This window comes from Pelodiscus sinensis, chromosome 2, assembly GCF_052426305.1.
Source record: "Pelodiscus sinensis isolate ZL-2025 chromosome 2, ASM5242630v1, whole genome shotgun sequence".
In the NCBI taxonomy this organism is placed as follows: Eukaryota; Metazoa; Chordata; order Testudines; family Trionychidae; genus Pelodiscus; species Pelodiscus sinensis.
The window spans coordinates 250595180-250737336 of NC_143053.1; the positions used below are offsets into that span (position 1 = coordinate 250595180).

The window sequence follows — 142157 nt, forward strand, 5'->3', positions numbered from 1 at the left end:
TTCCTCCCCAAATTGGAGCGTTCTACTCCCCATCCCATGCAAGTAGTGCTTTTCTGTTGTAGAACAAAATGTAACTGAAGAATAGGCAAAAGCCTCCATAGAAAATCAACAGAGTAACATTTGGAGGTAGTGCAGATCCCTTCTACATTCCACTACTGGGTCTAAAATGTATAGCCTGTCAGTTCTCTCCTCTCTAAGTTCCTGTCTCTTTTTTCTTAGTATGCTTGTGGTTTGCAGATTCTATTTCTGCCCTTGGCAATTTGTTTCGTACACTCTTACTCCTTCTGCAGAATATAATTTCTCCTGTGAAGCCCTTTAGCATTACTGCCCACAAGCTGTGGCTTCTGCAAGTGTCTTTCTCAGGATCGGGTCGTCTTTCCCTCTGGGATAATTTTGTGGCTTCCGTCCTCTTTCTTCTGTGAACCATAAATGTCTCCAAAAAAAGCAGTGAATCGAAGGGCGGGTCTGTCAATTTCAGCCGCAGCAGAAGAAACAGGGTTGGGATAAACCAATGGGTGGAGGCCTAGATTTCAGTGGCAGGCAGAGACATGAGAGCTGGGAGGGGTCTGTGCTGTGTGCATAGCAGGCACTTGGGCTCTTGGCCTCTCATAATTATTCTCTGTGTTGTGGATGTAGCAGCTGTCAGCTGTAACAGAGAAATAAATGAGTCATCAGTGCAGAAATATACGTACAGGCAAAGTGAGGGCACTGCGATACCAATAGGCCGGGCTAACAGACTTCTCACTGGGACTTACTGGCGCAGGAAACATCAGGATCCCACATCAAGGACACCTCCAACGCCGGAGCAGAATCTGTTCCAAGAGCCCTTTGCTGCTGCTTTCACATCTGCACTGTTCCCCACGATGGAACACAACGGCACTTTCTTTCCTTGCAATAGTAAGTCAATAGTAGAGACTATAAACATCTATGGATTTGCAGCGCAGCTTCTAACTCATCTAGCAGGGTGTGTGTGTGTGTATGTGTATGTGTATGTGTATATACAACCATTGCAGTGAGTAATGCTACAGTGATTTTATCACTAGTCAAATGTTATGCCAAGGAAGCCACTGATTTTTCTCTCTCATTGAGGGTTCTTTGTGTGTGTAGTGAGGTGTTTCAAGGCTGTGGTAATATGAATGGAAGATTCAGAAAAGTTAAGCTTCAGCTCTCCTTTTGAAACACTCTCAAAATTTTTCATGATGAAATGGGACAGGAGAGATCCTCAGCTGGTGTAAATTGTCTTAGCCCCTTTGAAATCATGGGACCTACAACAATGTACACCATGCTGCTTCCCAGACACTATAAAAGCTATTTTAAAAATGCTTTAAAATGAAGAAATCTCTTCAACTTTTCCAGAGAGAGAAATTTGTCTAAATCTGTGTAATCTATAGCAGCTGGGACATTTGATAACAGGAAAGGGAGTTACTCAGCTCTCCCTTATTCCCTCTCCAACTTTGCCATGTTATTGTTACCATTTCTCTGTATTTTATTTTCTTTAATGAGCCTAAATACCTAAACATCATGCCTATCTATGGCTAATGTACTGCAATTATGATCTTATATTGTGATTAATAATAATTGAAGGGAAGTGTTCAATTGCCTATTTTTTTCACTAATACTTGTATTGATGATCTATTGTTTTAGAAGCAACTGTAAACTGTAATTGCACATCTGGGCATTAAATGTAATCAGCCATTATCAACAGTGGAATTGGGGGGAGATCCCCCATGCTCAGGAAATTTTCCTCTGGGTTGGACAGATGGTAGAAATCCATCAGGAGGGTGAAATTGGGGTTAATGTTAGTCATTTGCAGGGGAATTATTCATTGTGCAATTCATCAGGGAAAAGAAAAGTGAGAAAAGCATTTGGAACTATTAGAATCATTCCCATTCTGACTTTTAGGTCATTTTTAAGTGGATACTATTTAGTCTTGGGAACTGGCTAGTTGTTAGACAAGATTTCAGTGTCTGTTTGTATTCTTCACTGCTTGTCTGAAGCAAAATAGAGGTAAATATTGGATCCTATTGGAACTTATTGTTTAAATTGTGATTTTTAAGATTAGGGCCCTCTCTCTCTCTCTCTCTCTCAAATAAACGCACACGCACACGTGCACACACAAAACCACATCACAGCAGTACCTGTGCAAGTGAGTAGAACTATGCACATGCTTATCTGTGTGTAGGATCAGGCTCCCAATATTTAACCGTGGGGAAATATTGACCCATCATGTATGTCCAAGTGACTGAATAATACAGACTCGCTGATAATAGGTGCATTAGAAAAATGAAGCTAAACATTGAGGCTCCTGCTGCTTCAAAACCTAGGTCCAGAGGAGGAGATATAATTAATGTGTACTGCAAAATTAAAGTAACAAAGAGAAGGACATCAGAAGAAACAGCAAGCACAGAATAATCCTGAGCTTAATGAATCCAGCAGTTCTTAAAAAAATATTTGGGTTTTTTTATTTGATCAGTTCTCTGCCTGTGGTTTAAAATAGTTTAGTCTCTCCTGGGCTATACTAGACCTGCTAAATCAAACCCCGGAAGATCAACCGCAGCATCATCATCATCAATCTTCTGCGTAGAGCAGACATGGCCTGTGACTCTAAAGACATTCAAGGACTGTCCATACTAAAAAGCCAAAAAAGTCCAATAGATGTATTGGCAGCTAGTAAATGTACTTGGTGAATGTGTGCAGGCTGGTTTGTTGAGTGAGCTGTGACTGATCAAGTTTTGCCAGTTGCACTGGTATAGCCCCAATCACTTAACCTTTCTGTGCTTCATGTCTGAATTTGTTTGGTTCAAGTGTAGGCCCCTCAAGGCTGAGATCTTATCTTTTCACTTGTTCTGTGAAGTGCCATCTCCACTTATTGAGCAACAAATCTGCCAGATTCTGCAGTCCATGAATTGTTTCTCTTCTGCCTCTACCTGTGTTTCTATCACAGTGTTTTGCCTATTATATATAACTGCTAGCTATAATTTAGTACCAGTTCATCAATGAAAACATTGCCTACAAAGGGAATAAAGGAAGGCTACTCCATTCTGCTGCAGCAAAAACACTGGCATGGGAATCAGCAGGAAAGGGGAGAGAAGTATTCATAAAATCAATATTTATGGAATGGTGCAATTTCTTGCTTTCCATATCCCTGTCAGGGCTCTGAGGATTGTCCCCTCCCTGGTTTAAACTCTGGATGAAGCCTCATGTCACAGTCCCCGATCTTTTTTACCTACGGGCGCTGGACTAACTCTGTTTGGATTCTAACACTGTTGCTGTTAAATAGCCTCTACAGCTCTTCTTCCCCCTCTTCCCAAAGTGTTGGCTGGCATTGTGCTTTTCAGTGCACTTAATTCCTGGTAGGGAAAGGCTGGGACCAGGACTCTGCTGAGACTTTCCATGAAGTTGTAGAAGATTCCTCACCTATACATTGCTAACCGTTCTGACCAGTAGCAGATAGTGATGAAGCCCCCAGCTGACATTAAGACCCCGTTGTGCTGGGTGCTGAAATGCACATGGACCCTGGGATCCAGATCAGAAGTCAGCGCAGACAAAATTAATAGAAGGGACTACAGTTCAGGCACGCCACGGTGAGGAAGGCGGAGCCATGGGCGGGTACTGTAGGCAAGGGAAGGTACAGCCTTCCCAAAACTGCCTATATGCCTGGTTTCCAAAGGCTGGGGCCCCAGTGTGGCAGCCCTGCTTCCCTGGCTGCTGGGAGGGCTGGGGCCAAGGCTGCAACATGGAAGCCCCGGTCCTCCAGTTGGCCAGGAAGGATCAGGCTTCGGGTGGGCAGGGTTTTGCGTCAGGGCTTTGGGCAGAAGGGGTGGGGTTGGGGCTTGCTTGCCCCTGCTGGGCCTTCATCCGCTGTCCATTGACAGAGCTGTAATGCGGGAGAGGGGACCAGGTTCTCTCAGGGCGACATTTTGCAAATGACATGGGCAGCAAAGAATCCCACCTAACAGAGCCATGAAAGAGATGTAAGCAAGTGTCGCTGCAGGAAAGCCAGAGAAAAGTATGTAGTGCTTGTAGATAACCCTTTCTCTGGGACCCTGAAGTTTCCAATGATTTCCAGTTGACACCATATGTATGTCCCAGCTTGCAGGAAATTCAGGCCCCAGAATCACTGAAGGACATCCGAACCCTTCTGCAAACAAAGGCTCTGTTTCAAATTGGTAGGAAATCCCCCAAAGCTGGCAAATTCTTCCAGCTTGCCAGTTTCAGTCTGATGCTCAGAACCATAGGCTTGTCTATGGTAGTCAACCTGTGGAACTCCTTGCCAGAGGATGGTGTGAAGACCAGAATTTTAACAGGGTTCAAAAAAGAGCTAGATGAATTCATAGAGGATAGGTCCATCAATGGCTATTAGCCAAGATGGGCCAGAATGGTGTCCTTGCTCTCTGTCAGAAGCTGGGAATGAGGGACAAGGGAGGGATCACTTAATGATTTCCAGTTCTGTTCATTCCCTCTGGGGCATCTGTACAAACACAGAACAAAGAGAGTCCCTGCCTCCAAGAACTTAACATCCAAATTAGGGATGTAAAATCCCATTTAACTGGTTAACCGATTATAGGAGAGTGGGGACAGGCAGGCACGTGGGGCCTGCGGCGGGCTGGGTCCACGGACAGAGACTACTCTGGCTGGGATCCCTCAAACTCATTTGCTGCTGCAAAGGGAGGAATGAAGCAGGTGGAGAAAGTCTGTCTAATTCTAAGCAAACCTGCAATGGAAAAATGAGACTAGACATGACATTGCCTGCTTTGTCAGTTAGCTTATTCCTAGGGCCACCACAAGGTGGAACTTGTTACATATTCTGTGCACTAGAGGATGCAAAACTAAAAACAAACAACTGTAAAGCAGCAGATTCATAGGCCTGGAAGTCACTGCTTCCCTTTGGAGCATTGGACATTACTGGACAAGGCATTGTTGGTGGAATTTCTTTGTTCCTCTGTGGTGGGTTCTTTTAGGCTTATGGAGATGGGTAAGTAACACAAGTGCTTGACTAGAAGATGTGTAGGGCCAAGGAGAGCAATTCAGCAGTAAATTCATTAGGAAAAGTGAAAACTACTTCCAAGAAGCGTCACCTTCTGTCTCACTTAGGGCTTGTCTACACTGGCAAGTTTTGTTGCCAAAAAAAAAAAAATCTTTTTGGCAACAAAACCCAGAGAGAGTTCACACTGCAACATGACAAAAGTCACAACAAACACCCTTTCAGCTCTCCCAGGGTCTTTTGTCTCTCCTTTCCCTTTACTGTTGACAATCATGCAGTGTGTACTACAGTAGGGTTTTTTTTGTGTACTCCAAGATATTTCCCACAATGCCCGATTAGCCACTCTGGCCAGCGCTTTGAACTTTGCTGGCTCTGCAGCCACGTAAATAGATAAACAGATGCGCTCCTCCCACCTGCGAACCCCGGGAACTTTAAAATCCATTTCCTGCAGTCCGGCTCATGGTGTAGTGCTCCTCATGGCACCTTCTCAGAGGAAACGGGTAAATATCGCTCAAGACACTCTTCTGCTTGGAGCATCCCAGAGCTTGTGGATCTTATCAGTGTGTGGGATGAAGAATTGGTGTGGGGTGAAAGGAGTCTGTATTTCTGTGAGCTCTGCCTTGATCTGCATTATGTCCAAAGAGGACATTGATCTACACCAAGATATCAATAGAATCCTGCTGGGAGATGGTGTGGAAGCTTTTCCTGAGGTACTTATTAATTTTTTCATGGAGATTCCACAGCAAAGCTGCCATTTCCCCACTGCTGCGGTATGACTCTTTCCCAAACCATTCCTCAAACTGTGCTGCTGGAACCCGGGTGGCACAAAGTTTGGCTGCATAGGAAGCAGGGCACCCCCAGCTTGGGATCCAGAAGCAGAGCCCAGAAAGCCTATGTCAGCAAAGCCAGCTACTGTGTCATCCACATTTCCCGGAGTCACAACCCTACACAGCAAAATGCGATGTATTGCCCTGCACACTTGCATGAGTACTGCCCTTTTTATGAAGTGGACTTTCCCACTCCAAACTGATTTGCAACTGAGTGGCAGCAATCCGGAGTCGCCAGCTTCCACAAAGCAATCGCAACACACTTTTCTACTGAGAGTGCAGCTCTCATTCAGGTGTCCTTGCGCTGCAGGTCAGGGGCCAGTTTAGCACAGCTCCAGGAAGGTTGCTTTATGCATCTGAAAGTTCTGTGACCTCTGCTCTTCATCCCATACCTGCATGACAAATGTGATCCCACCACTCAGAGCAGGTTTCCCTAGCCCAAAAGTTATGCTCCACTGCAGGGGTGGCCAACCCATGGCTCGTGAGCCACATGTGGCTCTTCTCTCCCAAAAGTGCAGCTCGCAAAGCCGCTCCTGCACCTCCCCCCCCCAGTAACCTCCACTGCCCTCGGCTCCTTCCCCAGCTCCCCTGTGCTCACCGGGGCGGCGATTCAAAATGGCACCCCAGATGGCATCCGTTGACAGGAGCCTGATATGGCCAAAAAGCCTAAGCTTGTTTCTTAAAGGAGCTTGACAATTCTGGGGGGGCTTTTTTTTTTGCTTGACAGTTCCGGTGCGGCTCTTCGCATTTTTTCCACCACTGTTTTGGCTCTCTTTGTTAAATGGGTTGGCCACCCCTTCTCTACAGCTCTGTGACAGCCCAATGCCATGCCAAGTTGCTGCTGGTCCTGTCACTCACATCATCGTCTGCATCTGAGGCTTCTTCCCTCGATACTAAGTGCATAAGTAGCTTTGCTTCAATGCTTGTTGCCCCAAACACATTGAATGCAGCATAGGAAAAAAGTCTAGGATCCATGATTTCCCCCAGCGGATGCTGAAGTGCTCAGCAAGAACTGTCAATTTCAAATGGCGTGAAAGCCAGCCAGAAGCCCTGGGTGGGCTGGGAAGGAAAGTGGTGGTGGATGGGACATTTTTCATGTTCCCAAAATGCCTAGTGTTGCATTGCATGTTCCCACAGTGCTTAGCGACTGAAGGTGACGCCAGGCACTGTGGGATGCATTCCCTTATTGCTTTTCTCTCTCTGTCGATGGGGAAGCTAACAATTTGGCTATGGTATGTCGACAGAGGGTGGCAGTGTAAACATGATTTGGCGACTTTCTTTTTGGCGACTTATAACTGTCAACAGTACCTTCATTGCCAGATCTTTCCAGTGTAGACATAGCCTGATTCCTTCATCCAAAGCTCTTGTGCAGATTAAGATGTGTGAAGAATGTTAGTGGAGCTGACTCCTGCCCTAACACTGAAATGGCTTAGGGATTACTTTACACCCCCTGCTCATGGCTAAGAGTGTCTGAAATGTTGCAGTATGCATATGTACTGTCTCAGTTGCTGGTACTTTCCCCTCCCACCAGTTTTACACTGGCATAACTCCATTGACTTTGATAGAATTACTCCAGGTTTACACTGGAGTATTGTAGAACAGAATCTGGTCCCAAGGGTGCAAATTGATGTGTCTCAGGTCAGTCTGAATAGCTTTAGTATTGCAGTGAACCCTGCCTGATACATGCTAAAGCGAGGTCTACACTGAAAACTTTCATCTGCACAGCTACATCTCTCAGGAGAGTGAAAAATTTCACATCCCTAAGAGACATAGTTAAGCCAACCTAACTCCAGTATAGACAGCACGAAGTCGACAGAATAATTCTTTTGTCAACCTAGCTACATTCTCTTGGGGAAGTGGATTAACTACAGCGTTGGGAGAATTCCCCCATGGCTGAAGTGAATGTCAGCTCCCCATTGGTACAGCAGTAGTGTTTTCAGGGAAGACCTGGCTTCTAATAAACCTTGAAAGGAACCAGTCCAGGGAGAGGACTGCTGTGAAAGCTAAGAGCTCCCCCTTTCCATGGTTCTCATTCCTTTTAACAAACACTGCTCAATAGACATTGGTTTCCATAAATGATGTCTTAGGACCTTCTACCCTCACTGACTTAAGGCCAGATTCTCCATTTCTAGACTCCTTGGCAACGTCTAGACTGGTATGATTTTCTGGAAATGCTTTTAACAGAAAAGTTTTCCGTTAAAAGCATTTTCGGAACAGAGCGTCTAGATTGGTACGGATGCTTTTCCGCAAAAGCACTTTTCGCGGAAAAGCGTCCGTGGCCAATCTAGACGCGTTTTTCCGCAAAAAAGCCCCGATTGCCATTTTTGCAATCGGGGCTTTTTTGTGGAAAACAAATCTGAGCTATCTACACTGGCTCTTTTGTGCAAAAGTTTTGCGCAAAAGGGACTTTTGTCCGAACGGGAGCAGCATAGTATTTCTGCAAGAAGCACTGATTTCTTACAGTAGGAAGTCAGTGCTTTTGCGGAAATTCAATCGGCCAGTGTAGACAGCTGGCAAGTTTTTCTGGAAAAGCGGCTGATTTTCTGGAAAAACTGGCTAGTCTAGACACAACCTTTGGAACTGCTCTGGTAGTGTAAAAGAGCCTTAGTGGAGGTGAGAGGTAGCTTATTCTGTAAGTAGTCCCAGTGGTTTTTAAAGGGCTAATCACAAAGAAAGTACTACTCAGCAGGAAGAAGGGTGTCAGAACTCTGGTGTTTAATGAATGTTGCCTAGAGGGATTTTTTGTGGGGGAGAGGGGCAGGAGGAGGAAGGGAGGAAAGGGGGACTGAACTTCCTGTGTTCTCCTCCTGTTTTCAGTCTCTGTAATGCAGATCTGCATTTTGCATGACATGAGTTAGACCCTGAGCAGGAGCATATGTAACAGGCGATGGTTGATGGGTCCCCACTCTGAACTGAAAGGAAAGGGTCTCCGGCTGGCTTAATTACTCCGCCTCTGGAGCGGTACATCTACACTGCAGAGGTTTTCTGGGATGCCAGAGTCAGTGCTTTTTTGTATATCTTCCGAAAGAGGGGGATTTTCTGAAATTTGGCCCAGTGTAGACGGAAAAGCCTCTTCCAAAAAAAAAAAAAAAAAAAAAAATCAGAAAAAGATGTAGTGTAGACCTAGCTCAAGCGGTGGTAGCTTTGTCAGCAGAAGTTCTCCCATCAGTGTAGTACTGTCCATGCTGGCACTTACATCGGCACAAGTTATGTCACTCAGAGGAGGGAAGGGTGGCTAATTTATACCCCTCTGAGCAACATAATTTATGTCAATTTAAGCTGAAATGTATCCATAGCCTTAGTTTAGGTACTGTGAGTACACCAACGTCACAAATGAAGGTGTGGTTGCAGCGTGGATAGGCATAACTACACAAGCTTTAATCTAGCTGGCAGGGGTAACAGTGGTAGACAGGATGTGGTGGCATGGCCTTCAGTGTGAACAATCCACCCCAGGACATTGGGGATTCTAGTCATGAACGTGGGTTGCTGGCCCTCACTCTGGTCTGAGCTGCCATGTCTTCTCTACTGTTGTTATCCAGGATAGCAAAACTAGAGCTAGGACAGGGATGCCTGCCTGTATTACAATTACAGTTAATGATAATAAGTAAATAAAAAGATTTTGGGAGCTGCCCCAAAGCACTTGGCAGTCCGGGTTTGGTCTGCAGTCCACCCATTGCAGGAGCAAGCAAAATATGTCCCATGGGCTGGCTCTGGCCCACCACGCTGCTGGATCCGCTCCATGGCCCAGGTAGGGTTGCCAGATGGTTTTAACAAAAATACCGGACACTCTTGACATTACATCACAATCTACATTACATCTTATTTAGAAAATACCGGACATTAGTATTTTCTCATTTCTATTTTCTCAATTTGTTTCCCAAACAGAGAGCTCAAATACTGGACTGTCCGGTTCAAACGGGACACCTGGCAACCCTAGGTCCAGCAGAAGCCTCAGGCAGCCTCCCTGCCTGCCTTGCCCCCACTGCCACTCAGAGTGGCCGGCTGTGGGGGCCATGTGCCTCTCTGAGTACCGCCACAAGCCTGGGAGGGGAAGAGGCTTCGCGCGCTGACCCGCCCCCAGCACAATCTCACAGCTCCCATTGGCTGAAAACCCTCAGGGCTTGTGGTGCTCAGAGAAGCACATGGACCCCACAGCCAGCCACTCTGAGTGGCGTATGGGAGCACGGAAGGTAGGGAGCCTGCCTGAGGCACCTGCTAGGCTGCTGGTCAGGAGGTGTTTGGGTAAGTGCTTCCCAGCCAGAGCCTGCCTCTGACTCCCCTGGTTCTCCCTCTCCCCAACCCTCTGCTCTCCCTTACACTCTTACCCCATGTAACCCAAACTCTCTGCCCTTTCCCAGACCTGGCACCCTGATCCCCATCCATTGGTCACAATCCAAATCCCTGTACCCCTGCCCCAAGTCACCCTGCACTCCTTCCTGCACCCCTCCTCCAGGTCAGACTCCTCTCCTGCACCCATGCCCCCACCCAGGCCCTGCATTCCTATCCCCTGCCCCAGGTCACAACCCCCTCCTGCCTCTAGGTCACAACCCAAACTCCTGTACCCTCCTGCATCCCTGCCCCAGGTCGCAGCTCCCTTCCAGTCTCTGTAACCTCCTCCAACTCAGAATCCTCTCCTGCACTCATACTTCCTCCCAGACCCTGCACCCCCTCCTACACTCTGCATTCCCTCCTGCACCCCAATCATCTGCCTCAGGTCACAACCCCCTCCTTCTCCCAGACCCCACACACTCTCCTGCATCCTAATTCCCTACCCAAAGCTCCCTTGTGCACCCAAACTCCGTCCCAGATCCTGTACCTCTTCCATTAATATCATGGAAAAGTGTAGCCCTTGAGCACTAATCAAATTCTTCGAATGCCTCCCCCCCCGCATCAAAATTTTTTGCCCATCCTGGCCTATTGGCTACTTCTGCCATAGATGTACATATTCATACTGCTGAATAAGAACCCCAGAATCAATTTAGAATGCTGATCTGCATCTAAACTTTGCAACTTGGGCTCTTCTCTGTATGTCAGTATGAATAGCATGTTGTTGTTTTCCCTTGTATGACGTTCTGGTTGTCTGAGTGCAGTTCCTGAGTACCAATGGACTCATTCCTCCAGCCCTCCTGAGAGAAGGAAAGTTGGATACTTTACTCACTTCACCTTTAGACATTCACATGTTTGCAATTCAAGTTCTTCATTGATCATATCACAGGTGTGGGAAGGTAGCGCTGAGTCTATTCACTATCGTTTAGGACAGGGCTACTCAACTTGCGGCCCATTTGTTTGCAGCCCACTATGTGATTTTGGTGTACATGGGGCTCAACACGTGGTCCACGGGCGGGATCCTTTGAACATAGCCTCCACTGGGAACACGCTTCACAAAGGCGAGTCAATGTAATGGTCTTCTGTTGAGATGTGTTTTAGTAGTTACATTCTTGGACTGTCATTGCTCGTGAAAAGTGCTGGCATATAGGTGGAAATCGGGTAAATATTGTATTTTATTAATATCGGCAGAACGGACTGTGTGTTGTGTAGTCTTTCCTTAATCTTTGTATTCATGCGCGTCAGTGTGAAAGAAGATATTTGCATATATATTTGCATGTATACGCAACCACACTTAAGTTGTGGCCCTCGGCATGTGCTGTGAGTATCACTGTGGCCTCCGGGGCTTCCAAAGTTGAATAGCCCTGGTTTACCAAGAAGCAGTTGCTATCTAATGATGGAAGTGTCATGCTGCTTTTCCAAGAAACAATACAGTGAATGTATTATTTGCACTAAGCATATAATGCAGGCCTGTACATGGGAGTGGGAGGGGTGTAAAGGATGTGAATTCACCCACTGGTCCTCCAAGTAAGCATTGTCCCAGCCTCCCTCCCCCATACTCCAGCCAGTCAGGGGTAAGTAGGACCGGCACTTTTCCCCAGCCTCTCTTCCCTGTACTCCAGCTGGCAGGGTTGCCAGGTGTCCGGTATTGACCTGGACAGTCCGGTATTTTCGCCTCCTGTTCGGTAAAAAAATTCAGAAAATACTGGACACCTGAAATGTCCAGTAATTTCTGTTTCCCCGCCCCCCCGTCAGGAGGCGAAAATACCAGACACTTAGCAACCCTATGACACTCTCAGCAACTGGGCCCAGCCCCCTGACTCCCCCTCACATCTCCTGCTTACCTGGGGGGGCTCGATGAAGAAAACAAAATGGCCACCAGCAAAAAGCCTAAGGACCTGAAGCAAGGGGAATCATTGCATTTCCTGGGTCTTAGTGCTCAACCTTACACTAAGAGGCCATGATGTTTTGCTGTTTTATTTTATTTTAGCACAATAACTCTTGGGGTTTTTGTTGTTGTTTTTTCTCAACAACTCTGGTCTTCCCCCTCAACTGAATTTTTCCCCCGGTGTTTTTTTTGGGGGGGGGGGGGGGGTTTAGTACTATTTGTTAAACCATTTGGCAACCCTACCAGCCAGCCAGGGGAAGGCTAGGATTGATTCCCCCCACCCTTTCCCAAGCGAGCCTGGGGGCAGGGCAGCCATCAGCTCCTCCCACAGCCTGCACCCCCCCCCCCACAGAAATTCCTGCATATGGGCTTGTAATGGGGCAGAATAATGTGATTCCTATTTTACCTACCATAATGACAGAAAATCCAAGAAACCCCAGTTTGCGGAATATTGTCAGAATTTAACATTTCGTAAGGAATTCTGACATTAACTGGGCAAGCCTATCAAGTGGAGGTGAGATTATTCTGTTTCTGAAAAGAAGTGTGTCATTTAAAGGAGATGTATTTTCCCTACATTTACAGGTGTCGGACTCATAATGTGTGACCTTTGCCCTCTGGGGAAATTCCCATTGACATCAGTAGGAGTTCCATAATGGTCATGTGCTACCCATCAACCACAGTCATGATTATTCATAGTACAGGCTCTTTCATCTCTTAATAGTAATGAGTGACAGCATCTTAAGTCCCCAAAAGGCCTTGTGCCCTAGTTATGTGATCACAGGTTGAGGAGCCAAGCATTCCTGAGTTCTAATCCCAAATCAGACACTAATTTGAGCAAATCAATTAACTTTTCTGTTATTTGTATTACAGTAGTAATCAGTCCACCTTCAAGATCAAAGTTCCATTGTGCTGGATGTTATACAGATGGGCTGTGTCTAGACTGGCCAGCTTTTCCGGAAAATCAGCCGCTTTTCTGGAAAAACTTGCCAGCTGTCTACACTGGCCACTTGAATATCCACAAAAGCACTGACTTCCTATTATAAGAAATCTGTGCTTCTTGCGGAAATACTATTCTGTTCCCGTTCAGGCAAAAGTCCCTTTTGCGCAAAGCTTTTGCGCAAAAGGGCCAGTGTAGACAGCTCAGATTTGTTTTCTGCAAAAAAGCCCCGATCATGAAAATGGCGATCGGGGCTTTTTGGCGGAAAAGCGCGTCTAGATTGGCACGGACGCTTTTCCGCAAAAAGTGCTTTTGCAGAAAAGCGTCCGTGCCAATCTAGACGCTCTGTTCCGAAAATGCTTTTAATGGAAAATTTTTCTGTTAAAAGCATTTCTGGAAAATTATGCCAATCTAGATGCAGCCATGGAGAATAGGACAGTTCCTGCCCCTCAAAGCTCAAAAATCTATGTGCTCCCATTAAAATAATTGTGCTCCCTTACCTAACTTTATTAGGAATGTTGTGGAGAGCAATTAGTATATTTGGAAAATGCTTTGAAGCTATGAGCTGCTGTATATAATTATTGTTATATATATTCTATATTGCTTCCTTTTTACTGTCTTTAGGATTCCCACCTTTTTATCCATCGAGAGTGCCTAGTTCTTTGGCATCTAAGACCCAGATCCTCTGAGGTATTTAGGCACCTAACTCCCTTTGAAATAAGGCACCTAAGCCTGAGGATATATGTCCAAGTACATTGCTAACTTTGGGACATGATTCTTCCATCCTTACAATAAATAGTGCCTTACTCCATGAGTAACCCTATTGAAATCAGTGGGATGGCTCACTGAGGCCCTGATCCTGCAAACCCTTACATACATGGAAAAGTGTACTTACATGAGTAATCCCATAGGATTTGAATGAGATTGCTCATATGGGTAAAGTTGCATGGTTGGGGAAGTGTTTCAAGGACTGAGATCCAAGCAAGGTACTATCCAGTGTGAGTCAGGATAGGAAAAGGTGGCCTGTAACAGACACACAGAAACTATTGCCTTCCATGCTGAAATGCAGCCAACTTTGGAATGTAACATGATGTCATGTAACACATATTATCATTAGGTAATATGTAACACATAATGTCACCCCCTCACCATGAGGAAGCTGTACGCATCGTTTATAAAATGTCACCTTTATGTAATCCATACCCTAGTGAAATAAAGGTCTCTTGTTCCCCGCACATGGCTTTCCAGCCCAAAACCTTTACTTTTGTTTTAAAACCAGAGTTTCCTGCCTCCTGTATTCAGAGCCCCAAAGTAAAATCTAGCTTGCACACTGCTGTGTTTGTGATGTTAATGCCCATGTTGCTCTGGAAGGTTTGTCCAGCTTTGGTGAAATGGGACAGCTCTTTACTCAGCACAATCTTGAAGAGCAGGTTAATCTAGCACTTGAGCAATGTGCATTGTTTAAAAATGAGTTTGTCCTGGTCAGACCATTAACCGAGAGATGGTTTGTGTGCTCCAAGGTAGAGCCCTAGGGGAGTGAAACTAGCTGCTGCCAGGTCAGAAAGGCATGTTAAAGGATGCAAACTTCCCGCTTTGTCAGGTGATTGGTGATATGCTTGGTTGTTTGTTTTCCTGTTTAATTAGTCTGATATCCAGAGCCATGATGTGTGAATTACAAGTGCTGTTTAGAGTCTCGTCTTGCAGTCCATAAATATTATAACATCTATTAAATCACCCAATCCATCTCCAGTAGGGATGTTAAAAAGCAGTTAATTAGGTAACTGTGTAACCACTGAAAATCTTAGCAGATACAGTTACACGCTGTGGGTTCTGGCAGGGTAGCAGCTGGAAGCTGGCTTTTAAGCCTGTTCCTGGTGTGTACTGGCTACCCCACGCCCAGGCTGCCCTGCCCTGCTGTCTCTGTATCAGATGCAGTAGTGTGGTACACACCCGCTCCCACCTGCCACCCTGTTCCCGGGGAGTCAGCTGCCAGCCCCGTTCCTAGGTAACCTGTTGCCACCCTGTGGAAACAGGGCTGGGAGCTGGCGTGTAACTATTACGGTAACTGATAAGCTCATGCTTATTGGTTAACAGTTTAAATGGTTATGCTATTTCATCCCTAATTTCCAGGCCAAGATAGGCTTGCTCCTAGAGTACATAACTCCCAGTGGGAGTCTTGCCAGAGAACACACAAGAGGGGCATGTGCTAACATATCTGTGAAGAGTTAAAAACAAACAAAGAAAGCAGTGATTTACATATGAGTGAGACATTTCCCTCTATAACCTGTCTACTCCCTGGTTACAGCAATCAGTAACTTCCTAGTCAGAGTGTCTTGTGTGTTTACTGCAGTTCCAAGAGGGTCTCTGACTGATTTCCGAGGCATTTCACTAATTAAATTCTGCAGTCGCCAGTCGCAAATTACTCTGAACATCCTTGGGTTTGATTAAAAGAACCAAATTCTTTATGCTGATCCATGAGTTTTGATTTATGGTTTCCGTGAAAGGTGTAGTGAGAATAGACAGAATGTAGTGGTGCTAGATAAAGTGCTCCTCCACAGTGTACTTAAAGAAACGTTTTTCTCTGCTGCTTGGAGTTTCGGCATAAAAATCGAGTGTCTGAGACTCATCGGGGAGAGACTAAAATGAGGGTTCGAAATAAATCATAGCTTACTCTTATCCCCAGTAGATCTCAAAGCCCAATACAAAGGAGGTCAATATCATTGCTCCCATGGTGAAGCAACTTTCCCAAAGTTACCCAGCAGGCCAGAAACAAAACCAGCTCTCCTGACTCCCTGTCAGTGCTCTATCCACTAGGCAGCACTTCTCTTCTCCTTGCTATCCGCACAGGGGAGCTGCTCATGGGGTAGTAACAGTAGGAAATTTTGGGGAAACAAGCCTAGTATAGCTAAGACCTCACCTCTAAAGTGGCAGTTAGGATCCCAGGATTTAGAAAAGGAAGATGCTCTGCTCTTTGGGAGCTTGTCTTATATTTCAGTAGCTTTTAGAGTCTTCAGCTGAGATCATGGCTCCATTATGCTGGTCACGTGTGAGTGACAGTCTGAGAGCTCCCAGTACATAGAACAGACAAAGGGCAGGAGAAATGAAATACTGTTACCTCCGTTTTGCAGATGGGGAACAAAAGCCACAGAATAAGTGACTTACATGGTGTTACACAGGAAATCTTTGGCAAACTGGGAGCATTGGGGGTCGACCCAGACCTCCCAGTCCAGAGCATTAGCTGCATCCGATCATAAGAACAGCCATATGGATTAGACCCCAGGCCCATCTAGCTCAGTATCCTGTCTTCCAACAGTAGCCAAAGCCAGGTGCCCTAGAGCCTAGGGAATGAATAGACCAGATGATCATCAAGTGATCCCTCTCCTATTATCCCTTTCCAGTCTCAACAAACAGAAACTAGGGACACCATTCCTACCCGTCCTGGCTAATAAGTATGGATGGGCCTAACCTCCATGAATTTATCTAGTTCTTTTTTTTACCCTGTTAAAGTCCTGGTCTTCATAACATCCTCTGGCAACTGACAACAGATAAAACATAGGGGTGCTGGCAATGCAGCAGTATCCTCTGGCCTGAAGTATTTTCCATTGTGAACTCTGTATTATGGTGCTGTTCAATGGCTTTCAGCACCCGGCTTCGGGGTGGGAAATAGGGATGTTAAATTGGGAGTAATTGACTAATTGAATAGTCGATTAGTTGATAGGGCACCTCTGCCTTTGAAGTGTAGCAACAGCCCTAGGGCTGTTGTTACATTTTAAAGGTGAAAGCACAGTGTGGAGCCCAGGGTCAGCTGGGGATTCCCCTGCTGATCCCAGGATCCGTGTGACGCTGCCGCTTTGAAATGCCACAGGGAGCCCGGCATCAGGCTTCTTGTGGCATTTCAAAGCGGCAGTGCTCCATAGAGCCCAGGGTCTGTGGGGGAATCCTCAGCTGATCCTGGGCTACACGTGGTGGTGCCGCTTTGAAACTCCGCGTGCAGCCTGGGGATACCACTGCTGGCCCTGGGCTGCACTGCACATTTCAAAGCAGCAGTGCCACATAGAGCCCGGGCATTGCCGCTTTGAAGTATCCCTTCCTCTCCCCCCCGCCCGCAGCCGTGCTTGCTGCCTCTTTAGGATAGAGGCAGCAAGTGGGGAAGGGAAGTGACTAGTGGACTAGCCTGTCAACTATCCAATAAGCATTTGCTTATTGGATAGTCAACTAGTCCTTCACAGCCCTAGCAGGGAACCTAAGGTCGAGGGCAAGATTGTGGATCCTAGTTTGCCTGGATCTGGCCCTGCGGCTTGGGGCTCCCCTCCCAGCCCACTCCTGCACTCTTCCTCTCACCCAGACCCCCACGCCCCAAGCCTGCTTCCCAGCAGCCCCCTCCCTCCCACACCTTGAACCCCTCATTTTGGCCCCACCCTAGAGCCTAGGGGGCCCCCCACAAAATCTGCTAGCCTGGGCCCCGGTATGTGAGGGGAATGTGGGGAGTGTCTTTCTCTTCAGCTGGGGGCCACATCAGCGAGGTTGTGGGTGTTTTTGCTTCTCACGTGTGTGCGGCCCCGACCCGAACAAGGCTCCTCACCCACCCCTGTGGCTCCCGCCCCGCTGTGCAAAAGGCGGCTCACTAGGAAACGCCTTCGCCCTTCTTCACCAACAGGGGCTGCTCGCCGACAAGCTCCTGCGCCCCGGCCGGCCGCCCAGGGCAGCCCTGAGCCGCGGCAGCGCTGACAGGCAGCGGGGAGGCGCTTTCCCCGGGCGGTGACGCGCGGAGCTTTAATTGCGCCGCGACTTTGCCCTTTTCCTGCCGGGGAGCCGCGGGCAGCGGCTCAGTAGGACTCGGGCAGCAGCCCGCGAGCAAGCCAGGAGCAGAGCCATCCCCGCGCCACACCCACAGCCTGCCTCCTCCCTCCTCCCTCCGCCGCCGCTTCCTGCGGGCTGGGACCTTGTGTGAACAACAAGCGCTGCGAGGGGCACTTGGAGGAGAGGGGAGCCCGTTTGCGCCCCGGGTCCCTCGGCCAGGCCAGGCCGGGCCATGCAGTGCTTCTGGAGGCAGCCGAAAGCCCAGGACCGCGTCTTCCAGGAGCAGAGCAGTCGGGTGGCAGCGCAGAATGGCACCCGGCTGGGTAAGGCAGTTTGCCGGCGGCCCGTGTGTGTCTCTCTCTTGGCAGCGCTGGCAGAGGCTGGAGTCTCTGCTCCACCCCAAAAGGAAGCCCCAACCCCAAAGCGATTTTTCAACTCTGGATTTTCTTTCCCCCTCTTTTTCTAGCCGCCTTCCAGACGTGCCCGCTGGTTGGTTTCAGGCATGAAGGCGCTTCGATCCATTGCCAAAGGATTCCTTGTTGCCTTTCTGTTGAAATAGGACCGAGCTGTGGATTGGCTGTTCGGTGTGTGTATAGGGCACAGTGATTTTTCCAGTCTGGTTTTAGTGCTTATCGGTACAATGTCATTAGTAGGGAGTCTAAAGTTACACGATAGGGTCTGTATTCTGTTTACAAACCGCAGGAAATTCAGAGCAAGTTTCCTAATCTCTGCCTTATTCAATGCTCTGATTACTGTGGTAGAAATGCAGCCGTGTGAGTCTGGTGCAGTTTTTCTGATTACTGTGGTGTGGGTTTGCCCCAGGGATGAATTTGGTCTCAGCGTTTTCCCTCTTAACAGATGGAGGGTGCAGGTGGAAGTTGGAGGAGTTTCAGACTCTGTCACAGCCTTGTTTTGGTTTTTATTCAAAAAGACCTGTTTGGTTTTTTTAAACCGCCGCCCTCAGATCTGAGCTACAGCTGATAGTAAACACTGTGTGTGTATTGCATGTGTGTGTATGTCACAATAGTTGAAATTTAGAAGAGTGGTAGAGTTTTTTTCATCTTATGAATGCGTCTGTCCTCTTGCCATGTCTGTACTAGCAGGAAGATCGACACCACCATTAAAACTTAATCTGTGAGGTTGGGACAGATCAAGTAGTGGGACTATGAGGGATGCTATTTTAGGGTCTTTAAATTGTAATCCTTCCCAGTCAGGGATTTGGTTTGTGAAAGCCTATCCCTTCTACAGTATTGTGGGTGCTATTCAGGGCGCTCTTTTATTATTCTCAGGGTACTATTTTACTATTATTAAATGTCTCTGATTTTACTAGAAATATTGCACATTAAATAGCCCAGGTTGATTATTTTTAAAGTATCGGGCAGAGGGGAATGTGTCTGCCCTTTGAAACCATATGTAAGGGGATTTTAAAAGGCTTTTTTGACCCATACAAAGATATGCTAATAATTTTAGGGTCAAAATATACTATGTATGATGCAGAGGCTGCTAATTAAGGCTCTAGTCCTGCAGCCTAATCTGTGCAGGTTTAGGACCTACGGTGGAAAGCAATGCCACCCTCGCAAGGTTGATAAAGGCCCTCTGTGTGGGGTATGCCAAGTATTTGCCCACTGTAAGTTTGTTTATCATATAACTGTTAAGAAATGACCTTAGCCTACTCTGTAATGTTCATAAGATCTTTAAGTAACATGATGATAAAAAACTGTGTGTATTGCAACTGTGGTTTCTTTGAGGCAAAAACTTCTGAAACCACAGTAGATGGATCTGATGCAGAGAGTAGATCTTCAAAGCACATCCTGTTGGCTCCAAACAGGGTGTTAGACAAAAAAAATCTCTTAGGGCACCAATTGGAGGAATCAAATCTAAGATTAGGAAAAGATTTGTTTATAGAAAGTACTTTAAGAAAATCTGGGAGTGTTGGCCCATTGACAGTGCTGTCTATCTGTGGTATTTATCTGGGATCTATTACCACAGTGTCTGAGCACCTCACAGTCTCTTGACGTATTTATCTTCACAGTGTCCCTGTAGGGTAAGGCAGTACTGTTATTTCCCTTTTACAGATGGGGGAACAGAGGCACAGAAGAGGGAGGTGACTTGACTAAGCAGGGATGCTGGAAAAAATTGTGAAATGGGGGTGCTGAGAGACATTGAACCAAACCGTAAACCCTGGATATGATAGAAATCACTTCAAGCTAGGGAGTGCCCCAAGCACCCGTGCTCCAGTGCCTAAGGTTACATAGGAAGCCTATGGTGGAACAGGAACTCAAAGGTCTCCGAACTCCTTGGTGAGGGCCCTAACCACAGGACCATCTTTCCTCTGGAGAGCAAAACCAACAGTTATCCCCAGAGCAGGTTTACAACAGACAGTGCCTGTTCATCTATACCAAAGTGCTTCCACACTTTGGAAAGAGGATAGCTCACTCTGGACTTTCTGTCACTATTGACATGGGTGAAATTTGAACTGTCCTGTAGCCAAATGCTATAGAATCATAGAATCAGAAAACTGGAAGGGACCTTGAGTACCCGGCCCTGGCACTTAAGACCAGAACATTCCTACAGGTGTTTGTCTCACCTGCTTTTAAAAGACTTATGTGATGGACGATTCCACCATCTCCCTAAACAATTTATTCCAATTGTCCCTCTTGACAGAAAGTTTCCCCTAATGTCTGACCTAAGCCTCCCTTGCTGCAATTAAGTCCATTTCTTCTTGTCCTAGCCTTGGAGGTTTGCGAGTGCAAATTTTGCTCCTCCTCCTTGTAACAACTTTTCATGTACTTGAAATTTATCATCATGTCCCATCTCAGTTTTCTGTTCTCCAGACTGCTAACAACGTGTGAAGAGTGCATGCAGGGTCCCATGCACCCCTCAAGGTGGGAGGGACCTGCCAACAGCTGACAGGTGTCTGTGCTGTGTCACTCCCACCCGCTCCCCCATTCACAGGCAGCTGTGGCAGGGAAGGGGCAGGTCAGGTGGCTCCAACCCATGCGGTACACCTCCCGGTCTGTGCCTCCCCAGAGAATGCTGGGAAGAGGTGAGATGGGCAGGGGTAGAGCAAGGGGACAGGGAGATGAGGAGAATGCCCCCCCCCTTCCTCTGTCACTAGTTGCCACTACTCCAGACTAATCAAACCCAATTTTTTCAGTCTTCACACTAGGCATGTTAAAAATTGTGTAATGGGGTAACCATGTAACTGCTGAAAATTTCTTATTTCATACATTGGTCATGTTCTGTAGACCTTCAATCATTTTTGTTGCTCTTCTTTGAACCTTCTCCAATGTATCCTCCTCTTTCCTGAAATGTGGCACCCAGAACTCGATGCAGTACTAGGCCTGATCTGCACAGAGTAGAGTGGAAGAATTACTTCTCATGTCTTGCTCACAACACCACTGCTAGTATATCCCACAGTGATGTTTGGGCTTTTATTTATTTTATTAATTTATTTTGCCATTGTTAGACTTGTGATCTACTGTAACACCCAGGTACCTTTCTTCAGTACACCATACTATACCAGCCTCCTGAGCCATCCAATGACTGGCGGCCAGGAGGTGGGGGGCGGAGATTTAAGGTTGTGGTGGGGAGAAGGGCCAGTTACATCCCTTTATCCCTTTCTTTCCTGAAATTCTCAGCCTTGCCTTCTTCCTGTTCAAGGAATGGGGTCAGAGGGAGTAAAGCACAGTCTCTGCGCACAGACCCTGGGGGAAATCCACAGCACAGCTATGGAAGCTTGAATCAGCTACATAGAACAGAAGGTGGGGGCAAGGGCAAAGAAGAGACAAGGAAGGAGGAAATTGCTTATTGTAAGAGTCAATTAAGTGGCTAATCTGGAGTTACTACGAATATCAAAAGTGGGGAGGCTGTCTTTATAATGTGTAAGGTAATTATCTATATTAAGGCCCATTCGCAAGGATGGAATTTTAGCATAAATAAAAGTTCTGAAGTTTCCCTCTGTAATCTGGTGTTAAAATCTCTTTGTAGTAAGATGCATGTTGTCAGGTCTTTAGGGAATGGCCAGTTTGATTAAAATGCTGGCTGACAGGTTTCTTTGTGTGTAGATTTCTGATGTCTGATTTGTGAGCATTGATTCTCTCATTTCTGCATTTCCTGTAAGACCCCTTTCTTCTGACAGCTATGCCTGCCTCAGGATCCTATGCCTACTTCTCAGCTTCTGTACAGTGTGTCTAGTGCTGGTGAAATGTATGAGGAGGAAAACGGTAGGCGGTGAAGTCTGCCCTCCTTCCCCAGGGCACATATGGCAAGGCACATGGCAGTGTGCACAGTGCTGGATTGAGGCGGCGGCCTGGTCCTGCATTCTGGAGGAGATTCTAGAGCAATGGCTTGGTGGTATCAAGGAGAGGAAGATTCCTGTGATTAAGGCCCAGAGTACCTGGGTGGTATTTCCACTTTGCTAAGAGCTCCCTGGGGTGACATTGGGCAAGTTGCATGTTAATGTCTGGAAGCCCCTGTGTTCCTGTGTCAGGGGATGCGAGAACACTCGCCCATTTCACAGAGAGCCGTGAGGTTTGTTACTTGTTTTTAAGGTGCGGTGAGAGCCTTGCTAGGAAGGTGCATGAAATCCCCAAATCCAACGTCTTCTTTACCAAGCTCTCGGGCTGTGTTTGGCAGCCTAAAATGGTATCTTCAGTCTCATACAGCGCAGTCTTGCTGCCTCTTCTCCAACCCACAAGCACACGTCGGTGCAGTTGGGTGCATGCTCCTGGCTCTCCTGTTGTTATTACATTATATAGGGTTTGTATTGCCATGACACCTGTGAATCCCAGTCATTCAGGGCCCCACTGCGCTAAGTGCTGTTCAAACAAAGAACAAAAGACATCTGCAGCAAACTGGCCACACCAGTTTTGGGGGCTGGCTCATAAACTCTGAAGACTTGGGGTTGGCAGCGCTGACTCAGGTGATCTGCTACTCCTCTTCCCCCCCCCCCCCATCTCTCCACCCCCATCCCCAGCTCCGCCTGTAGCTTAGACACATTTCAGTTCTAAGGAAGATGCTGTCATTCCTCTTTCAGGCCTAGCTAAACCTAGTTAGGTTTCCTGGCTGACCTGTCAGGCCTTTGCTGCTGATGTGCCACAAGAGATTCTTATCTGAGCCACAGAGTGCGCTAAAAACTTCCTGACAGTCAGGATGGTTAATAAAATGCCTAGGGAGGTTGTGGAATCTCCATCATTGGAGATATTTAAGAGCAGGTTAGATAGACAAGGATGATCTAGATCAGGGGTTCCCAACCTGGGGTACATGTACCCCCAGGGGATATGAGAAGCTTGTCAAGGGAGTACGGGGAATATTTGGTAAATAACTAGATTATCCTAATTGAAATATTCCAAAAGTAGTAGTGTTAGTGAAAAAAGTTGTGGATTCTAGAATCAGGAATTTATTTCCTTTCATATTGAATAGGGGGTACAGGAAGGTTTACTAAAAGCCAAAGGGTACGGGGACCGAAAAAGGTTGGGAACCCCTGATCTAGATGGTGCTTGGTCCTGCCGTGAGGATAGGGGACTGGACTTGATGACCTCTCGAGGTGAGGGATATAAAATCCCATTTAGTTAGTTAACCGATTGTTACATTTAACTGGTTAACTGATTAAACGGGGGTGGGTGGATAGGTCTTTCCAGCCCACAGGGCTGGAGTGGCCCCCACACCCACTATAGAATGGCTGGAGTGGCCCCTGATGCCACGGGCACGGTCTGCTCCACCCCGGCTGCTTCCAACCCTCCGCTGGGCTGCCGGCTACCTTTTAAAATGGGATTTTACATCCCTACTCCTGAGTCTCAATTCTGTGCCTGCACCACAAGCCTCTACTTCCTCCTCTGTACTATTGGAGCTCAATACCTCCTCTGTTTGCATCCTAATCACTGGTTTTTGACATCTAAACAGCATGAACACAGCCCTTGTGAAGAAGATAATTTCAGTATCATGGGGTTTTATTACATGGTAATCTTGTGCACAAGACTATAAAAGCAAGAGCCCAGTCTCTGTGTGGGAAAGAAAGAGATCCTGTCATTTTTTTGTTTAGCAGAGGAGGAGTTTACCCCAGTGTTTCCTAAATTCTCCCTCCCCTTACATTGTGCCCAGAGCATTTAATTGGTGTGTATATAGGACTTAGGGATTCTGTTGGATGGAAAGCACTGTATACATAGACATTCATTATTACACTAATGCTAATGCTCTTCTCCGTAGGCCTGCAAGATGATGGGGACCTGATGTTCCTCTTGAAGGGCAGCCAGCTGCTGAAAGTGAAGTCAGGCTCTTGGAGAAAGGAGAGGTTTTACAAGCTCCAGGAAGACTGCAAAACCATATGGCAGGAATCCAAGAGGCTGCTGAAGTCTCCGGAATCACAGCTCTGTAAGTGACTGTTCCTTTATCCTAGGAACAACGTGATGCCCAGCGATACAGGGTCTGGAGAGGTGAGTGGTGGGGAGTGTAGGCCCAGGAGAGAGGAAATAAAAGCAGGAAGAAGGCATTCCACGCACAGTCCGCGAGTCTGGTCCGGTGCTCAGGGTGCCTTCTGCAGTCAAGGCGACTTTAGGGACTGAAATGTCCCCTGGCATCACCTAGGCAGCTCTGAGGGGAGTTTATGTCTCCCAGCATCCCTTGGGTTTGTGGGCTGGTAAGGGCTGCTGTATGCCCCCGGGGTGGTATGCAGGGGGAAAGAATCACTTCCAGCATGCTTCCCCTAGAACGGGATGACAGGATAAAGCTGTAAAACTGTAGCACAAAGCTTTTACTGCCACTGTGGGGAACCTGCAGTGGGGAAGCAGAGCGAGGGGCAGAGGAAATAGCGAGGCCCAGAGTCAGGCCTCAGCGTGAAAGGGAGCTCTGTAGCGATCGAAGGGAAAGGGCAGGAGGCAGGTGTAGCTTGTCCCAGCAAAGCCAAGGGAACAAGGTTGTTCCATGAGTGATTTAGAAACACGAATCCTGCCCATCCTTGTCAGCCATAGAAAACCCCAGCACCACCATTGGCATTGAATGTGTGCAGAGAAAACCCAGCTGTGCCACAGCCACCCCGACAACCTCACTGTTTATAACTTGTATGCCCATCAGGTAGAGCCTTGGGCAGGCACTAAAATGTGGATCTGCATCTGATCCACATCCACCAGGCTCAACTCATCATCCGATCCGAAATCTGCAACCCAGATTTTACTTGCATCCACGCACAAACCATCTGGAGGGGAGGGGAAAGGGAGCCCAGATGGGCAAGGGTGTTGCAGGGAAGAGGCAGGCAGCACAAAAGCAGGGACTGGAGATAAGGGGCAGCAGAGACTACGATATAAAACCCATCCAGAATAGTTAACTGGGGTCGCCAGCGGAGGAGGGATGCTCCAGTGTACCGGTTAGCTGGTAAGGCATGTGTTTACCAATTAACCAGATACCATACCCGGTTAACCCTTAACAGTACTAGGGACCTGGGGCCGGGACTCCACAGGTCAGTGCTCACCAGGCGGCAGGTCAGGCAGGGCTAGCACTCAATGCCTTCTACAGGGAGATATAGGACAGAGCTTGTTGCATCCTTTCCCTGCCAGCAGCGCAGGGTCCTTCCCTGGGGCCCCCCCTCCGCCTGGCGGGCCGGGCAAAAGACAGGGGAGAGCCCTGTGTGGGTATTACCCGCAGCTATTAAATACCCTCCTGGAACTGACCCCGTAAGGAAGAGGCGACATCAAGCAGTTGCCCTCCACCCTAACATCTGCCACATGCTCAGGGGGTCGAATTCTACTGCCTGCCCCCTGAAGTTCAATTTAGGGATAGATATGGCCAGTTTGGGCTTTCCTGCTCAGACACACCTCTGAGAGTGACCCGTGATTCTGAACTGCTACATGCTGTGAGGAGAGAGGGAGACAAATCTGGCAGAGGCTGGGGGGAAAAAGGGCCTGGGTATTAACAACAGTAAGCTCTCCTGTCTGTGCACGAGGAGGGCTACCTGGCAATTTGTGTTTACTTTTTGCTCTCTTTCTCAGCTGGCGGGGAGTTGATCTGACACAACTCTCCTGCCCTGACGTTTGTTTTATAAGCTCCCAGGTGAATATTGCCAAATATATTTTTATAGTGTGCTGCAATGCACGGTCACATCGCACAGGTAGTTTGTATAATGGTTGCCTGTTATAGAGAGGAAGGATGGTCTTGTTAAAACACTGGAATAGGACTCAGGCTGTTAGGCTTCAGTTCCTAGCTCTGCCATAGACCCCTGATGTGTATTGCTAAATCTCTCTATGCTTCCATTCCTATCTGTTATGGGACTATCATATTTCCTTTGGCCTACCCTGACCGTGTATGCAGTAAACTTTTCAGAATAGGGACCGTGTCTCATTAGATAGACAGTGTCTAGCATTATGAGGCCCTACATTCAGTGAAAGTTTTCAGCCACCTCTGTAATAGAAATAATAATTAAGGTCCTTGATAACTCTCTGTTTCTCTGCAGTTAAGTCCCATTCTATATAGGTTAGAGGTATAAATGAAAGTAATCATCATAAAGTCCTTGCCCAGGTACAAAACAAACAAGGGTGTGAATTAAAATAGCATACAGCTCACATAGAAAAAAGGAAATGGCATGTGAGTATTCTCCAGGCTTGCTAAGGCCTAGAATACACTGGGCTTTTAAGGGTTTTAGGGAACTGTATTAGAATTTGATCTATTCATATGTGTATTTCGTTTCTTTAATATTGTAAACAGAACCCTCCCTAGCAGGGGCATGGGTCTGGGGCACCCTCCCCCTCAGTGTCCCAGGCACAGGGCTCAGGGCAACACCTCTGCCGCATGCCCCACCTCCACCCCACCTCTGCTCCATTCCTTCCCCCAAGCCCTGCCCTTGCCCCCTCGTCTCCTGAGCAATATGATCCGGGGGATTACCGGGGGGCCTGGCGTGGGGCGGCAGCAGGAGTCGTCCCCCTCCACTTACCGCGTCGGTGGGAGGTGGAGCTACGGTGAAGCTGAGAGCAGTGGGCAGAGAGAGGGCAGCAGGGTGGGGCGGAGCAGGCTCCCACTGCTGTGGTGAGTGTAGGAGGGGAGGCCCGACCCTTGTTACCACCTTGTGCCAGGTGCCCCAGGTAATCCCCCGGGCTGCTGTAGGATCCATCCATGGAACAGTTAAGGTGGCCACCATGGGCCCCCCAAAGAGGGAGTCTTGGGGTGGCTGCCCTGAACTGTCCTATGGATGGGACAGCTCTGATTGTAAGCCATCACCATAGTATCCGAACACATGACAGATTAACCGAACCGTCCACAATGTTATATTATATCTATTATATATAGATCTTGGAGTTATCATGGATAGTTCTCGGAAAACTTCCACACAGTGTGCAGCGGCTGTCAAAAAGGCAAATCGGATGCTAGGAATTATTAAGAAAGGGATAGAAAATAAGACACAGACTATCTTACTGCCCCTGTATAAAACTATGGTACGCCCACATCTTGAATACTGTGCACAGATGTAGTCTCCTCACCTCAAAAAAGATATTTTGACTTTAGAAAGGGTTCAGAAAAGGGCAACTAAAATGATTAGGGGTTTGGAACGGGTCCCATATGAAGAGAGGTTAAAGCGACTGGGACTTTTCAGTTTAGAAAAGAGGAGACTAAGGGGGGATATGATAGAGGTATATAAAATCATGAGTGGTGTGGCGAGGGTGAATAAAGAAAAGTTGTTTATTAATTCCCATAATAGAAGAACAAGAGGACATCAAATGAAGTTAATGGGTAGCAGGTTTAAAACTAATAAAAGAAAGTTCTTCTTCACACAGCGCGTAGTCAACCTGTGGAACGCCTTGCCAGAGGAGGCTGTGAAGGCTAGGACTATAACAGAGTTTAAAGAGAAGCTAGATAATTTCATGGAGGGTAGGTCCATAAAAGGCTATTAGCCAGGAGATAGAATTGGTGTCCCTGGCCTCTGTTTGTCAGAGGCTGGAGAGGGATGGCAGGTGACAAATCGCTTGATCATTGTCTTTGGTCCACCCCCTCTGGGGCACCTGGTTGTGGCCACTGTCGGTAGACAGGCTACTGGGCTAGATGGACCTTTGGTCTGACCCAGTACGGCCATTCTTATGTTCTTATGTTCTTATATTCAAGTAGCATGTAGGGGGCTCAACTAAGCTCAGGTCCCAATGTACTAGGTGCTGTCCACACATTGTCTTTGGCCTGAGGAACTTAAATAGACAAGGGAGAGCTCAGGCACAGGCAGATTAAGTGACTTGCCCAAAGTCATACTGGAAGTTTGCAGCAGAGCCAGGAACTGGACCAAGATCTCCTGAGTTCCGGTATAACCAGCATGCTTTGCTGGTGCATGTTTGTGTTGAGCATTTGCATTCCATCCCGGTGGGTTCTGAACAATTGCTTCATAGAATCATAGAACGCTAGAACTGGAAGGGACCTCGAGAGGTCACCAAGTCCAGTCCCCTGCCCTCACGGCAGGACCAAGCACTGTCTAGAAGATCATCCCTGATAGGTGTCTATTCAATCTGCTCTTAAATCTCTCCAATGATGGAGATTCCACAACCTCCCTAGGCAATTTATTCCAGTGTTTAACCACCTTGACAGTTAGGAAGTTTTTCTTAATGTCCAACCTAAACCTCCCTTGCTGCAGTTTAAGCCCATTGCTTCTTGTCCTATCATCAGAGGCCAAGGAAAACATTTTTTCTTCCTCCTCCTTGTAATAGATACTTGAAAACTGCTATCATGCCTCCTCTCAGACTTCTCTTTTCTAAACTAAACAAGCCCAATTCGTTCAGTCTTCCCCCATAGGTCATGTTTTCTAGACCTTTAATAGCACTCGCTGGGATAGAGCTGGTAATGGTTTCAGTTTGTTTGATCATCTGTGATCTTCTGGGCTTGCACAAGGATATATGTGCATGTTTTCCTGTTCATTCAGCATAAATTGGTTTTAGTTTTATGGCCCTGGGCATATAGAGGATTACACATAGCTGGGGTAGTTTGCCAGGCATTATGCTATGGTTGCCCTCTTTTGCTGGTCTTGTGTTGGAAAAAAAAAAAAAAGCAAGAGAAAGAAAATGCAGATCACCATTTAAAATAAAATATCACAGAATGGAGAATAGGGATGTAAGCGTCTAGTCGAGTCACTGTTCGACTAGTTGAGGAGTCAAAGGCAGCTATCAGCCAGTTCCCCCTAGCACTGTCTTTGCTGGAGGGAAGGGGAGGCAGAGGTCAGTGGGGAACTGGGGTGAACTGGGAATCAGCTGTCCCAGGTCGCACCTGTTCCCAGACGCTGCACCTCTGCTTTTTAAATGGAGTAAGAGCCATGCTGCGCCTCTGCTTTTTAAATGGAGTAAGAGCCGCCTGCTTACTCCATTTAAAAAGCAGAGGCGCATGAGCTGGGACAGTTGATTCTCAGCTCGCGCCCGTTCCCCCGCTGTGTCTCTGCTTTTTGAATGGAGTAAAAGCTGGGTGGCTAACCCCGCTGCGGTTCTGCAGTTTCCCCCCTTATCGACTAGTTGAAGGAAATTCCATCAACTACTCGATTAGCTGATTAAATGCAATTTAACATCCCTGATGTAGAAAGCTAACAAGGAACACAAGTTATGTTGGGTGCTTGCCTTTTTAAAAAAAATGTACTGCTACTTTGGGTTTTAGTTTGGAATCTGTGTGAAAAAGAAAAAAAGAATCAGTAATGTGAAAGCGGAGAGGTCTCTTGGTAAATCTAATCTGCTGCATAGCTAAGAACCCCAGCGTAATAACCTCTCAGCAGGGCACAGGTCATACTTCTGAGCTGAGAGATTTCCTGCAATTGTGGTGGCTGGATGTATAGTCTTACAGAAATAATATTATTTTGAGCCATTGTGGGGTGGACACTAATGGGATCCTCTTGGGTGAAACACACACGTTTTGACAGCTTGAGATTCAAAGCCCGGCTGTGACTGAGGACTGTAACAAAACTCACATCCTCTGTGGGTCAGGCACAGTGGGGACCTGTAACCTACATCAGTGGGTTGTAATCAAATTGCCAGGCCCGCCAGTGGTTGGGGGTGGAGAGGAAAAAGGGCAATTGCTCTGGGGCCTGGAGATTCAAAAGGGACCAAGGTTCCTGGCTGCCGCTGCTACCACAGGAGAAGTGGCAGTGGGAGCCCTAGGCCTTTAAATCACCACTGGCGTGACACAGGGAATGCTATGGGTGGCTCTAAGGGAGGTGCAGTTCCGCCTCTTCCGGGAACGCAGGGCTGGGCCCCTGCTCTCCTTGCCCAGAGACCCGGCAAGTCTGTCAACACCAATGAGAGTTTCAAACCAAACATTAGTTATTGACCCAGAACCTTAAGTCCTTTATGTTTTTACATGTTCGGATGATATATTTAAAATCGCGTTGAATTCAGGGTACGTGAAAGATGCCGGCTTGACAGCATGGGAGACTGGTGTCTCTGTTTAGCTACAGAACTCGTCTGTGATCTAATCTGCCCTTCCTGTGGAGCAAGCTAGTACAGGAGTCCATTGATTTCTGTGATCCTGGCATGGTTCTGTGAGACCTCCAGGGCCAGATTGTCAAAGGGGCATAGTACCGTGGGTGCACATTGGATGCTGGGCTCTTTTGGCAGTCCGGCCATGAAAGTTACAATGGGGGCTGACAACTGCCAAACTCTTTTGAAAAACTGAACCTCATTGTGGGTGAAAATCTGGCCCATAATCAGTGTTCCCTCTTAAGATTTTCCGTCCACGAGCGGAGTGAGTTTTGTCTTGTGCACCAACATTGAGGTCATGTGCGCTGGTTTGGATGTATGGCACCTCTCCCTTTTCCCCTCTGCTGCCATGTCTCCTACCCACCCCTTGCCCCATCTGCTCCCCTGGTGCCTGCTGCTGCTCCTCACCCTCCTCTGGGGTCCTGGCTCCTGCCCTTCTCATGCCCCTCAGCCCTTTGGGGACCTGCCTCCCCATCCTCTCTGACTCCTGCACCAGCCCATCTCTTCCCCCCACCCCTGCTCTAGATCCCTCCCCATGCCCTCTCCTAACACGTCCCTCTCCCCACCTGCCCTGCCTCTCTTCTCTGCCCTCTGGTGCCCATCCCTCCCCTCCCCATGTTTGCCCTTCTGCTTCACCCCCACAATCCTCCTGGCATCTGCACCTTCCCTTACCCCTGCACCCTCCTGCTGCCTCCCCCTTTCCTCACTGCCCCTGCCCTCCCAACACTTGCCCCCGTTGCCCTCTTCCTTCCTGGTGCTCACCCTCTGCCCCAGTTCTTCTCATGCCCCTCTGTGCCCTCGCACATGACCAGCTCCAATCCCCACCTTCCTCATGACTACCCCTCCTTTCAATCCCTCTTCTCCCAGCACCCACTCGTCTCCTCTCCTCTTCCTTCCTCTTGCCTCATTGCTTCTCCCATCTGCCCTTCCCCTTTCCTCTCCAAGCATCACCCTGTCCCCTCCCTTCTCCCATCCTCACTGACATCCCTCCCCACCTCCTCCAGCCCTTTCCTCTCATTGTCTCCCCTTGGCTCCCTGGCATTTGTCTGTCTTCCACCCTGCCCCATGGTGCCTTCCCCTTTCTTCTCCTGCCCTGGCCCCCCTCCTCTCCTCTTAGCACAAATCCCTTCCTGTCCTCCCTCCACCTTCCCCTTAGTTATTGCCCTGCCCCTTCCCTTCTGCCACCCTAACACCTGCACCTGCCTGGCGGGGCAGCATGGAGGGCTGCTGCCCTGTGTGCTGCGGCTGGAGCCAGGGCCATGGTGCTATTTTTATTACTGCGGTCCCAGTCCAGGAGCACCTCCTGTCCTGGTACATGGGTCAGCATGCCCTGTGTGCCGGGACTTGAACTGAGGCCACGGTGCTATTTTTAGTACCACAGCCCAGGCTCCAGCTCTGGCAGCTGCCACTCAGGCTATATGGTGACTGCCCAGCTGCTCCTGTCCCCACAGCTCTGCTAAGGGAGTGGGTGGGAATGAAATTCTTGGTGTGCACCTGCGTAGGAATGCACCTTACAGGGAACCCTGCCCATAATGCTAAAGCCCTGTTGCACTGCCAGGCATTCTGGTTTTGCTTTTAAGCTGGAATGATTACATTGCAGTGACCCTCCCTTTCCTTACTATAACAGAAATCATAAAAGACACAGAGGCCCAGTAAATGCATATGGTCATGTGACCTTTGTTTCCTCCAATTTTTCCCCATTTGTGTGTGGAATAAATTTTGCTATGTGTACTAAGGCGTGTGCGGATGTGCACCAACAATAGAAACACATGCTGTCGGCTGCAAGTGGCTGTGTGCACTCTGCTAATTAGCTGGGTGACACCTGAATCTTTCCTCGGTGGCTTCCCAACCACTCAGCTTACAGGGAACATTGGTGAGAACTCTCATGGGAGAGTGGTGGGAATGGAGGATGGGGAGCAGGAGAAAGAAGGGGGGAGGAGGTGGGAAAATACTGAATGTTAGTAGTCAGCTGTTTAGATATTTTGAAACAAGTGTATATTTCATAGCCCATGGAAACGCCACACACAGCTACCTAGGGCAGGAAGCGAAGGGGAATAATCTATCCAGTCCAAGTACAGCAGGAGCTTAGAAAGTTGGGCCCAGATTTTCAAACATATTTAGGCCCCTAACTCCCATTGATTTCAATGGGAGTTAGGTGCCTCCGTACAGTTGAGAATCTGGGCCCTGGAATCTACATCAGGATTTAGGAAGATCCCTGGAGCTAGTCCAGATGCTCTTGCGAAAGTGTTCATAGGGGCTGATGCTAGGGATGTAAATACCAATTGAAATAGTGAATCTGTTAAAGGAGTAAAAGGATATAATTTAACTGATTCACCATTGGAGGGCTGATGCAGAGCAACTGGGCTGGGGTTCCACCAGGGCTGCTGTCCCGCTGCCTCTGTGGGCTAAGGGTCACGCGTTCCAGGTGCTACAGGCAGGGAGCTGCGCCAGCCCAGCCCTAGCCCATGTGAGAGGGGGCGGCTCCAGGCAGCATCCGCATTAGCTGGGGTCCTGCTGGCCAAGCTGCCATAGGCAAGGGGCTGCTGCAGCCCGGCCTGCTGTGGCTAGCGTCTTGCCAGCTGGCTGGCCCACCATAGGTAGAGGCTGCTCCAGGCTGGGCTGGTGTGGGTGGGGATACAGCTTTTGCTGCGCTGTCTGCAGCCCACAGCGCTTAGGGCCAGATTGTGGCAGAGGCCAGCTGGGTTGGTCTGAAGTGACACGATTTCGGCAGGAGTAGGGAACAGCTCAACGGCTTCAGGGACTGCACAGATGGAGCTGACCCGTTGCATCTCTTCTTAGGATAGTGCATGCTTTGGGCTCCTTTGCAGCATGTCTGGTCCATTGATTGATTTGGAGCAGCAGAGCCAAGTTCCTGCTCCCATTGGGTTGTCCTGTGTCCTGGGAGCAGTAGGCGGGAGCAGTCCCTGCTCTCACTTTTGCTTCAACCCGGGACGGGGATCAGGATATGAAGAGACGGAAGGGTCTTTGCACCTCTCTGCCCCCTGAACACACCCAAGCAAAGTGAGTCCCCTTTGATATGCAGCCTGCATTAGATATACCAGACAAAGCAGGGCTCCTTGGTCACGCCTGGGAGATGGGGGACAGATGTAGAGCCAGCATGGTGTATTCAGGCCTCCACCCCGCATGGTGGCTTCTTGTCCGTATACTTTGCAAGACGGCAAGTCAGCCAGGAGCCCCTAGTGTGCTTTATTCACTTCAGAGAAGTCAGGCTTGGCACTCTGTATTGTGTTACCTGCCACTCAACTACAGCGGCAGCATCATTGTGGCTACCACTTATCTTCTCCCATGGGCATGTGCTCGTGAGAAGGATTTCTGTCTGGGAACGACCCACCCCCCTGCAAAAACATGGCTCCAGGCTTTCAGTGGAAAAGATTAGGTTGGTCTCTTGATAACCCATTCTAGTGACAGGACTAACAGATGGCCAAGAGGAAATGTCTGCTTTGGGAAACTGGCAAATAGCCAGTCAGAACAATACCTAGCACTTTCCATCCTGAAAGCCTGTTACAAACAGCACTGCGTTAATTAATGGAGAAGGTGGTATGCTCCTCTGGTGAAGGCCTGAGAACATACTTTTCCTTTTGCCAGTCCTGAGTCTATCCTATCATTAAACTATGGCCAAATCACATAGCCCTTGGCCATACTAAAAAGTTGCACTGCTTTACCTAAAGTTGATTTTTAATCCATCTCATTAAACTGCTGGAAATCCTTAATATAGACCCCCTTAAACCAGTGTAGTTCCAGCTTAACTTGGTTTAACTTAATTCAGTAAGGCCTTGTCTATATTGGCAAAGGGCTGGTTGAAAACTCGACTCTGAAATTGTTTTCTGCGGGAATGAAAATTTTCATGAAAAGTGTCTGCTTTCTGTGGAAAATGTTAGGGGTTCGTTGAAAAATTGAAGCCTAAAAAAAATTCCTCTCAAAAACTTTGATCAAGAAGTGTCACTGTAGTTCCTCATGAGAGCTGAGGTTCAGGTGCCTTATGGAGTATTTGCTACATCCCTTGAGAATGTGTTCTAATGCTTGATTTGAAGGGGAGATTAGTAAGACTGGGACTTTTTAGCTTGGAAAAGAGGCAACTAAAGGGGGGGGGGGATATATGGTAGAGGTCTATAAAATCATGACTGGTATGGAGAAAGTAAATGAGGGTATGTCTACACTACCCCCCTAGTTCGAACTAGGGGGGGTAATGTAGTCATACGGAGTTGCAAATGAAGCCCGGGATTTGAATTTCCCGGGCTTCATTTGCATGAAGCCGTCCGGCGCCATTTTTAAATGCTGGCTAGTTCGGACTGCGTGCCACGCGGCTACACGCGGCACGAACTAGCTAGTTCGGATTAGGCTTCCTAATCCAAACTAGCTGTACGCCTCGTTCCACGCAGTCCGAACTAGCACGGCATTTAAAAATGGCGCCAGCCGGCTTCATGCAAATGAAGCCCGGGAAATTCAAATCCCGGGCTTCATTTGCAACTCCGTATGACTACATTACCCCCCCCTAGTTCGAACTAGGGGGGTAGTGTGGACATACCCTGAGCTAGTGTTATTTACTCCTTCTAATACAAGCACGAGGACTCATCAAATAAAATGAATAGGCAGAAGATGTGACTGTTCTTACACTGTTATTATTCCCACTGTTTAAAAAATGCCTCACTTCCCACTGGACTTTGCTGACTTCAACTTCTGGCCCTGTAAAGGATATGTTTCTGTACAGTTTGGGTGCAAGATTAATGTAAAACCTGTTACATTTATGACTATCACTGTTTATCTGAAAGCCATTCATGACTGAGCTATTATGGGACTTTAGGTGTTTCCTTTAAAATGCTTCTGAAAAGTTAAAAGGGTTACAAGTCAGGGTTACTGGTATTACCGAGCCAGTGGATGCAACATTTTAATCATCAGCCCAGCAACATTTCCTGTAGAAAAAAAAAGAAAAAAAAAAAAGAAAGGGCTTGACATGGTGCCAAGCAGGGACATCCTTAATATTTATTCAGTACTAATAAACTAGTGCCCTTGTGCCCAATGGCAGCTGAAGGTAGGGGAGACAGAAGTTTTTTAGAGATGTGATTTTATGATTTTCAGCAACAAAGCTGCTCCAGCCCCCACTGGTTAACCAGGACTGGTGAAGCTTTCACATCCCTACTAGGCTCTGTACTCAGAATTAACCACAAAAGCTTACAACCAAGTATAAGACAAGAGACCACAGATAGCTACAGACAGATACATGGAGAAGTACATAGATTCAGTGAGATAGTGTTGGTCAGCACAGTGGACTCTGCAGACCAGCAGCCAGCATGGGGGGGGGTCAAGATCTTTTAAGGCTTTACTGGAAAAGGAGAGCTTAAAGTAGGGGTTTAAAGGAGATGTTTACAGGGAGAGTCTCTCAAGCATGTGGGGGCAGCATGAGAGAAAGCCCCACGGTGCTTGAATGAAAACGTAACAAGTGGGCAATGGCGGTGGGTCTGAGGGATTGATCAGAAGCAGGAACTGACTTTTTAGTACTGAAGAAGAGCGATAGGTAGGGTGCAGCTTGGCTGAAAGGGCTTTACACATGAAGTAGCCTCGGTTTGCTGTGTTTGAGCAGAGGGAGCCAGTGGAGAGGTGCAAAGAGAAAGGTGACATGGCAGAACTAGATACTCAACCAGTCCATTGAAAGGACCCTTCTCCCCTCCAATTGGCAGTATGGTTTCTCAGGAAAGATTTGCGGATGGGAATGTGTTATGCAAGGCTCCAGTTCCAGTGAAAACAAAACCATCTCACTGCTAAGTCAGTTGATAATTAGTGTGTATCAAAGTTACTCAAGTTTTCTTTCCTGCCTAGCTTTGCATTTTAAACCAGACGTCTGCATATCTGGGGCTGTTTGCCTGCTGGGCAGCCTGCTGGTGAAATATTGTCCCTATTCTTCATAGCACACGTTCTGCATGGATTGGGACAGGGCATGTCATGTTTTAGGGCCAAATTCAGAGGTTATGTATAAGGGCAGCGGTGATAAGTGGGTGAGTCTAATAGTACATCAAAGGGAATCTAAAGGCTATCTAAACAAGTATCTAAAACCATGGTGGGCAGCATGATATAAAAAGCTAGACAAGTGAAGTATAGAAAGAATCTTGTACTGAACTTAAAATGCATGCACCAAGCTCTTGTAAAACGCATGTAAATCTAAAGTTTGTCTACACTGCTGATTTAAAGCACAATAGCTGTGGTCAGGGCATCAGTTCTTGGGAGAGAGCTGTAGGTAAACCTGTCAGCCGACGGTCAGGGCAGGGTGTGTGTGTGTGTGTGTGTTACTGAGAAAAAGGTTTAACGTCCAAGACTTTACTGCTAGGACCGGGGTCCCATCGCTGAGGGCAGGCTGACAGACGCCCCTGTTTATAGGAAGAGCCTATTACATCTCAGATTTTAGCTGCTAGGATACACGATCCCTTCGCAGCGGGCAGTCTAGGGAAGACTGAGAGATGCCCCAATGGATCTGTCACCTGGGAGTGACACGATCCAAAATGCCCAAGCTCTTCGTATACCTGTTCCTTATGACTGGCTGAAGTTCTTTTAAATTGTGCTTGGTTCTGTTACAGCAACTGAAGGAGTCAGGTTAAAGTTTAAACAGTTACTATTTTATTGTTACACGGTAAACTTAGCTGTTAAATGCTACTACTGTGTTACAGATAACACAGCCACTATAAAGGACAGGACAGAAATTACACTAAGAAGTCACTTACTGGTACCATGAAACCCTTTTGGTTCTCTGAGCTCTTATTAAATGCATGCAAAATAGATACTAGCAGATATATATTCTCACCCCTGCGTTCCAGACTTGGTGTGGCCAGCGTCTTTCTCTCAATCCCTCGGGAAGAAGTAGGGCGAGGTTGGGCGTCCCACAGACCTCGGGAGTCAAGCAATACCTGCCAGCAGGTGTAGATGATTGGAGCTCAAATGGGGTGGGCTACTAAACCCTCTTTATACCCCTTGGGTTATGAAGGCTTCTTCCTGGTCTCAAGTGGCCAATTAGGAAAATGGCTTTGAATGCCAAGTTTCCCACGAAGGGTGCAAAGCATAATTCACACCTGGGAAAGTGCAGACAATGGGCACCTCTGGTATGTGATGGGTGAAGATTCCTCTCCTGGGACAGTGCAGGTGTGTCAATTACTGGTACTAGCCATCAGGACAGCGGGAGGCCCTGGGTCGTCAGCTAGCCCATTTACTGTCTAGTTTCTGTTTATGGTAGAGTCAGGGACAGGCAGCACACCTGCGTTCCCAAGGCATCAAAGGCTGACTGCCTTTCTCTTGCTCTCTGGGGGCGGAGGGCGGAAACCAAGATGCCGTTCATGTCTGGCTACAAAACCCCCTAGGGGAGTAGCTTACGCTCCCAATTCTGGGAGCCTATTTGCACTTGGTGCTTGGGATGTGGGTTTTTTCCCGAAATAAGGAGCAGCGATTTACAACCCTGGACTTTCTCTGTGAAGGGAGATTTGTTGAATTCCAGGCAATAGGTTACAAAATCCCCAATCATTTTAATGATCTGGCGTGCAGCTGAAAGAAACTACATTATCCTGTTAAACACACAGAATAATGTGGATGCTTGTTGTGCCCGGCATGTTGGGTTTATTGTGAAATTCAGGCTGTCTCACTGCAGATGTCCTAGTTGATGCTGTGGCTTTGTGGTTGGGTAGTGTCTGTTATCTGTTCTTGACAGAGTGCCAGACAAATCTTGCAGAGTTTAAATGGAAAGGCAGCTGGATAGAAACAGAGTTGTACCTTGGTGTACAGTCCTGTATGCAAATATAGTGGCTAGCGATTGGCAGGTGGGTAAACCTCTCATTTACATTTCTTGGCAGTAAATAAAGCTGATTCACTGAGTTTGATTTAGCCTCACATGCTATAACTATGTCAGTGAATACCACTCAGTACTGTCAGCTAATTAATAAGCAGAGGAATGTTGTCTGGTAGCTAGAGCAGGTGACAAGTGTTAAGGATTCCTGGTTTCCATTTCCAACTCTGACACTTACATGCTGTGTGATCGTACCTTTAACTTTTCTGTTTCTCAGGTTAGCCGCCTGAGAAGGTACAATCATAATAAAGCCTGCTGCACAGGGGTGGTTTGGAAACTACAGGCATGTCTACACATGAACCTTCACCTGTAAAAAGGTAGGAGGTATATTTAAAGCAGATTATCTGTTTGCACTGATGTCCCCGGGCCAGAACTATGCAAGTCTCTCCCCGTGTTTTGCTGCAGGCATTAGCCTAAATACAAACTCCTTTGTAGATAATAACATCCAGGCAAAACAGGAAGCAGCGATAAACTTTCTAGCTTATGTTCTGTTCTCAGTTACACCCATGCGACTCCAGGAACCTGCATTGGGTCTTTCTCATGGCTAAATGTGTCCCATGTTTGTTCCTCCGCTATAAAAGTCTCTTCCCTTTCTAGGCTGCTTCTGATTTCTTTTCAGTTAGCTGATCTGTGTGTCCCTGCTGTACATAGCGATTGCTTAGTTTGGGGCCCAGCTTTAGATGTGTTTGTTTGGTTTTTTTGTACCAGGCCTGGTCCCAGATTTTCCAATGGCAGCAAAGAGATAATGTTTGGAAATAGACCAGCTCACTTACTTTGACTTCAGCTCTTGTCTTTAGAGATGAATGCATTCTTTGAGCTGGTTAAAGCTTTAAATCCTATCCACCCAATATATGTCTTTTAAACATCCCCACACTCACAAGATGTCCCCAAAGCTCTTGTTTGATTAGTTACTCCTGAGGGAATTCTGCAGCAAAAACTTAAAAGCTCTGCTCCAAACACAAAAATATTCTGCAGACTCTATTGTCATAATCTGCAATTTTTATGTCAATAAATACATGTGGAGGCTCCAGCATGGCAGTGAGGAGCGCAGGGGACTGGCTGTACGGAGGCGGGAGAGCATCCTGCAGCCCCTCTCCGGCATGGAGCATTTTGGGGCACGCCTTCCTCCGCCGCCTCCGAGGGCTCCGATACGACCGGCAGCTCTTTTTCATCCAGCCGAGGGGCCTTCCGCGAGACCTCTCAGAACTGCCGGAATTCTACCAGGACCTCCTCCAGACCTGGAAGCTGTTTCTGGCGACCAGGTCCGTTGTGGCCTCCGAGGGAGCAGACCTCCTCGCGGAGCCCCTGCTCCACAATCCAGCCTTGCGCGTGCAGGTGGCGGAGTCTCCCTCGGTGCGCCGGAGGCTGATCCTGGCAGAAACCACCATGGTCGGGGACCTCCTGGACTACGACAGGGGGGACTGGGTGGATCCCCGAGCGCTCGCTCAACGCATGGGGCTCTCCACCCCTCGAATCCCCCTGCGCCTACTCCAGGAGGTGAAGGCGGCTTTGTCGCAGCTCGCTCGCGATCTCCTACAGAGAGCCCTGCGAGAGGGAATGCCCCGCCCCTCCCCTCCTGCAAAGCCTCCGTCCCTCTTTATCGGGCCCCTGTCTCGCGGGCCCCCCCGGCCTCCCCACCCTTGGACCCCCAGCCGGCTGCAAAATCTGCAGCCGGTCTGTTTCCGGACCGCGCCCAGGGAACAGCTGTACACGCTCGTGCTCCACGCTTTGCATTTCCCCACCCTCGTGTCCCGCCCCGATACAAAGTGGCGGGACTACCTCAGACCTATAGAGGGTGGGGAACCCCGATGGGCCAGCATTTATTCCACCTTAATTCCGCGGCCCGTCGGGGACATCAGTTGGCGGCTCCTTCACGGGGCCATGAGCACGGGCGTGTACTTGGCGCGGTTCACCCCAATCCCAGACACCTGCCCCTTTTGCGGCGTGAGGGAGAACCTGGCGCACGCCTACCTTGAATGCGCCAGGTTACAGCCCCTATTCCGGCTCCTCCAGAACCTCTTACTGAGGTTCTGGCTGCACTTTTCCCCTCACCTTTTTATTTACGCACACCCAATCCGTGGCCCCACAAAGTCGCGAGACCTCCTCGTCAACCTCCTCCTGGCCTTAGCGAAAGCTGCCATCTATAATAGCAGGAGGAGGATGTTAGACGAGGGGGTTCTCTGCGACTGTGGGGCCTATTTCCGCTCCTCCCTTGTGTCACGAATCCGGGCAGAGTTCCTCTGGGCGGCGTCCACTGGCTCCATCGACAGCTTTGAGGAGCAGTGGGCGCTGTCCGGGGTTCTCTGCTCGGTGTCCCCATCTGGCTCCCTTATTTTGAACCTCTAGCTCGCACTTCTTGATCCTTTAGTCATTATTTGTCCCAAGCAATCAGTTGAACATGGGTCCAGTGTTCCTCCGATAAGATTGGGGAGGGGCTTTTAGAAGGTGGGCGGGCTTTGCCCGCCCACCATCCCATGATTTCAAATAGGCCCTCCTGAGATTGGTTGTGAGGCTGCACCCAACCCTGACATAGCACACAGGCTGGGCCTGCCCCAGAGGTCCATGTCTGGGAGGGGGTGAGAGGGGTAGCAGAATGAGCTCCCACTTCTGTGCTGTCGCCTGTGCTCCCCCTTCCATGCTGGAGCCTCCACATTTATGTATAACAAATAAATAAATATGGGTATGTCTACACTAGCCCCCTAGATCGATCTAGGGAGGCTAATGACGGCGACCAAAATTACAAATCAAATTTAAATATCCTGCGCTTGATTTGCATGTTCCTGGCCAGTCGCCATTTTAGAAATTCACTAACCCGAAGTAACTGCCCACGTCTACACGCAGCAGTGAAACGGGATTACGATTTAAAGCCCCTAAATCGAATTAGCTGGTATTCCTCCTGCAATGAGGTTTACCAGCTAATTCGAGTTACGGCTTTAAATCGGAATCTCGTTTCACTGCTGCGTGTAGACGTGGGCAGTTACTTCGGGTTAGTGAATTTCTAAAATGGCGACCAGCCGGGAACATGCAAATCAAGCGCGGGATATTTAAATCACGGGCTTGATTTGCAATTTCAGTCGCCCTCATTAGCCTCCCTAGATTGATCTAGGGGGCTAGTGTAGATGTACCCTAAATAATGTGCAGATTTTTGTGGAATTTTGAAACATGACATGCAGAATTTGTGTATGTGTGTGTGTGGAATTTTTAAGTTGTGGTGCAGAATTCCCTCAGGAGTAGTGCACCATGTCAGGCACCCTAGGTGTGGGCAGGCAGACTCAGCCTGGCAGGATCCAAGTGTACAGAGGCTTAGTGAGAGGGTTCTGCGTGGGGTGGTCTGGGTGTATGTGGCTCAGTGGGGAGTCGGGATACGGGGGATCTGAATGCACAGGGACTCACTCATTGGAGGGACTCCAGGTGCACAGGCAATGGGGCTCTGCAGGGGGCCCAATTGAAGGTGATTAGGGCTCAGCGGGGGGGTCTGATTGTGGAGCCGAGGGGCTCATTGGGGGGTACAGGTGCTTAGAGAGTGGGACTTGGTGGGGTGTGGGTCTGACTGCAGCTGGTTAAGGCTTAGTGGGTGGTCCTGGGTGCAGGGGCGTGGCTTGGTTGGGGGGGGGTTCAGTGGGGGTCGATGGGCAGATGGGAGATGCATCTGACTGAGCACCAGCTGGGGCTTCTCCAGCCTCACACTTTTCAGCGATTAACTTTTCTGCTAGCTGCTCTGGGCACTCAAAACAACAGGCCCAGACTTCTGGGGTGGGTCACGTGACCACTCTTGCCGCCTCTCTTAGCTTTGCTGTCAGAAAGACACTTGTCCATGCGGAAGCGAAGAAATCTGCGTGGGACACGAATTCTGTGTGTGCTCAGTGGCGCAGAAGACCTTTGGGAATTATTAGTTTATCTCAGCGATGGGCAACCACAAATACTCAGTGGGCTGCATGAGTGGCCCTCCTTCATCTGAGTGGCTCACTGGTGTTCCACCTGCAGCCGTGGACTCCCTGTCTGCCTGCATTTCCTACAGGTGATTCACAGTGTTCAAGCTCTGGGAGGATGGGGCGGGGACGGAGTGTGAATCAGAGGATTCATGGCCTCTGAAACTTTTGGGAGGGAGGGAGAGGAGAAGGAAGTGCAGGGCTCCAGTGCCCCAGTGTGAGAGAGACACGTGGGGGAGAGGGGCTGACAGGGGATCCGTGGGCCTCAGGTGGAACCCCAGTGGGTCAGCCACAGGTTGCCCACGACTGGTTCATATGGTAGGTACCCAGTATCCTGTCCCCAGCCTCCCATTTACCTTCTCTCGCTACCCAATCCCCCTTGCAGTGTACCACAGAGTCTTTTTTAGTCCTTCGTCCATTTCCTCCCCCAATGGACTCACCTTGCTAGATCATGAGTTCTGGGCCATGGATTCCAGAGAACCAGTTCTAGATTTCCTATGGGATTAAAAATGTCTAAAGTTGTATTTATTGTTTGACTCGAGCAAACTTCTGCTTATGAGCTACTCCCATGTTTTTGAATTTCAATCCTCTGATGGCCCCAGAAGAATTGTTGAACAAGAATTTTTCTCATGCCACCTGCTTCCATTTTTTTTCAGTTTTCCCATGACTTTTACTTTTTTAAAAGTGATTAAAATGAAGGAGGAAATTCAAGATTAAAGTGCTAGGGAAATATGTCTTAGCAGTGAAGGATGGGCCCTTATCTGTGGAACAAACTGTCCCATGTGAGCCCCCAAACCCCATCATTAGAAATACAGGAGGCCCACGACTTGTGACGCTATTCATTCCGGAGGAAGCGTCACAAGTCGGGGGCGTTGTAACTTGAACCCACATTTATGGTAGGCACCCTGCGCCATTGTAAATGCAGGCTAAGGACCTAAGTCGGGGTTTCTGGCCCCTTCCGCACTTACAACAATGGTTGTAAGTGTGGGGGATTGGAACTCGGGCGCTCGCATCTCAGGGGCCTCCTGAATTTAGAGCAGGACTCTAGTGAGGTGGTGTAGAGGGAAATTCTGTGTGATTTTGGAAAGTTGGTTTGCATGAGCAGCCGTCTCTTCCAAAGCCCTCACCATGTAGGAATTGACGGTTAAAACTTCTGCGGTGATGCATTCGGAGAAGTGGGTTTTACCCATGAAAGCTCTTGAGCCTATATATTTGTTAGTCTCTAAGGGTACGTCTACACAGCAGGGCTAAAGTTGAAATAAGCTATGCAACTTCACTTACGTCAATTGCGTAACTTAAGTCTAAATAGCTTGTTTCGGCTTTTGGCTCTGTCTACACAGCAGGAAGTCGAAGGAAGAACACTCTTTCTTCAACTTTCCTTACTCCTCATGAAATGAGGGTTATAGGAGCTGGAGTGAGAAGTCCTCCAGCTCGACATTATTTCAAAATAAAGGCTTGCTGTGTAGACATAGCGTAAGGTGCTACAGGAATACTTGTTGCTTATAAAGTTACAGACTAACACAGTTATCCCTCTGAGTCATTAGGAGAGAGGGTGTTCTGTGCTCTACTGCTGTTCAGCCATTGGTTTACATGGGGTGGATTGGCTGGGGGTGTTGCTTTGGAGAGCACTGGTTTAGCACATGCGAAACCTCAGATTTAATCCATGGAAATTCCTCCACATATAAAATGGGTGGGTCAACTCACGAGCCAGGATACCAAAAAAAATCGAATAGCAGCAGAATGTCAGTTCCTTTTTTCAGCGATGGGTTTATTTCTCTAAACCAAAAGCATCCAATGGAAATAAAACAGATAAACTGGATCCTTTCCTCTGATGCAGTATCCCCTGCAGGTCTCTCCCTCCCTACTGAGCGGCTCATTAGTGCTTAAGGCCTCAAGTTACACAGATTAATAATATTTGTTTCTGTTCACATATGGTGTCTGTTTCTCTGTTTGTTTAGGTTTTCTCCAATAGCCACCTTGATTATTTGGCATGGATTAAGTTGTTACAGCTGGGGCCAGTTTCTCTCCGATGATGCCACATAGATCAAATTGTGTGGTTTATGTTTGAACCGGGTGTTCTGATTCCCGACAGCAACGGGGATCAAATCTGCCCATGAGGATGGGACCAGGGTAGTATGGGCCTAGCTGAGGGGAATAGTTTGGCCTGTTAACGGCCAACTGCTTTTACACTTCATTTTGAACAAACAAGAAAATGGACCTGATTCTCCTCCCATTTATACCAGTGTAACACTAGTGTGACTCTTGGTTTACATCAGCATGAGAAGAGAATCCAGCTCAAAGTGCTTTCCTTTTTCATAGTCTTTCAACAGAAGGCAGACAGTATTAACATACGGGACCAGTATTCTGGCCCTGATCCTGCTGTCATTGAAGATTAGTCCTGTATTTTTAGGATTTTTTTTAAAGCAATTTTTCTGTGATAAGATGTGATGAAGTTGATATGATCAGTGGGCTGAGATGTTGTTATACACAGAAGTAACACTTCCTCAACATTTGTTAAATATACTGCAGCTAATTCTAGATACGTCAGCCACGTCCTCACTTGCTATGCTGGAGATCTATCTTCTGGCATTTGATTTAGCGGGTCTAGTTAAGACCCGCTAAATCAAACACCGAGGGCACCTCCGGTGCCAGTACTCCTCTCAGTCGCGAGGAGTATGGGAAACTACTTCTTTCGGTCACCTCCGTGAAGATAGTACCAAGCTCAACTTAAGGTATGTCGACTCCAGCTATTTTACGTAGCAGGAGTGGCATACCTTAATTTGACCTTCCAGGTCTAATGTAGGCCTTGTCTAAATAACCTCACTGTTCCTAATAGCTGAAGCTCTCAAAGCATTTGACGGATGGGGTTTCAAAAGCATAAAGCACTTAAGGCCATATTAGTGATTTTGAGTGTTTGTTTCAGGACACCATTTGAGACCCCTAAAGAATAAACTTCAGAATGGAAGGAGCACCTCCTTTATGAATTTAGCCCCTGGAAACATGTTTCAGGTTGATCATCCCCCCCAAAAAAGTAGTTTTGTTTGGAAAATCTTGGCCTTAATGACAGAATCACACATCGTGTCAATAGCACAGTCAGGAGTAGACCCTCGCCTCCTGACAGTCAGTCCTGTGCTGTAAATAGTAGCTATCACATTGTTACTTCCAGCGTGAGTCCTGTTTACTTGTTCAAAGGATGATGGAAGCGAAGAACAAAGGAGAGTTTCCTCTTCCCTTGATACTGCTGTTCCCTCCTTTGGATTGTTGTTTGTGAGAGATGGGGGAAAGAGCCCTGCAGACCTTTCTGGGAGTGATTATAGGAAAAGTAAAGAGTTATTTGTTAATATCCACTCAGAGCTGAGATAAGACTGGCTAGTCCCACTTCCCCATTGATAGCAGGAGGCTTTGTTTCCACAGTTTCCATTGAAGATATTCGGGATGTGAGGCCTGGTCACAAGACAGAGGGGATGGAAAAGTACGCCAAAGATGTCCCTGAGCATTGCTGTTTTTCCATCGTCTTTAAAGACCAGCGGAAAAACCTGGACCTCATCGCCAATTCTGAAGTAGTTGCCAACCACTGGATTGCAGGCCTGAAGAAAATCATAGCCAAGAACAATTCCATGAGCCAGCGGCAGAAACTCCAGCAGTATCCTTTGCCTTACCAAAGCGATTAATTATCCAGCCACAACAAAGATGCACTTGTCTGTCTCACATGGGGGATGTGTGCGCACGTGGGGGTGTCGAATGGCGCAATGAACAGGGCACTGAGTCTCCTCACTATTACTCCTGGTTTACACTGATGGGAGAGTCCTTTAAACAAAGAATTGCCTCATTGGGGATTTAGGATAAAAAAGCCATTAGTTCCTAGGTTCTTCAGGGATTGGTTTCATTCACCATGAGCGCCAGGCTGGGCATTTCCTGGCAGTGAGTGAAAGGCTTGTAGTGTTTGTGGGTTTTTGTAGAAATGTAATGCCACTATCTGATTGGCCTCTCTCGTGCACCAATTGTACATCAGTGTAGCTCCACTGACTTTAATGGAGTCGTTTACACCAGCGTGGGAGGAATCCCGTTCCCTGGAGAGTTTGCACGCTATATAGGCACGCTACAGACAAGGAGGGGGGAAGGAAATATGCAGCAGAGAAACAAAGTCATTGGGTGAGATCCTGGCCCAATAGAAGTCAATGGGAGTTTCTTCCCCTGGCTTCAATGGAGCCGCTTTCATACACAGTGCTGTAGATCCCTGAGTATCTATGGGATTCGCTGCCATGTTAGAAGTGAGGGCGTTTGTGGGCTGCATCTTTTTAAAAGCCTTTGGACCACCTTTGGGATGCTCTGTGGCTCTCCCTGCTATTAAAGCAACCTACTTGAGTCAGCACTGTGGTTCCTGAGAGCTGCTGGTTGTCTTGTGAGTACCAAGTACATGCTCCTGGATGGACTTTAGCGAGGTGGCCCCATGCTTTGTCCCTTCTGGGCTATTCAGCATACTTATTCATGTTGTGGTCTTACACTCTGTGGTGAGAGGGGGGCAGGTTTTTCTCGGCACCACCAGCAGGACTGTCAAGTTGAATTAGTCAGTAATTGGCCCACAACCTTCCTCTCTCTCCTAGGTAGTGCTTTGAGTAGGGCCTGGGGTGTTAAGTCTGTTGAAGTTGGACTTCTCAGTGGAACCTACACTGCTGTTTCACACAAGGGAGAGCATCCCTTGAAGCTCATGACAGAAGCTTTTGGTAAGACAAAGACTCTCCCATGAACCATGTCTGCATTTAATCTGTGGGCAGAGCTGTCCTATCCATAGGACAAATTGGGGCAGCTGCCCCAGGCCACACACTTTTGGGGCCCCCGCGACCCCCCATCCCAACAGTCCTATGGACGGGAAGGACCTGGGGTATTATGGGGGTCTGGCAAAGCAGCAGCATGGATCGCCTGCCCTCACCACATGGACGGCAGGAGCTAGAATGCCCCAGGGTGCTCTGTTTCCTACCACTGTGGAGAATTGGGAGAGGGTGGTGCAACAGGGCAAAACAGACAGCCGGGCTGCTCCAGCTCCAACCGACTGTGTGGTGAGTGAGGGGGGACCCCTTCTGTTGCCTTGTGCCTGGCCACCCATGATCCTCTGGGCCGTACTGCTTGGGGGAGGGGGAGTTGTCCTGGGCCCCATGTCTGGAGCACTGAGGAGCATTGTGCCAATTCCCCCGCCCGCCCTGGGGACGGCCCTGCCTGTGGGTAATTTAGAGTCCTGGTTGCATTGTTATTGTGTAGCAAGCACAAACCTTGATTGCCCTTCAGAAACAAACACCAGCGAAGGGAGAGGCTTAATGGTTCTTTGAGTAGCAAAATAGTTATCAGGAGTAGGGGAGCTTGCCATTCATCTCTCCCGTTTTTTGCTCCTCTAGCTGCAGCACACAAGCGCATGCAAGCAGATAGCGAGAGACCTTCCCTGATAACAGGCTGCAGTTGTGGCTGTTCAGCATGAGACTTCAAGAGAGGGTGGAGCAACTAAATAGCTTTTGCTTACCTCAGATTCCAAGCTCCTTAAACCCACTAGGACACTGCTTTTTTTTTAACACGTAGGCCCTGATTCTGCCATCAGATATATGCAGGCATGTCTGGGTGAAGTTACTGACTTAACCAGCATGACCAAACTATGCAGAATTGTTGCCACAGTGCTGTTGAGGGAATGAGGTAGCCCATCCCTCCTGGGAGAGGCCTCACTGCCGGCGTCGACAAAACTCAAATGTAGCTCCCTCCTTATTTCAGTTCAGCCGCTCCTCTCACACTGTGTCCTGTGGCCTCATGTTCCCACCTGGAGCCAACCCTCTCATCTCACTGCTGAGGAAGGTACTTTCTCCTCTGTCACCACCATCTTGCTACATGAGCTCCTCTCTGCCTTGTTCTTACTCATGGGTGCGGGAGCTTCACTAGGTCTTCTGGATGTACCAGTGGTTCTGGTGGGGGTGCCAGCATCCTCAGCTGGAAAACTCTGTACCTAGTTGTTATCTAGTCTACCCCAGGGCTCACATCCTCTCTGTGTGTGTGTCAGTTTTTCCTGCAAGTGATTTCTGATCTTCTCATCACCCCTGCTTGGCTTTCTTCTGACATTGCTCTGAATTGGCCTGTCTCAGCCTGTCTTTGGCACTGAGGTATTTGATGAACCTAATTAGGGTTTGATGCTTACCACTGGGACTTCCCTAATCTAATTATCTCTTGATAATGAGGGATCTCCCTGTCTCCTGCTTTGCTCAGGTCATTACTTTTCTTGTGACCTGTGAATTCCCCTCATAAGTTTTTTCTGGTTTAGGGTTACCTCCTACCTTACCTCTCTTTGGCTTTCATTGGGAACATACAGGTAGAAATGGTCAGAGTGGGCCAGACAGGATTTCCTGTCTTCAACAGCAACCAAGGCCCAGTGTTTCAGAGGCCAGTAGAAACCCCAACCTGCGCCTGACTGTGCAATATTATACAATATCATAACATAGGGAAAGGGAATTTACTGTACTATATCTTGTCATATGGGACCACCAGTATTTCTTCCTGACCCGTGCTAGAGATCAGGTTGTACTCTGAACGCTGAAGAAAGAGAGCCATTGTTTCCCAAACATTTTTGGCATACCCGCTTCTGTTGAGACTCCCTTCACCACTTGGGCTCATGTCCAAATTTAGCTCCCTTCTTCCCTGAGTTCAGCCACTCCTCGTGCACTGTGCCTCATGCTCCCACTTGCAGCCAACCCACCATCTTGCTGCTAGGTTTCACTTCTAGGGCCACTATCCCACCATGTTGGTTCCTCCATGACTTATTGCTACTCATGGGTAGGGGGACTTCTCTAAGGCTCATAAGATTGCCTTCTTGAGCCCTGGTTTCAGGAGAAGCCGGTGACCAGGATGGGGTGCTGTGAGAAATACTATAAGAACATAAGAACGGCCACACTGGGTCAGATCAAAGGTCCATCCAGCCCAGTATCCTGTCTGCCGACAGTGGCCAATGCCAGGTGCCCCAGAGGGAGTGAACTGAACTGGTAATGATCAAGCGATCTCTCTCCTGCATCCCTCTCCACCCTCTGACAAACAGAGGCTGGGGACACCATTCTGTACCCATAGTGGCTAATAGCCATTAATGCACTTAACCTCCATGAATTTATCTAGCTCTTTTTAAAATCCCTATTATAGTCCTAGTCTTCACAACCTGCTCAGGCAAGGAGTTCCACAGGTTGACTGTGCGCTGTGTGAAGAAAAACTTCCTTTTATTTGTTTTAAACCTGCTGCCCATTAATTTCATTGGGTGGCCCTTAGTTCTTATATTATGGGAACACGTAAATAACTTTTCCTCATTCACTTTCTCCACCCCACTCATGATTTTATAGACCTCTATCATATCCCCCTTGCCTGGTTGTTTTCATTCTGGTTAAAATGTATGATGATTGCACCCTTCCACCACTTCTGCAGCTACAAAAAAGCCACTTCTGGAGCATGTCCAGTTTCAACCACTGAACTATTTCCATCCAAGAGGAGAGATGATTGTGACTAAATAACAATAAAATTTGTTTGGGGCAAAGACTGTAATTTACAAAGTGGAAACATGCCTCTCTCTCTCACTAACTCCTATCAGAATCCAAGTTAAATGGGGGTGGGTAGACAAACAGTATTTCTGGAAGAATAATTATGGTGTCCTGTTGGCGTCCAGTCTGGAAGAGTTACTGTCAGTCTAGCCCAGTTTGGAATTACAGCATAGAACAAATCTCATTTTAGGTTTGCTGATGTTCAATGAAAGCCTGGAATGTAAACGTTGTCTTTCTTCAGTGGATGTGCCTGGAAGTGTGGTTTGCTTTGAAGGCTTCCTTAAAAGACATGTGCATCATATATAGGAATACAGGGAGCTAGGAAAGAAGTTTTGAGGGCCCTTGTCCATTTTCCCCCTTGCCAGGGCAGGGTAGTTTTTTTCCGGTACATTTTCTAGTGCTTTCCACTCTATTTTAAGACAGGTATCCATGCGGGATGCTTCTGATGTTGGAAAACTCATCCCTTTCGCATGAGTGACTCTTTCTATACGACCTCTCAAATCCACAGTTTCTTTATTTCTGATCTAAGGTGTTTTTAGCAATGGAAGTGAGGGAACATAGTTAATGTTGGGACTGCACTGAGGGATATATCGGAAGTAGGATGAGGCCCAGGACATCTTCAATTGTGTTGGTGACTCTACCATTAAATTGCAGTGTGACTGTTGCAGTCAGATGGCTAGCTCTCCTTCTGCCTCCTTTCTAGTCTCTCTGAGTGCACCTCGCAGGTGTTTCTCCCTGGGTGGAATCTGGCCGTTCTTCCGCTCTTAAGCCAGAGTGCAGGGACTGTGATGGGGCGCACCATTTGCTGCTTGTCTGGTGCCTCCTCCTGGACATGGTAGGGATTAGCTCTCAAGTCCAACAGCCTTCCCCAGGGTCGAGTCATCACACCGTCTCTGTGTTTCAGGTAGGAAGCTCCTCTTCCCTCCCAGGAACCGCCATGTCCTCTTCGTGACTCAGCCAGGTCACTTAGCGTCCCCTGTTCCAAGCTATATCAAAGGCTTCTCTTCAGCAGTCCTAGGCAGACTTCCCATTCGCTGCCACAGGTGTCGCTCCTTCAGGGGCCAGTAAGTGAATCCAAGCCCCTCCTTTGCTCCAGGTTCCAATCTAGGGACCTTCAGTCCCCCCAAGTTCTGCGCTTTGCTCTTCCAGCCCTCACTGCTCCTTCTCTTGAGGGCTTCTTACCCCTCCTGGTTCCACCCCTTTCTCTAGGAGAACCCACTCCAAACCCTGCTTCCTCTTCCCAGGGAGTGGCTGCTCGTTCCCTGCAGCTTCCCCTGTCTGGGGCCAGCTTCCTGTCTTTATAGGCCCTGCCTCTCCCTATGCCACTGACCCTGCTTCCGGTCAGTTCCCTGCTCCCTGACTCTGACTCCAGATACAGCCTTAGAGTGAACAGGCCTTAACTCCTTCCATTCTTGTGTGGGGTGAGCACCCATCACAGGTACCCGGCCCTGAGGGCCCGATTGCATTTCCTCCTCAGTCAAATCCCACCCATCTTTGCAGGAAAGCAGCCGTTTGCCTTCTGGGCACTCTTTGCCCTCCTGCTCTCACCCCCCAGTCCCTGTTAGTGGTCTTGACTGCTCATTCTCTTGCAAAAGTGTTTTGTCATTCATCTGGGGCAAGAAGCAGTTATGGGGCAAATAATGCCCCCCCCCCTGTGGGTGAAAGAGTTCACCTCTGCCTGGCTCTCTAACATACACTCTGTGGCCATGAGAGCAACCCTTAACATGCCCTTTAAAAACAAAGGGCCAGATCCTCAGCTTGAGGGCACTGTGCTGATTTACACCAGCTGAATATCTGGCCCAGAATCTTTAAGTGAGGGGTTCCCCCCCCCCACCCCGCCAGTAGGTGGGATAATAGATAGGGAAGGATTTGCTCTGGAGAGATTGCCTTACATCAGGTTGCAGCTGGATTCACACCTGCTTGCGGAAAGCCGATAAGAACAAAGACAACAAGATGAGCTTTAAAGAGCTCAAGAACTTCCTGAAAGAAGTGAACATTCAGATGGATGACAGTTATGCCAAGCAGATCTTTCAGGTAAGGCGGGTTTACAATGGGCATGGTAGTGAATGGGCTGGCATGGGGTCATGTTATAAACATTTTAAACGTCTGTTATAAGACATCAGATCTCTTTCTATCCCTTACTTAAAGTTAAATATGAAAACCTTTATTTTAAAAAAGAAAATCTTGCTTTCAATTAGGGTGTGTCTAGACAACAGGGTTTTTGGTTTTTTTTTCAAAAAAAGTAGCCTTTTTTTGAAAAAACTTCACCTGCGTCTAGACTGCAGCTGCGTTCTTTCGAAAGTAAATTGAAAGAACGCGGCAGTTTTTTCGATCACGGTAAACCTCATTTTACGAGGAATAATGCCTTTTTTCGAAAGTACTCTTTCGAAAAAAGGCACTATTGAATGCAAACTGCTTTTTTGAAAGAGAGCATCTAGACTCTTTCAAAAAATTGGCTCGCTTTTTTGAAAAAAACTGCTTGTAGTCTAGACGCTCTCTTTCGAAAGATGCTTTTTTGAAAGTTTCTTTCAAAAAAGCCTCTTTCGAAAAAGGCTTGTAGTCTAGACGTAGCCTTAATGACATTATATGATGACAAACTGATGGAGTAGGCAGATTTCAGAGGGGTACTCATGTTGGTCTGTTTCAGCAAAAACAATAAGGAGTCTGGTGACACTCTAAAGACTAACAAATTTATTAGGGCATAACATTTCATGGGATTCCACTTTTTTTTGTGGAAGAGCAGATGCACTCTTTTGGAAGCCCTGTCTTCCTCCTCCCACGAGGAAGAAGGACTCTTCCGGAAGAGGAGGCCTTTCCGAAATTTGGCCCAGTGTAGATGGGCCAAATTTCAGAAAAGTGTCTTCCGAAAAAACTATCAGAAAAAGGTACGCAAATTGCGGAGCACAATTTGCGTACCTTTTGCCGATAGATCATTGTAGTATAGACATAGCCTCAGATGCTGAAGAAGAAAGAAAAGAAAAAAAGGAAGGGATACAGAGATGGAAGTATGACATCAGTGTTAATTCGATCAGAGTGGCTTTGGCTCATCTCCAAGGGTGATGAGAAGGTGAGAGTACCTGAAGGGGAATTTATCTATTGTAATGTGAGAACCACTTCATGTTTTTCTCAAATCAGACATTAAGAATGGCAACATACAAAAACCAAATAGGAGCACTTTAATCTCCCCAGACACAGAGTTTTTGACTTGCAAGCTGCCATTCTCAAACACAAAAACACTTCAGAAACAGACTGCAGCAAGAAACTGCTGAACTGGAATTTCTTTGCAAACTTGACACCCTGAAACAAGGTTTAAATAGACAAGTGGAGCGGTTCTCACATTACAAGAGGTGATTTCCCACTCAGGTGCTCTCAGCTTCTCATCACTGCTGAAGTGGAGCCACATCCACTCTGATTGAATTAGCACGGATGTCACACTCCCATCTCTGTATCCCTTCCTTTTCTGGGGTTTTTTTTCAGCATCTGAGGAAGTGAGTTGTATCTCAGGAAAACTTATGCCCTAATGCAGAGGCGGCCAACCCATTTAACAATAATGCGGAAAAAATGCGAAGAATTTCTGCATCACAATTGTCAAGCAAAAAAACCCCAAACCCCCAAAACAGAATTGTCGAGCAAAAACAAAAAATTAAAAAAAAAAAATTTTTAAATGGAGGCTGCCCCTTTAAAATGTCTGCCATGTTGGGTGCCATTTTTAAAACCCCGCAGCTCCAACCTGGTAAACATAGGAAAGCTGGGAGCTGGCAGCAGCTGTTTGGAGGGGGGTGCAGAAGCGGTTTTGCAAGCTGCATTTTTGGGGTGCAAGAGCTGCTTGCGAGCCATGGGTTGGCCCTGGCTGCCCTAATGCCCTAATAAGTTTGTTAGTCTTTAAGGTGCCATGAAACTCCTTGTTGATTTAGTAGAGAGTTAGTATTTTCCCACAAATTACCATAGACCCCAGTCCTGCTGCAGGGCTCTACTGGGGGAGCCTTAGACTGCAGGTCCTAGCTGTTGTTTGCATAGAAGATAGGCATGTCATCTCCTCATACTCCCCTTCCCCTACCCTAGTTCTGTGGAGACCTCTTTGTGGCTATGTCTACACTACAGGCTTCTTGCGCAAGTGCACGTCCACACTGCAAAAGCAAGAGAGCATCCAGACTGCATGGACACTCTCTCGAAAGGAAATTCTGATTGCTGTGAACAGAATGGTCACCAGGGCACCTGTGCTTTTTTCGATTGCCTCTTTTTGCTCAAAACCCCCCTGGTCCTCATCCACACACACCTTTTTGCGCAAGAGCTCTTGTGCAAAAAGGAGTTATTCCTTGTAGAAGGAGGAATACCTACACCGGAAAAACCCCTCTGTTCTTTCATTTTACTTGAGCAAAAATGCGCCCGAGGTGTGGATGCTTTGAGTTTTTGTGGAAAAATGGCCATTTTTGCACACAAACTCTGTAATGTAGACCTAGCCTGTGTGGGAACTCCACCTGGGCTCGGGGGAAGGTTGGCCAGAAAATCTCTACCAACTTTTAAATTACTCAGAATTTCAGGACACACAGCTGGGCGGGTTAGTAAGCTACTTCCTCTGCTTCTCTCATCCTATGTCACTTTTATTGTGCTAGTTGTAAGAGAAGAACAAAAAGCTGAACTGTTTGTCAAAGTTGTGGCTTGTAGAACGCAACAAGCCACTGGATAGTTTAGTTTGGCTCCTAACTCGGCAGCCCAACTGCTCCCAAAGCATTCCAGTAGTAATTTTCCATAGGGAGCAAGAATACCAGCGCCCCAAAGACCTCATTATCATTTTGCTAGAGGAGATGACAGGGGCACCATGATTGTCTTCTGTGCAATTAGTACTGCTTGGCCTAGGTCCTAGTAGGATGGTTGGTAAATTGAAATGTGCATTTTGTTTGTAAGATTCAGGAATGTGAGCATATCTTGCATTTATACCATGCCTACCATCCTGAGGGATCTCATAGCTTCTTATAACACTATACACACATGGAACCCCTGAAATATAACTACCTCCGAAATGGTATACAGGCTGGATCTCCCTGGTCCAGCACCCTCGGGACCTAACTGGTCCTGGATGAGGGAGTTTTCCGGACAAGGGGAGGTCATTTCTGGTCCCCCTGTCACCAGCTTTGCTGGGGTATGCCTGCTCCTGCTCCATTGGCAAGCCATCTGGGGTGCACTGGGCTCCTGGTACGCCTGTTCCCACCCTGCTGGCAGCTTGCTGCTGGCACCCCACTGCCCTACCAGCCACTGGCCTTCCAGTCACCAGCCCAGCACAGGGCTCTCTGGTCCTGGAACACGTTGCTGGACCCCAGTTTAGAGGGGTTCAACCTATAAAGCATGGTCTTCAGCTCTCAGGGCCGGGGATGGAACCTTTTTTGGCCAAGGGTCTTGAGGCAAACCAAGTAGTATGCAAATTTTGAGATCTGTGCAGAGTGGGTCGGACTTAGGTTTTCAGAGTCCCACCTGAAAGAAAATCTCGACCTAATCAAACTCAGTGGTCCAGAAGCCTCAGCTGTGGATAACTGCTGTCTTGTTAGTTAGAGCAAGCCAGTCATCAAAATATCTAGGTAGGCTGCTAGAATGCTATAAGGAAAAAAAGTTTTCAGTCCTTCTCCCCTCTGTTTACAGCAATGTGACAAATCCAAGACCGAGACCTTGGAAGATGAAGAGATAGAGACATTTTATAAGATGCTCACTGAACGGAAGGAGATAGACGAGATCTTTGCAAAATATTCCAGTAGCGAAGGGATCATGTCCAGGGACAACCTGCTGCGGTTCCTCCAAGAAGAACAGCAGGAGAAGGATGGTGACCCTGAATCTGCAGTCTCCCTGATTGATAAATATGAGCCCAACGAAACAGGTGGGTTGGCAGCACTGACTGCTGTTTGGGTTGGATTCCAAAATGCTCACTATGGGTCGAGCAATTCCCTGAACGGTTTTGTTGCTGTTTCCTTCTGCAGCCTTCTGTGTCCTTGTATTGCATCAGCCAACAGATGGTTCATTTAATAATAATCCTTGTATAATATTTAGCATTACTATAGCACCTGTCCTCTGATCATCTCAAAGGCCCTTGCACAGGTAGTGTCGTTTCCATTTTCCAGATGGGGAAGCCGAGTTACGAAGAGGTAGATTGACAATAGGACTTAGGCACCTAACTGCCACTTTAGGTGCCTAAATCCCAGAATTAGGCCCCACTGGGATTCACAAAGCTCCTGCTTAGCTGCCACCAAGCTCTGTAGGTACCTAAACTCACTCAGAGCCTAAATTTTTGGAGTAAAAGCTCCCCAGGTCCCTTTGTTCCTGCCTCTAGGCATGTGCATGGCAGCTCCAATGCACATGTCTGGAATACTGGTATAGAACAGAGGTGGGCAAAATCTGGCACATGATGACCTTCCAACTGGAGCTGGAGAAAAAAGTCCTGTGGCCCAGTGAGGAGCTTGGGCACTCTGCCTGCCTGCCGCGGCCCCAGCCATGCGGCTACCAGAAGCGCCACAGCCGGAGGATGCTGGCAAGTGTGTCTCTGCATGCTTCTTGGGAGAGCGGGATAGCATGTCTCCTCGCGCCGCCCCCAGCACCATCAGCATTGGCCAGAAACCACTCTTATCCCCTCCATGGATATAATAGAAAGTGTGGCCCATGTCAACTTACCAAAATTCTTGGAGTGGCCTCCCTGTAAAAATTATTGCCCGCCCAATGTATAATCCTGCTCAGGAAGGACAAGCAGGGAGACAGAGAAGGAGATGTTGCCTTGTATATCAAAGATGTTTCACTGAGGCCGAGATGGAAATAAGAGACGGTCTCGTTAAAAGTCTGCGGGTAAAAATTAAAAGGGGTAAAAAACAAGTGTGACATCCTGGTAGGGATCTACTGTAGACCGTCTAACCAGGAAGAAGAGTGTAGATGACGCTTTTTAAAAACTAATAAAACCATCCAAAGCACAGGTGTTGGTGGTGATGGGAGATTACAGCTACCCAGACGTATGTGGGGAAAATAACACAGCGGGGTGCAGATTATCCAACAAATCCTTGGAATGTATTGGAGACAATTTTTTATTACAGAGGGTGGAGAAAGTGACTAGGGGAGAGGCTGTCCTAGATTTGAGTCTGACAAACAAGAAGGGACTGGTTGAGAATTGGAAGGTGGAAGGCCACTTGCATGACAGTGGATCATGAATTGATAGAGTTGGTGATTTCAAGGAATGGCAGAGGGAAAACAGTGGAATAAAGACAATGGACTTCAAGAAGACAGACTTCCGCAAGCTCAGAGAATTGGAAGGCAAGATCCTGTGGGAAGCAAGTAAAAGGGAAAAACAGTTTGAGGGAGTTGGCACTTTTTCAAAGAGACACTAAGGCTATGTCTATATTGGCAAGGTTTTGCACAAATACTCTTTAACGCAAGAGTTTTTGCATTAGAGTATTTGAATAAGAGAGTGTCTGCACTGGCATATGCCTTTGCGCAAGAGATTTGCTTTTGCACAAGAGCATCCATGCCAGTGTAGACGCTCTCTTGCGCAAGAAAGCGCCGATGGCCATTTTAACCATAGGGTTTTCTTGCGCAAGAAATTCATGTTGCCTGTCTACACTGGCCTCTTGCGCAAGAAGAGTTGTGCAAAAGGGCTTATTCCTGAGTGGGAGCATCATAGTTCTTGCGCAAGAAACCCTGATTTCATACATTAGAACGTCAGTGTTCTTGCGCAAGAACTCGCGGCCAGTGTAGACAGGCAGCATGTTTTTGCGCAAAAGCGGCCGCTTTTGTGCAAAATCTTGCCAATGTAGACGTAGCCTAGGGATATCAGAGCAAACTGTCCTACTGCACAGAAAAGACAAGGAAGTATGGATGAGAGACCGTCCCGGTTTATCCAGGAGATCTTTTATTACTTGAAACTCAAAAAAGAGTCCTCTAAAAAACAAAAATAAGGTCATATTACAGAGGATGAATATAAACAGACAGCACAAGTGCACATGGACAAAATTAGAAAGGCTAAGGCACAAAACAAGGTTAAACTAGCTAGAGACAGAAAGAGTGACAACAAAACATTCGACAAATATATAAGAAGCAAGAGGAAGACTAAGGCGAGTTAGTCCTATTACTCAATGAGGGGAGAAAGACAATAACAAAAACAGTTTAAATAGCAAAAGTGCTAAGTGATGTTTCTTTCAGCTTCCACCGAAAAGGTTAGTAACGATTGGACAGCTAGTGAATGCTGGTGAAAATGAGGTAGGAGCTGAGGCTGAAATAGGAAAAGAAAAAAAATTACTTAGACTCCCACTGTCTATCTCTCCTTAGTTGTTGCATAGGGAGACCAGGCACCCAACTCAGTGTGTGGAATCTCGGAGATTTTCCAAGCACCAGAGAAGCATGGTAACGTTAGACAAGAACAGGTAACCCAGAGGGCGGATGGGGTAGCAGGCTCCTTTATTGCAGATATTAATTCTGTCTCGGAATCCCCACCCCCAAACCTGGGATCTGAGGCTACGTCTACACTACTGGGTTTTTGCGCAAAAACCCGCGGAGCGTTCACACCTCAAGCGTGTCTTGGAGCAAGTAAATTCACAGTAAATCAAAAGAACAGAGGGGTTTTTGCGGTGTAGGTATTCCTCTTTCTTCGAGGAATAACTCCTTTTTGCACAAGAGTTCTTGCGCAAAAAGGTGTGTGTGGATGGGCACCAGGGGATTTTTGCACAAAAAGAGCCAATCAAAAAAAGCACAGGTGCTCTGGTGGCCATTCTGTGAATGGCAATCAGAGCTTTCTTTCGAGAGAGCGTCCATGCAGTCTAGGTGCTCTCTTGCGCAAAAGTGCATTGCTTTTGTGATGCAGTTTTGTAATGTGGACATGCTCTTGTGCAAGAAGATTTTATGGAAGATCTCTTCTGCAAAAAGCTTTTTGTGCAAGAAGCCTGCAATGTAGGCATAGCCTGAGTGAGCAACAAATTAATCACAGATACACCTTTTTATCTTAGTATGTAAATATGTTTATTAATTTCATCACCCTTTAAGTCCTAATTTAATAATGTGAACGCCTATATAACACATAACGATAACCATATGATAAATATAACTATACCCACCCTTGTTTACTGTTCACAGCTTTTTAGTTGATCTAAGCAGTTCTTACATCACAAAACTTCTTAAATCAGCAACTTGCAAGGGGTAAAAGATATGTGACCCTGAATGTATACTTCAGAGTGAATGGGAATGGATAAGGAGGTAAGGAAGACAGCATTGTTAACACATAGAGCGTTCATTAAAAGTTACATCCTTCGTACAGCTGCATGCTTATCTATTGCAGGGGCCTAGCTACGGGGAAGCGGAGGGGGTGGGGGGGAGGAGTTGCCCCCGGACTTCACACTAGGGCGAGGGTAGGGAGAAAGGCGTCAGTGGGTCTGGGACCACCTGGCCCTGCCGCAGCAGCTGTGGCCATGTCAGACCTGCCTGCGCCATTCTCCCTGACTCGCCTTAGCATGGCACCATAGGGCAACTTCCCCCCCCCCCCCCCGCCCTCCTCCTCACTACACCCCTGATTTATTGTGAGCAAGCAGGAAAGGAGGCATCCAAGCAGGTCTATAAATCAATAGAAGCAGTGTCTGCCTGTGCCGTGCTGTGCACCATTGCTGTGCAACTACCAAGACCCCTTATTTAACTTTTACACACCCCAACAGGTAACGCTCAGCATCTCCACGCCTGCGTTTCCGAGCCAGTCTAGCCTCAAGAGAATGAGAACCTTTTGCAACTGGGGTGCCTAAAAATGCATAGGTGCCTAAATCCATATTTAAGCAGCCAATTAAGAGACCTGCATTTTAATAGAGTAAATAGAGAATGACTGTAGATTAAATGAGTAACCACCACGCAACATCTGAGTTTCAAGGTTCAGGAAAGCAAAAAGGCTGGGCTGCATCTGAGCTGTCATTGGAGCAGCCACGCCTCCTGATGGGGGTGGTAGGGAAGGGGCCCTGGGCCCTTTATATTGCCACTGAAGCGCTGTGCCATGTGCTCTGGGTGGCTCTTGAGGCTGACTGGTGGGGGGAAGCCTGCTCTGGGTGGTGCTCCGGGCTGCCAACCCTGCCCCTCCTGCACAATGCCACGCCCTTTCCTGGAGCCGGCTGCCCCCACCTGGCCCCTTTCAGGAGCAGGCCGCCTGGAAAGGGCGTGGCCTTGAGCAGGAGGGGCAGGGCTGGCAGCCCGGAGCACCACCCAGAGCAGGTTTTTCCCCCCCACCAGTCAGCCCAAGGAGGTTTACAGGATCTGTCGAAAAGGGCTTTCTTTCTCGACAGATCTCCCTCTAGACTGCCGCTTTTTGCTGACAAATTGCTGAGTCGGCAAAACATGGCAGCCATTTTTATGCAAATTAGGCACAGGATATTTAAACCCCTGCCTCATTTGCAATGTCGACCTGCCTAATCTGCATCTCCCTGCTGACAGAGGGATGCAGTCTAGACATACCCTTAGTGTTTCCTTATGATAGAGAATTTGAAGGTTGTGAAGGGCATATAAAACTAGATGTTCATTTTTTATTCTGAAAGCATTGTCAGGCAGCCTCTTCTAAACATAAACATCTTCACAAAGGCCAGATTCAACACAGGCAGCTGACTGAAGTCAGTGGGAGCTGTGTGCAGGCAGGCGTCTGTAGGTACTATTCTTAATCCTTTCACATTTGTTTCTTTGTGACTCAGTAATCTTGCAATGCCCATTGACCAGGGCATGAAGAGGGGTTACAGGAATCTCTTGGGTCTGGTATGTGTATATTGTAGTTCACCAAAGAATGTAATGTGAGGTCTTAGATAAAAGCCAGTGTCACATGAGTCATCGATATCATGAAACACACGTACGTAGGTAGTGTGAAGAGTTCTGGGTACACCTGTTTGCTGAAAATGGCGTCTTGTGTCTAGGGGCTAGTCAACAGCAAAAGTGAAAAACAGGTTTTCTGTCAGACAAGACAAGTTTGTCTGTCTAGCTGTGTGCTGTCCCGCCTGAACCAAAGGCTAATGAAGGACTGTGAAAACTTCAAAGCAAGAAGAGTAGCCATGAAGAGGTGAACAGTGGGGGATGAGGTGTGGAGTCCTATATGGCGGTGCTCATTAAAGTCTTGCTCTGGTACATCTGGGAGACAAAGATCTGTCATCATTCACCTACGATGTAAACTGAGAATGAGTTTGCTTCATGAAAGAAGGGTCTCAGCCAGGCTTGGTTGAAACCATTGGAGACAACGTTGAGTGAGAGGGATCTCAGTGCTGGGGCTTTAAGCACAGTGGTGATCCTAAGTTGAATCTTACAAGCTGGTGTGTATCGCTCCTTTGGGAACAGCAGGCCTGGTCATTCTGTGAGGAACTGAACACCACAGGGAATGCGCTGAAGACTCGGGAGTTGGTGTGTTCCTTTAGCTAACCTGTTCAGGGAGGGTATGTCTACACAGCAGTTATTTTGAAATAACAGCCGTTATTTTGAAATAACTTTCCTAGCATCTACACAAGCCAACTGCTATTTTGAAATTAATTCAAAATGGCGGAGGGCTTATTTTGAAATTGGTAAACCTCATTCCATGAGGAATAGTGCCAATTTTGAAATTGCTATTTCGAAATAAGCACTGTGTAGACGCTTATTTCAAAATAGGGGGCCTCCAGCCCTTCCTAGGGTACCCTGCTGGCCATCCTGGCCACAAAGTAACTTCTGACCTGATGCCCTGCCGGAACTAGTTCTGGCTGGCCTTAATTGCGATTCAGTGTCCAATTAGTATGGACGCGCTGTTTCGAAATAGCAAAAAGCTATTTCGAAATGCATTTTGTGTGTAGACGCATTATTTCTAAATAAGATATTTCGAAATCACTATTTCGAAATTAGATATTTTGAAATAACACTGTAGTGTAGACGTACCCAAAAAGTGCAGGACTGGAAGGCCATGCTTGACTAGCCAAAACCTGGTTGTCTGAGAGTTGACCCATAACGAGTTACAGACAAGACTTCCTCACTTTAGGACAGCTGGTGGCGAGCGGCCTCACAGCCCAGGGTATCTTTAGGCTGTTTCATATTCTTCCAAAGTACCAGTGTCATATTTTCACCAGTGGTATATATTTCTTTTATCTGGCAGCCAAGAAACAACAGAACTTGACCAAAGATGGTTTCCTGATGTATCTGCTGTCTGCTGATGGGAACATTTTCAACTCGTCTCACAGTAAAGTTTACCAGGACATGACTCAGCCCCTCAGTCACTACCTCGTGTCGTCTTCGCACAATACCTATCTAATGGAAGACCAGTTGAGAGGGCCCAGTAGCACAGAGGCCTATATCAGGTAAGGGGGGTGGGATCTCTTAACACTGATTGTACAAGTATTCAGAGCACACACAGACAGAGTTGGCCCTAAACAGAATGTTCAGTTCCACCCTTGCATGAACTAACCCCGACCTTATTGCTGGTTGTTGTGTCTACCAGCTAGTGGCCAGATGTTGGTGTGGTCTCAATCAACTAGCACAACAAGAAGCTTCTCTGGAGCAGAGCCAACGGACAGTATTGCCAACCCATAAATGTGCAATAATCCTGACTCAGGCCCCCCAAATAAGGAGATTTTACGAAATAATTAAATGTTGCATTCTTTGCACCTATCTTCTATTGTTGTGGATTTCATGCGTCATGTTTTCAAGCTGTTTTCTGAAGCCACAAGGGCTAACAGTATGGTGGTTTTTTTTGGTGAAAGCTGGATTCACAGGCAATAGCCTGATTTCAGGAGGAAACCCTACCTCCCCATCACGTGAATGACGATCAGATTGTGAGAGTTAGTTACAATGAGTAGGTGCTCTGCTATTGTAGCTCTTTTCCTACTTGATGGGATTGTCGGGAGGCAGCAACACTCTAGCCAAAAGCGATGGGGAGGGGGCAGAGAATTTAGCTCAATGAGTTGGTTTCATTAGTTATTTGAATGCTTTTTTGCAATATCAGGAAATTACTTAATCCCATTTCCATTGTGGTTAACTCTATGGTTCCTACGGGTCTTGTAGCAATGCTTATAGGCGATGAGTCACTTTAAGCATATGGGGAATTACTATATTCATTTTAGAGAAGAGTGGAAAGATCGTCTTCAGAAGCCTAGAGTCATGGCTACCGGGGACAAGAACTTAAATGTGAAGACAGGAAATGACTGAACCAGACAGTGCAGGGCAAGGGCTTCCTGAGCACACATTCACAGTGGAACTTTCTACAAGGGATTTAATCACATGGCTCTCATGAAACGACAGTGGAGTTCACCTAGCTCCATCACTGAGCATGGCTTTGAAAATGCATCCCTAGCTCCTTTTCAGATGTGTGTGAAGTGTTCACAAGATCTGGGCTCTGTGATTGTGGCTTCCTTGGTCTATTCTCTTTGTGCCTTCGTCAGCCTTTTCTTTATCTGCTCTTCACCATCTCTGGCCTTCCCTAGCTCCCTTGTCTCTAACCTCTCTGTGCTTTTTGGATTCCCCCTTACCTTCAGCCGCCCCGAGCTTTTCCCATCGCCCCTCTCCTCAGATTCCTTTTGTGCATTGCTGAGCTCACTCGTCCGTTTCTCTGAGCTCTGCTCCTTTCATTGACGCCGCGCTTTCTGGATCTCCACTCTCCTCAGTCCCATCGGGCTTTTATAGAAACCCTCCTTTCTTCACTCGCTCTGCACTTGTCAAAGAGCCTTCCCTCTGCCTTCGGTGTGTATTGAAATGCCCATATGCGATAGCATCCCCTTTGTGCGGGGGAGAGGTGGAAAAACCCAAATGCCCCCATTCTTTGTTTCCAGAGCCCTGACCAAAGGCTGCCGTTGTGTGGAGCTGGACTGCTGGGATGGTCCTAACTCAGAGCCTGTCATTTATCACGGCTACACGCTCACCTCCAAGATCCTCTTCAGTGACGCCATAAAGGCCATCAAGAACTATGCCTTCAAAGTAAGAGCAAAGGGCAGGGGAAGGGGGGGAGGGAAGGGGAGCATCCGGCAGGGGAAGCGGGAGAGGGAAGGGGAGCATCCGGCAGCTTCATTTCTTTTCCCTGAGAACAAACAAGCAGCCATTCAGCTCCAGGGAAATATTCCGCTTTGTGCGTGCAGAATGGAACCAGCCTACTCGCGTTTGTCACTGGGCCCTCTCTGGGCTGCCAGCCCTGTGCCTTGTCCTCTGCAGTGAGCCGCATCGGAGGGTTATCTGAGTGCTGAGCCCGCTGGGGCAGGGATTGGTTGGCATTGTACAGGGGTGCAGCTCTTCGCACCATGGTACTCTACCACAATGAAGACAGTAACCAGTAGGGAGAGCCATAACGCAGGTGGGCAATGGAAAATGTAGGCAGTCATCTTTACTCAGCTGCTCAGTTCCTGCTTAGCTTGGCTGTGATGACTCCGTCTTATTTATCCAGAATCCAAAAAGCATTCTTGGACTGTAGCGAAATCCAGGCATGTGCCTTTGAGGGACTGAGAAGAGATATTCCCTCTCCCTTCCTACTGGGAGTAAATTACAGGTTTTAGCAATCACACCTGGGCTGACGTCCTTTATACCAAACCTGTCTGTCCAAATTCCCTGGAGGCTCAGGCTTGTTCCTCTTTCTTTAGTTAACGTTAACTTGACTTTAGAGCCAACATCCAGCTTTCACCAGGGTTTTAGGGTGCAGATATCAGAAGCCGACATTGCAAGGAAGTATCCAGGAGAGTGCACAGTGGGTAGCCCTTTCCTGGCACCCTAAAACGTGTTGGGTGCGAAAGCGGGAAAGGAAGAAATGACTTGATGATATAGGCTGTCTCTCGTCACACTCGTATCTGTGCATGTCATAGGACGTTGCTTTCAGAACACCCCTCTGAGGTCAGGAAGCATTCTTCCCATTTTACAGATGAGGAACTGAGACACGGGTAAAATTAAATGACTTATTTAAGGTGTGTGAACCACTGGAGCCTTTCTCCCTGTTCAGTTATCTAGGCTCTATATTACTCTTCCCAGAAGGCTTCAGTAGATGGCTACCCAAATAGTGCCGTAGTGAAGTGAATGCGTCTTTGAACTCTCTGTACTGCTGTGTTAACACCCTGGTTTCCAATGAAACGTGCTTTTTGAAAACTGCTAGCAGCAGTGTGTTGGTTGTGTAACACACAGAGGGAAGAGATGACCAGGTGTTAACCCACAGTGTGTGTTGGTTGTTGTCTTACTGCAGACCTCTCCATATCCAGTAATCATTTCCTTGGAAAACCACTGTAGCCTGGAGCAGCAGAAGATGATGGCGCAGCACATGAAGCAGATCCTGGGGGACATGCTGCTGGTAATGCCCGTTGAAGGGAATATATCAGACTTCCCCTCGCCAGAGGTGAGTGCCACGTTAGCACCTTGTGTGCTGTTACACAGCCTATACTCTTACCGGACTTGGGTACTATCACTCACTGTGATAAGGAGAGTCACTGAGGAGTCTCGCTTGATGACAGGCTCTGTGGAACTCAGGGGAGTTTCTGGTCCACTTGCGGAGCTCAGGCCATGTCTTCAGGCCAGTTACAGGGATAGTGTGTGCGGGGGGGAGGCACATGACCCCCACACTATGAGTGGGAGGACCAAGGGGCCAGCCAGCAGCTGGCAGGGCCAGAGTCTTTGGACGGTCCAGGGGCTAGTGGAGGGGGCCTGGTGCCCAAAGAAGGGGTCTGCCCCCCATCCCCTTCCCACACGCAGCAGAGGAGGAGTGGAGCAACGTGGCCCCAGCTCGCTCTGTTCTCCCAGTGCGCCTACTCGGGGGAGGGAGCAGGACTGACCCTGTGCAACCCACACACCTGGTGTGGTTCACTGTCCCATGGAGTGGCACTTAGACCACTTCCAGTGAGAGATAAAAACAAGTGAGCTCTATAGCCTAAACTCAGAGCCAGCTAGCTTTGTCACTCAAGCTGCAGAGGCTCCTACGCTGAGGTCCCAGGTTCAAATCTGCCTGGTGGCAGTTACGCCTGCAATCACTGGAGGGAAACAGAGTCATGCAGCTGGGGTAGCAGAGTGAGCTGGGGCCACGTTGCTCTGCTGCTCATGAGTGGTGGGGGGGGGGACAAACCCTCACTACTGGCTATACCCCCCCCCTGCTGGCTATGCCCTGAGACAGGACAGGGGTGGGGGAGAAGGCAGGGCAGGGGCCTGGAGCAGAGGGGAATTATTTTGGCCCTTTCCCAGGCTGACGGGTATCACATGGCAGGTAGCCATCCATAACTCACCTGCTGCCCCCCCATCCCCCCCCGTTAGCAATTGCTTTCCCACAGGTCTCAGCCAGTCAGCTGGGTACTGTAGGTCTGTTCTGTATACGCTCACCATACACAGAACTTGGTTAACATCATCTTCCATTATCTCACGTCCACAGGACACTTAGTTTCAGTATGTAGGCGGGGAGGGCCAAGCTTCTTGGGAGAAGTGACTGGGTGAGTTGTCTCCAGGCTTCTGAACTGGGGGGAGTTGATCTCTGCTGGATTGTAAGCCAGAGGGGAAGCACCGCTTTGTACTGAAAGAAGAAAGGTCTCAGTGGCTTACTCCCTGCTGCCCTTGGAATCCTCCGTCAGGATTCTGGCCAGTTCCTAGGGAGCGGAGAGCATAAGGGAGACAGCCATGCTGCATGGATTTCCCGTACCCCTTCCCTACCCCCGAGCGCATGGGGAAAACCAGCGCAAGCAACTGCAAACCAGGCTGTCGTGTTGCATGTCTTCCTACTGGGGGGATTCTGAGGGCAGCGGTGGCTGGGAGGGGAGTAAGGAGCCTGGCTCTGGCAGAGGCTGCGTTCTCACAGGATTGTGAGGAGGGAAGAGACTGGGTGGCCGTGCACATGTCTGGAGATCCTGGCATATCAGTGTGGCCCAGCAGTTTGGGGAGCTGATCCCCAGACCTGATGCCGGAGGGAGGGGTCCAGCAGAACGAGGAGGTAACTCAAGGAGCTGACACTTATGGGCCATTGGCTGGCTACTACCCATGCAGCTAATAATCCCCTACTGGTCTGAACTTGTTAGTGCTGTTGCAGAAAATTGGCCAGATGCTCTGCTGGGAGTGAATCAGCGTAGCCTCCTGGATGCCACCAACACCATTCTGTGCTAGCTGAGCATCTGGCCAGCTCTGTGACGCTTCGGCCCGATTCCAAAACACCAGCCCATGGAGGAAAAGACACAGTGACAAAAATGACCTTGGATTAGCGAGGACCTTTTAAAACTTTTTGCTCAAAGCTTCCTTGGCCCAGAAAGTGTTGGGAGGAGTTTGTGGATGGGAAAAATCGGATAGTCAGTGTGGGAGTGAGCAGAGGAGAAAAGCAGTCAAAAATACCATAGGAATTTGGCATGTTTCATGTTCTGCTGTGTTTTAAGTCATTTGGGAGAGTGACTCTGTTTTTGTCTAGTGCTTCGCAAAACGTGGTCCTGGTCCTAGGCATTGCTGTAATAAACACATGGGCTTTATTTTGTTAATAAAAACACCGCTGCTCCACTAGGACCCTTGCAGTAGGGAAAAGAATTGCACTCCATAGTTCAGCACTGTGCCAGGGCTAGTGCAGGAATAGGAGTCACCCCAAGGTTGGGGATTGAATCAGATTTTAGTGAGCTGGACAGGCAGGCCCTTGAGAGATCTTGTTACTGACTTTCCCTGTCCTGACTCCTTGTTTGCCCTCAGTGCAAAGTCCTGAAATCAGCAGTTGCTGTTAACTCAGAGGGCTGTTAACGCTTTGTAGCCCAATAATACATTTCTATATATAAACAAATCTTTAACAATCATTAAAAAATAAAACGGGAAATAATAAACCAAACAAAAACCAAACATTTTGTACATTTTTGTTTCCTGGAAGCTGTCTGATCAGCACTCTGGCTCCTCCGATGGACAAAGGGGTAAATCAGTATCGCTGCATTAAAGTCAATGGAGCTGTGCTGATTTACATCGCTTGAGTACCTGGTCAAGTCAGCATTTTTTTTAAGGAAAAAATAGTGGTATAAACATAATTCCTCATGTTTTTTTCTCCTGTACTATTTTGCCATCTGCTTAACATGTGTGCCCAGTAGAATCTGGTGTCAAGACCAAATTGGTCACTGTTGTAGAAAATATGTTCATTTCTAACTGATACATAAAAAGAAAAACCTTCCTTGATTTTCCACTTCCTAGAAAAGAGGGAAGCAGGAGGGGACAATGAATTTGTTATTAGGAAATGGTGTGTCCATTTCTTTTCTGTTTGCAATCCACCCCCAGCAAACAGCTGGAAGGCTGTAAACAAAATGCAAAGCAAGAGACACCACGGCTGAATCTACACTGGGCCACTTATTCCGGAAAAGCAGCCGCTTTTCCAGAATAACTTGCCAGCTGTCTACACTGGCCGCTTGCTTTTCCGGAAAAGCAGTGACGAGCTACTGTAAAATTGTCAGTGTTTTTCCTGAAAAACTATGCTGCTCCCGTTCGGGCAAAAGTCCTTTTCTGGAAAAACTGTTCCGGAAAAGGGCCAGTGTAGACAGCACAGCAGTCTTTTCCGCAAAAAAGCCCCGATCGCGAAAATGACAATCGCGTTTTTTTTCCGGAAAAGCGCGTCTACATTGGCCACAGACGCTTTTCCGGAAAAAGTGCTTTTCCGGAAAAGCATCCTGCCAATGTAGACGCGCTTTTTCCGGAAATACTTATAACGGAAAACTGTTCCGTTTTAAGCATTTCCGGAAAAGGGTGCCAGTGTAGACGTAGCCCACATGTTGGAGTCCTTTGACTGGGGAGTTTTAGTGCTGAAAGAGATGGACCCCCCTGCAGGAAAAGGGAAGTGGACACAGTTTAGATTCACACTAATACATTACCCTGCTGTGTAGGACCTAATCCTGCAAACAGTTACTGACTTGGGTATTCTCATCATTGCCTGCTCTCACCGGGGCAATTCACTTCATTCCTCAGGGTCAGCAAAAGCTCCTGCACCACTTAAGCTGTGCACCGGGGTTGGCCAGGGAGGCCTGCTGACAGATGGCTCCCCCCTCTCCCTGTAGTTTGAAAACCACTGCTCTAGAGGAATCCGTTGGGTTAAATATTAAAGAGCCCTATAAACCACCCCGGATTGATAGCGTGGATGGCTCTTGTGAGACCCTGGCCATTCTAGCCTTTACCCAATGACTCCTCACAGGCCTTTCGTCCTAACCCTAACTCTGACCATTCAGACCTTTAGCCAGGGGTTTCTCACCTTGCCTGCAACATCTCCCTTCTCAGTAGCTGCCTCTGAGGCCATTGCTCTGTGCTCTGGTGGGCCCAGAGTGCTGCTGTCCACCTCCTGGCCCGCAGGAAGACATGTGGCTGTACCCCTGGCTCACTCTCCATGGAGCGGCCTCCTACCCCTCTCACCTACCCGGGGCTCGATTCACTCAGTGTCAGACAGTCTGCCTGAGTCAGCGCCATTGTTGTACATATCTCCTGCAATCCCCGGTCCACTGTGGGTGTGTCTACGCGCAGGCCTGCCGACAGGAGGGGGTGTGTGTGCAAAGGAGGAATGTAATAGTACCATCAATTAACTGATAAGCAAAAGCGTATAGGTTAGTGCTATAGACTACATGCTTTTCCCTCCCTCCCACCCTGGCTAGTAAAGTTTTTAGCAGGCTGCCCAGCAGCTCTGCTCAGTCAATGTTCTTGCGCAAATACTCGCGGCCAGTGTAGACAGGCGGCAAGATTTTGCGCAAAAGTGGCTGCTTCTGCGCAAAGCCATACCAGTCTAGACGCAGCCTTAGAGTATGTCTCTAAAGTCGAATCAAGCTACGCAACTTGAGCTACGTCAATTGAGTAGCTGAAGTTGAAATAGTTTAATTCGACTTTTGGCGCTGACTACATTAGGGATGTAAACGACTAATCGATTACTCGATTATCCGATAAACAAAAGCTTATCGGATAGTCGACACACTAGTCGACTAGTCGCTTCCCCCCCCCCCCTTGCTGCCTCTATCAGAAAGAGGCAGCCTGGGGGTGAGGGGGCAGAGGAAGGAGGTGCTGGGGGGAGCTGGCTTAAAAGCCAGTTCTCCCTAGCTCCAGCTTCATGGGAGAGGGCAGGGGCGCAGCAGTGGCGTTCCACCTTTGAAATGTATGAGTCCCCGATGGGGCTCTTGTACATTTCAAAGCAGAAGCGCTGCATGGAACCTGGGGCCAGCGGGGGACTCTAAGTGCCGGAAGTGCCCTTCCCTAGAGAGCTCTGGGATAAAAAGGCAGCATCACAGAGATACAGTACCAGTAAGGCAGAGAAGTAATAACTAATCGCCACGCAGGTGGTGTTTCTATACAGTAGATACAGGAAAGATGGGCCCAGTATATGCATGTAAGAAGGCTCTTGCACTAGCGGGATTATGTTCACTCCTGTGGAGACTAGAGTGTCAGAATGAGACCTAGAAATCATCCTGTTTGAGTGGGATGTATGTGGTGCCTTGGCCTCTGAGCAGGGCTGAGTTTTTCCTGCTGGGCCTAGGTCTTAAGAAAGGACACAGAGGAATAGGGGAAGCTGAGGTACTGCTGGGAGTAGGGAAGGTGTAAAAAGAGGGAAGCTCTATGGAGAGTGTCTAAAAAAGGGGTTTTCAACTGGACCCTGAAGCGAATGCAGAGAAATGGAAGGGGCATCAGATCATTTAGCCTGACCTACATGATACCACAGTCCTTCCACACCTGCACACACACTCCGGCAACTGCAATTAGACCAACGTGTAACACCCCTAAGGGGATGCAGCTATTTTATTCCCTAAGCAAAGAAGCAGAGGGGCTAGGATGTGACAATCCTCAAGGCCCCAGCAGTGTGAGTGAGCTATACCCCAATGAGGAGAGGTGCTGTCTGTTCCTGCTGTATGTTGCCTGGTAATTGGTACCCCGCTGTTGGCAGCTTTCAGTGCCAGGGGAGTTGTTCCAAAGGAAAAAGCTGATTTGTGGTGTCTTAATAAAAAAGGAAGCTCGGCTCCTTTATGAGGTTCCAGTGGCAAATTTCAGTTTAAGCCACAGTTTGTGGCAAGGCCAGTAAAATCGACTGTAACGTGTCAGGCTGGTCTCTGCTGAGACACGGTGCAATGTGCAAAGAGAGTATTTAATGTTCTTTGGAAACGGCTTTAAAAAGATCCCTGGTTTACGACAGCGCTGTTGTCTAACAACAGCTTTACTGTTGTCCTGCCATCACAGCACACAGACGTATAGAGGCAGGATTGTTCAGTGGTTAGAGCGCTAGTTGTGGACTTAGGAGACCCAGGCTCAATTCGTTGCTACATCACAATCTTTCTGTATGACCTTGGTTTCTGTTGTTATATATATAACAGCACAAGAACTACCTGTCAATTGTAGGACTCGTGTAAATGAGGCTAATTAAGTGGGCTGGATGTGTCCCACACATAGCTTTTAATGTGGAAATGCAGATGTTAAAGGGAGGAGAAATTGGCTTTGCAATGCACCAACCAGTTAATGGCTTTGTTCAAGTGCAGGGTAATGGTGTCAAATCTGTAGATGAACTGCAGTTCTGCAGACTCTCTTTGTAATTGGTTAGTGAAATTCCTTTGTAGAAGAATGGCTACTTTTAAATCCTGGATTGAATGACCAGGCAGGTTAAAATGTTCCCCTACAGTTTGTGTTACCATCCCAGATGTCTGATTTGTGTACATTTATCCTTTGTCACAGAGACTGTCCAGTAAAGCCATTTTCTGTCCCTTTAACATCTGCATTTCCACATCAAAAGCTATGTACAGGACACATCCAGCCCACTTAATTAGCCTCATTAACACAGGTCCTACACTTGACAGATACTTCTTCTGCTGTTATATATAGCTCTTGGTTTCTGTTATTTCCATTCCAGTTCATCTGACGAGGTGGGGTTTACCCATGAAAGCTCATGATACTATATATTTTGATTAGTCTCTAAGGTGCCTCAGGACTACCCATTGCTTTTAAAGTTACAGACTAACAGAGCTACCCCTCTAAGATATAAATACACTGAAGACTGTGGGTGCTTTGTGTGTGTGAGTGTGTGTGTATGAGAGAGAGAGATTGAGATTGAGATTCATGAATGGAGGAGTGTGTGTCATACAAAACCAAAACGGTTAATTCACAGATTCCATCTTTCCTGGGGAAGGTAAGGACAGCGCTGTGGCCCGTGGGTGGGATTTTCCGACAGACAGGAGTCAGTGGCACATCTCCTCCTGTGTTTGCTGGGAGCAGAGCTGGGCCAGTGCTACATGCTCTTGAAGATCCCAGCTCACTGGAGTGAAAAAGGAACAAGCTGCAGCACATGCGACTGGAGTTCATGCGCGGGAAAGCCAGACGGGACCATTCTGGTCCTCTCGCCTGCCCTCCAAGGAAACGCAGGCCAGAGGATGTCACACAGTGATCCCTGTCACACAGCGATCCCCATCACTTCTGTTTGAGCCAGAGCAAAACTTCTAAAGAGAAGTCTAGTCTTAGTTTTAAGACGCCAAGTAAAGAAGATTCTACCCCATCCCTAAGTAAATAGTTCCAGTGGTTCATTGGAACTGTTAACTGTTTGCCCCTTGTGTCTCATCTAAACATATCTAGCTTCAGCATTGGACCCTAACACGCTTTCTAGAAATCTCTCTCCTATGTCGGTGCTCGGAGACTGTGGTCAAGTCACCCAGGACCTTCTTGTGGGTTCTGATAAATCATGAAATGCAAAAACTGAATGTCTTGGGCTAGCTACTCGGCTGGGGCAAAGTGACATTTCTGTATTGGAGGATGCTGACCTCCTCCAGCGGTGGATCTGACATCTAACCTCTTCGTTTTGCTTATAAAGACTCTGTCTCTGAGGCTGTGTCCAGACTCAGGGTTTTTTTCGGGAAAAGTAGCCTTTTTCCGAAAAAACTTCCCCTGCGTCCAGACTCAAGCCGCGTTCTTTCGAAATTAAATTGAAAGAACGCGGCTTTTCTTTCGATGGCGGTAAACCTCATTTCACGAGGAAGAACGCCTTCTTTCGAAAGTTCCTCTTTCGAAAGAAGGCGTTCTTCAATGTAAATAGGGCTTCTTCGAAAGAGAGCATCCAGACTCACTGGATGCTTTCTTTCGAAAAAGCAAACCGCTTTTTCGAAAGTTCAACGTGCAGTCTAGACACTCTCTTTCGGAAGAGCCTCTTTCGAAAGAGGCTTGCAGTCTAGACATAGCCCGAGATGTGCTACAAAGCCAGGGTTCGCCTTGAGATTGAGCACAGAACAGATTCAAAGCTGTGCCCTGTACATTGTCCGAGATACTGACGAATGCATAGTGATCATGTGGAATCCTGGAATCCTTAAGCCAAATCCTTGCTGGCACTTATTGGCATAATTGCACTTTTCAGCCATGACTCTCAAGCCATTTACAAAGCCATGTATGTTTCTTTATCCACATTTTACAGATAGGAAAATAGAGGCTGAAGTCGTGACTTACGTAAGGTTACACTGCGAGGTGTTAACAAAACTCGAAATAGATCCCATTTCTCCTGACTCCCCGTATTGTTCTGTGACCACTGGAGCATGTTGGATATTTTAAAAACAGTTGGAGAATTTTGTGGTCTCTAATGGAACTCGTAGTTATACCTGTCATTTAAGATAGATCATGCTGCATGTTTCAAGGAGCATGCTGAGTATCTGGGGCATTGAGACATGAACCTTTTCTTATTGTTGGTTTTAGCAGATGGGCTGCGAGGTGATTATAATTCTTTTAAATCTCAGATATTGGTAACTTCAGGAAGCAGGGTTCAGCTTTGGGGGCCTGATGGCCGTATCCATTAACTGGATTCTTTTCCATAATAACTAGCAACTGGTGAAGCTCAAATGGGTCATGACTTTGCCAAACATCCTTTGATTTCTTACGGATCAGGCCAGATTCTGCTCTGACTTACACCTGTTTTTGCCAAAACTACTTTTGCAGCAATTAAAGGGGAAGATCCTTGTGAAGGGAAAGAAGTTGAACAAGCTGGAGGACACCATAGGGACGAACAGGAACAGTGGCATAGAGGCTGAAGATGTCTCCGATGAGGATGAAGCAGCTGAAATGGAAGATGAGTTTGTGAAGAAGGAGGTAGAGCAGAAGAGGACAGTAAGTCAAAGCTCTGGTCAAATCATAAAGGGGGGGAAATTATGTGGAGTGGGAAAGGCCATAAGCTAGTTGCCTGGCAGTTCTGGCATCCACCGTAGGGCGGTGAAAACTAGACCCTTCTATATGGAGCGTTGAACGTGGTGTAGGTCCAACAAACCCACTTTCTAATATGGAACCAGGTCCTCAACTGGTATGAATTAGTCTTGCTCCAATGAAGCTCTGCTGATGTACACCAAGGGGCATGGTTTGATCTGTTCATGCTAGGCAGGACCAAACTTGAAGAATCTTGGTCCTTCCCTAGACTTGAGCACAGCTTTTGAAAGCTCTGCTCTTAGACACATGTACATTATTTATTGAAGCATCCAGGAACAGAACTTGGCCCTTTGTTTTAGACCATTGATCTCTCCAGGTACGTCTACCCTGCACGCTTATTTTGAAATAGCTCTTTCGGAATAGGCGTTATTTCTTGTAGAATGAAGTTTATAGATTTCAGAATAAGCCGCCCATTGTTTTGAAATTATTTTGAAATAATGGAATGGCTGTGTAAACGCTCGCATTCTTATTTCAGAATAACGGTACAGTGTAGATGCACCCTCCCAGACTCTGGGTGGATGTGAATGTCCCTATGCACCATGGACCAGATTCATTATGGGTGTAAAACATCGATGAACACCTGCTTTGGATTTGGTCCATCATAGTACATGTTTATCCTAGTTTCCAAAGGTTGAAGCATCAGGCAGATCTGAGATAAAAAGAATCAGGACCCCAGACATTCTTATATAGTTCCAGGCCTTCCTTGAATGCTTGGAGTCCTTAGAGGAACAACAGGCAATTACAGACATTTTGAAATAGGCCTGTTTCCTAAGCATCACTGGTAATTAGCTATACAGATTAACATAAGGCAGTAGTCTGTTTTTCACCACTCTCAGGAGATTTGTTGTACATTTCAAAGAGAGATGCATACAGTGATATTATTATGTTTATGTCTAGCTATAGTGACAGATAGGCACTGTCTGTTTACATGGCTAACATCTAACACACATACAATAAGTATCACTTCCAGTTCTCTAACAATCCAGGCCCTAATGGCCCTAATTACTGTTCACACACTTTTCTAACCTGTCTGTACAGGGTGATTCTGGGTCATTTAGCCTGCAGGGCGCATCACCTTTTTCTGGCCATGTGTCACACTTGGTATAAGACTCATTGCAATGATGTCACCATATGCAAATCATTGTTGCTACCGTTTACATTCTAGAACTCCACAGTCACATGACAAAATCAGAACCCATCTGTCTTGCAATGAAGATCTCCATGCTCTTTGGAGCCAGAAACCTTGCCCCCTCTGTTCCCTTAGTCCCAGCCAGGCGGAAGACCCCAAGACAATGAATTTCTAAGACTCAATTGAAAAGTCTGAGGGTTGGAGCCGAAGGCTGTGGAGCCCAAATGTGTTTGGCTCTGTGCCGCAGAAAGCTGTGCATAGGACGTTCCACCTGCACAATGGGGCAGTCCATCATGCTGTGACACCAGGCAGTAATGGGAGTTGGCTGGCGAAGCAGCTGCTGCATGAAACCCAGTTTAGAGCTCACATGCACAGCCCAGAGCTTTCCCAGAGCTCCTGCACTTGCAGCCTGTGAGCCAGAGCTGGGGAACAGCATGCAAATGGGTGCACCGCCAATCCCTCGGCCATGCCGAGGCTTTTCTTAACTGTAGTACGACTTACCTCGACCAAAAGTGCAACTGGGAATCTGCCAGTGAATGTGCTCAGCATCCAAAGCAACCTGTCCTGAGAGGAGGGGAAGCTGGGTACAGCCCAGCTACAGGAAAAGTTCTGGGGGTTAAAAACTGAGGGATTGATCCACCAGCGAAGGAGACAGGAGTGAGGGGTGGGTATCATGCACAGTTGTGAAGGGGCGTGTGGAAGAAAGGCCAAACCTGTTGCTTTCTTGTCTCCAGACTGCCACATTAAAGCTGGCCAAGGAGTTATCGGACATTGTCATCTACTGCAAGAGTGTCCACTTCCATGGCTTTGACAGCATCACCTCTCCCCGCCCCTTCTATGAGATGTCGTCCTTCACCGAGAGCAAAGCTCAGAAACTGGCGCAGGAGTTTGGTACGTGCCTCCGACCTTCTCAGCAGGGTTTGCTAGTCCCCTCCTTGTCAACCCCTCCCCCACCCATCTGGGAACCCACGCATTCGGTGCTCGCTTCATTCTCCAGTGTTTCCATGCGAAGATTCACTTTTAAAGGAAGAGGTGCAGAAATGGAGAGCCTTCTCCTACAGTAGCAGTAGCACCATAGAGCCTAAGAACAATGCAGCACTGTCTTTTTAAATATAAATTGAACTTTTCCTGCCTTCCCGGCATTAAATATTTGTGCTGCTTTTCAGGATACTCCCTGCATCTCTTGATCTTTTCAAGTTCATAACTGCTACCTTGAGATATTTTAGCCGTAGCCTTTTACACTCCTTAATCATGATAGTAAAAATCTTAAATAGCTATTGTAAGGTACTGAATTTTGTGTGTGTGTGTGCAACGTATGCACTACCATGGACAGAATTATTTCAGCTATGTCTCACGACTTGATTTCATAGGCTCTATAGTGAATACGTCCACAGAGCATCGCACCTAGTTGAAGCCGCATGGGCACGGATTTATTATGATGTCTTCTTGTACTGGACTGTAGAACTTCCTGCTCCGTTAATATCTCTTTAGCACTTCGTGGGAGCAGAAATGTTGTCTTTATGGCACATGGTGTTCAAGCTGTTTTAAATGGAGGCATAGGCCACACAGTCTGTTTCTTTTGCCTGATTGGATGAGTTTAACTCTCAGAATCAAGTGTCTTGTGTGGAGAGTTTCTCTTTGAACTTGTCTCCTGTGAATGTTCCCTGTTTCAATATTCCTGCCAGGAAACTCATCTGCTGTAGTATTCAAGGCAGAACCACTTCACTGAAAAATCCAAATACTCACTCTGCTCTAGCTCCCAGCAGTGGTGATTCGGATGGGAACTGTATACAAAGTGATGGCAGATTTGGGTGAGGGTTCAAATTACATATTGAATGAGCATCCACTCTGGTGTGATCACCACCATATTGGTGATAAAACGTGGATGAAGAGTCAGCTAAAATATTTGTTCTCTTTGGCTGTGCATGATGTTATTAACACACGTTCCCAAGCCCACAGCTTTGGCCAGTCAGAACTGTTGTGTGCTTGCCTCAGTTTGCGTTTAAGCAGTAAATTGGATCATCAAATAGGGAGGGACAGCAAAGGATGTTTAAACAGGTGAAAAAACCAAGCAGGGAATATTCTTCTACATATGCTCTTTGTGTCCTGGGTCCCAGCTGGCAATGTTTTTAAAGCAAGGGACTGAAACTATAAAAAGAAGGGACAAACACTGCAAAGCACTCCTCTCTCCTTCTCCCTTCCCCCTCCCAATTCCATTCCCATTTGCTGCACCTGAAAAGACAAAGGAGGCAGCTGTGGGAAGGGTGCTGAGCTACAGAGTTTGTCAATACTGCTGCTGGAAGCATGTGGTGACTGGTGAGAGCTTTGCTTTGAATCCCATGGAGTTTAAGTTAGGCACCAGTAAATGTTTTATCTTTATTTTCTTTGTAGCCATGACATGGATGCCTCATTACTTGCACTCAGAAACTCTCTTTTTGTTGTTAATGGTTTATCTAATCCAGTGTGCTCAAGCTGGACGTCGAGGTACATTCATTTGGAGTAAAAAATTAAGTGTCTATAAAGGTGCAATGGACCCAGAATGTACGTGCAGTACTGGTAAGGGCTGGGCAGTAGAGAACATACATTTTTGGGGGGAAATCCAGGAGGGGGGTGATGTTGGAATCACCCTGCCATATAATCAGACTGGTAAGAGCCAGTGAGCGACTGACATATTGGACCCTGTCCGAATTGGAGGCTACAGCAGCAAGGTGGAGTAAAGGGAACCCCAGGTTACAGGGTGTGGGCTTATGGAGTCTGGTGTGTACCCTGGTGTATCACAAGTGTAATGCGCAAAGTTAAAACACAGGCTAGGATGACCAGTGGAGGAGCTGCATAGCATTAAAAAGAAATCGAAACAATACAAATCACTCAAAAGCAACTTTGTGTCTGTTTCTCTAGGAACCAGTTTTATTCATTACAACATGAGGCATTTGAGTCGGATCTATCCTGCTGGCTGGAGGACGGATTCTTCCAACTACAGTCCAGTTGACTTGTGGAACGTTGGTTGTCAGATTGGTAAGTGCAATTGAAAGCCACTGGGTTGCAAATCAGACCCTGATGTTAGTATGTTGTTAGTATTTAACTGACCTGTGTATGGCCTCTGTCCCTGGAGAGAGGCTAAGCACCGAATGCGCATGGAGGCAGATCAGCCTGCTCGCCCAGATTAATATCTGCCATGAGTTGTTAGTTGTCTGTGAGATTGTGGCCTCTTGTTATTCATGTTTAACAAATGTGGGAACTGAGAGACAGGCAATGCTCGCCCAAGGCCAGACTGAAAACTGTGGCTAGCCAAGAATGAACTTAGATCTCCTGCATCCCAGGGCTATGCGGGAACTATAAAGGGGCCACACATCCTCATTTTCTGTAGCTGCTTCCTGTATTCTGAGTGTAACATATGCAACATAATTGTGTGTTCCATGTCTAACCATGAGATCATCATTTCTCAATGAGTGGTCTACAGTCTGGCATGAGTTTCTAAGATCTCCTTGACATGCTTTAGGAAGCCAGCCAACCAGTCCCTGGTATCAAATAGGTTGGGAAATGCGCTAGAAGGCATCAAGGTCTATAGTAGTGGAGCACTAAAGTACGGCAGAATAAGGTGCTTCAGCAGGTGAATAAGCAAAGCAATGATTTAGCTCACTGTCTGTGCCTTACATCTGTTACAGCTGGACCAAGAACTTGCCAGCTAACACAAAATAGCAATCTTTTAAAATTCCCAGAACGCTGAAACTTTGAGGAGATAGGACTGTTTCAGAAACGTACTGCGAAAACAAGGGATCCGTGAAGCTACTATGAAATACTCATGGTCCAATAGTTACAGAATACAACTGAGAGTCTGGCATTCTGGGTTCTGTTCTTGACAGCTGCTGTGACTGTGGAGAATTCACTGAGATCAACACTCTGAAATTTGAGTGTTGAAAATTAGGCACCTACATCCGTATTTGGGTACCCGAGGAAGTGGGCAAGATTTTCAGAAATGCGGAGCCTCCACATCTCTCTCTGGAATCGTTTTGCATGTATTTGTGGTTTATTTATTGGTTGGAAAAAAATAGAGGCATGAATAAGTGGATCATTTTTTGTATTTAACTTTTGTAGGGCACTTAGGTCATGGTGGAAAACCAATTGAACGTGTGGTGGAAAGGAGGGTTAACACAATCCTCTGCTGTTTAAGCAAAGGAATATTGAGTGGGAGTAGGAGAGTGATATTTCCTCTGTATACAGCACTTGTGAGACCACTAACTCGATACAGTGTCCTGTTCTGGGGTACACACTTCAGAAAAGGTGTTGATACCCTGGCGAGGGGCTCAGAAAAGAGCTACAACAATGATTTGAGGTATGGAAAACAGGCTGCATAGTGAGAGAGTAAAGAAGTTCAGTCTCTTTAGTCTAGCCAAGAGCATGTTGAGAGGTGATTTGATCAGGCTGAGGCTCTGATCCCCAAAGGTGTATAGTTGTCTAAATGATTGAAGATTTGGATCTAAGTACGTCCTACATGGAGATTTCAAAAATAGAGAGCTTCTGGATCTAGCAAAGGCCTAACAATTTCCAATGGCTGAAAATTCAAGCTGGATGGATTCAGACTGGAATAATAGAATCACAGAATTCAAACTGGAAGGCACCTCGAGAGGCCATCAAGTCCAGTCCTTTGCCCTCAGAGTAGGACCGAGAAAAGTTGTTTGTCATGAGGTTAATTAGTCATTGAAACAACTTATCTAGGGTTCTTCCACACTTGAAGTCTTTTAACCACTATTGAATGTCTTTTCTAAAAGTTACACTCCATTTCAACCTGTTGTTATAATCTCAGTTAAGGAAAAACAGGGTGAAATTCTCTGGCCTGTGTAATACAGGTAAGGCAAGGTGGTCAGGATGGTCCTTTTTGGGTTTAAAATCTGAAATTCTCAGGTGAAAAGTGCTGTAGAAAGCACGGTTTATTACTAGTGTGCTGCAGATCACAAAGGCAAAACTTTATATGCATGAAGGCAGTTGTATTGCATGAAAAAAATCAGTGTAAAACCACCCGTGTGGGCTTATAAGAAAGTTAATTTTGTTTTATTTATTTTTTTGTTCCAGTTGCCTTGAATTTCCAGACGCCAGGCCCAGAAATGGATGTTTACCAAGGCCGATTCCAGGACAATGGATTTTCTGGGTATGTCCTAAAGCCAGACTTTCTTCGGGACAAGCAATCCAAATTCAATCCAAAATCCATCACAGAAGGAGCCTGGTGGACACGGAAGAAACTCCAGATAAAAGTAAGAATTGGAATAAGAAAACTGTAACAGCAATGCCAACTTCATGTGCTTCTAGAGATCTAAATTCTGCCACCTCTGCCCACACTGAGAAGTACCTTCATGTCCCGATTCACAGCCAGCAGCGTGTGGATGGAAAAAATTATTCTGCATGTGGATGGAAAAAATTAGAGGGAACCTTGCTCATCAGCAGGGATCCATAAGGAATTCCTTCTCCCTGCCCCTTGCCATGCCTGGGGAAGCATCACGCAGTTGACTGAGAAATTGTGGCCCTTTCCCTGAAGCGTCAGGGGCTGGCGTCAGGATCCAGGTTTTGAGAGAACCGCGGCCAGACGCACCATTGCCTTGAGAAAAGAGATGTCTCTTTTGCAACTCAGCTCTCCTCCTGATGGTGTGATCTGTCCCCTCTGCTTCCTCTGCAGATCATCTCCGGCCAGCAGCTGCCCAAGGTGAACAAAAGCAAAAACTCTATCGTGGATCCGAGGGTGACGGTCGAGATCCATGGGGTCCAGCGGGACAATGGCAAAAAACAAACCAAAGTCATTGAAAACAACGGTAAGAGGGATTTCTGCTTTGTAGCTCTGCTTGACGCTGCACCAGAGTGTCCCCAGGCCATGCTGGCATGGTTCCATGCGATATGCAAGTCAGTTAGTGTAAGTCACATCCCAGCCTGCTTTCCTGTGGTGACACCCATCAAAGGCTAAACGCCACCTCCCCTAACTCACCCTCATGTCCCACTGGCAGGTGTCACAGCTCGCGACACAGAGCAGTAGATAACTGATCTGGGACTGCTGTCATGTTCCCCTATGCTCTTGGCTTTGGTCAGTGGGCCAGATCCTGGGCTCACTGACGCTGGTACAAATCCAAAGTAATTCCATGGATTCATTTTTCTTGAGCTCAGGCATCAGTAGCTTTTCAGAAAGAAAGAAATTCCCTCTGGAGGGCTTGGCATGTCCTTTGGAGCCAGCTCTCAAACCTTGAAAATGTTCCTGCCCTGTCCCATCAAAGTGTGTACCTATCCTGTGGATAAATACCGGGCTTAATTCCCCAGAGAAGCCAAACTGACACCTTTCACCCGTGCTAAACTCTCACACATCCTAGGTGTCCAGGAGGAAGGATGAAAGGCCTTGGGTTACAGACTGTGACTTTGGAGATCTGGGTTCAATTCATGCTCTGCCACACACTTCCTCTGTGACCTTGGGTGACTCACTTATTCTCCCCACATGCAATTGTCCATCAGCAAAATGGAGACAATAATACTTCTCTCTTGACAGGCTGTTCTGAGGATGGCTCATTAGTGCCGATCAGATCCATATAAAAACCTGAAATGGAAAATAACTTGAATTCCTCTCCTTCGAGACTGATCTGGGCAGTACACAGCTGACAAATGAACATACACATTCTTCAGAGACAGGGAAATAAGCTGCCCCCAACACACACACACGTTACATGAGGGTATGCAATCAACAATCAATGCCAAGGGCATCTCAACCCCAAGTACATTTTCCGCAGGGCTATCAGTGTTTCCCTTTCCCTCCATCCTGTTTTAGACCATAGCTAGTAAAATTGTGGCCTCGCTCCAAACATTTCTGTCTGTTTCCTTTTGTTCACATGTCTGTGGGTTTAGAACCATGTTGGTAACCTCCTCACCTAATTCTGAACTGAGCATAAAAAAAAATCACAAGTTCTGGATCTACAGAGCTGCTGCGTATCCCAGCTCCCACTCACTTCAGGGAGTTTACTGGCAGGGGTATTTATGAAATGGGATAGGAATTCCAAATGTGCAATTCTCACTCTTTGGGCTGGAAACCTGATAGGAGCGCCATTCCATCAAGGGCTCTATACTGCATGGTCTGGAGGTCCAGATCTTCAAAGGTATTTGGGCATCTAACCCACAGGAGCATGTCTCTCTTTGCCGGGACACGTCCTCTCTCAGGGAGCATATTCAGTTGGAGCTGGGACTGCTCAGGATTTCTGAGTATTAGGCTATTACCATAGAGGGGGCCTTAAAATACAGTATTGAGCCATTGCTTTGCACAAGAAAATCCCCCAGTGACAAGAGGAGCTAAGCCTGTCCGCTCTGGAACAGTCAGTAACTATCTCGACTTCCTACAAAATCTGAATGGACTGAATGCTGTAGATTAGATGTTGATTGTTAGGGCTGCTCTGTCTTGCGACATCAAGGAAACTGCTGTCCGTAAACAAGCTACGAGGATATTTATATTGAAACCTGTCATTATAATGCCCAGTGAAAACATTTCAGGGCGTGGTTCCTAGCTCAAAGGGTTGTGGAGCCAGGTAGAGCTCTCTGGAGCAGACACATCACATCCGTCACTATTCCTCCTCCTCCTCCCACCCAGGAAAGAGATGCTTTACATGTCCATGTGGACGGTGGTGTGAAATGAGGGCTTCCTTATGAGTTCATATGGGAGTCATGCGCTTAGTATTTAGTTGAGAGTCCATAAAAAGTGAGACTCCTGTCTCTGCAGAACTCCCAGAGTGTGCCACTTTATTTACATGCATGTCAGCTCACCGTTTTGCTGCAAATCTTGCAACCTTGCCGGGTTTTCTGCATGATCCCAGCCCTTGCTGTGATGTGATCACGGGAGTCTCTCGTCTTGACGTTCATGAATAACGAGTAAGCTTCCGAGCCCTTGGAGTTGCAACCCAAAGCTTCACGAGGTGACCCGAGGGTGCCCTAAAGTGCTCAAACCAGAAAGCAAAGAAAAAGCACCTCCGCTTTATTATTCTTAAAAACTCTCAGGGTTTTTAATCCAAACGTCGGTCTTTTTGAATCCCAGCTCATGCTTTTTCTATGGTTTGTGTTACTTAAAAGGACCAGTTGGTCTTTGTCTTCTGAGCCTCGGGCTGAAAATGGACTAACCACAAATGTGCTCCCGGTGAATAGGATCCCTAGCAAACCATTATGTCTCTGCGGCTGACAGGACAATTGGGGGCCCAGTCCTGCAGTGCTCTCAGCTCCTGAAGCCTTCATTGGATGCTCAGGGCATGCAGGGCCCTGCAGGTGTGTGTGCATTGTTGGCTTTGTTAGAGCAGGCCTCCCCCAGTGCCACTGTCCTCTGAACCACTTGTAACCAAAAGGGTGAGCGAGAGAGCATGTGGCTTCTGTTGTGAAGTGGAGGTCGCTTGTGGCTGCCTCTTATCTGATTGGTTTATTTATTGCCTTGTCAGATGCTTAGCTTTGATTTTGTGGGTTTTTTTTATCATCACCAGCGGAAAGGAGGCTGAACCAAGCCCCAGACCTGAACATCCTTAGATCCAATCAGCACCCAAATCTAGGATTTGGGTTCTGGCCTCTGCTGCATTGGCAGGATGAATGAAGGTCAGAAAGATGAGAGCTTTGCTCCATAGTAGCATCCAAAATTCAGTACTAGTTAGGCTATGTCTACACTGGGACGGTTTGGCAACAAAAGTGCTGACAACATGCAAACGTTGCCAAAAGTAAAAACTGGTCAAACCAGTTTTTCTGCCTCCCATTGTCAACATTTCTTGGTCACATGGCCAGCACTTTGTCAAAAGACAGAGCAAAGGAATGTGGGTGAACATCCCACAGTGCAGTGTTGCGGGAAGGCAAAGCTGGTCTCTGCACTTCTTGGGATGCCTGTTGTGTCAAAGCAACTCAGCAGTCTCTCCAGCACTCCCCCTAAAGCAGCAGTCTGCCTGCTGCTGTTTTCCTAATGCAGGGCAGAACAGAAGCATTCTAATAATTTGTTCTTTTAACGGAGCAGCTCATTCATCTTTGAAAGGGGAGGGGCACATGCCTGCAGGGCAGCAGAGATCACAAAACACTGAGCACAGCCTGCAAGGTATGCATTGTGGGATACTGGCAGAAGCCAGTTCTCTGGATAGAACAAACAGCAGAGTCCCCACTGGCTCTTTGTTGACAATAAAGGGAGAGCAAAAGACAAAAATCTCTCATGGGGTGGAAGGTTTTTGTTGCCAAAACTGGGTGGTTTTCCCGACAAAAGTCACATTGCGGTGTAAATGCTCTCACTGTTTTGTTGCTAGTGTAGACAAGTCCTCAGTCATAGAACCATAGGCCTGGAAGGGACCTCGAGAGGTCATCTAGTCCAGGCCCTTGGCCTCACGGCAGGATTAAGTACTGTCTAGATCATATTATCTACTTCAGCCAGAAATCGCCAAGTGCTTTACACAGGCATCAGTATCACCTTGTTACAGAGGTGGAAAGTGAGACCCAGAGTGGTTGAAGGCTGGATTGTGCCTTTGGCATGGCCCTGTGGCAGGGTACAATTCCCTTTCTGCTTCCCTCTAGTTTTCGGGGTATAGCAGTGTGCTTGAGACCCAAACCAGCAGCACATTCAGACCCTCCCCCCACCCACTCAGTTGTGCTGCTCAGTGCTTTATGGGTGGAGCCAAAGCTACTCGCCACCCACTTGCTCCTGGGTCTGGGCAGCCAAGGTCTGCGTAGTGCACTCAGCAGTGTTCATAGTGCCTCTTACTCCACAGCACAGACATGTGGCCCAGGTCACAAGGGAGCTTAAGTGACATACTAAAGGTGAGACAGTGAGTCGGTGTCAGAACTGGGCAGTCCCCGTCCCCCCCCCCCCCCCCCGTGCAGTTGGCCACACTCCCTCATCTCTGGCAGACTCAGACCTTGACAATTGATCACATGGGCTGGAGATATTGCTCAGAGCAGCCTCTGCCCTTCGTCCTGGCATTTCCTGGATGGAAGCAGAGGCCTGAGTCAAACAAACAGTAATGTTCACAGCCTGAACCCAAAACATTTGGGAACTGCCCTAAGGTGCGATTTGAGTTGGTTGCTGGGCATGACCAGGGATCCAAGAGAGAGGTGCCTCATGTGTTCCTCACAACCAGACTGGCCAGTCCTGCGAGGATGGCGCGACTCCCCAGAAGTACCCCTGTTCTGAGCTGGGATTTTGTTCCCACTCGATGGGCCAGTTTTGAACTCCGGATCCGGATCTCAATCCACTTGCCGGGTGTAGATGGGTCCAGGGCTGCACTTGTGGTAGGGCTCCTCTCCGTGAACAGCTGATGATTTTTAGCCCCAGACTGTTTTATCCCTGGAGCGTGAAGATGACTTGTGATCCCGTCCAGACGTGCTTGTTTCTTTTACCTAACTGGTGAATGAAACGTCAATAGCTTTTTCTGTTCAAGTGGGCCTGTCAAATAAAAGCTGCAGCTGATCTGTCTGTGTCACGACTGACAAAGTGCTGGGGTCTGTGTGCAGAAAAGAAATCCCAGTAAAAATCTATAAACCGCTGGACAGAGACCTAATCCTCTTTCCGGCAAAACTGCTGAGTCAGTCAGTTGGCTCTTGGCCTGAATCAAGACGGCAGGGCCGGCCTGTTGAATTCCCCCTGGTGTGCCCTTCTGTTCTCTTGAACAGTTGCATTTCTTCCTGTCCTCCTCAGACCTAGCCCCATATGGGACAACTTCAGCAGCAGTTTGCATCTGAACCATCCACTGCCTCATTGGAGAAGTATCCTGCTTCTTCTAAACAGACGCACTCCAAACCACCATTTGTGCTAGGCCAGATCGTTGGGCCACATGCTCACAAACAGGTGGGCAGGGGATTCTGAATGAATGAGGGTTAGTTTCTCTTACCCCTCCAGGTTTCTCTCATGGTTTCCTGGGGTGAATTCAGTGAATACTTGAGCAGCACAAGTTCCTTCAGATCACCTTGGTAACCTAACTGACGTCAACACTCAACAGGCACCCATGTTGTGTATTCCCTCATGGGAATTTACAGTTCCAAGCTCGTTCACTGTGGAAGGGTTTCCGCAATCATTAGCAATGCCGTGTGAGAGGGGGGAAACGCATTATTGTGTGGTTCCTATTGTTCCAGTATGTTCATAGATTCCTAGTGTGAAATCTGGGCCTCTGACCCTCCTGCAGAATGCAGGTCAGAAAGTTTCACCCAGCAATTCTTGTTTCAGGCTGTAGCACAGCTGCAAGTTATCACCCAGCAAGACCTCACTCAGTTTACATGGCTAAACAGACAGTTGTATTGGCCAATAAAAGCAAAGTGAGCCAAAAGTGGTCCCAGCAGAGCCGGGCCCAGTGAGGCTGGCTAATACAATCAATCCTAGTATTTTATACCCTTAACCAAACAAGTCTGACGTCAGGGCAAGAAATCAAAGAGAACTTCAAAGAGGAATTATCATCAGCAGAGAAAGAAACAGGTTTAGAGGGAGTTCGAGCTTCAGCTCAAAATAGTTCATTAACACATTCCAATAGCACATCCTTCTGGCTTCTCCCCACCTCGGTGAAGGCCAGTTCACTCCCTCTAGTATACATGCAGACACAAGAAACTGAAATGGCTTTTGTTATACAGAATGGCTTCTAGCTAAATATGAAATGGTTTCTACAATCCCATCTTGATTTAAACATAGCCAGTCCATTTTTGTTTTCTTCTTCCTTACCCAGGGTTTAACCCGAAGTGGGACGAAGAGTTTGGATTTGACATTGACGTCCCTGTGCTCGCTCTGGTCCGTTTTGTGGTGGAAGACTATGATGCGTCAACCAAAAATGACTTTATGGGACAGTACACCATCCCGTTTACCTGCCTAAAGCAAGGTAAGGAGCTTTGTCTGCAGCAGGCCATGGTCAGAGCAAACCACACCGGCTCACAAGTGGTGCCCTGGACCAGCTAACAGCCTGGATTTTTCCTTCGCTACCAGCTGTCACCCTGGGACCACTTATTCTGTGACTGACTTACTGAGTCGTCGTTTGTTAGGATAGAGGTAGCCTGGCTTCCAGAGATGCCCCTTAAAGAGACCAGAGTAATACACTGTAACAAAGATGCTGGGCAAACACACACTGTGGATTCACTTGCATGCGTGCAGCTGGAAACAGGATGTGGTTTGAGCATATTCTGAAACAGAGCCACTGCACTGCAACATGCTGTCAGCCTGCCTGGGAAAGGCCAGATGTAACTGCAAGCAGAGATGTTTTTTCAGAAGGCAGCTCACTTCCATCAGGGTTGGAACAGAGCCTACCTCAAGGGCACTCGGACACTGGTGTTGCAGGAACAATGCAGCATCAAGAAGCTGAATGCTAGTGGTCATGAGCATTGTTCCTGCTAATCTTTTCCATCCGTGTGCAGAATAAACTTTGTGATGTGCACCAAAGCATGTGCACCACCAGCAGAAACAAAACCTAGCTGTGGGCGCTCTGCTAATCAACTGGGTGTCACTGAAATCTTTTCTGAGCGGCCCCACAAGTGCCCAGCTTGTCGGGAATACTGGTCGTGAGTGATCTGTTGTAAGCATGATGGGATCACACCCAGTTTCCTGGTGAAATTGAACTCTGCCCATTGTATTCCTACCAACTTGTTAACCACTGCAATTAGGGTTGGATAAATAGGGACATTTGGGAAAATCAGCTTTTATTGTTCATGGAGTAGGATCTATAGGGAATCAGTGATGGGCAGGGAGGCAGAAGTAGGATTCCTGGTTCTTATTTGTGGCCCTCCTACTGCCTTGTGTGACACTGGGCAAGTTGGTTAAACCAAGTTTTCCGTTAAAAGCATTTTCGGAACAGAGCGTCTAGATTGGCACGGACGCTTTTCTGCAAAAGCACTTTTTGCGGAAACGCGTCCGTGCCAATCTAGATGCGCTTTTCCGCCAAAAAGCCCCGATTACCATTTTTTTGCGGAAAACAAATCTGAGCTGTCTACACTGGCCCTTTTGCGCAAAAATTTTGCACAAAAGGACTTTTGCCTGAACGGGAGCAGCATAGTATTTCTGCAAGAACACTGACACTCTTACATGAGATCGTCAGTGCTTTTGCGGAAATTCAAGCGGCCAGTGTAGACAGCTGGCAAGTTTTTCCGGAAAAGTGGCTGATTTTCCGGAACAACTGGCCAGTCTAGACACAGCCAATGTGTTCACTGAATATCTAATGTTTGACAAGAGCTTTGAGATCTTCAGATGGAAGGGGCTGCAGAAGGGATGTAAAGTATAATTGTGGGACCATATCACTGTATTCTACCCTAATACAGAGCATTATTGTACTTCTTCTGTAGGGCCCAAATTAAAGGTCAAGGAAGGAGAATATTCAGGCATAGGAAATGGAAGTGACTTGGCACAGCCATTGCAGTAGAAATGCCCCTATCTCCGAGTATTAAAAAATGAGCTGCGCTCCCACGTTTTTACATCCTCTCCCATGGTGTTGTGTGTGATACTTCACCACATACTGTGGTGCTTGAAACTAAACATCCATGTCTGTGTATTTCCTCCTTCCAGGCTATCGCCACATTCATCTTTTGACCAAGAATGGGGACCCCTACCCATCAGCCATGCTTTTTGTGCACATCAATATTCTGGACGCTAATTAGAGCAGAAGAATCCATCTTTCAAGAATCAATGGACACTGCTACATGCTAAAAATGAATCTGGAGACCAAAATCTGCCCTCAGCCATATTCTATGCAATTCCCAATGCCTTCTTAGGGCTTGAAAGTGGTATGTCAGTGCATTCCCACGCTGTTAAAAATACCCTTTATTGTGTTTGCACCCTCTGTTGAGTATGCTGAAAATATTCTGACATTGCTGTTGAAATTTTTGTTAGAATATTCAATACAGTTTGATTTTTAATGAATTGTAATTCTTACTATTTTTACTCTAGTTTTTATAGAGCAGTTTAGGGTTTTTTAATGGATTTTGGATTTCGTTAAGGGTTTTCTGTTTGGTCACTGTGGGGCAGAGGTAACCCTGGCGTCTTTGTCATTGTAAAGATGCACATCCAAACTTTGTATAAGCAAATAAGCCCTGATCCAAAGGCCAGTGTTCAGATACTGCTGGCTTCAGATGATGCCCATACTCCACTCTTTTAAATCCTAATTTGACACACAGCGCTGTCCTCTTTACTACAGTAGAAAAAGCTACACTACAAAGATCACTTTTATTTTGTAAATAATGAAAAATACATTAACACTACTCCACTGATCTACATAGTTCTTGAAGTCAATTTGCATTCAGCATGAACAATGCTGAGTCTCATTCTTCAAAGGAAAGAAGACGTTTCAAGTGGGAGAATTCTTTTTTAACCCAGGTTGAAACCCATTTACGACCAAAGAGAATTAATTTCCCAGAAGACAGTGTAAGTGTATTAAATGTATGGAAGCTTGTTGTTTTTTAATACACAATGTAAGACGTTTTCAGTTTTTATGGAAAAACGTTTTTTTCTAATAAGGAGACTCTGAGGAAAATCCAGTAGAAAGAATAATTGTAAACGTTTATCTGTTTATAATGTCACTGGGTAGAACCGAATATCAAAGCACAGTAAAAATAGGTAACAGGCTCACTAAAAATGAACAAAGTATTTATGTTGAAAGGTGTGTGAGTTGTTTTGTTAGAGGAGTAATGTTAGAGAGAAAATAATATATTTTCAGAAATTGTCCTCACTTGTGTTACTGATCATACTTCAGACTATTAAAAAGTCAGAATTCTGAAAAATATCTGATTTATCTTTTATCCTCATTTTTGTTACTTTTTGTAATGCACTCCCAGAAGAATGTGTAAGTCTTGTCTGTTTCATTCCCCATATTTAGTCAGTTTCACTTCTTTCTCATGCATGACAGAGGCACAAAGCAATAGGATGAAGGAAAGATGTCAGTGCCTGTTCCATTCACTCCTCCCACGTTCCCTTGCCCCAAATAGCCCAGATTAATGACCTTGCACCAACACAATAGAACCCTTCTAATCACTAGCTGGCAGATGCATTTTGCTGCAGTATTTGCTATCCAATATGCCAACCTTTCTTCTGTACACTGCTGCTGGCTGGTGTTCTTTACCATTAACCATTTAATCGTTGCTTGGGGACTTAGAATTTGTGTACAATCATTAGAAATGCCCAGTTAAACCCTTTAAATTAGTTACTAGCAGCTAAAGGAGCACACGTGCTAGCAACAGCAGTACAGGCAGGTTGGATATATTTTAGCTTACCCTTATTTGCTACAAATGTAGTATATTGCTACAAGCGCTAACTGCTTTAGTCACTCGGCTCACATGTATTCGCACACTGAGAGCACACTGCATTTTCCCTAGTGGGTTACTAAACTGTCCTTGGGAAGAGATGCACTATTCATTTTTATAGTCTGGCTGCAGTCAAGAGGACACACCTTAGCTGCACATAAATCTCTCCACAGTATAATCTTATCTTTTAGCTTTGTTTCTGAAACTGATAGAGCAGGGTGCCCATGCCGGTGTCCTGTAGCACATGGATTTGTTATTGACTGGCAGCCAACCATTGGGTTTTACCTCAGAGAGCTCCGGGCAGGTCCTGTGTAACTGCTGGGGGCCAGGAGTGCTGGTCAGGAGTGCTGGTCTGGGGCGGGGGGGGGGGGACACGTACAGATACAAAGCCGCAGCTGTCCCTGCTTTCCCTTCCTGCTGAGGCTGTAGCTGCTTGTGGGGGGCTGGTGGCAACCTGGGGCAAGGGAGAGGGGAGGGGAGGATAAAGCGTAGCTCACTAATAGCTGGTCGGCAGCATCCCTGCTTTCTCTTCACTCAGCACCGGCCCAGCCTGCTGCTGCTACTCTCTGTTTAGCTGGCCAGAGGATGCCCAAGCTGGCCTGTCATGCCCAGGTTGGGGCTGTGCATTTGGCATGGGTTCCCCTCTCTCCTGAGACCAACAGTTTGCCAAGCCAAATCTGAGTGAGCGGCTTTGCAACCTGCTACAGCCCCCCTCGAATTTGGCCCCGTTGCCTCTCTGTCATGTCAAAATGGAAACAAAGCAGCTACCTTGAAGTACAGATTGGAACCAAGGGCTGGGAGGGGCAATTGCTTCCCTGTGCCACAGCAAATGAGGCAGCAGCTCCTGTTGGGGGATGGGGAAGGGGGGGCGAGTAATGTACTGGTGCTGGGTGTGGTTGTGATGGGTTGTGGTCGTGCCTCATGGGAAACCTTGTGCCCTCTCTGTGCCTCAGTCTCTCATCTGTAAAAAGAAGGATCATGAGGCTTTCCCTTTGGTGTACAGTGCCATGAGCTGACAATGCTTTGTCGGTGCAAGGGGAGGGTGGTAGGCCCCTATTCCTGTGCTCCGTGAGTTTCTTTGTGTTTTGTATCCTCCAGCCTTCCGCAGTTTCCCATATGAGTTCTTTCAGAACTCTTGGGTGCATGCCATCTGTCCCGGTGACTTGTTCCTGCTAAGTTTATCAATTTGTTCCAAAACCTCCTCTAAGGACGTCTCAATCTGGGACAATTCCTCAGATTCGTTACCTAAGAAGAATGGCTCAGGTTTGGGAATCGCCCTAGTACCCTCAGCTGTGAAGCCTGACGCATGCAATGAGTTTCTCCGCAATGACCGTATTGTCTTTGAGCGCTCTTTTAGCATCTCAGCGTGGTTCCACTGGTTATTTAACAGGTTTCCTGATTCTGATGTACACCTATTCTTACCATATGCACCCACTCTAGCCCCCTTTGGGCTTTTGACAACAGTCCTGGCTTTATCAACAGGACTGGAAATTTCCACACATGCTAATAGGCTAGATCTTGCCTTACTCTATTCTATCTTGGGGTATGTCTACACTACAGTGCTAGTTCGAACTAACTTAGTTCGAATTAGTTAATTCAAACTAAGCTAATTCGAACTAACGCGTCTAGAACTAAAAACTAGTTCGAATTAGCGTTTTGCTAATTCGAACTAGCAAGTCCACATTGAGTGGACCCTGAACAGGGCTTAAGGATGGCCGGAAGCAGTGCCGGCAGGGCATCAGAGGAGGACTTAGAGCGTGGAGATGCTGTCTCAGGCTAGCCGAGGGCTGTGCTTTAAGGGTCCCGACCCCCACCCCGGACAGACAGTTCTAAGGGGTGCCCCGCTTGAAAACCAGTCCTGGCTTGGATTGCCCGGAGTACCCACACTGGGCACATCACACCACTCGGCCATCAGCCCGGCTGCACTTGCCGCAGGCTGCCATCTGGGGAGAGGGGGCAATCGGGGGGCTGCAGGAGAGCTTCCACCCCCAGAAGCCCGCAGAGCCAGCCCAGTCCTCCCCATCGGGGGCTCGTACCCCATTCCTCCCTCACTTCCTTCCACTTACCCTTCCCTAGCCCCCCTTCTTATTGATGTACAAAATAAAGATAACGTTTCTTCCAACATTGACTCTGTCTTTATTGAACAAAACTGGGGGAGACTGGGAAAAGGAGGTGGGAGGGGGAAGAGAAAGGCTGGGAGAGGGGAGGGTAACTAACATGATCAGGGGTTGGGAACAGGTCCCAGATGAAGAGAGGCTACAGAGACTGGGACTGTTCAGCTTAGAAAAGAGGAGACGGAGGGGGGACAGGATAGAGGTCTCTAAAAGCAGGGGTTGGGTGGAGAGGGTGCATTCATAAAAGTTCTTCCTGAGTTCCCATAAAGAAGGACTAGAGGACACCAAAGGAAAGGAATGGGTAGCAGGCTTGAAACTAGTAAGAGAAAGTTGTTGTTCTTGACAAAGCAAATAGTTAACCTGTGGAACTCCTTGCTGCAGGAGGCTGTGAAGGCTACAACTAGAACAGAGTTTAAAGAGAAGTGAGATCAAGCCATGGAGGTTGGGTCCATGGAGTAGTCTTAGCCAGGGGGTAGGAGTGGTGTCCCTGCCCAAAGTTTGTGGAAGGCTGGAGAGGGATGGCACAAGACAAATGGCCCAAGAGTCACTGTCTGCGGTCCATCCCCTCCAGGGTCCCTAGGGTTGGCCGCTGTCAGCAGACAGGCTACTGGGCTAGATGGACCTTTGGTCTGACCCAGGACGGCCATTGTAAGCTCAGGGCTCAGGGTCGGGGGTCTCAGTGGACCCCCTTGATTTTCATGCACACCTGCTCCTGGGTGGCCAGGCTGGCAGCTCTCCTGCCCTAGACAGCCACTTTCCTGCGCCTAGTGCGGAGATCGTGGACGAGGTCCACGATGTCCGCACTAGCCCAGGAAGGTGCCCGCCTCTTGCGGTCCAGGGCAAGCTCCCGGGAGCCGCCAGCCTGGTCCCGGGAAGAGGGGGTGGGCTGGGGGACATCGGGTGGGTGGCTCTGTGCCGTGCCAGGTGCAGGGTCTGCTGGCTGGGTGCTGGCAGGCTTGCACCTGGCAATGGGCACCGTAGCCAGCCCGTGCCCCTTTAAGGGCTCCGGGGCCGGGAGGGGGGCAATAGAGTTTCCCTGGTGTTGGCCAGAGTGGCCACCAGGGAAACCTGGGGAGGGCTAGCCTCCCACTAGTTTGAATTAAGGGGCTACACACCCCTTAATTCGAACTAGTAAGTTCGAACTAGGCTTAATCCTCGTAAAATGAGGTTTACCTAGTTCGAACTAAGCGCTCCGCTAGTTCGATTCAAATTCGAACTAGCGGAGCGCTAGTGTAGCGCCTATGAATGTTAGTTCGAACTAACATCCGTTAGTTCGAACTAACATTGTAGTGTAGACATACCCTTCCTTATCACCTACTTGATTGCCAAAGCAAACTTCGCACAGAAATGAGATTGCTGCAGGCCCCTTGCATTACTGCTACAACTGAGTAAAACAGTTACAGAGTTTTGGGAAGTGTATATGCTGTAGGCAAGGTTTGGGAGAAGAGTGAGGCTGAGAGGCTACAGAGCTCAGGGCTTCTGGGGGAATCTTCTGTGTGGGGTTTGTGGGGTTCCAGAGAAGGCGAGAGGGTACAAAACACACAGAAACTCACTGAGCACAAGTCTGGTGGCTCTAGGTTCTCTGTCCCCCTGCCTCCAATATCCCTGCTGCTCAAGTTGTCCCTGTTCCCTTTAGAGAGCTCCTAGCTCTGACCCCGGCAGGTGGACTCTGGCTCACAGATCACAAAGGAGAGGGGTGGCCAGGGGATTCCCCCCACGGATCTGTACTGGGCAGGGCCATCCCTAGCGGGGGAGAGGAGCCTGGGACACCCCTTCTCCCCCCAGACTCCACAGTACCCCTGCTCCTCCCCTGGTGCAGCCCACACCACCCCTCCCCCTCGCCCTGCCCTACCCCCCACCTCTTCCCACCCATTGCTCTGTTCTCTCCCATCCCCATTGCACCCCTTCCCTAAAGCCCCTCCCCCGAGCAACATGAACCTAGGGAATTACCAGGCGGTCTGGCCCGGGGCGGTAGCAGGGGTAGGGCAACTGTACTAACTTCAGGGGTGGAAGCCAGAGTTACCCACCATGCCTAGCTCAGTTCACTAACAATCTAGCAAAGGAGGTGACCAGGGACGTGGTGCAGTTTGCAAAGGATACAAAGATGCGCCAGACTGGTCAGGCCAAAGAGGCCTGCAGAGCCACAAGGGGATCTCCCATGTCTGGGCAGCTGGGCAGCAAAACAGCAGATGAAATTCAGCCTTGAGCCGTGCGAAGTGCTGCCCCTTGGCACAGAGAACCCAGCTAGACAGATGGTGGGTTGTAACTTAGGGAGATTCTCTGAGAGCTTCTACTTCCTGTGCAGCACCAAGCACAAAGGCCATCGCTGTGCTTGGGATTGTCAGGAAAGGGAGAAAAAAATCAGACACAAAATCCCATCCTGCTGCTATCTAAGGCCACGGACACGCTGTGAGGTTTGGGGACAGCACAAGCAGCAGCCAGTGGGGCTGGGAACGGTTCAGAGAGGGGCAGGTGCTTGACACTAGGGTTCTAATGAGGCTCTTGAGCAATAACTTGTCAATGAACTGGCAGGAAATACGGAGTCGCTGCTGGTCACACGTGTGCGTGGCAAAGCACGAGCAGGGAGGGACTCAGGCTGAGGCCAGGGCAGTGATGTGGCGTGATCTGGGACTCTGGGAAGGCTTTAGGAGTCACACAGGGCAAGCTGCTCCCAGGGCGATGCTGGGGGAATACGGCTACAGTTACCCCTAGACACATGAGCAGAGGAGTGGGCAGGACCGGGAGGGGACACAGCATCCCTGAGACTTGAGACAGGAGACTACAGCCTGTGTCAGAGGCCACATTTAAACAGATGTTGGAAAACTGGAGAGGCCTTATACACTACCAATGACTGAAAAGCTGAGTGTGGCTGAAGGAGCAGCCCCTGGGGTGTTACTGCCCAGCCAGCTTGGCCCCCAGACTCAGCTGCCTTTCAGTGGGGTGATCCAGGGGAAGCTGCGCAAACATCCAGAGGGGCTGGCCAGAGTCAGGACACCAGCCTTAAAGAGGAGGGGTGGGTGTGGCAGTGACATCACAAGGGCCTGTTACAGGGCCTCAGCCTATTGGGGGACAGTGATGACCTCACAGAGCGACCCTGACATCAGCCAATCAGGATAGAGGCACAAGATAGGGAGCAAGCTCAGCATTCCTGTGGCTCTGCAGCAGCGAGGCTCCTTCGCAGGGTTTCTCCTTAGGGACTGAGTGAGAATTGGGATCAATGGACGTGGGCAGGAGGAGGAACCTCGCCGGAGTTTTCTCCTTCCCTGCTCTTGATTGTGTCAGGCCTGGTTAGAAGGGAAGAGCCTCAGAGAGAGTTGTAGCCTGTTCCGTCTGGTTTCCCTTTTCCTCCTTCCTTCCCTCTTTCTCGTCTTCTCATGCGTCTTTGCCCCTTTTCCATCCCCCTGGCCCCACCAAGTACGGTGTATTTGTTGGGGGGAGGGAAGGGTTGCTGTAGGAGGCCCTCACACACAGGTGGGGCTGGAAGAGTGCTCAGAGCAGGAGGGGACCTGGACTTATGCTCAGAACCTGCCACCTCCCAGAGTCTCGCTGCTGATTGGCTGAACGGGCTGGTTACTGACAGGCGAGATTCTGGTCCTTTTGTTCTCTTTAAGACCAGACAACTAAGTCTCAAGCCATCATGGGTTGGGTTGATCATGCTGCTTCTCTGCCATTATTGTCTCCGGTCAGTTCGGTCTCTCTAACAGACCAGGGATTCTCACACACTTGCTGAATGGTGACTAGGAGCAGTTGTGGGTCTGTAGCTCACTGCAGGGCCCTGGGATTTTACTTACATTGTTGACGAACTACGGTTGAAATGTGGCAGTGCCATTCATCATCTGCCTGGTGGGTGGGGGAACTTTGGTTCAGTACTCGAGAGTGATGTATCATATGGGCTTGCTTTAATGCCAAAGGAAAAGTTGATTAGAAAGATCTGTTTGAGCCGCTTGGAGTTGCTCCAGGAGGGTTGAAACTCTGGAAGCATTTCAGTAACTTAGTGAATACACCAGTGTAAAGTTGATCATTAGACTTGATTAAGCAACTGATGGATTTGAACATCTAGCACCTTGCAACTTGTTCTAGTCAAGGGAAACAACAAAGTCAAATGGAGCAACAAAAATGATTAAAGATTTAGAAGACCAGAAGAGTGAAAGAACTGGGCTTGTTTAGTTTAGAAAAGAGAAGACTGAGAGAGGATATGAGAGCAGCTTTCAAGTTCCTACGTGGTTGTTACAAGGAGGAGGGAGAAAAATTGTTGTTCTTGACCCTGACGATAGGACAAGAAGCAATGGGCTTAAACTGCAGCAAGGGAGGTTTAGGTTGGACATTAGGAAAAACTTCCTAACTGTCAGGGTGGTTAAACTCTGGAATAAATTGCCTAGGGAGGTTGTGGAATCTCCATCTCTGGAGATATTTAAGAGCAGGTTGGATAGACACCTATCAGGGCCAATCAAGATGGTGCTTGATCCACAGGGGAGTGGATTCGCCGACCTCTAGAGGTCCCTTCCAGTTCTAGGAGTCTATGACTGTATTCGGATCAATCAGTGTGTCCCAAGAGGCAGGCTGGGGGCAGGACACCAGCCATGCAGGGAAGGGTGGGGGTGGCAGTGACATCTCACAGGCCTGTTGGGGAAAGGTGCTGGGGAGGGGCTGAGTTCTCTGAGAGACCCTGACATCAGTTTCAAGGCAGGAGCAACCTAAGAGACACTCCCCTGCCCTTTATGGCTTTCTGGGAGGCCTCCCAAAGAGGTGGGGCTGGAATTGCTCTGAGACTGACCCCTCCGGCGGTGACCTGGGCCCGCCTTTGGGGCATCTCGTGAGACAACTCAGCCTCCCGCCTCTCCGAGTTTCAGTGCTGATTGCCCAAGCAGGGGGCTATTGGCAGGGAGGAGACGTTTTCCCAATTTCCCTGCTGTGACCCATGGCTGCCCTTCCTTTGCAGGCTTTGCCGGGCCTTCTCTGACCTCAGGCACACCCTGCGGGGGGAGCCCCAGACAGGTTCCAGTACAGCTTGGAGGTGAGCATGGCCAGGAGGGGCAGTTTTACCTTGGCGCTGGGGGGAACGGGAAAGGTGAGACTGGAAACCCATTTTCCAGTCCGTTGTCCCAGCCTGCTCCCCAGTGGCCCTCCGTGGTCAGGGCAGACAGGGCCCTTCCTCCTTCAGGTACAGGGGAAGGAAATGGGACTTCAAGCCAGGGCTCTTGGCTGGCAGAGGGCGCCTCAGATCCCCCCTCGCTCAACCTCCCCCGTTCCCCGCATGGGACCCAGGGGCTGGTGCTCACAGAAGAGTCCCAGGCTCCTCCCCAGAGACCCTTCAGGGCCGAAGGGAGCCAGCTCTTCTCTCCTACCCGAACGGAGATTGGGGCAGGGGAGAATTCTCCTCACAGTCACTCCCTGCGTCTGACCCAGGGCTTCTGAGCCAGCGTGGGGCAAGGGGCCTGTCTCCGTCCTAGGAGCTGCCCAGGGAGGACCCTGGCCACATCCCTTTGCCCCAGGACCCCTGGGGGGGGGGGGGGGGGCAGAAGGAGCCGAGGGTCTGGCTCTAGCTCCTCTTCCCAGTGTCTCCAGCAGAGGGACTTGGGCAGGGAGGCTCCTGGCCTGGGGGAGGTTGGGAGCTGGCAGCAGTTTGCGGATGGAGCCCTCTCTCCTCCCCTGCCATTCCAGCTCAGCACCGTTCCCCACACTAGGGAGCGCGGTGGCTCAGCTGGGCCTGTCCATCAGGGACCAGCCACGGACACCGGCCGGCTGGCCAGGGAGCAATGAGCCCCACTAGAGCAGTGACGCTGACTGGTGCAGAACTGACCCACCCCCCACCTGAGACTGTCCCCCACCGGGCAATGGGAGCCCCGTGGAAACTCGCCAAAGCCTCTGAGACTGGCCCGCTGGAGGATGAGTGTCGCTCTCCTCCCCCTGCTCCATGTAGGACCGGTCCCCTCCCCAGGCACCAAGGAGCCCGGGTATCGTGCAGGGCCAGGGATGCCGCCCACTGGGGCACAGAGCTGCCAGCCCCAGACAGAGCCGTGGGGCAGAGAGAAGCTGCACAGGCACAGCTCTGGTAGAGAGATGGAAGGGAAGGAGGCAGCAGCTTCTGCTCCAATAGCTGGGAGGGGTCTGGCCCTGGAAATTAGGGAGGACGATGGGTCCAGCCCAGGCTGCCAGCTCCCATTGATCCCTCCGATTCCCAGCGGCACCCCAGGCTCTGAGAGGCCCTTGTTCTCTGGGACAGGAGGACGTCACGGCCACGGGGATGTGCCAGCTCCGCTCATCAGAGCCTGTCGCCAGGTGCCCGAGGCTCCGCAGGGGCTGCACCTTTCAGGGGGCTTGGGCTGAGCTGGAGAACCTCCCCCTGGGACAAGAGGGGTAGGAAGCAGGCCTGGGAGGCTGGGATCCTGGCCCTGCAGAACCTGCTGCAGCTGGGGAGGAGCTGCAAAGGGGGCTGCTATGGGGGGTCTGTTCCCACACACTAGCTCAGAACCCAAAGGCTGACTGGCCAGTAACAGGGACTGGCAGGGTCAGAGGCCAGGGAGCAGTCAGCTAAAGAGCAGGGAGCAGGCAGAAGCCAGAAGCAGCAGCCTGCTAGAGTCAGCCAGGGACACCCCCCAGCAAGGCGCGAGGAGGCCAACAGAGCTAACCCCAGACGGTCCTGATTTCCAGATCCCTGCCACGAGGAGCAGCCTCCCACCGCACCGAAGGAACCAGAGCCATGTCCTGCCCCGAGTGCTCAGGGGATGCATCTTCTCCCTGACGCCGAGCCAGAGACCCCAGTGAGCGAGAGCCTGGCTTGGGGAGATGGTGCAGCAGGAGTCCTGGCTGCAGGAGAGATTCTGCCACCAGCAGCTGCCCCAGGCCTGAGAGCAGGGCCGGCCGTGGCCTGAGCCGATAGCCCCCTCCCTCTGACAGCTGCAGGATCCTGGGGGAGGCAGGTGGCCCTTTGCCCAGGGGTGTGGGAGAGCTCAGCCTCCCATGCGACCCACCCAGTTCAGGGAGGGATTGTAACAGGGTGTCTTGGCCAGGAGGGGGTTAACCGGCATCTGCACTCAGATCGGCACCGGATCTGGGGCGACTGCAGCAGGTAGCAGCTGCTCAAGGAAGGTGACGGCTGGCAGGGGAGGGAGCCGATGGACGCTGGGAGTCAGCGTGTTGCTTGGAGTTATTCCCCGCTGACTCTGTGACTAGAGCTACAGCCACTGCCAGGGCCCTGGGCTGGGCTCCAGGGGCGGGAGCGGGATGGAGGCTAGCTCCTGTCTCCTGTTCCTTGAGAGGGACCAATACAGTCCTGTGAGCTGGGGCATGAGGGGGACCGACTGGGCAAGGACATACAGCTCCCTACTGCCATGTTTGCCCTTTGCCCGGCATAGTAATGGAGAAGGGGGGGGCCTCACTGGCAGCATGCCCTGGGTTTGGGCTAGGGCGGGGGGGGGGGGGTCACACAGTGACCAGCAGCTGCTCCCTGGGGCAGGCCTGGCTGGTGGGTGCTGCCAGCTAGCAGCTGCTCACTTGCTGCTCCCTGTTGGTCATTCTTGTCCCTAGTGCTTGTTGCCCCCCTGTGGTCAAGGGTGAGTGTAACCGTCCCTTCTCTCACACCCCTCCCTTTCAGTTCCATATAAAACAAATCGCATTCCAGGCACATCCCATTGTTACCCCTGGCCCCAACCTGGCCCCAGGATGAAGATGGCAGCCTCCTGCACCAACCTTGGGGTGAAGCCAGTGTCCAGGGTGCACTGCCCACCCCCAGGGCAAACCCCTATCAGGGTGTGTCCCTCAGGCCTGGGGAGAAGCCGGTGGGCAGGATGCAGAGCTCCCCCCGACCGCAGGGAGAAGCTGGCAGGTGGGGTGTGTGGCCTCCCATGCCCCAGGGCACCCCCTCCCCTGTGCTCCTCACCCTCTACCCTGAGCCCCTCCTCATCCCCCAACCCTGGCTCCTGCACCCCTCCACCATCCTCAACCCGCAACCCAGATTCCTGCACCCCTCCCCCACAACCTCATGCCCTGCGCCTCCCCACATCTCCAAGCTCCTGCCCTGACTCCTGCACCCCTCACCCTGCCAGCCCCCTACCCTGAAGGACCTGAGAAATGCCAGGTAAAGCTGATAGATGGTCACATGTGGTGTTCAAACCAGCGATGCCCATGCAATAGCAATGGGATTATACAGGTGGGTGACTTGTGCCTTTGTGGCACCTGCTTCCTTTTTCATGCATTAGTAACTGCCCCCACATCCTTATTGCCATTTTGTCATTGCCCAGCTGATGTTGCACCTTATTTGCTGCTTGCTTAAATTGGCTCTCCCCTTGCTCCTTCAATAGATTTTTCTAGGGAGTTTTCTATGCTCTTCCACCTACTCTTAATCTGCTTGGCCCATTGATCAAGTTCCACTCCCCACTCCCGGGCCTTTAGGACCAGACTGAAAGTCAATGGAAGTTGGGTCCCAAACTCAGGTTATGTTCATAAGACCTGCTAGATACCTATTTGTATTTTTAGATGCCTAAATATCTTTGCAAAGCTGGCCTTTAGAGCTCAGCTCTTGGTGCTGCTGATTTGGATGACAAGCCATGAACCTGGATGTGAGTTTAGACATGCCTACCTGTACAGGGGCGATTCACACTGTGATGGTAGCTGATTAAAATATGACCAGACACTGTTGCAAACAGTGTGATATATTTGCAATGAATCTTGTACCAAATGTGGTATGGAAGGTGTCTATGAAGAGGTTATGATTTGCTGGTTATGATTATACTATTTGTATGCCTGAATGTTTGTATTTGAAGTTATGGATAATGACTTTATATCTGATTTTGAATGTTTGATCCTGGGGTAACACTCACCCTTGTATTTAGCCAGCTCACATACAAGGTACTATTCAAGTTGAACAGCTCATCAAGAAACACTCACCTGACACCGGACTATGGGAGACACCCATCTACACTGAATGGACTTTCCTGTGAACATTGACTAGCATGTGGACAATAGCTCTACCTGTAACAACCTGAATTACGCATGGACAGGTGATTTGCTGACGTGACTGGACACCATCTTGTTACTGTACTTTTCCATAGTCAGAAGAGCAGGATTCCCTCCACAGGGCAGAAGTTTCAAAAGGCCCTGGGAACAGCGCTATTTTACCTCTTTTCTGTTCCGCCGTCTCTACTGCTCCAGTCTCTGGACTATGGCTTCCTGCCAATGGGATCACACTTGGAAACACACCTGAGCATAAAGACTTTGACCTGGGAAGGGTGTTCCTGGCCTAGAGGAGAGTTCCAGCCTGTGCAGTGAAGTTCTATGACCGGTGTGCACCATCTGTCGGGGGAGGCACGGTCTTGATTCAACTCCTGTTTAGCTTATGAAACTCAGACAGCAAATTTCCTTTTGTTTCTTTAGGTAACCAAACCTAGATAGCTATGCTGCCTACTTACAATCCCTTAAAAAATCTCTCTCCCTATAGTGACTAAATGTATTTTATATTTTCTCTAAAACAGTGTGTTTTTTGTTGAAGTGCTTAGCTCAGTTTCCAAAGGCTAGGGTGGACCCTTCTCCACATTGAGGGAGGGGGACCGACTGGGCAAGGACGTACAGCTCTGGGATGCAAGGCTGGGAAAATTGGCAGAAGCCTGCCTATCCTTAGTTCATGAGTGACAGGGAGACGCATTCATGTAACTCAGTAGGGTGTATCCTTGCCTGTGGACGTCTGCCAGAGGTTGGTGGCTTGTTATGGCATCTCAGTGTGAGAGGTAGGCGCCCAGGCTAGTGGTGGGGGACAGAACGCGAAATGTTCCCACAGTTCACTTGCATTCCAGGAACCCTGGTACCAGTGTCCCCTGGAAACTGAGCCCTCGTGCAGCCACCCAGAAGAGATTCATTTGAATGCCGCCCAGCTGATTCAAATGCTGCCCAGCTGATTCGCAGGACTCTCTCAGCCGGCAGCATGTTACTACTGGTGGTGCACATCCGCACCTGCCTCGCGACACATAACAAAATGTTTTCTGGGAACACTGCCTGTCGCACATCAGGCATTACTGAATGGGCATGAAATGAAAGGAAATACCTCCTCTTGCTTCTAGAGATGGCCCTTTATATCAGCCTTAAAGTATATTGACAGAGCATTGGAGGGAGCTTGTACTTTTATAGCCTCTGCTATACCTGCTCCGGGGACAGATAGAAGTTTTCCAGTGCCAGGGCTGATATTCCAACCAGTCTTACAACAGAAACTCTCTCAGATCGGTGGAGTTTACGCTACTGAAAGGAGCCCGTCGTTTGCATTTTTATTAAGAGCATCCTTTACGCATACCTGTTGGTTGTTTATGTGAAATCACTGCTTGGGTTTGACTGGAACAAAGCTGAAATTGTAGTAATTTTTGCACTGATTTTTTTTTTTTTTTTTTTACAGCTGGATCCATGAAATCAAAATCACCATGTGCCCATAAATCAAAATTCAAAACGTGATATGGAGTGTGCTCTTCGTATCCAGTGCAGCATGTGGTGGCAGCATGACAGAGAAGCCAGGTGGAGATCAAAGCATCTAAGGCCCACTTTCTGCTCTTGGTCACACCAGTGCAAAGCTAATAGCTACCCTAACGAGCCTGCAATCAGAGGCACATGGGCAGACCCTTCTGTCCATGCATCTCCTCACTGGGGCTCTGTACAGAACAGGGACTCAGCACACAGCTTTGACTGTAAACATCACAGCCCACTTCAGCTCTGGAGATTGAGAGCCCGTGTCCCCCCGCCCCCCCCCCAGCCCTATGTCTCTGCTTTCCTTTCAAATAATTCATTTAATAAATTACAAATGTTATTTTGGAGCCAAGTTCTGATGGATTTTTACCATCTCAGGTTATGACCATTTAACATCCTTATTCCTCACTGGGGGAGAGCCAATTATCGGAGCTTGAAGTTCTCCGTCTGCAAGGATTTACTAGACTTCGGCCGCACCAGTTCCCACCACGTCTTTGTATTTGTCCTGCCTCATCTCACCCCCATGGCCACTGAGCGGCCTCCCATGCAGTATTTGTCTTCCATTGATGTGGAAAATTTGGCCACTACCACACGGTGTGCGATGCACTAATGCTACCCTGACACCTCCTTGCAGCGCCTGGCAAAAATGGTACAAAACTGAGAAGAAAATATCAAAGCCTTGAGTCAAATCTTCGGGTGATGGCTCCCTACATCCCACTAATTGCAGGGGGGGAAGGAAGGAAGAGCAGTTCCATGAACCCTGTCTGACCCTAGAGGCTGTAGCTGCACTTGGCTTGGTTTGGGCGGGTGGGTTTTGGTTTTTGCACTGGTTTCTTTGACAAGTATCTGCATTCCCCTCCTGTGGCTACTGAGATCGGGATGTGGTTCCACAACCAGCAGGGGGCAGGACAGTCTCTGTTTTAAAACAGTCCATGCTGTTTCTTCTCGTTCTGCTGCTTCCATCGGGGCATCTGGTAGAACTCATCCTTGGATTTCCCAAAGATATCCTGGAAGTCGGCATCGGAGAGATAGTACTGCAGAGGAAAACGGCAGCAGAGAAACAGTCAGCCTCAGCTAGTGTCATTTGGGTAGGATGAAGTTTACACCCCTCTGCAGAACCCTAAAACTGAAGTGGGGCAGAGTTCTTGTGGTGCCCGTTACAGCGCTACTGGTGTGGACAGTGCCACGTGAGTGCCCCACTGAGTTTACCGCCTCAAAGGTGTGCTGAACAGAGTAGAATAATGTGGAGATGGCACTTTGCAGTGTCCACATCAGAGGCGAATGTCAAGAGGTGCACCAGAACTGAGGCAAAAGCCAGCAGGAAGCTATTGAAAGAGCTGGCGGGGACCTGGTTGTAATAGGACAGTGTCTGTAAGAAATCTTAAGATATTTTCATTGCTGGTCCACACACTCCAGCTTCATTACGCACAACATAATGGGCAACATTCATCCCTATGCCGAAGTTCATACAATGCCTACACACCACCTAGGTCCTGACTGGTAGCTCAAATAGCTCATGCTGGCCCTCTGCACACAGATGAATTCCCCTTTTCTCCCTCCCTATGGCTGAAATGTGTCCATTAAAGTTTGCTTTTTTAAATGAAAACGGCTGTTGTGTCAAAACGGAAATTTCAAGACAATGATTCTGGGGAAGTGTTCAGGTGAAAGTGTTTAGTAAAAGCATAAATTTGTGCTCAGCAAGCTGAAATTTTCCAACAATGAGTAGTCCCATGGCAGCTCAGAGACTAACAAAAATACATATAGTATCATGAGCTTTTGTGGGCAAAACCCACTTCCTCAGATACGCTGGACTACTTGTTGTTTTTAAAGCTACCGAGTAACATGGTTTCCTCTCTGAATTTTCCAGTCACTGAAAACAAACAAAAAAAAGGTGTAAAATACGTTTGGTTTTCAGGTTTCCAATGGAAATCCGAAAAGTAAGGAACAAACGTGTGTTTGCATTGAAGTTTTCTGGAGGAGGAGAACACACCCATTTCCTGAACAGCTGCAGTGTAAGCATTAGCACAGCAGGTACAGTTAGACTCATAGAACCATAGAGCTGGAAGAGACCTCAGGAGGTCATCAAGTCCAGCCCCCTGCCCTAGGAAGGACCAATCCCAACTAAATCAACCCAGCCAGGGCTTTGTCAAGCTGACATTTAAACACCTCTAGGGATGGAGACTCCACTACTTCCCTAGGTAACCCAATCCAGGGCTTTACCACCCTCCTAGTGAAATCACCTGGATCACCTGGATTGATCGGTCTTCAGCTATTGTTAAGATTGCGCCGATCACAACACGTCCACCATTCTTCTCATACTCTTGCCTAGTGAAATAGTTTTTCCTAATATCCAACCTGGGCCTCTCCCACCACAACCTGAGACCATTGTTCCTTGTTCTGCCCTCCATCGCTACTGTGAACAGTCTTTCTCCAGCCTGTTTGGAACCTCCCTTAAGGAAGCTGAAGGCTGCTATCAAATCCCCCCTCACTCTTCCCTTCTGCAGACTAAACAGACCCAATTCCTTCAGCCTCTTCTCATAGGTCATGTGCTCCAGCCCCCTAATCATTTTGGTTGCCCTCCGCTGGACCCTTTCCAATGTGTCCACATCGTTTCTATAGTGGGGGGCCCAGAACTGGACACAATACTCCAGATGTGGCCTCACCAGAGCCGAATAAAGAGGAATAATCACACCTCTGGATCTACTGGCAATGTTCCTCTTAATGCACCCTAATATGCCATTAGCCTTCTTGGCTACAAGGGCACGCTGTTGACTCATATCTAGCGTCTCATCCACTGTAACCCCCAGGTCCTTTTCTGCAGAGCTGCTACTTAGCCAGTTGGTCCCCGGCCTGTAACTATGCTTGGGATTCTTCCATCCCAAGTGCAGGACTCTACTCTTGTCCTTGTTGACCCTCATCAGATTTCTTGTGGCCAATCCTCCAATTTGTCTAAGTCACTCTGGACCCTATCTCTGCTCTCCAGCGTATCTACCTCTCCCCCTAGCTTAGTGTCATCCGCAAACTTGCTGAGGGTGCAATCCATCCCCTCATCCAGGTCATTAATAAAGATGTTGAACAAAACCAGTCCCAGAACCGAACCTTGGGGCACTCCGCTAGAAACCGACCGTCATCCTGACATCGAGCCATTGATCACCACCCGCTGGCAGTGATCAACGGTGTGGGGCTAGAAGATCCATGGATGCTGGATGCCCCACTCCGACACTGTCAATTGCTATCACACATGATCAAGCCCTAGCTGCCGGAATGGTGCACAGTTATCTGCCTTGGGCGTTGGCATCTGGCAAAACATTAGGGCCAGAAGAAACATTTTTGAATCCAATCTCAGCCTACCTGAGAATGGGGTTTCATTACTGTCTGTTTCTAAGGGAAGCAGGGTGATTTAGAAGGGGCACATCCCCCATGCTGTGGGTGGGAAGGGCAAGATACCAAGCAGCAGGACCAGAGTTCCTGGGCATCTGAAGGGGACTAGCAGCAGGGCCTGGTGCCCTCCCGCACTCACCGGCAGCAGCACGGATGTGGAGCAACACAGCCCTGGTTCACCGTGCTGTTCCAGTGCATTGCTCGGGGGAGGGGCGGGACCACCCCTGCACTCACTGGCGCGAAGTGGAGCGATGCACCTGGGGGAGCAGAGCAAGGTGGGGCTGAGTTGCTCTGCCTCCCCCACTGCTCCATGTGGGAGGGGGGCAGACCCCTGCTTTGGGCACCGGCCCCCTGGCCCCGCTATTCCCCTGGCCCACAGGGGGAAGATGGGGGCAGAGCAAAGGTGGGGAAGAGGTGGGGTGGGGTTGGAACAAGGATGGGAAGGGAGCAGAGCTGGGGCAGGGAGAGATGGGGCCTGAGGTGGAGAGGGGTTGTCCCTGGCCCTTTCCCAGGCTGGGAAGGAGGGGGTTGTGTGGCTGGTGTCCCCGGCCCCACACAGCCCCAGCCCCACACAGCTGAGGGAAGCTGCAGGGCCCCGTCCCTGTGCAGCCGGGGAAGACGTGAGGCTCTGGCCCCGCACTCCCGGGCCATGTTCCTTCTAAACTGCGCTGGAGCACAGCTTCACGGGTGATAAATCAGCCTCACCCAGCCAGAGGCTCAGGGGTCTGTGCATGGAGCTGACTGACTGGGCGGGGCTGATTAATCACCTGTGAAGCAGTGCTGCCCTGCAGCTTTCAGGGAACACGGCTCCTGGGGGCTGCTGGAAGGCTCCAGCCCTGCCCTGCGCCCAGCCAGGCTGCTGACTCTGATGTACCACCTGGCTGGCCCTCCTGCCCTTAAGCTCCCGGGCTGTCTGCTGCAGGAGCGCTATGGTCCTGCCGGACAACGGATGTTGCCAGACCGGAGAGTCCCGGATTTTGGAGGCACAACCTGTACTAGAGTTTCCCACGGGACAGACAGTCTTAATTTTTGATCAGCATCATGAAACCATCTCCTTGGTGTTTAATATGACAAGCTCCTAATTCTATTGTTTACCCCCCTCCTCAGCTATCTAGTGCACTCCCTTAGCTCAAAGCAAAGCTTAATAAGCCCAGAGAGCAAGAGGTCTCACTTAGCCAATCATTTCCACCAAGTTCAATCAGCAACTGGAACGGAATCAACCCAACGTTTGGACAATTCCCTCACCTCCTTTTTAGTGGGGTCCACGCCTTCTGGAAGTTCCTCCATTGTCTTGTGGAGCAGCACCTCTCTGGGGTAGGCTCCATTCCCATTGGTCACCACCGAAGGGGCATTGTTGTTGTGATGGTTGCTGGTGCTATTGACGCTGTTGTTGGGGTGTGGTTTATAGGCAGGTAAAGTTCTCGCCCCTTCGGAACCAGCAGGGCTGGAAGTTTTATTGTTTGCATTCTTCTTGTTCAGGTTGGCGTTGTTAAGATCCTGCGGGGTACAGGGAATCTTGTCAGTACAGCAAGGCTGGGCCGGGGCTACAGACTTTGTGGTTTCCTGGGATGTTCATTTCTGCCTCAGGCAGGTGGGACTTTTCTTAGGATGTGAGACGTTGGGTTAAAAATAACAAAGTGGGGGCCAGGAACCACTGGCCCATTGCTTTAGGACCCTCAATCTGTGGCGAGAATGTGTAGCCCATAATGTTACTCAGTAGAGCAGTTTCCCACCAATCATCAGACATTACATCATGGCCTTAGGTTCAGGGGTCACAGTGAACATGAGCTCCCCGTGTGACTCTGTGGCCAAAAAAAAAAAAAAGAAAGTGAATGTAGTCCTGGGATGTATAAATTGGGGCACCTTGAGTGGGAGTTGAGAAATTACTTTACCTCTCTATTTGGCCCAGGTGTAACCACTACTGGGATATTATGGCTGGTTCTGGTGCCCACAATTCAAGAAGGATGCTGATAAATTGGAGAGAATTCAGGAAAGGGTCGACAGAATGGTTAAAGCATAGAAAACATCTCTTATTGAGACTGACCCCAAGAGCTCAGTCTATTTAGCTTAAAGAGAAGTTTAAGGGCTGACTTTATCACAGTCTATAAGCACCTACTTGGGGAGCAAATACTTCACAATGGGCTCTTCAGTCTAATAGAGAAAGGTCGAACACCATCCAGTGGCTGGAAGTGGTAGCGAGACAAATTCAGATGGGAAACAAAGCAGAAATGTTCACGGTGAGAATAATTAACCACTGAAATAATTTACCGAGGGGAAACATGGATTCTCCAGCACTGACCGTTTTTAAACCAAGATGGGATGTTTTCCTAACAGCTCTGTTTTAGGAATGACTGTGGGGCAGCTCTCTGGTCTGTGTCATATCGGTCAGATTAGATGATCACAGTGGTCCTGTCTGGCCTGGAATCTAAGCATCTTCTATTTACCAACTGCAACTGGTTCTTTTTACTCGGGTTGCAGAATCAAGCTTTTAGCCAGGATAGCACAGGTCAAATCCAGCTGTTAATCCAGTGACAAATTCTGCATCCACTCACCACCGTGATCTCTGATATACCCGACACATCTCCTAAGCTGCTCTTCATCTCCTCGTACGACTTGCCATCCTAAAAAGGCAAAGAGAGGGATGAGAATCAGGTACAGCGAAAGGGCCGCTTTTATTTCAAGTTCAAGCTACAGATCCCACTGTACTGCTCCTCAAGCCAGCAGCTAGGTCAATACCACATGGGTGGCAGAATCCCAGGAATTGCTGCGGCAAGACAAAAACCAGGAGCAGCTTTGAGATTTGCATCAGTCTCCGAGTGAATTAAGAACTCAGGCTGCATCGTTGGATGCGTTAGTACGTACGGAACGGCATGGCTCCGGGGCAGGATGCACTTTACATCCTTTGCTATGGCCTCCATTTATCTCCTGCCTGTTCGTCAGGGGATGGGTAGGATCTGGGATCAAACACAATAGCATGGCTCCTCTGCACGGTCTCTGGGGTTCCCCTAGGATCTGCTAATTTTGGGGATCCTAATCACCTGCCCCTTCTACAAGGGTGAGCAAATTCCATCCTCACCCCAGAAAGAATTTGTAGTAATCCCCCGCAGTGCAGAATAGGGACATTCCCTATTCCTGAACAGGAATAACTAGTGTAGCTGGCTCTGAACACAGAATGAGATGCTGGACCTAAACTGCTTGTCTTTAACTAGAGCTAGGCAAGCTTAGAATCAGGGTTTTGATTAAAATATTCAGATTTTCAACTATTAGTTTTCCCCCCCAAAAAATATGCATGTCATTGAAAATGTGTTGGAAAAACGTTTGAACAAATATTTCACTTAGTTAGGATACATCCCAAATGACATTCTCACAAGTTTTTACTCTCATACAGGAGAGAACAGGTACAGCTCCAACCACTGCTACTTAATATATATATTTTCAGACAGACACACGGAGTTCATAGTCACTTACGCTCCACTTATACGGATCCCAAGCACTGAACCAGCCTGTGAAGGTGAGGGGTTCGTAGCCTTGCTTCACCATTATTATTGGTGTTGCTAAGTCTCTTCCAGCGGGATGGGTCTTCAGATACTCTTTGGCTGAGGAAATAGCCTCATTTTTTTCATATGTATTGGAGGCTTTGCCAATCCAAAGGAAAACCTACAAAGGGAGAAGGGAGAAGACGAGCGAATGGTAAGAACCACCGGAGACATGGATGGATAGTCTCCCTTTTTATTCATAATAGTGATTATGGGACATCAGAGCAAGAAAAGGGGAACGTCTGGGGCAAAACCCATTTTGTTGGTAGTTCCCTGCCCTGGTCAAATTATTTCCTGGAAGCAAATTATATATTAACATGATGGGCTGGTGGGTGTCCTAAGAAGCATGTGTAGCTCCGTAATGGGTGCCATACCGTGCTGTGTCAGCAGCAAAGTGGGTTCCAAGATGGCGCTGTTCAGGGCTCATTAGTCAGTCACAGAAAATGCTGTTAGTCACACTAAAGATGAGTCTACAGCAGAACCATGAAATCGGCCTCCTTGGGATGTTGGGGTTCCAACTGGAATTGCTGGTTCTGAAACGGTCCTTGGTTCTGGACTGACTGACTCCGAAATCAGCAGGGGCCTGTTTCCCCATGGTGAGTCTTTGCTCTCTACACAGCAGCAAGACTATGGGGAAACCAGGCGGTGTATAGACATACAAGACCAAGCCACCGCTGCATGCTGCGGCTCTGGCAGGGCTCTGTTGTCCACACATATAGAAGACAGGCAGGTGGCACTAAAGGGCTCCCAAACTATTTAAAGGGATACGACGTAGTGCCTACAGATAGAATCATAAAATCCTAGAACTGGATGGAAACTTGAGAGGCCATCAAGACCAGGCCTCTGCCCTCATGGCAGGACCAGGCACGGTTTAGATCGGGGTGGGCAAAATTTTTTGACCAGGAGCCACTTCAAAAATTGTTGAAGTGGTCCTGGGCAGCCCTGGAAGGGGCAGGGCCTCAGGCAGAAGGGGTGGGGCCAGGCCACTTCCTTGCTTCCCCACCTTCAGACCCTTATTGGGCTGGGGGAATATGCAAAGTCTTTGCTGCTCCCCCTCCCCAGACAGAATCACCAGCTGTTCTGAACAGCTGGCGGTTCCCTCTAGTTACCCATGCGCCTGGCAGTGGGAGGAGACTTTGTGCGCTCCCCTCTGCTTCCTCAGGTCAGTCAGGGCCTGGGGAGGGGGAGCACGTGAGGTGTCTCACCCCTGCCCCACCCTGTAAGGGAGCGCCGCGCTTAGAGTCACCCACCAGCTGAGTAGCCCCTGGCAGTTGACTCTAAGTGCTGAGCCCCTTGCAGGGCGGGAGGAGACTTCATGTGCTCCCTCTGCCCCCAAGCTCTGATTCTAAGCACCCCACATTCCTTACGGGGGGGGGGGAGGAGACTTCATGCACTTTCCTCCCGCCCCCAGACCCTGATTGGCCTAGGGGCAGGGGGAGTGGCAGGGCCTACACGGGCCGGATGAACTCGCTTGTGCAGAGGCCCTTTTGCCCACCCCTGATCTAGCTCATCCCTGACAGGTGTCTGTCTAACCTGCTCTTAAATATCTCCAGGGATGGAGATTCCACAACCGCCCCTAGAAAACTTATTCCAGTGTTTAACCACCCTGACAGGTAGGAAGTTTTTCCTAATGTCCAACCTAAACCTCCCTTGCTGCAGTTTAAGCCCATTGCTTCTTGTCCTATCCTCAGAGGCCAAGATGAACAATTTTTCTCTCTCCTCCTTGTAACAACCTTCTGTCCTCTAAAATTTAGGCCAGGCTTTGATCACTGGCTTTAGATCGGGTTGGGCAAGAGGTGGCTAGTGGGCCGGATCTGGCCCGCAGCCGCCTCACCAGTACTCTTACTACAGAGCAGCTGCAGGCGCTTCAAACAGCAGGCTGCTAATTGCTATGCCATCTGGGCAGGCTGGAGAAAATTGTGTGTGCCGTCCCTGACTCCTAGCAAAATCCCTCAGCTCCCATTGGCCAGTTTCCAGCCAATAGGAGCTGAGAAATGTTGCTGAAGGCAGGGGCACAGAATGAAGCCTCCTCCCTCTCTCCCTCCCCCCATGTGCTGGAGCAGAACCACGTGGAGCAGCCCAGGTAAGCACCTCCCAGCCTGCCTCTGGCATCCCATCCTCTCTTTCCCCCCCAATTATCTGCCCCAGGCCATCACCCAAACCCTCTGTATCCCCTCTCCCCACCTCCTCCAGGTCACAGCTCCCTCCCAGAACCTGCACCCCTCCCACAGGTCAGAATCCTCTCTTACACCCACACCCCCTCCTGAACCCTGCACCCCAAGCCCTGCCCCAGATAACCCTCTTCTTCACCCAAACTCCCTCTCAGACCCCACACTCCCTCCTGCACCCCAGTCCTCTATCCCATACTCCCTTCTACACCCCACCTGCTGTCCCAGACCCTGCGTCCCCTCCACAGAAATGCAGCCCTTGACTACTCCAAAATCTTGGCGTGCCCCCCCATTACAAATTATTGCCCACAATTGCACTAGATGATCTCTAATGGACCCATTTGGCCTTAAAAATATACTGATTGTAGTTTTAGCTCTGCCACTGATCTCAAGGGATTTGGCAGCTGAGCTCCCTCAGGCCTCTTTGAAAATCCCAGGCACAGCGCCTGTTTCTTATCTGCCAAATGGGTCTAACACTCTAACATCTCTTCAGAGCAATGTGACCTAATGGCTAAAGCACAGTTCTGGGACTCAGGAAACCTAAGTTCTATTCCCAGCTTTGACACTAGCCTGCTGGTTAACTTTGTGCAAGTCATTTGCTGCCCTGTGCCTCAGTTTCCCCATCTGATCTCACAAGACTGACCTCCTTGGTAAGGTGCTTTGAGACCTTTGACTGAAAAGTGTTGTAAGTGAACTAGGTATTAATGACACTGGCCTACCTTACTGGCATGTTGTGAGGCCCAGTGGGATCCTGAGAGGTAGATACTGCTCTCAGTTTCATGCTGACTGCTCTATTAAAGCCATCAAAAATGCACAGCTCCCATTACGGAGGAGGGAATTTCACTGACCTCTTCCCAGGTGTCCAGTAACATGACATCATCTTCGTCCAAGTCCTCCTGGCAGAAGCCCACCACCTCTGTCATGATAAACCGTCCTGTCTGGTTGGAGCACTCGAATAGGCGGGGCTGGTATCGGACAGATGGCTCTTGGAATCTTGGCAGGGCGAGAAGAACCAGAAGTGAGCTGCATTGTAGACACTAGTCACGGCCACTAGGGGTCAGCCTTTCACATGGCAACACCCATTAACTGTGATGAAAAATGGCAGGGCTGTGGGGTTGATTAGAATCTTTTTGGGAACTGATCCTAAAAGTTCAGAACCCATCTTGAACCCTCCCTCCCCCCCCCACACACACACATACACACTCAATTAAAGCAAAATTCCACCCAAATCACAAAGATGTGCCTGCTCTCCAGCCGAAGCCCCGATAACCCACCAGGTTCCAGATGACTCCTGCTGAGAACCTGTTACCTTGCCCAGACTCAGTCTAGGTGCAATGGCAGGGTCAAGTGTGCTCAAGACGGGTTGAGCTTCCTGAGTCATCCTGAGTCCCAGGCCCACAACAAAGCCAACAGGAGCGTTCACCCAGCCCTTGTTCTTAGTGCCGACAGCAGAACCCTGTCCTAAGATGAGTTCTTCTCAGCCCCCTTCCCAAAGATAGCCCCAACCCAGTGCCCACTGGGGTCCATGGAAGTCTTTGCATGGACTCCAATGGGCACCGATCATGTCTAGGGCTTCAGGATGCTCCAATGTGGGATTCTGTGTTGGCCCATTCTAGTGAGAGGCCCCAACCTTGGAAATCCTTCCCCAGTCTCCCGACTCTCTGCTTAGTTACAGCCATGCCGGCCCACGGCGTCCCTTACAGACGTACCTCTTGTCACTGGCATAGGGGGCCTTTCCTCCCAACACTACCCAGAACTCCGCCGGCTCTTGGCCCTCCAGAACGGTCTGCTTGTCCCGTTTGGAGATGATGTTGGCCACCATCTTCGCGACCTCTCTCTCATCTCCGCTGCAGCCCTGCATTCACAGGGCACAAGATCAAAGGGATTCAGGTGGGGCCTGGCAAAATTGGTCTGCAAGCTGATGGTTGATGCATCACTGCCCCCTGGTGGAAAGAGCTAGCATTGGGATGATTCCCCTCCCTCCCCCTTTCAGTGGCTGGGCCAATTAATTCTGCAGGGAGAGATGGTAGAGGTGTCAGTCATTGTTAGGACTGTTGTTTGCAGTCATCTAGGCCCTGAGCCTCAAAGGCATTTAGGCACCTAACTCCCATTGCTCTCAGCAGAAAGGAGAGCTCAGTGGTTTGAGCATTGGCCTGCTAAACCCAGGGTTGTGAGTTCAATCCTTGCAGAGGCCATTTGGGGCAAAAATTTATCAGGGATGGTACTTGGTCCTGCTGTGAAGGCAGGGGACTGGATTGGATGACATTCCAGCTCTAGGAGATAGGCAATCTCTATTAATTTAGATATTTTAGCCTTGAGGATCTGGCCTGTGGCACTCATTCTCCCAGTGGGCCCATTAAAACTGGTGAGTCTACTTTTGTAACAGGGCACCAGTCAACAGGAGCGAGGGGGGTGCACGTGGGCATGGTGTCAAGGTTGCACTGCCCTGTCATCCGCTCACTTACCTTCCCACACCACAGGTAGCAGACCTGGCTGGTCTTGAGCAGGAAGACGTCGTTGGAGTTGAGGGAGGAGGCCCGGGCTGGCACCTCGATGGTTTTGGTGTTGAGCTCGTCGGTGCCCCTCACTTGGAAGAGACGGACCTCGGGCTCGGGCTCGTTAGACTGAGCACGACTCGTGCCTCCCTACAAAAGTGAGGTGTGAAGCGTGCGAAAGCCCAGAAGGCCTCTGGTGAGAAGAGCAGGCTTGGGCATCTAGCCCTTCAAAGGACCAGAAACAAGGGTCTGACTGGAGCGTCTTCCCTCACGTCAGTGGTCTTAGGCCCAGCACCCAGATCTCCCACCAGGAAACCTGTCAGGCTGCTACACGCCTGCGATGAGCATTTGCCGGTGACACAGGGGCCTGAATGGGGCTTGCTGAGGAGGGAGTCTCCCAAGTGAATCTGCTCATCTTCTCCTAGCCCCCTCCCTCTTGCTTCCCCTGACCCTGTGCCCAGGGGCGGATGAGGATTTTGCGGGGCCCAGGGCAGCACAATTTCGCACGGCTCATGCGCGGGGCTTCTTGAAGTGCGGGGCCCGGGGCAGCCGCCCCGCTTGCCCTGCCCTATATCCGCCCCTGCCTGTGCCACCCGCCCTGTGACGGGACTCTTTAATTCTCTCCACGAAGGCTGCTCAGCACTGGTTGGGACAGAGCGCTGCAGGTAGTGGCTAACGGCTCAGTTTGGGCATCAGATGGGAGCCGAGGCTCTCTGATTCCAGGGTGACTGTAAGGGTCCTGAGTGCTCTAGCTTCAGCTATACCTCAGGCTTGCTGTGGAACCAGGGGCAAGCCACCTGGGTGGGCTGCTAAGCAGGCAACTCTGGCCTAACTCTGCTCCCAGCTCAGCCAAGCGTCAGGCCTATTGCTGGGCTCCATTTCATCTGTGGATCACTTGTAACGCAGGGTCCAGGCACCCCATGGCAGGGTTAGCCCCACAGGTACCAACTTTTGAATGCGTTGGGAGGTGCTCCCTCCACCCCCGCTAGGTACCTCATAAATAATCAGGTTGCCCTTAAAGATGGCCAGGAAGTGCTGAGGCTCCTTGCCCATCGTCACTCGGACCTGCACCGGCTCGTTCCCGTACTTTTTGTCCAGCTCTACAGCATTGAAGGCGCAAGCAGTGATTTCATCCACGGAGGCGTGGCGGCCCTAGGGTCGAACGAGAGGCGCTTGGTAATGCGGTTCAGGAGGGGCCCTTCAGGAGATGCTAAGCGCAGGGAACATCTCTTTAAAAGGCTATTAGCCAGGGGATAAAATGGTGTCCTTGGCCTCTGTTTGTCAGAGGCTGGAGAGGGATGGCAAGAGACAAATTGCCTAATCATTGTCTTCGGTCCACCCTCTCTGGGGAACCTGGTATTGGCCACTGTTGGCAGACAGGCTACTGGGCTAGATGGACCTTTGGTCTGACCCAGTACGGCCGTTCTTATGTTCTTATGTTCTCGTGGTTACCAAAGGTGGTGGGGGGGAGAGGGAATATCCTGGGCCTGATTCCCCATTTCCTTGTATCGTCATACACCCCTCTGCAAAGCGTGGGTGCCTGTAGCCACTTCTGGGGTGGAGCAAAGCAGCCTGGCACACACGCTATACTTGGTGCACAAACAGAGGGTGACATAAGGTGCAAGGCACTAGAGAATCAAGTCCCCTAGTTCTGCTAGATTTATGAAAAGTGGGGGAGGGTGGAGGATGAGGGTACGGTCTTTTTCTTTTGTGTGTGTGTGTGTGTGTGTGTGTGTGTGTGCGTGCGTGCGCACATGCCAAACTTGGTTGCTGCTTTGACAAAATGCAGGCCACACAAGTGAAATCCCCTGCCCCACCTGCCAGAGGAAACCATCTGTAGTCCTCATGGCCTGGGACTGAAAGAACATTCCCTGACAAGCAGCACGGTGTGGAATGAGCTGCTATGCTTCCACAGGGTCCTTTCCAAGCCCTGCCATGCTCTTCAGCAGCCGCTCATCGCCTCAGGGCAGCAATGAGCTCCTGGCTTCCTTCCAGACTGACATTTGCCTCCTCTAGTCTAGCACTCTGAGGAACAGCAGCAGAAACCAGCACTGCCACTTGCAGCTTGATTAGACCACACCCTTCAGTGTCATACCTTAGACCACCACATGGAAGGGTGAAGCACCTCGCATCACTGACTCAACTGGGATCTAGGGTGTGGGTTTTTTTGAAAGAACAGGACAGAACCAAAGATCCTTGGCCCTTCAAAGAGGAGTGGGGTTGGGCTATTTTTGTATTTTCCTCCACTGGAATAAATTGCCTAGGGAGGTTGTGGGACGTCATTTAAGAGCAGGAGCTTCAGGGGGTAGCTGAGTTCAGAAAAAAACCAGGAAGCAAATAGTCTGGTAGCACTTTATAGACTAACAAAACATGTAGATGGGATCATGAGCTTTCGTGGGCACAGCCCACTTCTTCAGCTCACCGGAGTTATGAGTAGAGGATAAGGAAACTCGAAATAAATAGGAAATAAATAAGAGCAGGTTAGACAGACGTGTGTCAGGGATGATCTAGATGTTGCTTGGTCCTTCCATGACTGGACTCGATGACCTCTTGAGGGCCCTTCCAGTCCTAGTGTTCTACGATTCTATTAAACCCAGCCCCTTCCTGCTTGGTTTTCACTTACTTGCCACATATAGATAATGTAATGAGGTCTGCCCGATTTCAGGTACGTATAGAGGACGAGGTAACAGTCTCCTCCGTAGAACTGCCCGTATGTCTTGGGATCCACTGGTTGCATGTGCAGATCCTCAATCCTCCACACCTGCGCAGAAACCCCCTTGTCAACCAGGCGGGATTTGGCACGAGCATGTGTAAAATAGGCTCCCCTAGCCACTTCTTCAGGGGCTATGTGCGTCCGTGCTTTTCCTCAGCCTATCCTAGCAGTGTATTCTCAGTGGCTAGCAATGTGCAGCACCTTACCTGAGCTATGGTATAAACCTGCTGGCTCCTTTGTCTCATTTATCAAAGACCATAGGGCAACAAAATATTTCCTCCTCCCACAAAAGAATATTTGGGGGAGAGGGGTTCATAACAGCTCTTCTGAATAGTCACAGCTGTCCGGGAGGTCATTCTGACTGCAGCTATACTCCCTCGGGGTGGGACCCCACCAGCTATGCGCAGCTGCACGTTAAATGGCAGAGATGGAGAAGTACGCCAAGGACTATAACTCGCGCAAGAGAAAAATGATTTGGAAAGCTCACCTCAACCTTCCCGGAGGCATCATCTGCCATTCTCTGCTCGGCAGCTAGCTCTGGTCTGGCATGCAACTGAGAGACATCAAATTTCACTTGCTCGACCTTGGCTGTCCGTAGAAGCAGAACACAGGTGTTAACCAGCACGTATAAATGTACAGGGTAAGCGCTGTACACTCGCCCATCGCTACACAGTTATCGCATACGTGACAAGAATCCTGACTTGTAGCAATCTGAAAACCATCATATCATGGGTAAGTAGATGCAATAAATCCCGTATGTTGGCAGAGGTTAGACCGGATGACCCTTGCGATCCCTTCTAAGCCTGTGGCTCTATGATTCGAAGTAAAATGTCTATTGTTGACAGAGGTTAGGGGTTCGATTTGTAACCCAGAGGCACTAAGAAAGGGAGAGTGATGTCTGCTCTACAGCCTTAACAGCGAGCCAGCTGGCTTTTAGCTCAAGCTATAGAGGCACATGGCTTTAGCCCCTAAGGTCGCAAGTTCAGTCCCTCCTGCTGACGACCCACATCTGTTGGCTCTACATATTGTTGACCTCCCAGAAGGCCAATGAGAACAGAATTATGGGCCAATATTACTTGGTCACATTGTATATTCAAAAAGTACACCGTGATTGGCTCCAGTGAGTTCTATTCAAAGTATGACTCGCCTCACAGACAAATGATTCATGACTATTTTCTGCACCTGTAACTGTGCCTCCTTTCAAATGTTCTTTTCAAAAGGAAAAATGGTTGTGTTTCTGAAAGTGATGGCAGAGAGAGAGAGAGAGGGCAAGGAAGACATTCAATACCACATATTCACTTCACGGCTCTGTCAACCCCCACATCGATGGTCCCTCAGGGTAACATTTTCCCTTTTGGAACAATACACTGCATTGTTCACCTAAGTAAAAGCCAGTGAGCCAAATTCTGCTCTCACTTATGCCAATGTAAATCCAGAATAAGCCCATTAACTTCAGTGGAGTCCTAGATTCATGCCAGTATAAATGAAAGTCGATTTTCATCCAAAATTGACTTGATAGTTTCAAGGTTACCGATTTCTGAAGACAATTTCTCTGTACCTTTTTGGGATTCGTTTCCTGATTGCTGCAATTTACCTTTGACATCGTGGACAGTTTTGCTGTTTTATTATGTAAGTATAAAGTATCAGCAATTTTTATTATTGCTGAATTGTTAGTATTTTATCAAAGAAAATGGAAGATACACGGTTACAGCAGAATGGGCAATAAGGCTTTAAAGAAGGGGTGGGGAACCTTTTTTAGGTGAGGGCCGCTGACCCACAGAAAAATCAGTTGGGGTGGCGCACAAGTGAGGTCCACTAGGGATGTGAACGACTAATTGACTATCCGATAAGCAAATGCTTATCAGACAGTCGACACGCTAGTTGACTAGTCGCTTCCCCCCGTTGCTGCATCTATCAGAAGGAGGCAGCAAAGATGGCGGGGGGGGGGGGGGGTAGTGGAGACGGTACTTCAAAGTGGCAGTGCTGCATGAAACCTGGGGCAAATTGCATCGACTATTCAATTAGCCCTTGAATCAAAATTGTACATACCTACTTCCCACATTCCTCTTGCACACCGGAGCCAAGGGGGCCCAGCCTAGTAGATTTTGTGTGCTTTAGCTCTGCATTGGGATGGTGTGTGTGTGTGCGGGGGGCGGGGGGGAGACTGGAGCACCAAGGCCTGAGCCTTGGGGGCTAGATCCAAGCAAGCTGGGGGCCACATCTGGCCCCTGGGCCTAAAGTTTTCTTCCCCTGCTTTAAAGCTACTGAAGGTTGGAAACTATGGGTCTCTCTAGACTTCACCCTTTGTCGCCAGAGGGATGTAAATCAGACATACCGACATTGCAAATGAAGCGGGGATTTAAATCTCCTGCGCTTCAAAATGGCCGCCGTGTTTTGCGGAGTCAGCAATTTGTCGGCAAAAAGCGTCTGTCAAGACGGGGATCGGGCGACAAAGAAAGCCTTTGTCGGCTGATCCTGTAAACCTCCTTTTATACCTATCCGTGTAGAACGGGATCTCCAACCTTTTTAAGCATGAGATCACTTTTTGAATTTAAATGCAATCCAAGATCTACCTCAAACCCAGATACCCTTGCCCCGCCTCCTTTGTACCCCTTCTCCAAGGCCCTGTCCCTGCTCACTCTGACCTTCTTCCCTCCCCCATTTATCCTTCCTTTCACCAGGCTGGGGCAGAGGGTGGGGTGCTGGCTCTGGTCTTGGAGTAAGGGATTTGGAGTGTGAAAGGGACTCTGAGCTGAGCCTGGGGCAGGCAGTTGGGGTACCAGAGGGGGTTCTAGGTGCAGGTGCTGGGAGGGCATTTAGATACAGGGTGGTCAGGGCTAGGGCAGGAGCTTAGGGTACAGGAGGGGGTTCATACCTTGGGTAGGATTTTGGGATGTGGGCTCCAGCTGGGCACTGCTTACCTCAGGGGGCTACTGGGTGGGGGTGCAGTGGGGCTAAGGCAGGCTCACCCCTGTCCTGGCCCTGCACCACTCCCAAAAGCAGCCAGCAAACTCCATCCCAAGTCCTGTTGTGTCCCCTCTCTGCTGTGTGGCGATAGGATACAGAGTGGGAGAGGGGGCACCTTGACGTGAGCACCCCTTTTCTCCCTCCCCTGCCCAGAAAGCAGGAGGCTCCTGAGGGGACAGCTCCAAGGCAAAGGGCAGGAGATGCACAGCAGTGTGTGGAGGGGGAGCTGAAGTGCCAGTCCTCGATAGCCTCTTGGCCAAACCAGTCAGGATCACCGTTCGGGGTTCAAAGATCTACCGGTAGATCCAGATCTACTGGTTGGTGACCACTGGTGTAGAAGATACTCCTCAGTGTGACAAGGTGCTTGCCCTGCACTGGCCCTTTAAGGGCAAAACCCCATCTGGGAGGCAGTGCTAGCTGGTGAGGGCCCAGTTGGAGCTATATAATGGGGAGCTAACAGCTGCCCTGGAAGGAGAGCAGTGAGGGCCTGGCTGCTAGGGAAGCAGGAGACTTCCTGGAGCTAGAGCAGTGCTGGGGAGACAAGGCAGGGCTAAGGGAGCTCTGGCCAAGAAGACTCCCAGGCTGCAGTGCCTAAGGAGGAGAACAGTGCGCTTTGGGAAAGAGAGGACCCTGGGGTGTGAGCAGAGCAAACAACAATGACCCCCAGAAGGACACTGGTGTGGGCACTGCCGGAGGGCAGTGTCTGGAAGAAGACGCTGGGACAGAAGGAGCAACAGGGGGCGACACCCCCTAGGCAGAGGCATCCAGCAAGGCCCGAAGAGCTACTTCCCAAGACAGCCGGCTGGTGGTGCCGTGGCAGTGGGTCGGCCCTGTGATACTCAGGTATCATTTTTCGTAAGGAAAGGAGACCGAACTCCAAATCAATGACAATAAAGCAAGCTAAGGAACAGCCACTGCTGGCTTGGAGGCTCCAAGGCGAGAACGGACCATTGCAATCATCTGGTCTGGCTTCCTCTGTAACGAAGTCCAGAGAAAATAATGTCCAGAGCATCTCCTTCACAGCCATCCAATCTTGATTTAAAAATGGTCAGTGATGGAGAAGCCACCATGACCCTCCCTAAATTACTCCTATGCTTAATTATACCTCACTGTTAAAAATGTATGCCTCATTTCCTGACTGCGCCAACTTCTAGTCATTGGATGGTGTTAGACCTTTCTCTGCGAGGTTGACAAACCCATTCAGATATTTGTTCCCCATGGAGGTACTTATAACCTGTAATCAAGTCAGCCCTTAACCTTCTCTTTGTTAAGATAAATAGATTGAGCGCCAAGAGTTCTATAGCTATAAGGCATGTTGTCTAATCCTTTAATTATTCTTGTGATTCTTCTCTGAACCCTCTCCAATTTATCAGCATCCTTCTGGATGATCTCACCGATCTTGCTGGTCGTGTAGACTTTGCCAAGGCCTTGAGCTTCCTCCTTTTCTGTCCACCTCTTGAAGAGCTGTTTAAACATCGCTGATTCCGCGCCATCGTTCACCACTTCTACATTGGTGGTAGCAGGATACCCTTTGGCTTGGATGAAACCCTAAAGGGGGATTCCAGAAGGACTGTACTTAGCTCATACCCATCTCTGTACAAAAGTACAACTGGACTGAATATTACCTATGCCTACACCAAGCCTGCTGATCCAAATACCCCCAAACCCTTAAGAGGTTTGGAATGTGGATCCCTGAGTTGCATTTGAATGTTGTAACTGGCCCATATCATACATGGCTGCGCCAAAAATCCAGATCTAGACACCCACAAACTCTGAGATGGCCAATATCCAGGGCTGACCAGGGTAACAGAAGCCCATTTCTGTTCCCCTTCCTTCCCTGCTTCATAGGGCCCTACCAAGTTCAGTCCATTTTGCTCAATTTCACAGTCATAGCATTTTAAAAATCATAAATATCACGATTTCACCAATTTAACCCTGACATTTCAGGGTGTTGTAATTGTAGGGGTTCTTGCCAAGGTTCCCTCTAATTTTGTCCATCCATGTGCGGAATAAATTTGATGTGCACCAAGGCATGTGCAAATGTATACCACCAGTTGAAACAAAACACCCAGCATAAGCTCACAGCTTACAGGGAACAATGGCTCAAACCCAAAGAGGAGTTGTGTGAGGGGGGGAAGGAGGGGCAGGGCAGTCACAAAGTGATTATAGGGTGGGTTGTGGTGCTGTCACCCTTATTTATGCACTGCTGCTGGTAGCGGTGCTGCCTTCAGAGCTGGGAAGCCGGAGAGTGGTGGCTGCTGACCAGGAGCACAGCTCTGAAGGCAGTGAAGAATGAGGGTGGCAAAACCGCACCCCCTCCCTAATATAACCTTGTGACCTGCACCCCCCCCCACCTCCCCAATTCCTTTTTTGGATTCAGAACTCCCAATTTGAGAAACATTGGTATCCCCCATGAAATCTGTATAATACAGAGTAAAAGCACACCAAAAAACAGATGTTATGGTCCGCGAGGCGTTTTTCACGGCCATGAATTTGCTAAGGTCCTATTGGTAGACATACAGAGCTCCTGGTGAGGCACCAAGAGCTGAGAGGAAGAATGATCCAGTGGTATGGGTGCCAGGTAGCTCAAAGTCAATTCTTTGCTCGGCTACTGATTTCCTGGGTGACCCTGGGTGAGTCACTTAGCCTCTGTGCCACAGTTCCACTTGCACTAACTTGTGTGAAATCTACATGCTGCCTTATTTTCGGCAGGATTTTATTTCAAGTTAGTAAACTCATGAACACACGTTCTGCTCCCAGCGAAAACAAAGCCCTAAATCCCCCAGGCTACTTTGAAAATGTCAACTAGACATTTAGGGCCCATTTCAAAACCCACTGAAGTCAATGGGAAAAAACTCTTCGTGACTGCAGTGGGCTTTGGACTGGGCTCTCAGGCACATAAATAGCGGTCTTGTACCCCCACAGCCCCTATTTATGTCATCCAAGCGTGACAATGCTGGTTTAGGTCCATCATTACTGTATTGTTTTCAGTTAATATGCAAGAAAGAAGGGCAGCTCCCGTCAATCAAAGCTCCATTGTAATTATCAGCCACCCTTAGTAGTTCTTAGCTACTCCCCCGGCAGATTGCTTTAAATACAGGCTCACCACTGCTCGGCTGAATGCTGCTTTCTTTTCACTGATGCTGGAGTCTTTTCCTCTCCACACGTAGATCTTAAAACCCCCTTGGTCTAAAATGTGACAGTCCTGAAGTGAAGCAGAGGAAAGAGACCGATCAAAAATCCTGCTCAAGCCAGGATTCTCGTCATGGGCGGTGGGTAATGTAGGCAAGGGAAGGCATTGCCTTTCCAAAACCGTCTGCACTGCCCAGCCACTCGGGAGGAGCTGGGGCCGTCCTGCGTAGCTCCCCAGAGGCGGAGGAAGGCTGGGGCCATCCCATGCACCATCCCTGGCCCTCAGTTGGGTTGTGGGGTGCTTGGTGGGGAGGGGGAGAGAGGTTCTTGAAGGTCTGGGGAAAGGGGTGTGGCTATGGGAGGAAGGGGCAGGACTTCCTCTTGCCTTCCCCAGCTGGGCCGTCACCCACCACCCATGTTTCTCCCCTTATCCAAAATGTCACCTGCACTCATGCCTAGACTAGAAAATGCCAGTGCCCAGCGGCTAGCAGCGGAGTAAGCTAGTGCAGGCAGCTGCACTTTTACTGGAAAACAGACACAATACTTTTTGCTCTCAACCCTGCCTGCACTGAAGAATGCCTGTCACTTGTTCCACACCCAGCAGTGAGCTTTGCACACAGCAGCAACCAGTTCATCAGCTCCCGAAAGCATGGGGTGAGAGACTAGAAATGCAGGCCTGAACATTCAGCCAGTGGCACGGAGCTGTAATGTGCCGGCTGGGGGCTAGGGAAGTACAAAGCCAGGTCTGACGTGTTCCAGTGCAGGTCTGGAGAGACTTCACTGAAGCCCGAGAAATGCACTGGTGTGAAAGCAGGGCAACAGCAGAACCAGGCAGTGCCAGATCAGAAATAGGTCATGTGACTTTGCCATAGCTCCCTAACAGTCTAATTACATCCAGGTTGCTCAGTGTTTTGAGCATTGGCTTGCTCAACCCAGGGTTGTGAGTTCAATGCTTGAGGGGGTCATTTAGGGATCTGGGGCAAATCTGTCAGGGATGGTGATGGTATTTATTCCTGGCCTGAGGGCTGAGGGCAGGGGACTGGACTCAATGACCTTTCAAGGTCCCTTCCAGCTCTATGAGGGTATGTCTACCCTGCCACCCTAGTTCCATGAGGAGTAATGGCAGTTCAAATTAGAGAGCCTAATTCAAACTACCTACTCTGTGCCGCATGTAGCCGCGGGCACAGAGTCTGTGGGGATTTAAAAATGGTGGCGCCCGGCAAGATGCAAATGAAGCCCAGGATATTTAAATCCCGGGCTTCATTTGCAACTTCGAATGCCTATATTAGCCATCCCAGTTCGAACTAGGGGGCTAGTGTAGACATACCCTGAGATAGATAGGTATATCCTGGCACCCTACCAGGTGATGGAGACCTGAGCTTGGGGTTTAAAAGGCCAGCGAAACAAGCCAGCAGAATGTTTTCCTTGCTGTTTAATTTGTGTGAGGGGATTGCGTGAGGGATTGCCAAGGGCTGAGCCTCAGCCCTGCGATCCCGTAGCTCTGCCTCTGCCTCCGCCTCCCCTGAGCCGGCTGCTGCATTAGTTGTGAAAATAAAAAACAAAAAACAAATGATTGAGCCCGAGCATCTAATTGGTTGAGTCCTGGCCCCTCTACTCTTGCCAGTGAAGCACCACTTATTTCTAATCAGAGGTGACATACACAGATCCACCCTCAATAACATTTTACTCATTTACTGCTAGAAATGGACAGAGGGAGAGGAGAACCCTGGTTCATTAGAGGGGTTGGTGGCAGCTGACAGATATTCATTTCCCTCTTGGTAACCCTCCATCTTATGGGCTGGTTTCTGCTTGAAGAAATGAGTGGGGACATATTTTAGCCAAGTCCTCCCTTCCGAACATGAACACGAGCTATTAACCCCTCCCTGTGCCTTGAGACACCTGACTGTTCCTTTACAGCAGGGCTACTCAACACACAGCCTGCAGGTGGGAGTCTCCACAAAAAAGGAGTCAATATAATGGTCTTCTGTTGATATGTGTATTAGTAGTTAAATTCCTGGAGTGTCATTGCTCCTTAAAAGTGCTGTCAGATGGGTGGAAATCAGATAAATATTGCATTTCATTAATATCAGCAGAACTGACTTAAATGGGGCCTGTGTGTTGTGCAGTCTTGCCTTAATCTTTGTATTCATGCCCCTCAGTGTGAAAGAAACTATTTGCATATATTTGCATGTATATATTTGCATATATTTGCATGTATCTGCAACCACACTTAAGTTGCGGCCCCTGGCATGTCCTGTGAGCATCATTGTGGCCTCCTGGGCTTCCAAAGTTGAGTAGTCCTGATTTAGAGTGACTGCCAGGGTCACTTGGGCTCCGAGACTGGGTAGGTCATCTTCTCTCACAGAGGCTTTAATCCGCCTTTCCCATCCACCACCAAGCAGAGAACTCAGACTACCAGGGGATGCCTTTTAAAAGGCACCTCATGGTTTGAGATACAGAAGTTCTCCTAGGTCCAGACCCTCAACAGTATTTAGGTACCTAACTCCCAAGTGTTTCAATAGAGGTTAGCTGCCTTAAGTAACTTCGGAAAGAAGCTTGAGGCTCAGACCCTCAAAAACCGATGTCACTATGCAGGTGCTGTGCTCTATAAGAGCTCACAGCCTTATAGAATCATAGAATACTAGCACTGGAAGGGACCTCGAGAGGTCATCGAGTGCAGTCCCCTGCCCCCTTAGCAGGACCAAATACTGTCTAGACCATCCCTGATAGAGATTTATCTAACCTACTCTTAAATATCTCCACAGATGGAGATTCCACAACCTCCCTGGGCAATTTATTCCAGTGTTTGACTACCCTGACAGTTAGGAACTTTTTCCTAATGTCCAACCTAAACCTCCCTTGCTGAAGTTTAAGCCCATTGCTTCTTGTCCTATCCTCAGAGGCCAAGATGAACAAGTTTTCTCCCTCCTCCTTATGACACCCTTTTAGATAACTGAAAACGGCTATCATGTCCCCCCTCAATCTTCTCTTTTCTAAACTCAACAAACCCAATTCTTTCAGTCTTCCTTCATAGGTCATGTTCTCTAGACCTTTAATCATTCTTGTTGCTCTTCTCTGGACCCTCTCCGATTTCTCCACATCTTTCTTGAAATGTGGTGCCCAGAACTGGACACAATACTCTAACTTACCATCGCACCCTAGTTCCCTGCACCTTACCTCATGCTGGAGGAGATCTTGTGTGAGGGGCCGGGTGGCAATCTCTTGCACCACCAAGTCGTCGTCCTTTTCATAGACACTAGAGGAGGCAAGAGGCAGAGAGAGAGATTCACAGAGGGCTAGGAGAGAGGGACTCTCTTCTTCGGGCGGACACATATTCCCAGGCCTTGGGTTGGGAGGCCTAGCCCAGACTTACTGGTAGAGCCGGACGTTTGCTTTCTGCAGCTCATCGGCTTTCTCATCGGGCGTGGCGGCCCGGAGCTCCCCGCGCCTCTCCCCGAGCACCGTTTTCATGATCTGCATGAGATCCGGCGAGTCCTTCTCATTGTCAATGATGCCGATCTGGGCACGGCCGCCTCTCTCGCCATCCCTGATGCTACGCGCCAGAGCCAGTCCCTGCGAGAGATGGGCACTGATTTAGCCAATGAAAAGACTCCCATTGCCCTCTGGGTCAGGCCTGACTTTCTGTGCTCGCGCAGCACATTTCATTCCAATGCATTGTCTTGGTTGATGTAGTTCAGCTGGGCAACCTGGCCTAGAGAGGGAAATGGGGCCAGGAGGCAACTCAACTACAACTCTCATGATGCACCAGGGCAGCACTGCCAAATTGAAGTTTTTTCAGTTTTTAACCAAATCTTTACATTCTCCATAAAAAGCCTTATTTGTGAAAACAGCTGTTCAGCTGAAAACGCAATTTCCCATGGAAAATCAGTTTAGACGGAAAGATTTCAAGCAGCCTTGGAACGCCAGTGTCGAAGGAGAGATGGACATCATCTCTCACTGCAAATCCTCCTCTGGCTGCCACCTTTCCCATGCCTGGAAATCTGACCTGCAGCTGCTCTGCCCCATTGCTCCTGGGAGAATCTACCCCCTCTCCGCCTCTGCTGAAAGTGTCAGATGCTCGCCTTACCCTGACCATGCTACTCTCTCCATGGTGTCCCCAAGGCCCACCTCTCCAGGTGCCACCCTATGCAGAAGGATTCTGCCTGCCTTTTCATCCCTTGAAAGGAGTACCAGGAATTCACCTACCACCTGAGGCACTCCCCTATGCCCCAGAACCTGGCTCATAATCGCTTTTCTGGTATTTGATGGTTTTCCATGGCATTGCCTCTGACAACCACACAGAAGCAGTGCATGATACAGTGGGATAGAACACTGGAGAGAACTCACGGGGGACTAGGGTTCTATTCCTAACGCTGCCGTGCTCCTGGAGTCCAAGACACTTCACTGCACTGTGCCTCAGATTTCCCCATCTGTAAAATGGGGATAATGGTTCCTTAGTTAAACAGTTTGGCTGTGTCTAGACTGGCAAGTTTTTCCGCAAAAGCAGCAGCTTTTGTGGAAAAACTTGCCAGCTGTCTACACTGGCCGCTTGAATTTCCGCAAGAACACTGACTTCCTACTGTCTGAAATCAGTGCTTCTTGCGGAAATACTATGCTGCTCCTGTTCGGGCAAAAGTCCTTTTGCGCAAAGCTTTTGCGCAAAAGGGCCAGTGTAGACAGCTCAGATTTGTTTTGCGCAAAAAAGCCCCGATCGCGAAAATGACGATCGGGGCTTTTTTGCAGAAAAGCGCGTCTAGATTGGCCATGGATGCTTTTCCGCAAAATGTGCTTTTGCGGAAAAGCATCCATGCCAATCTAGACGCTCTTTTCCGCAAATGCTTTTAACGGAAAACTTTTCCGTTAAAAGCATTTGCGGAAAATCATGCCAGTCTAGATGTAGCCTTTGAGAACGGTGAAGGAAAGCTGCTACTTCAGAGCTTGGTATTCTTATTTCTATTACTGTTACCAGTCACTTTGGACTATCCATGCGATCTTTCTTTAAAAACAAATTTCCCCACCCCCTGAGATATCTAGTGCAGATAAAGCTCTTGACTTGTAAGCACCATGTCACATAGACCTAAGTGATGCATACAGAGGCTAAGAGATTTGCCCAAGGCCATCCAGAGAATCCATGGCAGAGCCAGGAACTGAACCCACATCTCCTGAACTACTGTCTCATGCCAAAACTGCAACACACATTCTTCCTCTTCTGTAGTAGCCATTCATGGGAAAACAGGCCTTTGCTAGGGTTTGAGCTCCTCACCAGTGTGTCATTAGTATTGTGCAGGGGGATTCTATTTTGCACTCATCATTCATTGCTCCTATTTCTCTTCATTGTGCAGGCTTTAACAATGCCCCCCAGAAATCCAACGGTGTTTCCCCACACTGACCCTGGATTTCTCTGCCACGTTGCAGTCGGGACCGTTCCACTGGATCAGCACTTTCCCCAGGTCCAGCAGGAACGCGTCCCCCTTATTGAAGCTGTCCCACGAAAGCTCCACCTGTCATGAGATAACGGGACAGCGTGGGTTACTGGGGAACGAGGAGCATCACCAGCCGGAGGGGTGGGAATAACGTTCTGATATTAACAACGGGCTTGTTTTTCTCTGGAAATTCTGTAGCTATCTGGAATACAACTGAGGATTTGCCATTTATTTTCCTGAACTGCTAGGAACTCTGGGCATTTTTTCAGATTTGGAGACAAGTGTGTGAGCAGGCCCATGTGCACACTTGTGTGCGGTTTGCCTTGTTCTGCTGGTTTTCTGGTACCAGCAATCACCTCTGTGCAGGTCACTGCATGGGAACAAACAAAGAGCCAGGCGTACGGGCTAAAGTCTTCCCTCTCTCTGCAGGATACTGAAGGCTACAGCAAGGTACGGACCGCTGTTTAGTCTGGAAGGCGGGGATTCACAAACTTGGATGAAAGGTCAGTTGTGTAGAGCTGATCGGAAAATGGTTACCTCCCCCCTCCCACACCCATGGCAAAGTTTCAGGCAGGGGCGGATGAGAGTTTTGCGGGGCCCAGGTCAGCACGATTTTGTGGGGCCCCCCCTTTGAAGAAAAAATAGAAAAAAGGCTTCAAATGCGCAAATTGAAGGCTATTTTCATATTAAATGCGAATTGGATAAATTTGATAGAAACTTAATTTAGTTGGATAATTTTTATTTTAATTATATTGTAAGTCATTCTTAAACAAAACTCTGCATTAATTAAAAATTTTCATTTGTATTTAAGTCTCCTCCCCCTTCTGCCTCTCTCTCTTCTCCTCTCCCTCCTGCCTCACTCTCTCTTTCTCTTCTCCTTCGTCTTCCCCCTCCTGCCTCTCACTCATGGAGCCCAAACGGCCGTTTGCGCCGCTTGCTCCTGCGCAGCTGCCCAGCTGAGCGGCGCAGAACTCAGCCTAGCACCACGGCGGGAGGCGAAGGGGGCGGGGCAGTGATGCACACGGCCAGGGGGCGGGACCTGGAGCCTCTGTCACGGCCTTTGCCTTCCACCGTGGTGCTCTGCTGAGTTCTGCACCGCTCAGCCAGGCCGCCACGCAGGAGCAAGTGGTGCAAGCAGCTGTTTGGGCCCCGCATGGCGGCTCAGCACGGGGCTCGGGGCAGCCGCCCCGCTCATCCTGCCCTATATCTGCCGCTGGTTTCAGGCCAAACAGAAAGAAAAGTCCCTGCCCCAGGGAGCTCCCCGTGGTGATAAGTAACAATGCTGGTGCCTGAAACAGAGTCTTTATACAGGCCTGCTGACGAAGGTCGGGGGAGGGCGAAGGGGACAGTTGCTTTGGGGCCCAGTGATTCTAAAGGGCAGCAGAGGTGGTGCCTAGAATCCTGGGCCCTTTAAATCGCCATTGGAAGGCAGCTCTAAGGGCTGGTGGGGGTGTATGCTCTGGGTCGGTGCTGAGAGCTGGCTGTCCCCAACCCTGCCCTTTTTGCGTGAGGCCCCGCCCCTTCCAGGGGCACAGCAGCCCCCCACCTTGCTCGGGGCCCAGGCTGGCTGTTGGCTCCCCTGCTTTATATTAGTGCTGCAGTCCCAGCTGCCTCTGCATCACAGAGCATGGGTTCCTGTAGCATCCCTCCCTCAGACTCCCTGTCTGGGAGGCTCAACCATCTAAGAGTGCAGTGCCCACTACCACATGTAGAAGCCAAGGTCTCGACCCTGCATAAAAGCAGGGCCAGGAGCCGAGTGTGCGCTGTGCGAGTTGGCACTGACTGAGCCAAGGAGACTCCTAGCGCAGCGTGAGGGTAAGTACACACGTGCAAGTCTCTGCAGGATCGGGGCCTAACATTAGCCTGCCTGGGGGAGCGAAGGGAGGGCCCGGGTTACAGCAATGCAGTGGTGTCTCAGCTGAGTCATGCGCCTGTCTTGACAATCCAACGTGGTCTTAAAACACAGGAACGTTCTTGAATAGTATGTTCATCGTTACAGAATGATACGTGAGATATTTGCGTGTGATGCTGATGATCACAACAGCCTGCAGCAGGCCCCAGGGAACTGCCCATAAAACACGGAACCATTTTCTCCTCCAGCTTCAGATCACAAGACAGCTACAAAATGGAGTTCGTAGTTGGTGCCGCTTTAATGGTGGAAGAAATCCAGAACAGGGGTGGGCAATAAGTGGCCCATGGGCCAGACATGGTTCACCAGAGTTAGCTCCTGGCAGGCTGACAGACATTTTATTTACTTGCATGTGGTGTCCGCAGGAACGGCTGCTTGCAGCTCCCATTGGCTGCATGTCACCATTCCGAGCCAATAGGAGAAGTGGGAAGCAGCGCAGACAGGGACACTGCTCCCATTGGCTGGGAACAGCGATCCTTGGCCAATAGGAGTTGCAAGTGGCCCTATCTGTGGATGCGCAGGTAAATAGAGAGTCCAGCAGCCCCTGGTGAACTGTGTCTGGACCACGGACTGCTTATGCCCACCCCTTAGCTGGAAGAATTGAGTCTGGTTCTGTTCCCACTTATACCAAGGTAACTCCATTGTCTTCAGCATTGAATTACTCCTGATTTACAATGGTGTAAACAAGATGAGAACCAGGCTCTGTGTTAGCAACCATTGCTCAGAGGGCTGGATTTGGATCTCACACTGGTGTAAGGCTCAAGTCCACTGAAATCTGTGGGCCAGATAGTTCGCTTGTTGCAAACTGAGGCAGCACTGATGGCTTCATTGGAATCAGGGTGATTTACACCAGCTGAGGATTTGATCCTGTTGAGTTATATGGGTATATATAACAGTAGTAAGATCTGAATCTGACCTAGATTTTCTCCCACTGGAAATCTGCATGGCATGCTGGTCCATTAACGGCCAGCACTGCTCAGAGGACGTTCACCATGAGCCACCAATAGGAATAAAGCACTTCTGTCCTTACCTCTGTGGCGGACACATGTTTCTTCCCTTTGACATGAAGGAGCCGTTTGATGTTATACATGTTGGTCTCCACATGCCTGAATCCTGAAGCTACTCCTCCCTTCTTGTAGCTGTTGTGTAACAGGGAATTGAGGGTTAAAGTTAGAGTGGATACGAAAATTAGGGTTCCCCCCCCCCCCAGGAAAATGTCAAGCTTTTGACAAAAAAAAAAAAAAATCCAAAATATTCAGAAGTTTTATTTGGAAATCCTGACACAATGCCTAAGGGGAATTAGGGAGCATGAGATGCACAAACTACATTCTCCTCTACAGGCCAGGTTATCTGGTCAGACTACATCTCGCATGATGCACCACAATCTTTCCTCTTGTATCATAGAAGTCATGTAACTGGGGTGCATCATGGGATGTGGAGTCATTAGGTGAACCTAGCCCATAGTGGAGAAGGGGATTGTGACTACTTGAAGGTACATCAGAGGGATCACTGTGTTAGTCTGTACCTGCAAAAACAATGAGGATTTACTTCAGTTTTCATGGGCAAAAACCCACTTTGTCAGATGCATCTTTAAGGTACCACAGGACTCCTCATTATTTTTACTTGAAATCTCTTTCCCATGAGGCACTGAGAAGCATTTCAGACCTGAAATATTTCAGTTTCCAGGTGCTCTGTTTTTGATGAAAAAGCAAAATTTTCTACAGACACTTTTGGCAAATGGAAATTATGTGTTAAGCTAATTTCCCATTCAAAAACAGTTTTGAAGGAAAAAATTTGACACTCCTAATTAAAACCACTTTCTGTTTGGGTTCATGGCATAAGCTATTTGATCTTGTGCTGTGGGACATGTGCATCACAATGTTTGACTGTAGGCCCTACTATGAGGTAAGCACTGCTGAAAGCCAACGGCATATAGGATACTAGGATCCCCTGAGGCCTCAGAAGAATGTCATGTAAGGTTCCTAATAAAGCCTTGTGTCACAGTGGTCATCATAGGGAGAGGGATAGCTTGGTGGTTTGCCCATTAGCCTGCTAAACCCAGGGTTATGAGTTCAATCCTTGCAGAGGCCATTTAGGGATTTGAGGCAAAAATTTGCCCTATGAAGGCAGAAGACTAGACTCAATGACTTTCAAGGTCCTCTCCAGTTCTACAAGATAGGCAATCGCCATTAATTTAAATCATAGCCATTGCAAGGAGTACATACAGATGTTGTATAAAGAGTTATGTATATAGATTGAGATCTATGTTGTCTGTGACAAAGGGATATCCATCAGAAAGTGAATAATGAGTTTTCTTTCAGGCAAGCAATAATTTGCTGTCTGTTTACATGTCAATTAAATATTATACCGGGCACATCTATTTACTGTCTGAGCAAAATTCAAATCAATAGATTATGGAGGTTGCAGGAAAAACAAACCAGCTATTCAGGAGTACAATGAACGTACAGAGCTGGGGATGAGAGAGCCCTTCCGCCAAAGTAGTTAAAAATGCCAACATCTAGACATCTCCTAGTTGATGTCTTGTGAGTTAAGTTTAGACTCCGGAAAGTGTGTGATGATTTTTTAATGCAACCTTTTGTTTCCAATAGTCTGACCTTCTCCCACTTGACTTTACTTTTCTAGATAGCTGTCTGTGAAGTAAAGGGGCGATGCTGAGTTGAATCGTGGAAGCTGGGTGTACTATTTCTTTGGGAGTAGCAAATCCGAGACTTCTATGAGTGCTCCCTGAAACAGGGACTGAGCGCTCCAGAGGGATGCTCAGAAGTTAGTGGGTGCCTATCACTGACCTGTTCTGTAGGGGTTGGTGGAAGTGCTCATGTTGCCAGAAAGTAGGGGATTCAGGTTGCTGATTCACAACAACTGCTGGATAGGACCGGACAATAGAAGATCATTCACTTGATAATTGCCCTGTTCTGTTCATTCCCTCAGAAGCACCTGGCATTGGCCACTGTCAGAAGACAGGAAACTGGGCTAGATGGACCATTGGCTTGACTCAATATAGCTGTTTTGATGTTGTTGTTGATGACTGTTTCTTGCTGCTTCTGAGGGATGTGCAACGTGCCTTGGTTGCCACATGACCAAGATTCATCACCGACTTTAGACGGCTGGCTGGATTGTTAACTTCCCCCGCCTGGAGGTATGACGTGAACACGGAGCCATGATCCCTGCTTCTTGCTAAGGGCAGGTGCTAGTGAGGTGCTTCTCGACACTAGGGTTCTCTTGCCCCACAACTTTGTCACAAGGTATAATGCCGTTAGTTCCTTCTGACACAACTTTACGATGAAGACACAGACGCATCCCAAAATGACAACGAAACCAGAAAATTCCTGAGTTGTTTTCCTGGCTTGAGGGATGCATCTGCAAAGCCTGGGATGGGTGGCACCCCATCATGATCATCATGTGTTTTACACAACCTAACACCTCACATGCGTGGATCAGGCCTCCCACTAAGGCCTGATCCAAGTGTTGGGATGAAAAGATGCAGTTTTGGAGTTTGGGGAAGAAAATGTGCATCTCTGTTTTGGAAGAAAAGATGGAGTTTTGGAGTTGTGTAATAGTGTAATATCTCCAGCCCATTGTTCCTAGTGCTGAGATGGGGAGTCAGTGCATCTGGGGATGGAGGAGGCTGGCCCAAGCCTCCCCAGCCAGGAGCACAGAGAGGGTGGACCAGAGAGGGAGGAGACCGTGTCGCTCCTGCCTCCCAGGCCAGGAGCATGGAGAGGGCAGGTGCTGGGGACAGCAACACTCCACCCCAAGAACAACTACCGCAGGCATTCTGGGGGCGGAGCGTGGGTGGGGCCAGGCTGGAAGTTTGGGAAGGCAAAGCCTTCACCCGCCTAAGCCACCAGACGCCCATGGCTGAGATTGTTTTACAAAGGTCCTAACGACATGGCCTTGTTACCCAAGATGAGATTCAGGCCCACTAGCCTTTAATGAAGAGGAGATTTTGGTCCATGCAATGTAAAATAAACATTGAAAGGATTTAGTAGAGATGGGCAAAATGTTTCCCCATTTCAACATTTCAAAATTGGGGATTAAAAATCGAGGGAGGAGTTTATAAAAATTTCTCCTGATTTTGACCAACTATGAGGCTAGTCAAAAATGTCCAGATTTTAAAATTGTGATTTTTTTTTCAATTTTTCCAAAAATAGCAATTTTTTTAACTAACGTTTGTGACCAGACCTACAGCCTAGCCAGAGTGCTTGGAGCAGCCTGGCAGTTTCTATTTATTTGCAGCAGATTTGGCATCACTCACATAATGCCATTTTTGAAGTAGCTTTTGAAGGCCTCGGACTCGTGTCCCTCCACCTCTCGATGTTGCACTGGGCTCCCCCCGAGCATGTCATCCATCTGGGTGACGTAGAAGGCCGCAGCGCCCTGCTCATCCTGAGAGGAGTCCTTCCCTATCCAATAGTGCAAGTCCGTCATGAAGCCATTTGCGGTTTTCTTGTTCTGGGAAACACAAAAGCGGTAGTGAGAGGTCAGTGGAACCATGTGTATCTGCAATCCAGGAAGGAGGACAACTATGTGTGATTGGCATCTTGTGACTAATATCTCTGACAAGGGAGACCTGGTATATAAATTAGAACCAGATCACGGAGCCTTTGTGCAGGCAAAATCACCCATGCAGTCAATGAGGATCCCCGAGCATCGAAAACAAGATCTACCCTTAATATTCTCCATGCAAAAACCTGCCCGAGGTCAAGCTTTCCTACTAGGGCTCAGCCCTACCACACAGAAGCTCTTGGGAATTTTGCCAGTGACTTCAACAGAAGTAGGATTTGAGCTGTAAAGGACTTTGGGAGGTCCTGATTCAGGAAAACATTTCATGAAACTTAGGCACATACTTAAAACTTTAGCATGTGTTCAGTTGTTATGTGTGTATGGCCCCATTACTGTAGTGATTAAGTACCTCACAATCTTCATTTGTTCTCAACACTCTTGCTAGGTAGGGAGATGTTGTTATCCCCAGTTCATGGAGGCACAGGTGAGGTGACCTGCGCGCGCGCACGCACACACACACGCACACACACGAAGCCTGTGGCAGAACAAGGCCTCAATCCCATGCACCCCACTAGCACTAACCACTCGGGTGGCCCATGAGACTAGGCAGTTGCCTAGGGTGCCGCCGGCCCGGGCGCCCGATGATGACATCATGGGCTGGCCTCAGGCCGCTCCTGTAACCACTAGGCCCCTCTTTTCCCTCCCTAGCCTAGGTCAGGGTCTGTGTGTGGAAGCTTGCAAGCTGCTCTTACTCTCGTGCTAGATGAGTGTTCTATTGGTTATTAAATGCGTGTTCCTAGCTACTTTCAGATCCTTGGCTCAAATGCTATTATGCATGTGCATTAAGATACATTCATAAATTAGATGATCACACACTGTGTTTCCCCACAGGATCCCTGGCTCATCAAGTACAAGGTGGCAGAATGAGATGTCGGTAAATCTGGCATTTCCTAATTTTCTGAGTCGATGATTTTGCAGCCGTATGATACACCCACAATAAATACAGAGTGACTACCGGTGGTGTGTGAAACCCTACCGACTCTCAAACACAGGCCAAGCTCCAGCTAGGAGCAAATATATGTGTGTTTGAGATTCTTAAACTTCCATTATGATTCCTATTGTGTAACAAAGCCAAATAGCCTAAAGAGAAAAACCAAACCCTCTGGAAGCAGGTGTTTTGTGAATGGTGCCGGGCATTTTTCATTACCCACAATGATAAACTCCAACATCCACTGCGGAGGAAAATGAAGAGAGACTCATTTTATAGCATGGGTTGAGGCTAAGTTCTGTGTATCTGTTTTGTTCTGAGAAAAGTGCTTAGATAACATTGGTGAACACTGGTTTAAGAGCCCAAATAGAGAGCAACTTGATTTCTTTAGATCTAGTTGCTCAATCGGCAGTGAAATCACTCCATTTAATGTACAACCTTATATGCAGCTCAGAGCTTTATTGCTATAGTCTGGCACCCTCTGGTCCAGCAGCACTTGTGGGCTGGCATGATTTTCGTTAGCCTGATGTCCACTTATCATGGGTGTGGACAAGTTTCCCGCAGTCCCATAAAATTTGTTTACAGCCACCAGTCCTGGCTCTCAGTGTTCTGGGCTGTTACTTAGCTCTAATTTACCCCTATCTGTCTTCTAAGAGTCCAGTAAGCAGTGGAAGTGCTGGTAATGTTGCTAGATAATACTGACCTCCCATGGTTTGGCAAATTCTCTGGTTCGGCACTGGTCAGATCCCAAGGGTGCTGGACTAGAGAGGTTCAACCTGTACTAGACATCACATGACTTGCCCTGGACCACACAGCTTTGTCCCCATGAAGAACAGGAAAATTTTTCAGAGGGGTAGCCATGTTAGTCTTTAACTGAAAAAACTTAAACAACAAATAGCTCTGCAGCACCTTAGAAACTAACAAAAAAAATAGATGGTATCATAAGCTTTCGTGGGCACAACCCACTTCTTCAGATGAATGGAGTAAGGGATCCAGGCTACAAATAAATAGCAGAGAGAGAGGGGATGGGGAGGGAAAGAGAGTGTCTGTGCTAAATGAGGCTAATAGAGTGGGCTGTAAGTACCAGGTGTTTAGCTTTTTATAGAATCCTAGGGCTTGAAGAGATCTCAAGAGGTCATCGAGTCCAGCCCCCTGCCCAAAGCAGGACCAACCCCAACTAAATCATCCCAGCCAGAACTTTGTCAAGCTGAGACTTAAAAACCTCTAGGGATGGAGATTCCACCACCTCCCTAGGTAACCCATTCCAGTGCTTCACCACCCTCCTAGTAAAATAGTTTTTCCTAATATCCAACCTCAGGAGCAGCCTGAGACCGGCTGCGGCAGCTGGCACCCCAGGCAGAAGGCACACTCAGCATCCCTGCCTGCACGGTCGTCAATGGCCATAACGTCATCATCAGGCGCCCAAGCGCCCCATGACATCATCATCGGGCACCCCGGACCGGCAGCGCCGTAGGCGACCGCCGAGTCTGCCTATGCTCACGGGCCACCCCGTCCAACCTAGACCTCCCCCACTGTAACTTGAGCCCATTGCTCCTTGTTCTGCCATCTGCCACTACTGAGAAAAGCCCCTCTCCATCCTCTTTGGAACCCCCCTTCAGGAAGTTAGTTGAAGGCTGCTCTCAAATCCCCCCTCACTCATCTCTTCATTCTCTTCTCTATGTCATTAGGGTGCGGAATGCAGCAGCCCATCCAGGTCAGGTCTTTGTTCAAACCTTGGTTTCATTTACAAGTCTGACACCTGTACTCAAGGTTTGAACAAGGGGCTGTCTAAGTGCAGGGCAGACATTTGGATTGGGAGGCAGGAGGGTCGTAGAGTTGAGGCTGCAGCCCAAATGTCTAGACTGTAATTAAACAGCCCCTTAAGCCCAAGTTGCCTGGCATGGACCAGCCGCATGTCTCGCTGCAGGGTAGATAAACTCCTCAATACAGCCCCACCTTTCCTCTCTAGTCGGGAATCTCTCAGTTCTGTCGTTATTCCTCAGGCAAGATTTCCATGGACATCAATGGGAGCTGCGTGCTTTCATGGCAGAGCACACACAGCTGTGCCGGAGTTTCCGCCAACCCTGCATCAGCTTGAGAAATATGACTAGCTGCAAGGCACAGCCTTCCCTTTTGTTAAAGGAGATCCCATGGGTGCCACCCTATGAGTCACGGAGCCGCAAGGCAGTAGTCAGGCAAGGCCTGACCTGGAAAATTAAGCATGTCCCAGCACGAAGAAGCTGAGTCTTCTAACGCTGGGATGACAAACACCCCTCCACCAAATAAACCCTGGCTTAGTCCATGTGCTGCTGCATCAGCCTGATGAGCGGGACGGAGAGACCCATCGGAGTCCACTGGAGCCCTGTGGAAAACCAACGGAATAATTCTGCTTCCCCTCCCTAAGGAAGGTAGGGCAGGATTTGGGGTAACACAGCTCTGCCTGAGCTTCCATATGTAACGCACTATGGGCAGGACTTGGCAGAGATGGGGCTGCCTATGGCCCACACAGACTACGCGGATCTACCCAATTCGCTGCCGGGGCTATGGAGGAAGGGGAGATTGGAAATCCCTTTAAGCCAGGGGCTGCGACAACACGCCCTGCACCATGGTTTCCGTGGAACCTGGAGTGATCTGTGCAAATGAAGAAGAGTTGGGGGAGGGATAAAGAAGCCCTGATCCGGCGCATTGTCCTGGACTATCACCCAGAACTTCTGCTGTTGCAAGTCAGGTGCTCAGGCTAGCTTCTCAGAAGGGCCTCAGCCTTCAGACCGCTCGGGTCAAGTTTCAAGTGAGCTCGGCTCAAATTCTGAGTGAACTCACGAGGGCTCCTGATTCCTCTTCTGGTTTTCTTACCCCTGAACAATACTGTGATTGCAGCACAGGACGGGAGACAGGAAACCTTCCTTCTAATCTATTCCCAGCTCTGCTTTGCATGGTGTCTCTCTGTCTCTGTGTGAGACCCTGGGCAACTCACTCATGCCGACATTTGCAAAACCCAACAGTAATATTGGCTTCCAGAATTTCTAGGAACTCAACTTGAGACACCTTAGAGGGGCCTGATTCTCACAAAAGGGTGGATCCCTCAACCCCAGAAAACGAGGTCCTTTTAAAAAGTATAGCCAAAACCAGGCTACCTTGGCACACTCCAAATGCAGCCGTCATTTTTCAAATTACAGATCTTCACCTTGGTGATCCCTGGAAGGAGCACACAGCAGAAGCAAGAGCCTGAGAGTTATTTCAAGAGGCCATAGCAAAGCTGATTTTTTTTCCATGCATCCCCCCACCTGTCCCCCCCCTTCCCTCTTGCTGCCCCTCTGGCCTCTTTCAGAGGGAATATGCAACAGAGTTGCTTCAGGCTGCAGTAGGGATGGTGAGTAAATTACGTTTTCCCATGGTGCTGCTGGAACCGGGCACACGGTAGTCACTTGGGTGGTTAATGAAACAGTGTAGAGCCAGACATACTGACCTTTGCGGAACTTACTTACATATAGTATGATGTAACAGTCTCCTTCAAAAAAGCCCCCATACGCCTTTTCGGGAACAGGAACCATTTTCATTTTCTGCAAGAAATCGGAAAGGGCGACCGTCAGCACAACATGCATGGACAAGATACTGCAGGGAGTTAGCAGGGTGACAAATGGCGTATCCCCTTCTCCTTGGGATATGGCCCTAAGCTGTGCTCAAGAGAGGGAAACAGCAAAGATGCAAAATCCAGCCCTGCTGAAATCAATGGGAGCCAGGATTTCACACTAAGCACCCTAGAGTCTTGCTCCAAGAGCCATTGCTGCCTTGTCTTTCTGCTGCACGGTCTATGTCACTGGGTTCACCTTTGTAACGGATTTGAACCTGGGACCTCTGAAGCTTAGTATTGGAGCTTCTATCCACTGAGCTAAAAGCCAGCTGGAGCTCAGCCCAGGCTGAAGAGATCTCTTGGTCTTATCTGTTGCTGTGGTCTAGGTACCACTGCATGGGACAGTGACCCATACTAGGTGTGTGGGTTACACCTTCACAGAAAGGAACAGGCTGGCCAGGAGACCACTAACCTGTTAGAAAGTCTGAGAGTCCCACACGTTCTAACTCCAGCCACCTACCCAGACACTCCCGCTGGTCAAACCCAATCCTTTGATGCTCCCCGCCCAGCTGTCGTACTCCAGACCCTGAGGGGCCCTGAATTGCAGGGGTGGGATCCAGGTGGCCTGGAGGATTAGTGGGGGGTCCAGCTCTGCTCTGCTGGTTCCTGGCATCACTTGGGGTGGGGGAATGGAAGCCAGAAGGAGTCAGGGTGCGGGTTTGGGAGAAGAGGTGGAATGTGGGTAGGAAGGGGGAGGAGCAGGCCTGGGAAGAGGCAGGCAGGGCTGAGCTGGGACAGGTTGCTCGCTGCTGATGGTGCCAGGCCCCCCACTTCTCCCTGAAACACAGGACCCCCCGAAGTGCAGTTGCCCTGGTCTGCCCTATGGCTGGGACAGCTATAAGCCCAAACCATGGGCCCATATAACTCGTCACCTATGGTGACAGGCACTGGAGACTATTCCCAGCATGTGTGTAACCTACAGACAGAGCAAGCCCAAAGACTTTGGCTCTGAGCTGCAGGGCACGAGGCTCTGACACAGCACCCGTCACTATGCTATTGGGAAGCCACTGATGATGTGTCCAACAAATTGCTGTAGTGGGGGGTGAGTCAGGGCCAATGGTAGGCTCCTAGCTAGGAAAATCCATCCCTAATTTTCAAGGCGGGATAAAGATGGACGGCAAATTTAACTTGGTTTTAGGTGAAGCCTGGAAGTGCCGGCTGAATTTTCCCGTAATGATTTAATGGACCATTCAAAAAATTACAGATCTATACAACTCTGGTGCCTCTGTGGAAGTACATGGCTTCCCTTCGAGGGCAGTGTGGCCTTGTGGGAAAAGCTGTAGACTACTACTTGGAATACCCGACTTTGCCTCGAGTTGCTGTTGCGTATGCTGCATGCCCTCATGCTCCCTCTTTCCTACCCACACCCCTGTCTGGTTAATTGGTAAGTTCTTTAGGACTGTCTCATGCTCTCTTTGGACAGTGCCCAGCTCAGAGAGGCAATGGGGGAAGGAATAAACAATAAAGCCACCCAGTGCTCAGCAGACATCTCATCTTCCCTATGATGAGCAGCAGCGGTAAAGTCCTACTGGTGAGGCTTTGACTCAGGCCTTTAGTGCTTTAAATCAAGCGAGAAAGCCCCATGCTGTGACTGCGGAAGTTCAAACCCCGCTGTTAGCCTGCACAGCATCAAGGCTCGCCATTACGGGAGGGTTTGACTGGGGCATTTGACCTCGTGGGGCAGCGCCATCCCAGAATGGAGCATTCCTAGCTCCTCTCAAACACCTATTCCTTGACAGGAAGAACAGCATTGCGCAAGAGGGGGCAGTGTAGACGCTCCTTCTTGTGCAAGAGCCTCTTCTGAAAAAAATGCTGGCTCATTCGGTATGCAAATGAGGCTCGGCGATATTCCATGCTTAGCCTCATTTGCATATTACTTGCACAAGAAACCACGAGTGTAGACATAGCCCTGGTGTGGGTCACTGTCCGATGCAGTGGCACCTCGACCACAGCAACAGATAAAAACTAGAGAGCTCTACAGCATGGGCTGAGAGCCAGCTGACTTTTAGCTCAAAGGGCAGCAGCTCCTCTACTAAGCTCCAAAGATCGCAGGTTCAAATCCACCTGGGGGCAGTTACATTAAGGGCTCCCCGTGCCCCCACCCAGATTAGCAAAGAACAACCGGTATGGATTTCTGGGCTCCATTCAGATTTCCATTGAGTTTTTCAGTTCACGTCAAACAGGAATATGAAACCCAGCAAACTCCCTGGGAATGAAATTCAGACCCATAATGTGTGGTTTATGACTCACTCGCTATTTATAGAGCACAGACCTGGGTGAGCTTAATTTCTGCGTGCCCTGCGTGTAGGCAGTGACTGCGTACACTGTATGTAGGGTGCACTACACACAAGGGCATAACATTGTAATTTCCCAGGCATGGTGTGTTCTGTATCGGGCCTCTTTATCAACACAGAGCTAGGCAATCAAGAGAGGTCTCAAATTCAGGTTAGAGAGCAGGCACACGGTTTTAAACTGGGATTCGCCCTTAGAACAGACTACCAAGAGGAGCTGTTCTCCATCTCTAAGGGTCCTCACATCACATCCCCCTTCTGCAAGAATGAGGCAAAGCCAAGTGTCTGGGCTCAGTGCAGGGGTCACTGGGTGAAACTCTATGGCCTGGAGACCATAGAGTGGATGGAACATACTGGTTGCTTCTCGTCTATGAATGATTGAACCACACAGAGCTCAAAACAATGACCAACGAATAGCTGAAAGATGGGCGTGGCGTATGCAGGGAAATAGAAGCATGGCTGATGAGAAGCAATGGAATAAGGCCAGAAAGGAACCAAGGGTGGAGGTGACTACAGGAG

General features: G+C 48.8%; 2 protein-coding genes across 5 annotated transcripts in view; one reads left to right on the forward strand and one right to left on the reverse strand.

Annotated features, from left to right (window-relative positions):
• The first annotated feature begins 564 nt into the window (after positions 1-564).
• Positions 565-89406, forward strand: PLCD1 (phospholipase C delta 1). 4 transcript variants are annotated; one of them, XM_006120569.4, is made up of 15 exons: positions 565-897; positions 23970-24134; positions 45362-45590; positions 51402-51531; positions 55132-55363; positions 61586-61787; positions 63255-63399; positions 64643-64792; positions 73309-73476; positions 75433-75589; positions 77597-77713; positions 79769-79947; positions 80367-80499; positions 86374-86523; positions 88194-89406. In XM_006120569.4, the coding sequence occupies exons 1-15, from the start codon at positions 864-866 to the stop codon at positions 88283-88285; spliced, it is 2283 nt and encodes a 760-aa protein (XP_006120631.4). In that variant the 5' UTR covers positions 565-863; the 3' UTR covers positions 88286-89406. The 4 variants fall into 4 exon arrangements, with proteins under 4 accessions (XP_006120631.4, XP_006120632.3, XP_089632930.1 ...); XM_006120570.5 differs by lacking the exon at positions 565-897 and adding an exon at positions 17661-18085; XM_089776804.1 differs by lacking the exons at positions 565-897; positions 23970-24134 and adding an exon at positions 24997-25130.
• A 12840-nt stretch (positions 89407-102246) lies between these two features.
• The window catches only part of VILL (villin like), a 57514-nt gene continuing 17603 nt past the window's right edge, over positions 102247-142157 (reverse strand). Inside the window, exons 3-20 of the mRNA XM_006120573.4 lie at positions 139202-139276; positions 134481-134677; positions 131235-131343; positions 128263-128373; positions 126246-126445; positions 126050-126128; positions 122847-122945; positions 121135-121288; positions 117261-117361; positions 116684-116821; positions 115054-115212; positions 114031-114210; positions 113275-113420; positions 112414-112558; positions 109330-109518; positions 108414-108482; positions 107107-107358; positions 102247-103514 (exon numbers count right to left, since the gene is read on the reverse strand). Of these exons, the coding sequence (XP_006120635.3) occupies positions 103401-103514; positions 107107-107358; positions 108414-108482; positions 109330-109518; positions 112414-112558; positions 113275-113420; positions 114031-114210; positions 115054-115212; positions 116684-116821; positions 117261-117361; positions 121135-121288; positions 122847-122945; positions 126050-126128; positions 126246-126445; positions 128263-128373; positions 131235-131343; positions 134481-134677; positions 139202-139276 (2517 nt within the window). The 3' untranslated portion in view covers positions 102247-103400. The remainder of the gene's footprint in view (positions 103515-107106; positions 107359-108413; positions 108483-109329; positions 109519-112413; positions 112559-113274; positions 113421-114030; positions 114211-115053; positions 115213-116683; positions 116822-117260; positions 117362-121134; positions 121289-122846; positions 122946-126049; positions 126129-126245; positions 126446-128262; positions 128374-131234; positions 131344-134480; positions 134678-139201; positions 139277-142157) is intronic.

Bases quoted from the DNA above. Each gene is read 5' to 3' on its own strand.
- PLCD1 (XM_006120570.5), top strand. From the start codon at position 17,995: ATGCAGTGCTTCTGGAGGCAGCCGAAAGCCCAGGACCGCGTCTTCCAG. The intron at 18,086-23,969 runs GTAAGGCAGTTT...TCTTCTCCGTAG, and splicing joins GCAGAATGGCACCCGGCTGG to GCCTGCAAGATGATGGGGAC. The intron at 79,948-80,366 runs GTAAGAATTGGA...CTTCCTCTGCAG, and splicing joins GGAAGAAACTCCAGATAAAA to ATCATCTCCGGCCAGCAGCT.